The sequence below is a fragment of the Misgurnus anguillicaudatus genome, chromosome 11 (assembly GCF_027580225.2).
Source record: "Misgurnus anguillicaudatus chromosome 11, ASM2758022v2, whole genome shotgun sequence".
Classification (NCBI taxonomy): Eukaryota; Metazoa; Chordata; class Actinopteri; order Cypriniformes; family Cobitidae; genus Misgurnus; species Misgurnus anguillicaudatus.
In genome coordinates, this window is record NC_073347.2 from 8,842,958 (window position 1) to 8,987,136 (window position 144,179).

Here is a 144,179-nt window from a genome sequence, read left to right on the forward strand (position 1 = left end):
CGGAAGAAAAACATGTAAAAACCAATACCTAAAAGTACACCCTAACCCAAAATCTAACCCCAACCTCAAGCGACAATGATTTAAAAATAGGACAAAAATGAGAAAACAATACATAAAATGACACGACAAAAAGTTGTGCACTCTCAGAAAGGATGTGTTAATTTTAACACATTGTTTTGTGTTAAACTATTTAACACATTATGTGTTATTTTAACACATTGTGTGTCATTTCGTGTAGATTGTGAGCTTAAAAAATGAAATGGACAACACAAGATGTGTTAAAACAACACAAAGTGTGTTATTCCAAAAAATAACACAGAGATGTGTTAAGTTAAGGACAACACACTAGATGTGTTGTCCTTAACTAGACACAAGATGTGTTAATTTAACACATTCACTTTAAGAGTGTGCCACGGACATGAGAAACTATTTATAGAAATTCCCGCGAGTAACACGAAAAAAGACATCCGTGCTCAAAGCACGTAAAAAAGCCGAATTTCGTGCAATGGACATGAATAAATTGATCAAATTTTGCGTGACTATAACACGACTTTCCATGAGATCGTGTTGCAAATATGGGTAGGTTTCTTCAAAAATACCAAATTTTGAAATAAAGCTGAGATAATTGCATTTTTGTGAAGGACTTTTGATTGAGATCAGATTCAGAGTGATGATCAAAACAAAGGGTGCATCCCAATTTAGGGGCTGAGGCATTCCAAGGCCGCATTTCAAGGTTAATGACGTCACTGGGTCACGACGAAGGCTGTACCAATTCAAAGGCTCCTTCATCTGCAGCCTACTAATTCTTTCCCCTGAAACCCAGGATCCATAGATGGATCCTTCACAGCCTTGGCTATCCCAAGATTTAATGCATGCCTGTGACGTCTGGGTATTTTGAAATAAACATTCAAAACTGCAGTCAAAAAAAGTTAATATTTTGCAAATTAAAAAACCTTGTCAATGTTTTATTATTATAAGTGATGTTTTAGTGATGTGTATTAATATTATTGCTGCAATTTATGTGCCTGATGCATTTTACTTTTGTATATTTCTAAGGCTGGTAAATTTTATATACTGTTGGGTAGTTTAATCTGCATCAATGTGTCATATTTTCGAAAATAAAATATTTATTTTTAAAAGTCTGATAGGTCTCAGCTGTTGTGTCCCGCTGACGAGCGTGCTGGGCGGGAACAGCTACTGACGCAAGTTGCGTCACGCAACCCCTTTATGCTAGACCGTCTTATTTCAAACACAGAGTCTTGCCTTCAAAGTCCGCGGCCTTAGAAGGATCCAGACCCTGAATTGGGATGCACCCATAAATTGAGTTTTTACTGTTTTTGGATCAGTGGATGCTTCAGTGTTTTATAAGTTGTGTAAGAGCTCCACCTAGTGGATAATAGTGGAAATATGAATTGCCCTAAAAACTCGTCATTAGCAGGGAGGCGTTTTCTGACTCACGAATTTCCACTGGATAGTCACAGAATTTTTTTGCTAATTTTTCTGTGGCATTCTCACAGATTACTTACTCAACTGTCCCGTCCTACCCTCTTACCATTGCTGCTTCGGTTTATGGTTAGATTTACATAAAATTACATCTTTACCCAAACCCTACTCTAACCCTAACGCCAGGCGACAGTTGTTTAAAGTTCAGAAAATATAAAAGAATAAAGCAGAAAAATAGTATAAACCAATACTTAAAGTGACATCCTAACGCAAACAACAAATCTAACCCTAAACCGAAGCAACAATGACTTGAAAACAGGAAAAAGCACCCGAGTAACCAATCCAAGAGAATGGTCCCAAAAAAGACAGTCCGTGGCAGGGCCACGGAAAAATGCAGAGATCCGCGAGAATGCCACGGAAAAACGAGCAAAAAACTCCCCGACCATCCCACGGAAATTCGTGAGATCAGGCTGGTTTTCTCTTAATTGACGAGATAACTTGTCAATGGCAGGGAAGGAGTTTTTGGAGACACGTGCACATAAAATACAGGCTTGACTTGTTTGTTCATACAGATGGTATTCAAGCTGTGAATGGGACACAAGTATCACAATTTTCTGTTGCACTTTCATTACTTCTGTTTGAGTTTAGGGGTGGAGCTACAGTAGCTTTCTTTTGGGAAAGTAGTTTGAAAACAAGCATTATGCAATTCTGTTTGGGGCCGAAATGACACATTTCACCTTTAAACATAAATTAAAATGATTTGCAAAACCAGCACAGATCAGAATACTCGTAATTGCTATTGAGAGTGAGACATCATGCTTTATCTGTTAGGAAATAACTCACCTTGAAATAAGCCTTACCATTTCTCTTCTAATATTTACCAAAATTTCCATTCTCAATTTCCATATTTACCATTCTCAACATTTTCAATCCGACGACTTTCCAAACACACTGGACGTTAATATGAATACCTTCATTCTTGATATCATAATACTTTTATGGCACTGCAGAATCATAACAACAACCAAAAAATGACAACAGGAAGACAATATCACAGAGACTCCCCTCGAGACGTCAGAGGTCATTCTGTTGCATAGTAAAGAAAGAGTTTCAAGAGGGGGGTACACATTAAAATGATATGGTGCAGTCCAGCTTTGTCAGTACACACAGCTTATCCACTAATATATCCATCAACTAATGGATAATAATGCATTCCCATTATGTTTATATGCACAGTTGTTACAGTACTACATTTCCCCACACTAATAATACAACGCACTTTAACATAAGGTGCAAAATATCTATTCACGATTCTAAAAGGTGATAAATAAGCGGCGACTCCCCGAGTCTATTCCTCAATAATGGTGTGATGTATAAAGGCCTTTGAATCGGGATGAAGATTTGATTGGTTGCAGCCGAAACAGGAAGGCAGGTACAGGCTGGTGGTTTACCGCGGTTAAGCTGCGTGTACTGATCTGGTCTGCTCATTCGCCACTATAGGGATGACATTCAGATTGAAGGTGAACCATGAGAAACCACAAGGCACTTTTATGATATTTCCCTATTAACCCCATCCATACAACGAGAGGGTTGTTTTGGTCATCCGTGTCTATATCTAATTAAAGAAAACTGGATTGTTTTCACTTCATAAAGGGTTCGTATTATTGTTTTTTTTCTTTTCTTCACAATATGTGAAAGTATAAAATATCACGTTGTGAAAATATATCTTCTCTGGAGGTTATTAAAAATGCTTTTACTAATGTCTTTTACTCTTATTTATCTACACATTTTTACATTTGTACAGCAGATAGGCAAGCATGGCTTATACATCCTCAAAGAGGCTCGTTCGCTGAAAAGTGTTCGAAATCTAAATACCCTTTTCCTTACATATCAGGTCGAGTCGCCGCTGCCTCACGCTGTGGCCGAGAAATTGAGTTGCAGGCGCTCGGCGGTTCACAGGGTTTCCATGATGCGATACAGAGGTGCATGCACCATCCACACCATCATGCAATATACATTCATAGACAGACTCATTACCGTAACTTGAGCGACAGGGCTGGGGTGCGACGGAGGCCGTCGGTTCCCTCACCGGGAGTCGTCGAAGGTCTGGCTTTCGCTTAGAGGACGTGGGGCAAATTATTATTGCTTATTGCTTACAAAGAGTGCAGATCTAGAGTCGCAGGACCATCGTCCACCCCTCCGAGAAGTTAGGCTGGGGCGAAAGGTTTAGGGACGCTGCGTATCCACAAGTGCAGATACTCTTTAATTTTCTTTCATTCATTCATGTTTAGGGCAGAGATGTGATCTGCAGGCAGGTAATGAGGAGGTCGTCATTGGGTGAAGAGGTCAGAAGGTCAGGGGTTAGTTGCCAGTGGTGGCTGAGTGAGTTAGAAAGACAAACGAACAGAAAAGAGGGAGGGAAACAAGGAAAGGAGGGGAACAAAAAAGGGAGGAACAGAAAACAAGACAGAGAGGAGATTAGTTTCAGCTCGTGAAAGCAGGATGACAATATGAATAGTATTTATAAAGCCAGGCTCTTCATTCAAACAGATGTCTGCACAGCACGGCTTTTATAGCTTGCGCAACATGACGTTGCGTTAGACATGAAACTGTAAAACTGCCGGGAAAAATACTTTACGCGAGGGCGTGAACACGAATGCCTGAAGTGTGTATGTGTTGTCAGACCGATATGTCATTATTAAGTGTAGCTATAAAAACATTTACTCTTTAACTAATACGCAAACTAGTATTCTGGACAGTTTATTTTGATTATGCTGTTTACTATAGCGCCCCTTGAGGAAAACTAAAGGACTGGTGTTCACGTACCCGTGTAAAGTATGTTTTGTGCCTAAAAACAACTCTTGCTGTGGGTTGTCTGAATGCTAGAGCCCTTGGAAAATTCGTAATCTTCGTAATACAGTAAAATCATGAAGTCATGATTTTACATAGGGTATGTTGGATTGTCTATCCTGACAGGTCATGTGTTAATAAGGAGAAAATCAAAAGAGAAAACATTCTGATCATACAAAGGAATAATTGTTAGTAGCAGCCGAATGATTGCAGTCACGCTTGACTTTAAAGATGAATTGTGAAATGTCTGCAAAACTAGCATCACCAAATGGTTGGCTATAGTTTTTAAATTGGAAAAGAAAGGGGAACACTTTGTATTTAATATACCCAGGCACACTCGTATCTCTGCCAACATTTCTGCATAACGCAAAATACGCTGCTCCAGATACATATCGGTGCATCTTTCGATGAAATTTCAAAAGTTATGAAGGAGAGATTAAAACCTGCGTATGTTTATTAGTAGATTTGTGCCGCTTGGTACTTATTTAGAGTTAGATTTGAGCTAACTCGCGGCATGCCTAAGCGACTTTTCCTGCGCTATCCTTGCAGTTTATTTTGATAATGTAATTTGATCATTCATTACTGTTCCTTTTGTCGCACAATGCTTCCTGTAAATAACAAGTTCTTGACATACTTCGGCCGAACACGATCAATCCTGACAGTACTGTATATGCCAATAATGTTCAGTATTGTCTGCTTTATAGCCTTGAACAGAGTGCCGCAGAGATGATGTATGTTTGTAAGCTAACCCAGAAGTTAGCGGGACACGGATTCCATTGCAAAAAAAGCCCAATCCTTATTCCCAAAGACTTTGGATTATCGCGAAAAATAAGCTTTGTATTTAAGAAACGTTTATGACACTTACACGTTTGTGCAACAAGACAATCTTCACAGATAAACACAACTTTTATCCATTTTTATATTTCTAGTAAACGCATACACATCAAAAATTAATTAATTAATTAATGCACCTTCTCTGATCAGTAATACTCTTGTATATTTATCAGAGCTGCTATGGCAACTTGAAGGTGCAACGTACGGAAATAATCCAACATGTTTGTTGTTATTTTCATGAACTGGCCCATGCCTGTGACGTAAACGCGTACGCGACGAGAACCACCGTGAGCTGACTTTTGCGTTTTTACCCTTTAGACGGGAACGCGATGGTAGAGCGTTTTTAAGATTTCCACTCTGGAGGGTGGTTTCACCTTTTTACGGTTTTAAGCTCCAAAAACGCAGTCGCCGTGTAAGCGAAAGGCACATCCGATAAAATATTTTTACATTTTCACCCTCGAGCGTTCTCATGTAAACAGGGCCTAAGATGCGTTTTGGTTGATCGGATCACAAGTGGACGAAAGAGACACGTGTCTTTTTACACATGGTATTTTAATCTCTCTCTTTTGTCCACTTTCGTCCTGATTACTGAGGGGGTGGTCTATCTGCCTTAGTTTAAATGCAAGCGGGAGAAGTGACATGTTTAAAATGACACAAACTAATATTATGTCAAAGTCTTCTGCTTGTAGGTAAACATGCTGCACAGTATTTTGTAAGTGTATATGTAAGAGCTTTCTTTTATATTTCAGCGTAATTGATGAAATAAAAACGCTAGCAAAATGAAACAAAAATTTAGAGGCGGAGAGCCACTTAAGTTTTATCAATGAAAGCCTAAAGATAGCACTGTACACTGTGTGGAGAAATAAACAAGCATCTCCAGCGCCTCTAGTGGACACTTCAACCAAAAGATGCAGCCATATGTATACTAGGAGCAACATATTTTAGGCCACGCAGAAATGCAGGCAGACGTACATAATTCCAATGAGCCTGTGGCGAATATCAGTATTAACCTTCAGTATGCAACAAAACATACACGAAATTGGACGAATTGCCTGTTTGCATCCATATGCATTGAAGTATAGCGTGACTGCACTATGAGAGATAGCTGCTAATGAAATGAGAGGACACTAAAACCCTAAAGAGATTCAAGCAAAAAGCTGCTAGTTATGATGGAGATGAAAGATGTCATCTTGTTGAGAATTGAAGCATTGTGAAATTTAGTATTAGAAATAATTTTTGATAACATTTTTTATTCAACAAAATTTTTTATTGCCTTTTAAATTCTTTTTTTTCTATTTACAACAACATAAAAATCTTGGCCTTAATGATACAAAGCAACACTACAAGGTATTTTCTAGCATAATAGCCACGGAAATTCAAGCTGTGGGAATTGTAGGCTTTACCCTCAGCATTGCAGACTACTGACAAACCACAGGACACGTAATATAAAATGTTTTTGCATATAAACATTGAAAAAGTCCTGTCATTCATATATAAAGCCCTAACATATATCCAAAAATATAGGAAATTCTCTAACATAGTGCTATAAAGCTGCTATGATGCATATTTTTCTCTCCTACAAATAGCCCTCTATAATACCATTGCTATCTCTTCCAAAATACAAGTAAAATTTGATAATTCATATACATTCCTGCTTTATATATTTTTTTGATAGATATTTTTTTATATATATATTTGAAAAGCCACAAGTAAATACTATTTTCTTTTCAACAACAACAACAACAAAAAAATCAAAAAGAAGCTTACAGTAAAACACAAAAAATGTATCAAGTGGATTTTTTTTCTTCAATGCATTCATATACTCTGACTCGGTCGCATCCACAGAGTATCAAGCAGACATTACTCTCTCAACTCAAAAGTGGTCGACCGTAAGACTCGATCGATTCGTTTCAGTCGAATGATCTGAGGTTTGATGTAGGTTTCACTTTTTCGACACGTCCGCTCTTATACGAGCAGAGGAGATGAATGTTTCTGATGTATTCAGTGCAAAATAAAATACTTGTGCCACATAGAATCTCTTTATCGAATGAGGCAAATATCAACAGATGGAAACAACAACAATAATAACATAAAGTAAACAGCTGAAATAAAAAAGTGATTTGTGTGGTCCAGTATAAATGCACAGACTGAAAATCTGGAAGGTCTGTGCAAATGGATTTTCAAAAGTAGATTTTCTTCAAAACAGTAGTTCCATTATATAAAACATGTATATAACAAACAAAAATGGATATGAAATACATAACAATAAAAAAGAAGCAATAAAAAACCTCATAGTATGTGGTCTTCTTGATATCTGTGGTCTTTATGGTGCTTTAAGTGAGCCAAATTTTAGATGGCACAAAATGAACCTCCTCTATCAAATTAATAACCATGCACACACACACACAGTCAGTCATATGTGGTTTACAGGGACAATTTGAAAGACGCAACGGTTTTTATACTGTACAAACTGTATATTCTATTCCCCTATAACGTCACCCTGTGATGTTGCCTGTTTAATTACATTTTATAAAATACATTAATTTATCATCAGTGTTGGGGAAAGTTACTTTTAAAAGTAATGCATTACAATATTAAGTTACTACTTTAAAAAAGTAACTAATTGCGTTACTTAGTTACTTTTCATGGAAAGTAATACATGCGTTACTTTTAAGTTACTTTTTCTTACTTCGCTGAGGCTTGATCTCTTTCAGTTTTATGACTGAGAAGTACTGCATTCATATATTGCATATTTCCATCGCAAAAATGTTTTGCAAGGAACAGAAACAAAACCAGAAACTTAAAAAAAATATATGTTCCGGAACAGAACCGTTTATTGAAAATAATGGATTTTCGTTCTTGGACAAGATTTCTGTGCAATATGACTCGGAGAAGCTTGCCACCAGCAAGTAGCCTACTCAAGTCTCTAACGCTCAATCATAAGAGGTAAACATTGTAGGCTACCAAGTATCTCAAGATGTTTGTTTTTTAATACAAATTAGTGGTGTAACGGATCGCAGTAGATCCGTGATCCGTACATATGAAAGCCCGCGGTTCGGCTCGCATGCGATTCGCGGATTAATACGCAAATTTAAATAGGGTGAAAGTTGATCATTTGCACATGTTTCAAAGGCTTGCAAATGTTAACACTTAAGTGATTTTAAACAACTTAACTGCAAAAAGGCGATAAAGTGAACAATTATCTGTACGCACAGACGCATATGGGGTTAAATGTGTCCGGTCCAACTCCAATCAAACGTGATTATTCCTATGCCCTTCAAAGATCAGAACTCTTGATGTATAAAATTAGAGAGAGAGTTGCACTACTGTGTCTCATACTTTAGTCCATTAAAATACATTTGGCAAATAAAGCGCTGAAAAACAACGTAATTTTCACTTTATGTGGAGTGACTATTTATGCTGCATCTTCTTCCTGAAGCGCTGTTTGTAATTCGTCCTCCGTCTGTGTGTGTGCGTGCGTGTGTTTAAGTGCAATCAATGCAGTTTGATGACATAATTAAAGATATGTAGACTAATAATTTAAGTTTAATTTTCTAATGATCAGCCTACTTATTTGTATTTCCCACAGCTGACATGGAACGTTATTAACCGGTTCGGGAACTTAATTTTTTTGTTCTAACCGGTTCAGAAACATACATTTTAGGGTTGAACCGAAAACGTTAAAATACTGTTTCTGTTCGGAACGAACCAATTGGGAAAAAATCTGGTTCAAAGCCCTGATCTCAAGATGTTTGTTTATTTAATACTAATTAGTGGTGTAACGGATCGCAGTTGATCTTTGATTTGTACAGATCACAACCCACGGTTCGGCTCGCTTGCAATTCGCGGATTAATACGCGAATATAAATAGGGTGAAAGCTGATCATTTGCACGTGTTTCAAATACATTTAGCGAATAAAGCACTGAAAAACAACGTAATTTTCACTTTATGTGGAGTGACTGTTTATGCTGCATCTTCTTCCTGAAGCGCCATTTGGAATTTGTCCTCCGTCTGTGTGTGTGCGCGTGTTTAAGTGCACTCATAATGTAGCCTTTTTTAATGTTTGATGACAAGATAGAGACTTTTTTAAATTATGTAGACTAATAATTTAAGTTTAATGTTCTAATGATCAGCCTACTTATTTGTATGTCCCACAGCCAACATGGAACGTTATTAACCGTTTCGGGAACTTAATTTTTTTGTTCTAACCGGTTCAGGAATGTCAATTTTAGGGTTGAACCGAAAACTGGAAACATTAAAATACTGTTTCTGTTCAGAACAAACAAATTGGGAAAAATATCTGGTTCAAAGCCCTGCTTGTAATGCGTTACCCCCAACACTGTTTATCATAATGTCTGTGTAATTAAACCTCAAACCTAAGGCTAACCAACATCACTACATTGTATAATTTAATATGTTTTGTTTAATTAAAATTTTAAGTTTGGGAATGTTTTATGTCATAAACTTTCTTTGTGGGAGCCATTAAGGGATGCACCATACACAGGGGGGCCGCATGCCGAAAAGGTTTAAAAACCACTGCCCCAACCCACCCCAGTCCCTAACCACAACCATCACAAAAACCTGTTGCCAGTCTTTAATATATGAAAAAGTACCATTTAGTATGTTTTTTTAAGACATTCAGGAAGTGTCCCCGTAAACCATGTTTATAGCATTAAACACTATTCATGCCCCCCACCCACATAGACACACATTGTTGAAACAAAGTTTAACCTGCGCCAACTAAATTTAAATGAGTAACTATGACCTAATTTTACTGTAGTTGGTAATGTGGGCTTTTTACTATTTGTAACATAAATATTCACGTATACTACACTTTTTAAAATAAAGATGCTTTAAAGCTTCTTTACAGTAATGTCATTAAAGAACCACTCAAGGAACCATCCAGTCAAAGGTTCTTTAAAGACCAATTTCTTTTATATCTTTTTATAATCTGTAAAATCGTTTTTTTCACTTCAAAGGATAAACAGTAAGCTTTTTTAGATGTTAAAGGAACCATTCAACCAAAAATGATTCTTCTATGGCGTCGTAAAGCACCTTTATATTAAGTACATGCTTACTAGTAGATATTTATTGATTTTCTTATCCCCAAATGAATTTAACTTTTAAAAAGATACCCATTACAAAAATTATACCAAATTCACAATGATATATCTGATGTCTATTCAAGTGGCTATTTAAAAGAAAGCCAGTACATAAATGCCCATTTGCTGTTTAAATACTTAGAAATGTGAAAAATAATGGGTTGAATAAAGATCGTGTTAACAGGAACAGCTCCATTATTTATCATCAACATCATGTTGAAACCACAAGGTCATCCAAATAATGGAAACGAGTCAACCATTACATCCGCACATGTGTGTTGCCTATATGTATGTGTGTGTGTGTGTGTGTGCATGGACAGATTTCGGAGGCTATAAAACAAACACACCCTATGCACCTCATTTAATAGCATGTAAGGCTAAGTCGGCTTATTTCATGAATCGGTGGATTATTTCACATGCTCACACTGCACACGTTGCACAACAGATCACGAGCAACAGTGAGATGCTACTAGTAATGAACTAAACTAACCTCTGTCTGCGGTCACTACCCTTTGGTAAGGATGGACGCGCATTTCGTGCCTTCGAACTTTAGTTGTCACCGCACCTGCTTGGATTACAATGACATCACCAGAAAACACAGATGAGATCAATCAAACCGTCACAGTTTCCATTGAATCAATCAAATCACAATAATAAGATCGCTATGACCATATATGATTTAAATTATACAAGTTAAGGCACAAATAATACTTTTTTTCCCATATGCAAATCTTTCAATACATTGTTCGTACAAAACATGGTTTCGTTTATACTCCATGGGATTTTTCTGCGTAGCTTTCATACAGTATGACAGACAACAGTGCCGAGCACGCGGCTTTACTAGTCACGTAATTTTGCACTTGAGCGACAGTCTTGAGCGTAGCTTTAAATATAATACTGATAAACTCACTCTCCGAGCTATGGCACTGGGAGAAAAAACATTTAGGCACGTCTGCTGTAGTACAAAAAAATAAGGAGAATAGAAATGTACGGCAATGCATTAAGTGATTAGTAAAGCGGGACGATGTTTGATCCATACAGTATTTTGCTTCCCATCCAAACCGAAACATAGCAGTCAGGAATGTCAGGAATGTAGCACAATTCGAAAGAAAATGTGTGAATGTGAAGGCATTACAAGTACAGCCTCTTTGGGCTCTGGGAATAACCAGTGTAAACATACAGGAGTGTGTTTGGCCGACTGCTAGGCCCAGATTCATGCTTCTGAACAAACAACACTCAAAACCAACAAGGCAGCTGTGAAACGAAAGCGCATGTGTGTTAACGCTCAGATCGGATGAGAGGCACAGTGAGGATCCTGGGAAATTCATTTTGCCTTTCGTAGGAAAAAGCCACACCTAAAGTATTAAGGAAGGGAATGGGAAAGCTGTCAGGTGGCATGTTTTAGGGCGGTTCATGTCAAATCTCGCACAAAGCACGTTGTTTTATATTTGACCCTAAACTCAAAAGAAAATCTGTAAGTTATATTTGTAAATAAGCTGGTAGAGCATGGTGATGACATTGCCATGGTCATGAGTTTAATTTCCAGGGAACATAAAATGTATACATTGAATGTGCTGTATATGGCTCAGGATAAATGCATAAGTTTTGCATATTTTGTAAGTGACTTTGGGCTAGAATGAAGTGTGACATTGCAAATCATTTTATCTGCTGGGGAATTTGTTGAATTACGATTCAAAATCAAAGCAAATGCTTATCACGGTCAAGTCAGTCAGTAGAATTGATAGCAATCACAACTGATAACATTAGTATAAGCACAACTGCTCATAAAGTTTATAAATCATACTATGATAATATGAATTAATATCACTTCCACTTTGACCAGAACTTGATGTTTTTTGTACTTAATACTTAAAGGTGCCAAAGAATGCATTGATTCAATCTGTTAAATTGTTCTCTGATATCTACAAAGGAGGTTTCTGGCTTTATTAAGGGCAAAAATCATCCAGAGATGGTTTAACATGTCAATTTACAACCCTAGGATTTGCCTTTAGAATGAAATGGTCATGAATAATAATGTTGAGCTCTGCTCTGATTGGCTGTTTCATAGAGCAGCTCCTTTCAGTAGCTCTGTGTGCGTGTAAACAGATCTTATGTTTGAGCCTATATCAGATGAAGATACAGAATTTAAGGAATAATCAATTGTTTGGAGATTGTTAATGGACGTTTCTGAGAGTTAAGTTTGTGTTTTTTCAGTTTGGATCTGCAAAACATAACTGTAACGTCAGAACGTTAGCATATAGCATTTACTAGCATATAGCACTAACTCAGCAGCCACAACTTTGTTTTTAGCTTTGTAACAACATTGTAATTAATTTAATGTGTAATTTAATGTTGTGGGTGTAACATCTCGACTGTGACATCACAGTCGGTGTTATGTTGAGATTTGGCCTGTTTTCCAGTGGTTGACATAAGAAGGAAATAATCATATTTGAAGCTCACGATATGTCATTACCGGTACGGTACATTCACACGGGGCGAAAGCGTTACCGCTTGACGGAAGGCTTGTCTGAAGTGTGGCCAACAGCCAATCACAGTGGTAGCTACACATACTCCGGTCTTCCATAAATGTAATTGGCTGGCTCTGCCTAGGTTATTTGCATAAGGCGATCTGGTTGGCTGACGCACGCGTTGCCGCTTCAAAAGTTGGGAAATGTTCAACTTCTGCCGCGAGGAATGGCAGTGACGCGCCGCCAACGGATCCACAATTCAGTTTGGCAACGCATGACGTCACCCATTAAAAGTGAATGGGAAGCATCAACGCTTACGCCCCGTGTAAATGTACCGTTAGTGTAATACTGTCATTGGCCTTGGCCCAAATGTTTAACTATACTTTTTAGATGATTTTTGTAAAATTCGGGATATGTTTATAAATGTTTCCAATGAAAGCGCTGGTTTTTATCTGCACTCAGCGTTGGCGTTTTTGTGCGGAAAGAGTTGAAAATGTTCAACTTGGGAAAGATTGCTCGGCTCGTCAATGTCACTTTTCACTCATCCGTCCAATCACAGTGGAGGAGGGGAGTACATTAGAGAAGTATTATAGCAATTAAAGAACTCAGCTGAAGAAACGCTGGCGAGAGCCCACAGTTGGCATGCGCCTGGCATTTTCAGACGCATTTTAATGCTTTGGTGGACACGAGGCCTTAGTGTCATGGGCACATTTCCCCTGAATTTTCAGTACGGGCATTTTACTTTTGAGTTTTTTCCAAATCTCATTATTCTCATCTAATTATCATTAGAATCCCATTATGCTTAGAAAGCACTGCAGAACAATGATTTTTTTTACAAATTAAAATAATTTAGCAAAGAGACAGTAATGACAATGCGTTTTTCTACAATAATAAAAATTCAGGGAAGAAATGTGCTTAATTGTCCTGAAAATAAAAAAGTATATAAAGTATATAAATTATTCTATAATGTTAATTTTTTCATTTTTGACTCTTGGGTGATGTATGACCAGAATATGTTTTTTAAACCCACAATAGTGACAATATTTAGGCTTTTCAGGCAAAACACACCACCATGTGTACTGTCCTAAAACTGCCTGCGAAAGGCCTGACATTCAATCCATGCCCCTTCTCCATCTGACCCCCACTGTGCCCTCAACATCCTCATGTTGCCCCTCATGAAGCCCCTCACCCCGATGCGGCCCGCTCAGACTGAGTAATGGGGGTCATCCAGAAAGGCTTGTGCAGCAGTTTTGGGGCTCAGTGCTTTGTCTCCCTCATCAATGTACACACACAAAAACTGAAACATCACAGATCAAACAAAAATAGTACAAAAAATAAAAGAAAACAACAACAACAACCATGACTTAAAAAAAAGGAGTTAAAGAGGCTGGGAAGTCCAACCAGTCCGATACGAGGAAGGTGGGGACACAGTGAGTGGGCGTGTCTGCGGTGTGAGGGAGGGGCTTGTCAGAGGGGCGGGGAAATAGGGGGCCACTTTAAAAGGGAGGCCGACCGGTTGGCTCTCCACGCTGGACTGTGATGGGAATGTGACAGGTCTGAAAGCCAAGGTAGAGGGGCAGCTCTTCGGCCTTTGAGGATGCTGTATAGGTCACACAAGAGAAAACACAGGGTGAAAATCTCACCCCCAATAAACTCTCCAATGGAGGTTCACACATACAACGATTTTCTCGTTGGAGAATTGTGGTGCGTGTCGCCTAACATACACTGCATCTGCAAATCGCTGTAGGTGTGAACGCCCCTTTACTGTCCTTCTCTCCATCCACACATAGTGCACCGCTTATGCCGTGAGCCAGTTAGCTCAATAAACATGCTTATTGGACATTTGCTAAAGCTGACTTCTTCTGCTCTAATTGGACACGCAGCTCTTGGCGTCTAGTCGGGCTTATTGTTGCTGCTCAACTTAACACCGTGCCTTTGGGAGACGCTTGTGTTAAACTGGCAGAATGCTGTTGGTAACACGATATTCATAATCGGCTTTTCTCAAGTGTTTTAATGAAGCCATACAGCTTGTGTGGAGAGTGGAGAGGACAGAGAGAGAGAAAGAGAGAGAGAAACAACTCTCATTATTCATATGAAGTCAATAGAGCACTTAAAAGCCAAATCATTTATGCAAATATTTCTTAAAAGGATTTTTTTGGTGATGAGGCAAGACTTTTTGTGATGCTAAATGGATTAAGTGGTCTGATTTATTGTTCTTTATGGTTTAGTATTATTATTCTGGTGGATGACAGTAAAGGCTGGTGGTGGCTGTGACCCTGAGATGGGAAAGGAGAGGATTTTCACTGGCGTAGAAGGGCACGATTTGGGCGAATATATGTGGGGGGCTATTTAAGATCACATTCATAGAAAAAAATGGCTTATGCATTAAATATTTTAAATAGTTTAAATGTAATATAACATTAAAAGGTAATAAGCCAACAAATGAGGAGTTCAGATGCAAAACCCTCTAAGTGCGTCTGACATGTTTTCTTGTAAAATAGCTTTTTATTATGTTTAGGTTCAGTAATTTCACTTTAATAGAAATATAAATGTTTATTTTTATGTTTATTTTTACAAATGTCATTACATTGGCAATTAACAAATTTGACTGTCTTTTGCCGCAAAAGCCTTTAAGTGCATACACGCTTTTTTAGCAAACACCTTCACTTATAAAAAAATCCACTTCTTTGGACAAGACTAAGTAAACAGCTGCAAAGTCACTAAAGATGCAAGTAGTAACACTGCAAGTGATGAAAGACAGAATGTAAAAATAAAGAAACTGAACCACACATTAGGGGCCGCTTTGATCCATGTGACATTCAGGTTGTATTCAGGTCCAAGTACTTACAAGTCTGAATGTGATCCATGTTTGTTTCACATTCATCTTCCTCGCACTTTAAGGACTTAGCTTAAAAAAACAACATGCCGTTTAGCGAATTCTGCCAACAAATAGGTATTTTTGAATGACCTGAGGCCGAGATTAAGCAGATTTGAAGAGAAAGTATTTAATGAACGTATAACCGTGGGTTCACACCAGCCGCATTTGAGGCATCAAATTCGCATCTTACGCGGCTAGTTTACCACTTGAACATTTTGAGTTTACGCGCTTTATTTGCGCGTGAAAGCAGCGCGTGAAATTCTAGTCATCGAGACATTCACGCGGAAATTCGCTTCATTAGAGGGCCTTCCATAGGCTTCTGCGACTCAGCTCGCTTCCTGTAATCACGTCACTAATAGAGCAAGCTCCTGATTGGTTAATGCGGCGCGTTTTTATGCCAAAGTTCACAATTTTGAACTTGTGCGTTTGCAGTGGCAACGATGAATTTGCGCCATTCGTGCGAACTAGATGCGTGAATGAGGCGGAATCACGTCTACCGCGCTAAACGGCTCATTCCTGGCACGAGACCTCCAGACGCGCGTCAACGCGTCTTTACATTGACTTAACATTGAAATGACTCGCGCTTGACCCCTCTACCGCGGCTGGTCTGAATGCAGCATAATACGTGCCGAAAGCATTCAGCTGATATCATTATCTCATTTTTGACAGAGGTGGGGTTTAGTGGCTTTTGCATCTGTGCTCATCAAATGGTCTTCGTAATGTGTTTTAAGTATAAGTATTAAGTAAGTATTAAATATGTGGTAATGCCTATTTATGAATAATTCTGTGTATTATAAACAAAAAAGGCCCTTTGTTTTATTGTTTAATTTGCAAGTTAATGAATAGTATAAATGATAGAGCAAATTTTGTATTTGATTTAAAAATCTATTACATGCTACACTCTTAAAAAGGATGTGTTAAAAACAACACAATCACTGTCACACTAAATGTGTTGTCCCAGAAAACACACCTCTGTGTTTTTAGTTGAACAGCACATTTTGTGTTACTTTTAACACAAAATAAACACAAAATGACACATAATGTGTTAATAACATAACACAAAAAATGTGTAAAAAATGACCACATCCTTTCTTAGAGTGTATATACCGCCATACCACCCAGCCTTAGCATTGAATAGGAATATCTGTGGGGATCCACTGCCCATGCTGAAGATGTACATGGTGTAGTGAGCCACTGGTACATTGGCAGGTGTAGCTATGCTTACCTAACACACCGGTGGAGTCGATTGGATACTCCAGAATAGAGGTGGCGGGGGCCAGTGTGTACGGGTACTCGTAGGGCGTAGCGTAAATCAGGCCTGACTCTGGACCGGGTTGCACCAGGGTGGCGGCTCCCGGGTGTGCCGAACCGTTGGGCATGACGGTCTGAATCTGGCGAATGAGGGGCATGATGGTGGGCCCGGAGGGCGTGGGCGTACGTAAGGATTGTTGCAGGACGGGTGCTGGTCCGGTGATGATCCGGGGCGCCTGGGCGCTGGCTGCAAGAGAGAACGCAAGGGCAGCTGTGGTGAGCAGAAAAATGAGAGGGTAGGAGGGAAATGAAGACAGGTGGGATTGGGACAAAAAAGATAAACCTGTTAGCGTCATGCACCGGAAACTGTAGACATGTCAGGCATGCCTGGCTAATCAATGTCATTAGTAAATAAGGCAAGGGATGCAGTAGGAGGGGTGTATTCAACACACGCCTCAGTAATAATATCGCATACCGGCAGGTTTACCGTGTTATTTACCAAAGCAGCTAAGCGAAGAGGATGCTGTCACGACATCCTTTAAATTAAAAGACATAGTTTACGCAGATAGCAGTACATGTTCTCCGTGTTTTTGCTTCATTAGCTGCTAATTCTCCAGCAGAATACACAGACATCAGTCTGAGCATTTCCCAGAATGATTCAGGGTAATAAGAAAGCGCTGGTGAGGATTACTAAAAGCTGCTGTCACAAAAGCCTGTAACAAAGCTGCCTCTGTTTGTCGGTAGAGGAATTGGTGGCTTACGTGATTTGATATTGGCGTCTCTGTAGGTGCCGTTAAGAATGGCCAGTTCCATTAGCTGCATCTTCTTCAGACTGTCCTCCCCTTCGGCCTGTCCACAAAAACAAACACACATACAGAGATAAACATCAAAGATAAGCAAATACATACAAACACTACACAAAATATATTAAAAAAATGGTTGCACGTTTTACAGTGTTCTTGTTATAGTTTAATTATATATTTAAGTACTGAGTAATAATAATTCATAACATGCATTTACTATAGGGTTGGGGTTTGGATCAGGGTTAGTTGCATGTAATTATGCATAATTTACTGTTATTACTATAGTAATCACATGTAACGTTTAACAAAGACATGCACAATACAACAAAGTGTTACCAAACTCAGGGTTCCTACACCTTAGTTAACTTCAAATTCAAGGACCTTTCAAGGACTTTCCAGGTCCAATACACTCAAATTCAAGGACTAAATGTGGGGACACATTTCAAGTGAGAGCAAGGTTACATCGTGTTATGTTTTAAGATACATTGTTACAGTTCCGTTTCGAGGGAACTCACGCTGCGTCACTGCGGTGACACTTTGGGGACGTCTCCAGGGGTAAGTGTGTCTGAACGTCTATATCAAATTCAACCAATGGTGAGGCTTAACGACAAAGACAGGATGACGCGGGAGCCAGGAAGTATATCGCTATCTGAAATATTGCCAAAGACGGCGTTACAGGGACGCAGGAAGTATGGCAAGAGAGACGCAGCGTCTCATTCCCTTCTCAGGGAACAACAGTTACAATAGTTAATTTTTTGGTGAACTGATTCTTTAAATACTGATAAATGTTACAAATAGTGGTTGATTTCACTTCTGCTTTTTCCATAACACTGGATAAGGAGGTAAAGCCAAGCGCATTGCATCGTGGGATACATTATGTCATTCATTGTGATGTGTTGGATACTGCACATTCGTGCAATGGTCACACAGGTACTATATGGATAGAGAAAATTTGCATACTGTGCACAATATATATTATATACTGTACATGACAAACGTTTCCAAAAACATATTACACGACATAAATAGTAACAGCAGTAAGACCAAAGAGTATTTCCAACTCATTTAAATGGCCGTACCAGATATCAGTGCTTACCAGCATGTGTTAGTGCTGTGTGGAGATGAGCTACATTACGAGAGATGTATTTACTGCCCCTGCAGCACAGCTTTTCTAAGAGCCCCGGTCCCACGTGCCCTCCCGTCACCACTGAAACACAGCCCGCTCCCTGTGTATCTAAATATCAATACTTTATTAAGTCAGGAGCCTGCTGATGAATAGAGCTGTATAAATCATTCACTGTCTTTATTTAATCAGCCTAATGTGCTTCGTTCTTGGTAGAGACGCAACTGAGGGCATCGGCCCTGGCTGCTGCACAGTGCACATTTACTTATGAGATCCTGAGAATGAGAAACTCTTTTTGGAGATGACTTACGGGCTTGCACCGCTTCCGGGTCCAATCGATCTTAAATTCCATAGGAAAATCACTGCAATATGCACTCATATCATAATGCAAAACTACGAAAAACACCCAATTCTATTTTTATCTCCATACAAAATGAACATGAACATGGATTTTTTACGAATTATTAATATGTTGCTGTCAGTGATTTAGTGGCATGCAGACTGCAGTGTACACTGTGAGTTTATAAAATTTTCGCTTAAATGTGCAATATGAATAAAAAGTGCTGTTCAAATCATATACTCACTGCAAAAAATGACCTTCTTACTTAGTATTTTTGTGTTTTCAGTATACAGTGGGGCAAAAAAGTATTTAGTCAGTCACCAATTGTGCAAGTTCTCACACTTAAAAAGGTGAGAGAGGCCTGTAATTTTTATCAAAGGTACACTTCAACTATGAGAGACAAAATGAGAAAAAAAATCCAGAAAATCACATTGTCTGATTTTTTAAGAATTTATTTGTAAATTATGGTGAAAAATAAGTATTTGGTCAATAACAAAAGTTTGTGTCAATACTTTGTTATATACCCTTTTTTGGCAATGAAAGAGATCAAACATTTTCTGTAAGTCTCCACAAGGTTTTTACACAGTGTTGCTGATAGTTTGGCCCATTCCTCCATGCAGATCTCCTCTAGAGCAGTGATGTTTTAGGGCTGTCGCTGGGCAACACGGATTTTCAACTCCCTCCAAAAGATTTTCTATGGGGTTGAGATCTGGAGACTGGCTAGGTCACTCCAGGACCTTGAAATGCTTCTTACGAAACCACTCCCTCGTTGCCCGGGCGGTATGTTTGGGATCACTGTCATGCTGAAAGACCCAGCCATGTTTCATCTTCAATGTCCTTTCTAACGAAGGAGGTTTTCGGTCAAAATCTCAGGATACATGGCCCCATTCATTATTTCCTTTTAGGCGGATCAGTCGTCCTGGTCCCTTGGCAGAAAGACCCCCATGCTTCACAGAAGGTATCGTGTTTTTGGATGCAACTCAGCGTTCTTTCTCCTCCAAACACAAGAAGTTGAGTTTCTACCAAAAAGTTATGTTTTGGTTTCATCTGACCATATGACATTCTCCCACTCTTCTTCTGGATCATCCAAATGCTCTTTAGCAAACTTCAGACGGGTCCGGACATGTACTGGCTTAAGCAGGGGGACACGTCTGGCACTGCAGGATTTGAGTCCTTGGCTGCGTAGTGTGTTACTGATGGTAGCCTTTTTGTTATTTTGGTCCCAGCTCTCTGCAGGTTATTCACGAGGTCCCCCCATGGGGTTCTGGGATTTTTGCTCACCATTCTGGTGATAATTTTTACCCCACAGGGTGAGATCTTGCGTGGAGCCCCAGATTGAGGATAATTATCAGTGTCCTTGTATGTCTTCCATTTTCTAATAATTGCTCTCATAGTTGATTTCTTCACACCAAGCTGCTTACCTATTGCAGATTCAGTCTTCCCAGCCTGGTGCAGGTCTACAATTTAGTTTTTGGTGTCTTTTGACAGCTCTTTGGTCTTGGCCATAGTTGAGTTTGGAGTCTGAGGGCCCTATTTTAACGATCTGCAAGTGACTTTGTGGGCGGATCTTGGGCGCTGTTGCTATTTTCCCGGCGGGAGAAATAACTCTTGAGCCAGGCGCAAATCAATAAGGGGTTGGTCTGAAGTAGGTTCATTATTCATAGGTGTGGTTTGGGCGTAACGTCAAATAAGCCAATACTTTTTTGCCCCACTGTAAATATCTAAAATATGTAAATATGTAAAAAATATATAAATCAAAATATCCATATTCTATTGAGGTAGGGGCGTATTTGTTTAGGTGATTTCAAATATCAACATTGGCTTTCAGAGATCATGCACCCCGCCTTTAAGTCAAGATGTTTCCGGATCCAAGCCCCCACTCATTTCAACACTGCAAAAAATGACTTTCTTACTCATAGTATGTTTGTCTTGTTTTCAGTACAAATATTTAAAATAAGCAAAATAATAAAATAAGTAAAATAATCTTGATAAGCAAAATGACCTAATCATTTTGCTTATCAAGATTATTTTACTTATTTTATTATTTTGCTTAAAAAAAAACTTAAAATATCTGGCAACTAAAAAAATCTGCCAATGTGGTAAGAAATTATTTTATGAATTTTTCTAGAATTAATATTAAAGAAAAAAGTTTAAGATTTTTTTCTTACCCCATTGGCTGATTTTTTAATCTTGTTTAAAACACAAATTCATTTAAATTTGATGGTTTTTTTTGTCTAAAACTAGACTTATTTTTTAAGGTAATTTTGCTCATTAAGAAAATGCATATAGATTGAATAATTGAAGAATCTTTTAGACATTTGCACTGAAAACAAGACAAAAATACTAAGAATTTTTTTTTTGCAGTGTTGAAAGGAATGGAGGCTTGGACCCAAAAACAGTTTTTCTTGACTTAAAGGCAGGGTGCATGATCTCTGAAAGCCAATGTTGATATTTGAATTCACCTAAACAAACACACCCCTACCCCAATAGAATCTGGACCTTCTTTTGATAGACCCACCCCACACATACACAACCCATGCAACGATGTTAATTAGAAGACACGCCCCTTACTGCTGATTGGCTACAAGTGTGTTTTGGTACTCTGCCTGACTCCCTTTTCCAAAGCGTTTATCAAAAATCATGCACCCCGCCTTTAATATGCCCATATAGTACAGCATTTGTGACACTGAAAATGGAGGATCAGAAGACAAGTGAATTGCATTGTGGGATTTAGTATTTCATGGATTGTGCTTTCCTGTATACTGCATATTTTGGCAAATATAGCAGATAATGTATTTAGGAAATCAATGTATAAATGAACACCCAACATATAAAACCTCCAGCAGAAATAGTAAACAGTAAGAGTATAATGGTTCTGCAGTATCAGGTATGTGCCAGTGAGAGGTGCTGTGATGTCATCAAAGCATGCTGAGAAGGTTCATGCTGAAATCCAATAATCTAACATAACTTAAAAATCAGTCCGTATCATTACCCACACGCAAACCAGTCCTGTCCGTCACAGTTAGAGAAGTTTTACCGTACATTTTTTACTCTATGCTTCAGCCAGTCATCATTTTCTACCCCACAAATTGTCCTCCTCTGTTTCAATATTAATGAGACCATAATGTATTACAACACGTGTGTGTTGAAAACCCAGCTAAAGTCATTTTTACTGTTTTCTACACCCTACGTAATGTAAAGAACATTGTGTGAAAATATAACCTTCATATCTTTAATATAAATTGACTGAATAAGGTCATGTCAAAAATTGAAATCAATGTGAAATCAAACTTTGATGCTCCTAATCTCATTATTAGATTATAAGATCAAGGTCACATTTCACAGTCTCTTTGTTTCTCCCTCAAGCCTCAATTGTCCCGATGACACTCCATGTTATTTTCTGGTCTCTACTAACACTGCTTCATCCATCTCTCCATCTTTGTCTCTCTCTCTGTCTGACAGTGTTTGCCATGAGCTCTTTCTGCTCTCACTAACAACACAACAGGCCTCTCTGCACCAAAGCTGCCGTGTTAATGTAGGAGTGTCTGCGAGGACCCCTAAAGCAAATGCCGGTGATCTCGATTTCAGTTTAATATAAAGAAGGCCCTAGGATGGCAAAGGTGCTAAATCAAATTCTCGCTTTGGCCACCAGGTTCGGTCTGATTCGGCTCTGTGTATTGAGGCCTTAGAGAGAACTGCTTTGTTCACACCTGAGCACAAGATAAGTGTTAGATTGATGCTGCCAGTTAAAGACAACTGACAATATATTTATTTGCTTTATATCATATAGAAAAATTAAATAACTTTCTTTCTCTCTCAACAGGTATTGTTTCGGAATAGTGAAAACCTGCACTTATTGCCTCCCTATGACAAAGTCACTTTATTGTTAAAGTCATTTTGGATAAAAGCCTAAATGTAATGTAAATGTAGTTTTTATGTAGAATTAAAATAAACAGATGACATCTCTATCAGAAAGGTAAAGAAAGGTGGGACTTATTGTATTTCGTCCGCCACATGGAGTGTTCTGATGCACGTTTCTTAAACACTTTAATTTTGAGCTAAATATTTATTGTTGTTATTAGTCAAGCATATTGTGTACTTGTTTTTTGACCTGCCTACTTCATTTGATCATCACTCATGATATCTCTGCATGTTGATCAGTGGCGGCTGGTGACTTCTTTTTTCGAGGGCGCATGATGCGAAGGTCGTCACAACATGTATGTAGCCCGTCATGTGTGTGATTTCTAATTTCAAAATATGTGTTTTGCACGTCGAGTGATCTTATGTGCATCACGTGTCTTGTCAAAATAAGTGCCTGCTGCAGACATGTCTGAAGGGTTTATGATAAAAGAGATGCTTGCGTTTGCCAGATACTTGTATAATCTTGTGTGTAATCAGAGTTTACTGTTAAGAGAGTGTCTTGCGTGTATTTTGTGTATTTTGCAGCAGGCACTTATTTTGAAAACCCAAGCAACACACATGACACTCCGAACACATATTTTGAATTTGCGCCCCTCGGATGAGCAGTCACGAGCCGCCACCGTTGTTGATGTTAGACATCCCCTGAATATTACTTTTTTAAGATTTGTGCATGGACGGTTGTACTCTTTCATTGCCAATAACGCTCTCATGTGTTTGTAACTACCTCTGAATGATCCAATGACAAATTTATCTCGGTTCTTGAACCTGTGTACACTTGTTGATCACTGTATTTGCATCACCTGATGTTAATATCAGGTGTGAAGAGCATGATTTACAGATAGGATACAGGTATCAGCAACAGCTCCCACCAGACAGAATATTTAGTAAGATGTGTGTGTGCTCGGTCAGCGAATGTAAAATGCTTTTATAGTCTGCTTGCATAAAGAGGAATCACTGTGGAGCTATTCAGACTGGGATCACACTGACCTTTACTACACAATGCCTGCCAGCATACAACTTTCCATCATGGCCCTGTCAGGGCTGCCTCTTCATTTCATCTCTTTCTCACTCTCTCTCTCTCTCTTTTTTCCCAAGTGAGCTTCATTTATGCATACATATAAAACTCTACCAATATGATTTTTTTTTAAATTAGGCCATAAATTATATTTTTACTAAGTATGTCCCAGTGCATCATGGGATAACCTTCTCCATGATGGATACAGGCTTTAGATAGTGGCTAGTATGAGGTATTATACAGTAGAAAGCTGTATAACGTTGTTGCCTTGGTATCTGTCAGGTGCATTAGACCTTAAAATGATGCCTGGGTGGCATCACTAAGTTCTTCATGAGCTACAGGGGTTTCCTGCATCATCACATCACACTCACTACAGCTGTTTTTGGGTCTGTATTTAATTCAGAACTTAGATCGATGAATTGTTACATGCGTGAGTGAAGAGACACTGAGTGCAATCGTCTCTGAGTGATATTTTCTTTCAATTTCTTCCCATCTTTTGTCTTCTTTTGTTGCGACTGTCCTCTCCACTGTTGATGCACATCTGACTTGGTCTCTCTCTCTCATTTTCTCTTAAAGCAAACCACTTAAGTGATTGCTGTGTCTGTAGCAACACAAAATAAGATTTCAGTGCTTTATTCTGTTACATGCATTATCTTGTTAGCAGCAATTTCTCAAGGGCACGGACATAAGCAGAACCTGTAACACGCTAGTCGTGCCACTACTGGTCGAACGGTAAGGCTAAAGGACAGAAAGATGCTACAAATGAGGATGGGAGGACCTGGCGAGTAAAAACCGGATGCTAGCGTTCTAAGAATGAGCCCCACTTGCAGATAGCACAGCTGCTGTCTTACAACACAAAGACACGACCGTTTGGCTTTCAGCCACAGAGACGTCTCATCCTCTCTGCAGTCCTTCCTGTTCCTCCACGTCGCACCGGAACCTGCTGGTTTATCTCGTCTCATCCCCGAGTGCCACGTGTCTTTCACAGAGACTCTTCACATAAGAATCAGGCCATATGTAGAGACGCTGGTGCAGAAATCATCTAAATCTGCTTATTTTATGAAATCTTATAGTCACATAATCTAATTATGAGATTAGTAGCATCAAAGTTTGATTTAAATCTTTGACTTGATCTTACTCAGTCAATATTAAAGACATGAAGGTTATATTTTCACACAATGTTCTTTACATCGTGTATGATTTTAGGTACAAGACAGTAAATCACCAAAAATTACTTTTGGCTGGATTTTCACAGGCAGGGTAACATATAATAAAATCAGATCAATAAGTTTGATTTGTCAGAATGCTGTTTAAAGCTTTAACACGCAGATAGAGAGAAATGCAAAAAGCGGACGTGTTTGTTGCATTTTGTTTAACTTGTTTAGGACTTTTACCCAATTAAAAAAGAACAGTACATGACCTTACATGCTCTTGGGTTATTAAAGGTTAAGTGGATAACTTCCATGCTATCGGCGTCACCAAAAATAATTGCTGCTTCCTGAAAACTCCCACCATCTGACCTTAATAGTCAGACAAAGTCCCACCCCAGACTAAGGCCACTGGAGCTGATGTTGGTCAAAGCAATGTTTTTGGTGGCACTACAAAGCCAAAATGGTAAAGGTAAATGGCTTACTATTATTCGGACAGAAGAAAAAATACACATTTGTAACCTGTGGCAAAAAATTATTTCAGGGTTTGTTCAGGCATTGAGTCTGAGCGCTCTGTAGCAGTACCATAAAAACTACCAGAGATTCATTTATTGTGTATATATACATATATTCTGTTGCTTTCATACGCTCCAACAGACACTTCTTATACAGTAGTCATTGAAAAGATTAAAACTGCTTTATGAATGTAATTACAACATAATCCAATATTTATGTTGCCTGCATGCTGTAGCTTTTGTAATTGGCTTGTTGAATATGATGAGCACTTAGGAAAGCATTAACTGAGCACATCATATACTGCTGCAGAGACTTTATCCATCTTGTAAAACTATTGTATTATTACAGTCCATAGTACTTTGAGATTATATATAAAAGATTGAGACATACTCTGAGTTATTAACATATTCATGTACCATTTACATAGCTACCAAAATAAAAACATGGTATAATATGCATATGAGAGTAACATATCGTCGCTGTCCGATGAAAACCACGCATGTCCATTTTGCCGATTTTTCGACGGATTGAATGTCCGGGTTCATTTCCGTATACAGTATGCTTCACATATCTAAATGGCCAATGAAAAGTTGTGAAATCATGTCATCTGATTTTTTCACGTATATCCATTTGGTGTCAAAGCTGTCAATCACGCCGCGTAGCTCCCGCCCTGTGAAAGCATCTCGCCCGTCTCGTGAAGTTTCATCGAAGCTCAAGACTGGATAGCCGAATAAACATAGCCTGGTGAGACAATATGACATGACTTTCCTTCATCGAGGTAAACGGTTCCCCCCTGACGCCAAACGTACGTCTAGGAGTGACAAAATTACGGTAGGACAGTGCAAACAAAGTTTCTGTCTAGCATTACCATGTCAGTGTATTGATTCATTGTCCCTTCATAGTTTGCAAGAGACATTTAATGAATGTATAATTAATATTAAATAAACTAAGCGTATTTAAAAAACTAAGATGTAGGCTATGTAATAAACTGAGCGTATTCATCTGTCAATATGAAACGCGACTTGGCCATTCTAATTAATGATCGGAAGAATGCGTATCGACCACCGTTACTGTAAAATATGCACGTATGTCCATTTAAACTCAATTTTGGTCAAATGTGGATTATATCATTACACTGGAAAGAATATGGTTACATGTAAAGATGCTGTACCAAGTATGACAACGCTAAATTCAACTGCTTTTGAAATACAGTGTTTTTTTCACTTCCTGAAAAGTAACCGTTTTGGACATACGTGAGTTTCATCGGGCAGCGACGATATATTTTTCATGTACCAATGACCATGGTATTTCCATAGTACTGTAATATGCATCATCATCATCATATACTGTATAACAGGGTACTTATGACACTCCTAGTTATTTTAAGTACATGTCCAAAAAACAGTAGTGGTACTGTCATAATTGAGCTCAGAATCTCACTGCGAATACATAAACTTGAATTAAATAAAGTTTGCATCCTCCACTAATACTGCAGGGTAAATTTAGCCTCATAAATGAGCGCAAAGATCACGGCCTCTATTCTTTGTCTGAACACACCACAGGTTAAAATTAGACCGCAGGTTATTTCAGGGAGAGGCAGGGAAGTAGCCTTTCCTGGATGTCAGAGAGAAATAGAGTAAGAGAGAGAGAGAGAGAGATAGAGAGAAAATGCTCATGCATTTACATTTACATCATGCAATCCTGTGGGAGAGTACAGATCTTACAGTCTTACTTCCCCACACATGAGCTTTCATGTTAATTGGCTTTGAGAGAGGAAAGTACTGCAAGAGTCTCTGATGCCAAAATGTGTGTGTATGCATGTGTGTCTGTTCGCATACAAATGCAGGTTCTGTCAAATAAAATCCTCATCTCTTTTGCGGCCCCCGAACAACAGTAACGCACAAAGCAAACTGAAAGCATTAGGTGTATTTGACTCGATAGAGGTGAAAACACACCGTGACGTGAATTAAAGCATACACATGCACGTAAAGCAAGACATTGTTATTGAACAAATTGTAGCGTACACTAGTTACATCCAGTATGTCTCCAAAGACACAGATCTGAAACAGACATGAAGTTTCCAGACGAGTACATAGAAGCGGTGAAAAAAGCGGGCTGTGGCAGTGATAAGCTGTCAGCGTGTAAGCATCCTTCTCATTGGAATTAAAGAGGTGCAATTAGGAGGAGGAGGGAGTCTCATACATCAAACTGCCTTTGAACTGTGGAGACGCCAAACAGAGAGACAGAAAGAAAGAGACCAAAACTCACTTTATCATTGTGAAACTCTGATTGTTTAGCTCAAGCATACAAGCACACACACTTTCATTCCCTTTAAAAAACACACATTCTTACCCGGTAACCCTGCAACTAGCTGATGCTTCGTAACAATACATCTCTCTTATCTTCATTCAAATAAAAGGCAGCTTTGATCTCTCACAACATGCAAAAAAATGAGAACTGGTCACAAAGTCAAAAACATGATGAGGGAATTTAAAAGAAAGAGAGTGAAAGTGCTGTTGGACATCACATAGAATCTTCTCATCTAGCAACAGAGAGTCTCCCACAGAGCGTTCACGTCTGTCCCAGACTATCTCAGAAACAGATTTGAGTAATTTTGGCTTTTAAAAATGCATGTGTTCGTGTATTATTCATCTGAAGGCTGCATGTGGATTGTAAACATTGAGATGGACTATCTTCCAGTCTGAATGAGCACTGCTGAGGCCAATCAGACTCGCTGGATAATGATCTGCTAGACTACTGGGGTAATGAAGCAACCTGAAATGTTTGATGAGGGACACCGGAAGACAATCCATAGGACAGAAAAAGCATAAATTACATCTTTTAAAGATCTAATTTGCCTCTTCTAGACAGCAATGACATAAAATGGAGAGCAAAACACCTGCTCAGATACTTCTTCTGAAAGGACGACCCCTGAAGAGATCTTAACAATGTAAGCTGTGTTCAGAGTTTCCAAAATACAGTACTATCCCAGAGGAAAAATTACATTTCTCAAAGGTTACTTTCAAAGCTCAGAAGACTTAATGGACTTCTCATGTTATGTTTTATTAAAGTGTCTGTTTTGGCCTATAGCAGGGGTGGGGAACCCTGGTCCTGGAGGGCCATGGTCCTACAGAGTTTAGTTCCAACCTTAATTAAACACACCTGAAAAATCAAATTAAAGTCTTCAGGATATCAAATTAAAGTCTTCAGGATTACTTGGAAATGAAATTCAGGTGTGTTTGATTAGGGCTGGAACCAAACTCCGCAGGACAGCGGCCCCCCAGGACCCAGGGCCCCCCACTCCTGGCCTGTAGGAAGTCCCGAGAGTTAAACATGAGTAGTTTTACGAAAGCTATTGTTTCACATAAACTGTATTATATTCTATCTTCACCACTGCAGAAGTAAAAGGAAGTCAGAGACTAAAAAAGCGAAACCTTCAAAGATGACAAGAAGCAAGTGATGTTGTTGTTTTCTAAGGAAAAAGGCAACTCGGCGTTGGAAAAGTCAAGCTGTGTGTTAAAGAATAAGTGCAGCGTTAAGAAAACTGACAATTGCTGACAGATACTACATGCTCCAAAGTGGAGCCTTTATTTTGCTTGTGACATTTCGTTTCTGTGGTGCCTGGTAGAAGCAGCTGCTCTATTGGAGCTCGGCAGAGCAGAGAAGCCAGATTCATTTCTGAACGGCCATGGAGTCTGCACCTTTATACTGTTCCTCTATTTACTCAAGGAGAATAAGGAGAGTTAGTATAGAGAGGGACGATATCGTTTGGGTATGAAGGAGCACATGGAATTTTTACTATTGCAAGTTCTGCAGAAGTTGAAAATTTTTTACTTCATCCTATCCAAGCTTAATAAGCAGAGACAGAAGTGCATCAAAACATTATTTATTTGGGCATTCCGACAAGCCCTAGAGCAACACTGACCCAACCGATAACAAGCGTTTGGGAAACCTGTTGGGAAAGACTGTAGTCCACTTATGTGATTTTTCATCAAAATCTGCCTATGTTGTTCAGGCAAATGAATGAGCGAGCTTGTTCTTAAAAGAAACTGAAAATGTGAAAACAGGGGTGGTGGGTGATTTAAGCCCCTCTGTAGTACAGTCACATGACCCTGTGATCTCTTTTTGAGGACTGGGCCTCTCAACAAGTTGCTATGGTAATGCACTCTCTTCCCCAAGAACCCCAACCTTCATTCCACATGTAACCGAACTGTGCCAACACAAGCTCCGAAACCAAAGTGTTACCTAATTACATCATAAGAGACAGTGGGAAGGACACAGAGAGAGAATAAGAGTGTGAGAGAAAATATGCTGGACACTCTCAGAGCAGAGAGAAGGGATAAGGGGAGTGAGTCCCACTGGGAGCATTATTCAACCCTGCAGGGCCAAAGAGCCTCGATCAGGATTTCTACACTCCAGTTGTAAACAAAGAGCCTTTTGATGCTCTCTCAGCCTCAAAGTCACGGATGACTACTCAATCATGTGACCAGAGAGAGGTTCCTGCTGTTTGCATGTACACCCCAACCACACATGGAGTAACACCTATTGGTAAAGTTACATTACCGACCCAACGGAGACCTTTTGACTAAAGATGACAGTGTGTGAACCTGCAAAACCGCACAAAGATTTTTAGGGATCCAACAATGCATGTGCATAGATTATCACAACACGACTTATTTATGGAAAGACATTTACAGGCAACACACACACACATTCCTACAAAGCGAGGCATGGGCTCTATTCATCCCCTCTCGTCTACTGGTGCTGAGCACTCTGAGAAACAGCAAGAAGCAGAAAAACATGTCATGCAAGAGGGAGCCTATTGTGCCGTAGAGGGAACAGATGGAAACTCCCACAAACCACTGGGCCCTTCATTCTGCTGTCGTTCTAAAAAAAAAATCACAAACAGCAGCATTGGATCTGCTCACCCACAATGCACTTTCGCTTTTACATGCACTCAGACATTTTTACAGAGATGTGAGGGGTTTTATGGGTAATCGTGCAGGCAGACATTCAGTTATGTGTGACTAATGCTTGCTGAGCACGTCACGGGAATCCCCAAACAGAACTTGCGAGTACCCCACCCAGATATTGGCTTTTAAATTCCAAGTAGTCCCTCGCAATCTGTAGAGCTTACAGTATGAGCATGTATGCAAGCAGATGACTTGGGAAACATGACTCTGAGAAGTTAATAACTGCGGCTATGAAAGACAGAGAGAGAAAAGGCAAGAAACAAGACTGGACAGAAATCCAACAGCTGTGCTATGATTTGGTGAAAATTGATGCTGGGTTTTGTGCAAGAGGATGTGTCTACTTAAATTTCCTGGCCCAAGTATTAAAATCTATAACATTCTTCTCTTTAGATATGGGATAGATTCTTCCTATTCAATAGTCCATAAAAATGTCAGTTTCGGATGACCCACACACTAGTCTAATATATGTTTGGGAATTTTACGAACCTTGTTTAAATACCTAAAACTATGAGCAGTAGTAGAAGTGATGCTGGCCAATCTTGTAAAAACACATTCATTGAACCCTACAAACACCAGCATTCAGGTGCATAGATGAGGAGGACCAGTCAGGCGAGTTCTGAGTTACAGACTGTGCTAATATGAGCCATGCTGGGTGCAGGGATGCTGTGGTGCTTTGGCCCCCGCTGGCCCTCACTGTTTACCTAACTTTCCCTCCTCTCTAACTGCTGGTTCCGCTGGCCAACCACATGCATCAAATAGAGGAGGTGTGTGTGCATTGTGCTGTGGTGGTCCCTCCACACCCAATTTCAACTTTCACTTTATCTTCAGCCTGACAATTAGAGCTGCCTCTATCAGTCATGGCTTCAGGCTGGGAGCCATGCCAGGGCGGCTGACAGACAGGACTTTAATTAAAGTAGTCCCTTCAGCAATGACCATTTAGGCCTAGCTACCGCTAACACATGGTGGGGAGACAAGAGTGGGAACGTCAAGAGCTAAAAGATAGCGGCGAAAGCTTCACCTAACCACAGGTTTAGACACTGCCTACAGACTTAAGTTCTAAATAAGTCCCATGAAATACTTAGCTTTCTTCGGGGTGTGCATGTAATTTTAAAGTTGTGTATCTTAGCTCAGCTTAGCATAGTTAAAAATACCCAGAGCGAGGTGACACAAAAAGTTTGTTTTTCCAGGAATATGAATAATCTGTGACATGTGGGAGGTTAAGAGCTTTAATTTATGCAGAACGTGTTTTAGGGCACACACAATTTACAAGAGTTTGTGTAAAACCATCCACCCCCTGCTCCCCAACTGGGAAATAGGGGACCTATCTCCTTGACAGAAAGTAACAAGAACTTCCCACCTTACAATTGTAAAGATCAGACCAGGTGGAGCCACGTAAGGTTAAGTTCTTTGCTCAAGGCCCTAATGCTTACCAACCTGGGAACAAACTCTCCATGTTTCGACTATGAGATCAAATGCTCTGCTGCTGGGCAACCAAAACATGCCAAGCTACTTCAAACAACCAGAAAGATCTCCTTGTACATTTTGTAGCATTAGGACAGTGCCGATTTTTTTAGTTTATTAAATGTTGAGTTATTTACACAAAGGCTCACACTAGAGTTATCAGTAGTATGGGAACACGTTTTCTTTTTTGTATTCATGATGCTCAGAGAAGCCGAGGAAAATCTGGTGAGACCCTGCCTCATTCAACACAATCAGATGCAATTGTGAACGAAAAGGCTTTTGTAAATTTGTCACAAAGCCATTGATGATAATTGCTTTTGACTGCGTTAGTGGCATCCTGCTGGTCACTGGCATTCTGCACGCACCAAACCGGCTGCTGCCACTACTTCTAGTGCAGCTGATTATGATGATGTGAGCAACGGTGATGATGTAGGTAATGATGATGATTTTAAAAAGATGACTGAGAAGGTCCATCTGGGAAGCCAAGCTGATGCTTCCTGGTGTGCAGGTATAATGCACCTCAGTGGCATGCCTTTACCAAATGGTAGACCTGGAAATCCAGGGAGCAACTAACCCAATGACATCCACTTTATATGTAAACGTGTTCTCTGCAAGAGCGGCCTGTAATATATACTGTCAAAAAGGTACATTTCACACAAACCCCAAGGTGCAATTCTAGCTCCGCCCACAAGTGGAGAAGCAGTACAGCTTAAAGGAATATTCCATTTCCTTAAAAGAAAAATCCAGATAATTTACTCACCACCATGTCATCCAAAATTTTGATGTCTTTCTTTGTTCAGTCAAGAAGAAATTATGTTTTTTGAGGAAAACATTGCTGGATTTTTCTCATTTTAATGGACATTAATAGAGCCCAACATTCAATACCCAACCCAACACACAACAGTTTTTTTCAACGGAGTTTCAAAGGACTCTAAACAATCTCAAACGAGGCATAAGGGTCTTATCTAGCGAAACGATTGTCATTCCTGACAAAAATAAAAATATGCACTTTTAAACCACAACTTTTCGTCTAGGTCCGGTCCAGCGTGACCTAACGTGAATGTGTGGTGACATAGGGAGGTCACGTGTTACATATATAAAACGCACATTTGCGGATCATTGTAAACAATAAACTGACACAAAGACATTAATTAGTATCAGTTGACATACAACAACGTAGGAACGTCCTCCTTCAACACACTTGTAAACACTGGGGCGGAGTTTCGCGTTCGTCTTCTGTGACCTCTTGACGTCATGACGTATTGCGTGGGGTCACACTGACGCATCACGACCGGATCTAGACGAAAAGTTGTGGTTTGAAAGAGCATATTTTTTTATTTTTCTTGTCAAAAATGACAATCGTTTCGCTAGACAAGACCCCCATGCCTCGCCTGGTACCGCTATAGTCCTTCGAAACTCCATGAAAAAAACTGTTAATTGTTGAGTCAAGCACGAAATGCTGGGCTCCACTAAAGTCCATCAAAATGAGAAAAATCCTGCAATGTTTTCCTCAAAGAACATAATTTCTTCTTGACTGAGCAGAGAGGGACATCGGCATTTTGGATGACATGGTGGTGAGTAAATTATCTGGATTTTTCTTTTAAGAAAATGGACGATTCCTTTAAATACCACGAGATGTGATCAATCAGTATGCACATTTTAGTAGGGATTATAGATATCTTAGCATAAACAGAAAGGAAAGAATCTCTCCGTCCAATGATTTGACTGAGAAAAGACTCCAGGTCAACATAGATTTTACCTCGTGGGATATGGAAGTGTCCTGCTGGGCATCATATACAGCAGCAGTGGGCTGTGATAAGGAAGGGCGGCCTTTTTTTGGCCTACTGGGGTTATTGCTTAGGCTAAATGTTATTTCGATTTTGCAGCTGTACCCTTTGTCCGCTTGAGTGTAGGTCCACTGATTGGGGAGGTGTGACTGATCTCACTGAGCTGATTGAAGGTGTTGGCAGTTGCCATGACAGTCAAGTGAAGCAATAACATATCATCTTTTCCCTGCCGGTCATGTTATATACTGTTCTGTTACATTTTGTTCTGTTATAAGTTTTTATATAATCTTTGCCTAATTCCAAAAAAATATAATTTCTGATTTATACAATAATTTTGTCTGTTAAAGCATGTCCCTTAGTCATTACAATGCCTGCCTTTTGAAATACACCAAGATAGCTACACTCTAAAAAATGCTTGTGTTGAGTAAATATTGGATAAATAACACTGCTAAGTTAAAAATGACACATGATCACTGCTGGGTTATTATAACCAATGGATGAGTAACAACAACCCAGCATTGGGTCATAGTGTCCCAAAATAAAACATAGATTTTTTTATTTATGGGCTTTTTAGTCAACAGAGACAGAAAAGTTGAAGGAGAACAATACATGAGTACCTGCACCAACCGCTGCACCATTGCTCTGACCAAAATATCATAAATAATGTAGTTGTAGACAATTTAATTCTGCCTAGACTTGCCTATCTACTGTACAGTGGTCTTTATAATGCAAAGACAGGCACAGCATATGCATTATATCTTAAGAGAGTTTAACATTTTTAATTGCAGTATGTACTACTTAGACTGTAATCACAAAAGCAGGAAATGATGTAAATCACGGATTCAAATGTAGATTTTTCTACACACCACACAGAAACTATGAAATTTGCATAGTGACAACGGCAAAGATTGTAAACTGCTACATTCACACTTTGTTAATTAGAGAAAACGCAAGGATGAACGCATGCTACCTGCCTGTTTCATGCACAGAGTGTGCAGTCAGTATCTGAACCTTGAGGATTTACGGTCTTCATTATAATCCCAATGGCTTAATGAAATAAATAAGATCACTGGTCATGCTGTAGTTGTTAGGAGACTTCCAGTTTCTTGGAATGTGTCTAGACAATGTAAGCCATAGACCATGACTTAAATGCTTTTATTGCCTCATCACACGACCAGACACTCAAGTTCAACACCAGTGTGAGAAAACCGCCAAACGTCTGTATCGAAAAATGATTATAAGAAAGCTTTATTATAATAGAGTTTGGCTTAAGCAGTTAATAAAAGTCATGTCGCTTATCACAATGCATTATCCTTGAGCAATGCTTTTTGAAAATAATAGGATGCATAATTTAACTGCTTATTGTTTTGAACAGCCTTTGTGTCTTGAGCAAGCATATTGTATAATGCCTTAAAGGGGAAATATTATGAGACTTATTTAAAATGTAAAATAAATCTTTGGTGTCCCGTATGTGGGTACGTATGTCAAGTTTTAGCTCAAAATACCCCACAGATACAGTAATTTATTATAATGTTAAAATTGCCTTTTAAATGCAAATGAGCTGCTGAAATGCAAACACTGATCACCATAATAGTGGTTTGTTCACATTGAAACTCAACTGTGCTGTCAATTATTTTGTCTTTCTCTCTGCACTAGGGTTGCCAACTGTCCCGTATTAGCCAGGATGTCCCGTATTTTGAGCCAAATTTTTTTGTCCTGTATGGGACGTTCCTCATCATGTTTGTTGACTGCTACGCTGATCTAACCAGTGACTGATACAACAGGCTTGTTCGACTTCATGCGGCATCACAAGAACCAAGCGGCAGATAACATCAAAATCCAGCGAGAGCGATTCAAGAAATCATACAGAGGAGACTGCTTTTAAAAAGCTCTCGCGGTACTTTGATGTCATCCACCTGTCAGTTCTTGCAGCACCACTAGCAACAACGGCAGCAGTGTTGATCACGACACTTGATAATGATTTCCGACACCTTTCATCCAATCACAATCAGTATACGTTTAAGAGGGTCAAATAATACGATTTCATGTTTTCTTTTCTTATACAGTGCCTTATTTAGTTGTTTGTGCATGTATAAGATCTGCATAGTTACAAAGTTTGTTTTCAATTCTGAAGAGATCGCTGATCCAGAGACCCACTTAACGCCTCAACCTGAAATGCCTCAAGGTTTGCTAGGAAATTCTTGCACTTGTGATTTACAGACTGTAAGTGTGGCGTGGTGCAGATTAAGGGGCGGTATTATTGTAATAGGACTCGCTTTCTTTGCCACAACAGAGGCAGAATCTGAATGAGCTAATCTTTAACATGCTTGCAGAGACTGATTTACCAAAACTAAGTTACTAGGTTGTTCTTTGTCACATTTTCTAGGTTGATAGAAGCACTGGGGACCCGATTATAGCACTTAAACATAGAAAAAGTCCGATTTTCACGATATGTCCCCTTTAAAGTGATGTCTAGTCAGATCAAGTTAATTCCAGATGAAAACCAGAGTCTTAATTCAGGACCACTGCATCCACTGACCTGGTTATATTTAGCGCTTCATATTTATAGCGTTACATGAAAGTGATGTAACAAGAAAGATTCACTGAACATGTTCCATGTGAAAGGCATCTGAACCAGACTGATTACTCAAGCGCAGCAGCCATGCACAGCACTTCCCATTTTCTAGACTGCGTTTGGAGAAGGTTTCACTTCCCACTCATCAAGTGACACCAAAAAGAAAGGAAATGAAAGTGGAAAAGACGTACAGTAAAGGGCAGAGTACGCTCATAGACACACACTTTCCAATCTTCTGCAGTTTAAACTCAACCAGCTCTTTCACAAACAGAAATGTTTTGAATGGAAAACGATTTATGTGCTAAAAGAAGCCGTCTGGACCAATTCTGCTGTGGTCTCCAGTAAACCACCAGGCAGAGCTATTAGAGATAATTGGTTTGAAAGTGCGAGTGCTGGTGATTATGCGATATTTGCACACAGATCTGCTTAATTCTCTAATAAAATGCAGTATTTAAACTATATGATACATTGGATAAGAAATAGCAATTTATGCAAGCATTAAATCAATGCTGCAAACACACAACAGACACTTGCATACACCCTCAGTTGAATACACACAATAAAGTATGTGAACTAAAACAATATTATTTGTACCACAATAGCATAAGCAATTACCTTGCTACATTAAAGTAGTATACAAAATACATTCAGGCCGCAAAGCTCAAAGTGGTTTTAATCCTTAAAGGGACACTCCACTTTTTTTGAAAATATGCTAATTTTCCAGCTCCCCTAGAGTTAAACATTTGATTCTTACCGTTTTGGAAACCATTCAGCTGATCTCCTGGGTCTGGCGCTAGCACCTTTAGCATAGCTTAGCATAATCTATTGAATCTGATTAGACCATTAGCATCGTGCTAAAAATAACCAAATAGTTTGGATATTTTTCCTATTTAAAACTTGATTCTTCTGTAGTTACATTGTGTACTAAGACAGACAGAAAATTAAAAGTTGTGATTTTCTAGGCAGATGTGTCTAGGAACTATACTCTCATTCTGGCATAATAATCAAGGACTTTGCTGCTGTAACATGGCTGCAGCAGGCGTAGTGATATTACGCAGCAGTCGAAAATAGTCCCCTGCTATTGAAAGTAACCAAGGGGACTATTTTCGGGCAGTGCCTAATATCACTACTGTCTAGAAAATCGCAACTTTAAATTTTCTGTCAATCTTAGTACACGATGCAACTACAGAAGAGTCAAGCCTCAAATAGGACAAATATCAAAACTCTTGGTTATTTTTTAGCGATGCTAATGGTCTAATCAGATTCAATGGCCCGTGCCAAGCCATGCCAAAAGTGCCAGCGCCAGACCCAGGGATCAGCCGAATGGGTTCCAAAATGGCAAAAATCAAATGTTCAACTCTAGGGAAGCTGGAAAATTAGCATATTTTCAAAAAAAGTGGAATGTCCCTTTAACTCTTTCCCTGCCATTGACAAGTTCTCTCGTCAATTAAGAGAAAACGCTTCCCTGCCAATGACAAGTTTTTCCGGCAATCCATATTTCTGCTATTATTCACCAGGTGGTGCTCTTACCCAACTTATAAACAGTAAGAACTCTGTGTATGTTTGGGTCATCGCTCTGAATCTGATCTCTATCAAAAGTCCTTCACAAAAATGCAATTATCTCAGCTTTTTGCTCAAAATTAGGTATGTTTGAAGAAACCTACCTACATATTTGAGAGGTGATAAAAAGAGAACAAATAAAGATAAGATGAAAATTGATTTTGTTGAAAGCAGAGGGTCTGTTCTTTCATTTGATATATTGTATGTTTATATATTTAAATAAGAACATTTTCTGTAAGACATTAAACTTTTGTAAAACTTTGTAAAAATGCTTGCGCTGGCTGGCAACTTAAAAAAAATGCTGGCAGGTAAGAGTTAACAAGAGTTAACTTTTAATGTAACATCACTTCCTTGTATTTTGAGAGTGTGATATAAATAAGTATGATGTGTGATATTCTGAAGAGTTTAGTCTAATAAAGACTGATGAGGCACAGGAATTGTGTAAGCAGTACAGAAGGAGTGTTACTCACTGCAGGCACGAGTAGTTTGTTAACTTCCTCCACTGCACGCTTCAGCTTGATCTCAGCCCGGTTCTGTGCATCCTCCACTGTGATGAGCACGTGCAGGTCTTCATTTAGATGCTCCCAGTTGGGTTTACCTCTGTTCTGCTCCTCCTGGACAGAGACACACAGGGACAGATATTTTAAATGGACTGCTACATAGAGTGTACAATTTTCCTAATTCTCCTAGGCAGATTCAGTCAAAAAATCATACAAAACCAAGACAAAGTTGATACTTAAATTTACTCTGGACAAAATACATGCATGCATGACATACACTGTAAAACAATTCTGTAGAAATTACAGTATTACTGCCAGCTGGTTGCCAGTAACTTACTGTAGATTTTACATTTAGGTTATTTACTGGCAACAGTATGTTCAAAGTTAAATGAACATGAAACATTTTCAGTCTTTTTCTTCTACAGTAAGTTACTGGCAACCAGCTGCATAATTACAGCAGTGTAGGAGAGACTGGGGCTAGTTGTCACACAGGGGGTTAGGGGTATATGTCAGTAATTATGACATTTCGACATTCTAACAGAACACAATAACATCACAATAACAAACATTCAGACAGGCATCAACTACCTGTATATAATTAAATTAAGGTTAATTAACCAGTAATGTCAGGCTGGGGCAAGTTGTCACATGCGTTTAAATTTTTTAATTTCCATATGTATGTACATGACCTTTTATATATAATATGTTTTATTATGAACTTTCTGTTTCATAACAATTTCATTGTTTCTCTGAGAACAGCAGGTTCCATTATGACAATTTACCCCATATTGTGTGACAACATGCGTGTTTAATGAACTGTGTCTTTTCTCCTGTGTGATAATGGAGAAAATGTTCAACAGCTTTATTGTAACCAAGATTTGTGTCTACAGAAACTGATTTCCAAACAATTAATTTACGCTGGGAAGTATTTCCTTGTATAAAAACTGTGACAACTAGCCCCAGTTTTTACGTGTATTTGTCTATGTATGTTCAGAATATAAATCTAGTGATTTATATATATATTTTATCAGGGTCATCAAATATAGTCAAAGGCTGTTAACAGTTTACGGTATTTTTTGCCCTGCTTGTTTAAATTAACCAATAACAGCATGCATTTACATTTAATTCCTTACTAAAAACAAACATTTTAGACAATAAGTGCATTTCGTCAATCACAGCACAGCTACTGTGAGGCAGCAGCGCCATTCACATAGTATGCACACGTATGCAAGCGTTTAAAATAAAACCAGTCAGACCGAGCATCAAACTCTTGCACCTTTCATTTGTTGCAGAAGTGCTGGTACGTACAGTCTACATACTGTATACTACAAAAATAGTAATATGGTAGTATTCTTTAAATTTGCCGTGTTGAAGTTCTAGTAGAAAATTGAAACTTGTTTCAAATCCCACTTTTTCATACTTTGAGAGAACCAAAGTAACAGCAAAACTTAATAAAAAACAGACTACAACAGTAAAAGGATGTGAAAGATAAAAAGCGTGAGGCAGTCTCTTTGATCTGGCGCTTGCTACCAAAGCAGAAATCAAGATGCCATGTACATGTCATCTATTGAGATGCTGCTCTATGTAGGAGACCTCAAAAACAGCTTATACAGACTCAAGACAGACAGTGGCAGGGGATTTCACAGCTATGAGAGACACGACAACAATAGCAGGAGTAGAAAATCAAAACAAGATTATTGTGAAAGCGTCTGACTCTTGAGTCAGAACCTAGCAATGCTCAAAGCTGATGCATGTAATATAAATATAATTTTCACTGTAATATGTAAAGACATCTCCAAACAAACCAGGTTGATTTCCCGAATGAGTGTAATCACTGTGGGGCTTTCTACTGTAAACATCAGGCCAAAATTTGGCTCAGTTAAGGGAATTGTCAAAAAATAGCCCCTAGCTGTCACTGGGGCGGTACTCTTTCATAAAGTACACATTTGTACCTAAAGAGTATATATCATCGCTGCCCGATGAAACTCACGTATGTCCAAAACAGTTACTTTTCAGGAAGTGAAAAAAACACTGTATATCAAAAGCAGTTAAATGTAGCGTTGTCATACTTGGTACGGCATCTTTACATGTAACCATATTCTTGCCAGTGTCATGATATAATCCACATTTGACCAAAATTGAGTTTAAATGGACATACGTGCATATTTTACAGTAACTGTGGTCGATACGTGTTCTTCCGCTCATAAATTAGAATGCCCAAGTCGCGTTTCATATTGACAGATGAATACGCTCAGTTTATTAAATAGCCTACGTCTTAGTTAAATACGCTTACTTCATTTAATATTAATTATAAGTGTATTAAATGTCTCTTGCAAGCTATGGAAGGACAATGAATCAATACACTGACATGGTAATGCTAGACAGCAGGGGCATCAGTTTGTGTTGAAAAGTGGTGGGGACAAAAGATCAGATAAAAAACATTATTGCAGGACGGGGAAAATATTGAATAACGGCGCATCAAAAATGGGCATAGCGTAGGCTAGTCAACAACAAGAAAAAACTCAGCATAAAACCCTCAACAATGTCTCTGCAACACCAGCTCAACCGAACAGTGCAAAAGCACCATACCGTAGAAAACAGCAGCGCGTTTAGTCAATGATTACAATGAATTTCATTACATATGTACAAAGAAAACACACCATAAGCATACAACGCAACATATGTGACCCTGGACCACAAAACCAGTCTTAAGCATCGCTTGATTTTTCAGAACATTTTAACCAAACGTCTTCAAAAAGCGGTGGGATGTCCCCAGCGTAAATAACACTATGCTAGACAGATACTTTGTTTGCACAGTCCTACCGTAATTTAGTCACTCCTAGATGTACGTCTGGCGTCAGGGGGAACGTTTACCTGGATGAAGGAAAGATATTGTCTCACAGGCTATGTTTATTCGGCTATATCCAGTGCTGAGCTTCGATGAAACTTTACGAGACCGGCGAGATGCTTCACAGGCGGGAGATACGTGGCGTGATTGACAGCTTTGACACCAAATGGATATACGTGAAAATCAGATGACATGATTTCACAACTTTTCATTGGCCATTTAGGTATGTGACGCATACTGTATACGGAAATTAACCTGGACATTCAATCCGTCGAAAAATCTCAAAATCGGCAAAATGGACATACGTGGTTTTCATCGGAAAGCGACACACACACATACATATATATATATATATATTAGGGCTGTCAATAGATTAAAAAAATTAATCTAGATTAATCGCATGATTTCATGAGTTAACTGCGATTAATCGCAAATTAATCGCACATTTTTATCCATTCTAAATTTACCCTAATTTAACACTTTTCAGGTTTTTAATATTCTAATCATATATACATGTATAGATGCTTTATGCAAATGTATGTTAACAACAGCCTGTTTACATTTTAACAGAATCACCAGCCATTGTTTTGTATATGAATTTTCCTTTCAGAAGATTTTTCTTTCTCCATTTTTGTTTGGTGCTGCATCATTTGTGACCTGTGCAGGCAAGTTGAGTCGGAATAAGCAAATTTTTAAAAAATAGTTGTTCATATTTTGACATTCTCTATTAAAACATAGAACAATGCATGATTTGTTGAAATATAACAAAATATGACAGAACTACACGTGTTTGAAGTTGAAAGAGTCAAATTACCACAAAAATGTCCACATCCATACATTATATTACCACATCAATACCTTAAAATCACTGGTAAAACTAATAGATTTAGCACACACAAAGCAAAAACATCATCAATGTATGTTCAACTTTTTTTCCTTTTGTTTGATTGACATTGAGACAGACTGCTTAAAATCTAAGTGATCTAATATAATGTTACACATCAGATAGTTTTACCCAAAAGTTAACCAAACATTTACTTAAAACATAACAGATTATAGAGCCTACCTGCGTGAATTCTTATCAAAACAGATATTTGTAAAACTGTAATTTTGTGTAGATGTCTATATATCCGGGTCGCGCACTCGCGCGTCTGTGTGCACGCGCTTCAGATATCAGTCAGTCAGCGTGAGGGGATCGCTTTTGAGTCTTGTCGCTCTTAATAACTCTTTAACATTAATCAGGTACCGAACTTTATCTCTCTTAATGACTCTTTTAACATAAAGCAAGTCCTGCAGTCTATTTTCTAAGTCATGCATAAAAGCGAAACCAAAATGAATTGAGACGCATTTTTGTATTAGATTAAGCATAAGGAGGACGGTAACGTTACACCTCTCAGACGTATAAATAAAGATCATATCAGATGTCCAACGAGCATTCAGAGCATTGGATTTGGTAGACGATTTGCTTAATGTTCTTATTTCTATGAAAACCTTTTACTCATTTAGAGAGAGTCACATTTGTCTGCGTCTCTGTTCATTCAACTATGGGCTGGACCAAGGGTCAAACAGAAATTGCGCGTTGCGTTAATCTCCGTTAAAAAAATTAGTGGCGTTAAAATGAATTTGCGTTAACGCGTTATTAACGCGTTAATTTTGACAGCCCTAATATATATATATATATATATTAGGACCTTGCAATGTAAAAAAGTTGGTTCAACTCAAATAAGTAGGTTACCTAATTGCCTTAACTCTTTTTTCGCCATTGACAAGTAATCTCAATTAAAGTATTACTCCACTTTCAAAATCCCGATAATTTACTCACCACCATATTATCCAAAATGTTTAGGTCTTTTTTGTTCAGTCGAGAAGAAATTAAGTTTTTTAAAGAAACAATTCCAGGATTTTTCTCAATTTAGTAGTCCTTATTGGACCCCAACAGTTTACAGTTTTTTGTCCGGACAATGCAAATAGAAGTGTTGAAGAACCGTGTTTGAAAATAATTATTAAGGCAAGTAGGCAATAAATGATGTCACTTTTGAAAACAGCACTGAAAAAAATGATTAATTAAATTTACTCAATTTTTTTAAGGTAAGTGGTTGCAATCAATTTATTTAAGCTACATTTAAACAAAAGTTTTTTGTTTTGTTTTTCTATTTTTTTTGTTTAAATGTAGCTTAAATAAATTGATTGCAACCACTTACCTTAAAAAATTTGAGTAAATTGAATGAATATTTTTTTTCATTGAGGGATGCTATTAGTGGTGCTTTTCCATTGCATAGTACCCCACGGTTTGGTTTGGGTCAGGTTGGGTTAGCTCACTTCACTTTGGCTTGGTTAGCTTTTCCATCGAGTTTAGTAACACTTCAGAGTGGGAGGGATTATAGGCGTGTCATTATATTTGCGCTGCCTACTGCTGTGACATCATACAAGTAAGAGGGTTGTTGTACATTCCTTTATTTAATAATAGCATTATTAAAGACTCATTTCTCACATGACATGTTCATACTCCTTCAGTCTGGAAAAAGATACAGAAGTATCAGAGCAAGAACCAGCAGGCTACTAAACAGCTTTATTCCCACAGCCATTAGACTGTTTAACCAGAGAATGTGATTTGAACTGGAAATTGATTATTTATTTATTTTAGTCTTATTTTAGTGTATTTTAGGATATTTATATTTAAAGTGTGCTCTTTTTTATTAGTTGTTAATGCACTAAATTATTACTGAACGGTGGATGTGTGAAACACAATTTCATTTTTATGTAAAACATGAAAATGACAAATAAAGAATCAATATTTCTCAGTCCGCCACAAAATTAAAATTGACCACCACAAATAGATGTTTGCACATTGCGTTTATCACTACCTCTGTCTCACATGACAGTTTCTGTACAAACACCCGTGGCGTCAGTAGATGCGCTCCGCTGAGCCTCATTTAAGTTGCATTTAAGCATATATGCAGACGCGTGCATTGCGAATGTGCCGCCACAAACTGCAAGTCTGGAAAAAACTATTATGGTGTTCCTGATTCTCAACCTGTGGATGTTTTTCATCACTAACAGGGAGTTTGGGAACTTACAGCAAAGCACAGATGACAACATGTTTACTCGAGACAGCACAAGCTAGCATAAAGGTAAAGCTAATCTTTTACATTATAGCAATGATGCTGGTAGTGAAAATTCTCTCAGACCAATCAGTGATCTACAGTGTTTTCGGGTCATGTTTTGGTATCAGCTCAGGTTGCTTGGAACCCCGACCGAGGTGGTACTAATAAAAGTACCGGGTTCTACAAACTGAACCCAGTGGAAAACCTCCCAGAAGTAAGCTGACCCCTATGCAATGGAAAAGCACCATAGGTGATGTTTGTGGGGTACCAATGAAACTGGTAAGAAAAAGATGACATTGAGAAAGGGATGGGGGGACTTAAGCCAGAAAATTTAAAACTATTTTAACAACTGATCAACAGCTCTTTGACATCCATCCTGCAATACCTTTTGGAGAAAGTACCACTCACATGCAAACTACTTAACTGATAGAAAGCCAGAGCACGTTAAGTTAAAGGGTCTCGCTGAGCTCCACCTACACCGCAGCTTGTTTGTCTATTTTCAGATTGTTTTGTTGCATTTCTGTAAGATTTCCAAATGAAAAATCAAGATCTGATTTATGCAATAATCAGATATGCAAACAGTGCTGTTTTTTCTCCCTGCGCGCGCAAATGGGAAATTGATGGCAATCAGCGTCGGCGTCTGTGTTGCCGCGTTCTGCCTGCTGATTTTCATTAGAGATCCATTGTTACCACTTTGGTGTGAAGCGGCGAGGAAGGGAAGAAATCGGGCTTGTGTTCACAGTAGTGTCGCCAAACACACTTGATATGATTTATTATTCAGGATAGCGGTGCATGGTTGTTATGAGGTCACTTCCTATTTCTCTTTGTTTGCCCCTCTGGTTTTGCCTGGCTGATTTACTTGGCTTTCCATGTTTGTGACAAGCGCTAAAAATTGATCTGAGGCTGACCCAACCCACCCACCGCTACTCTGTCAATAACTCTTAGAGAAAGCTGAGCAGAGACAGCCAGAAGGGACTGGAGTGGAGGTGCTGTGTGTGTATGCGAGTGTGCCCGTCTATTTGGGAGTAAAAGACACTTGTTTTCGTGCGGACCAGGCAGGTTGTCTTGCATCAGGGCGCCGTCGCTCCATCTCTGGCCCTGCGGGGTGGCCGGTGACAGGCTGGTAGTCAAGGTGATCCTCCCTCAATGTTCGACATAGGAAATATGTCAGACTGCGGGGCCTTCCACCAGGGTTTTTGTTTACACCCCTCTCCCCAGCGTGCCCTGTCTCTCTTTAACTGAGCAGTAGCATAATCAATGTCCATAAATCCATTGTCCTGGTCTTTTGTAATCCTTACTGAAGCAATAACGGTGCCCTGAAGGAGCACTGACCCCTCTGTGAAAATCTCTGGGAACCAATATCAGGGCTCGGCCAACAGACGACAAATTGACAGAGGTGCATGCGTACAAAAACTAAACTGACACGTCATATTCTGTTTAGGGTTCATATTCTGGTTAAGCCCTTATTCAGATAAAGGCATTTATATGCTTCACATACATTGGAAATGTAATGTGTACATGCAATCGGTACTTTCTGAATAAACTAAGACCTGCATATAAAATGGTTGCATACAAATAAGGTTGCTGCTCTTAAGATTTATTTATAAAAGATGTATTTATAGAGAAATTAAATCCTCTCATTAATTCCCTATCCAGTCTATGGCAAAAACTTAATGAATTGCAAAATATGGGTCAGAAGAGCCACGCTGTGATTTCATTACTATGTACATTGATTTATGATTACCTCTTTTGAAGTGTGTCATTTAGCTGATGTTCAAGTCTCAGGTTAACAAGGAAAATATGCTATAACATTTTTTACATTTTAAGTGCATTCAAGGTATACATTTTATAGCACATGTTTTTCCTCAGAATCAAACCTACAACATTTTGTGCTGCTAATGCAACGGATAACATTTTATTTTTATACTCCATTAGGGCTGCAACTAATGATTATTTTCATAATTGATAAATTGGACGATTATTTTTTTTCAATTAATTGGATAAAGACATAAATATTTCCTCTTTAAGATTTACATATTAAAGTTATAAGGCACTAAATTAGGGAATTCACTTGTAAAAGTGTACTTTTAAAAGTGCAAAAGCTACACACTACTACAGAGTTTAACAAATATAATCTTTTTGATATTCTAGGCCTTAAATAAAACGTTTTTGCAGCTTTTAAATAGTAAAACATCTCAAATGATTATGTCATTGCTTGTGTCCAAACATAAACAAACAAAACAAATCGAGTCTTCATGAATGTGCTGGTAAGAAAATTTTGCCACAGATTAATAAACAAATTTTAATATAATTTTAGACCTTGATGAGAATTAACATTATTCGGTAATAACAAAATAAATAAGCCTTATAATATAAAAGTGATACATGCATTGTTACAGTATTAAAAACTTGGATATTCCCCTTAATTTAAAACAGATGCTTAGTTTGTGGTTGAATATTATTTTTCTGAAAACCCAATAACAATTAAACAAATACAAACTCACTTATATTGAAGGACAAAATTAAACCTTTATTAACCAGCGTTCATTTGCGCTTTTGCTTTCGTCATTTTCCTGTCAGGGTTGCCAAAACTGGGTAACAAAACAGTTCACACCTTAGTTAACTTCAAATTCAAGGACCTTTCAAGGACTTTTCAGGTCCAATACCCTCAAATTCAAGGACTAAATGTGAGAACACATTTCAAGTGAGAGCAAGGTTACATCGTGTTACCTTTTAAGATATATTGTTAAAGTTCCCTTTTGAGGGAACTCGCGCTGCGTCACTGCGATGACACTTTGGGGACACCTCCCTTGGAAAGTGCGTCTGAATGTGTATATCAAATTTAACCAATGGTGAGGCTTAACGACAAAGACAGGGTGACGCGGGAGCCAGGAAGTATATCGCTATCTGAAATATTGCCAAAGATGGCATTACAGTGACGCAGGAAGTATGGCAAGGGAGACGCAGCGCCTCGTTCCTCTTCTCAGGGAACAACTGTTACATATGTTTCCCGAGACATTTTCATGTGTCAAACACAACTATGCAAAAAAGCATTTTTAAAATGAATCAACATTTGCATACAGAAGATATTAGCATTTAAAGTGAACAGTTTAGCATGTGTGATTAAAAGGCTATTTTATGATATTATCCTACACTACACAGGAAATAATATGGATTTTTTTTCAGAAAACTTGCATCAAATAGATTCAAGCACTTTCAATGACCTGTATCTATGTATGTATATTTTCAAAAAAAAAAATTCCCCAGATTCACAAACTTTCAAGCATTTCAAGGACCCGTGGGAACCCTGCAGTCTAATGGTCATTCAAAATTAGTCTAAAAGAATCCCATTAACCCAATTCACAGCCCAAATACCAACAACTAATGAACCAAATCCTTCAATCTCTAACCCGCAGAAAAACACCAACCTGCAGAAACAGTCTAAAAGCAGCCAAATTCAGAACTCTGCAGAAAGGCAGAGGACCTGGCAACACTGCAATGTCTGCAATGCTGCCTTGTTTTTTAACAAGCTGGCTGCAAGGTGAGAAGAAGCGCCTGGATAAACTGGTAGTTTTTGGACTGGTAGTTGACATACAACTACATAATACTAACTTTGCAATTACATGTTAACTTATTCTACTAACCCTAAACCCTTCCCTAACAGTGGAGTATGCTCAACCAATGGTGTGCCTCCGAGGGGCGTGACTCCGTCCAATGGAGGACGAGTGAGAAACCTGATGCTAAGGGTGCAAAAATCATACAATTTAGATTTAATACATGCAAAGAAAAATGCTTGACACTTCACCACAGTGTGTGCTGTTGTATCACTGATAATTACTTCAAACAAGCCAGATAATGAGGTGTCAATATTCCATGTTTACATGAAACAGAATTCAAAGCTGTCACTTTAGTTTTCTATAAAATGTTAAGTCAGGTTAATAACACATGATATTTCATATAAATGAGGAACATAATGAGGTGAATGAGGAACATATAAGCATATTCAGTGGCTGAGAACAAGTTCATGTTTTGATGATGAAACAAAGTTTATGGCTACACAGATAGCACTACAAATGTTGAACAAGTCCATCTCTTGATTTCATTATCTTATCTTGATTGCATGCTGTCCACATTTCAAGGCACATGAAAAACTCTAACCCCAAACTAAACTCTGACCTAACAGAGAATAACAAACCACAAGATTTTATCGCTCTCTCATTCTGGGGATAAATTCAGGAGAATGACAAAGGGCTTTTCCCTTAAATCCAGATGATTTGGTGCTTGTGTAAAAATGTAGCAGCAGCATCAAAGCTTCTTGTTAGGGTCTTAAACAACAAAAGAATAAAGGTTCACATCCTTTGCTAGAGGACGACAATATTGCAGTGCATGATTTCACCTCAGATTTTCACATACTTTACATAAAAAATATGAGCAATAATTCAGTTTTTATTTAATGATGAATGTACTTCACAGTATTTCCTACATAACGTAACAGCTGTGCATTCCCAAAACATCCCTTTGGTAATCATCATTCAAGTCTCATAATGTAATTTTGAGATAACAAGCATCAAAGTTTGATTTAAACATTTAACGCAATGTTAGTCAAAATATTAAGCATATGAAGGCTATATTTTCACAGAATGTTCTTTACATTATGTAGGATGATTTAAAAACTAGCTGGGTTTTCACAGAGGGTCATATAGTTTTAGGATTTTGGAAAAAGCCTTGTTTATCATTGGTTGTTATCCCATGTTTGAATGTCTTTTTAATCACGCAGAATACACGAGAAAAGCAGCATTAAACTAGTTCATCCCAAAAGAAGGAAAATGTGATAATGGGGGACGCAAATCACCGAACAATTATCTCATGGCTAATGTGCTATTTGCAGTTGACAATGTGTTTAACACCATAGTCATGCATTACATGTACTTTATGTGTGAGCTGTGACAAGAGAACTCAGAAATAAAATGCCGTCACTTTAGCACACACATACAGGTCTGTTTAGTGATGGTGAGAGCAGATGAAGCTAAAGTGATTGTGACAGTTCTAATAACAGTAATCGCCAGCGGGCCCGAAACTGCAGCTGAGTCTCTCTGACAGACCCAGTCAGAACAAAGATGAAGGCACCTACATTAGCAATACAACACCCTCCACATTTACTCTGTGTATCAGCGGGAGCCTGACATCGTGCCTTTGGCTGATCTCCTTTTTAGCTAGTGCTCACAAATTACACAAAAATACATCATTAATAAATATATGCTAAATACATTTTGTAGAAATTAAAGCTTTTTTATTTGACAATATATTTAGTTTCATATATTTCATATATTTATATAAATTTTTCGTGGCTAAAATATACAAGTTTATAAAGTATATATAAAATATAACATTTGAAGAAGTAGGTTACTTAAGTAACGTTTTCAAACATGTTATGTTTACAGGTTATGTTTACATTAAGTTTTTCTTCCAATGCGACGTAACTATAAATGCTTTTAAAATATATTTATTTGTAAAATATATTTATAATATATTCAAAAATGGCCAAAAACATATTTCTGTTTAAAAGATAAAATTGCAACTTTACATGCTTATCGTTGTGTAGACTGAAGTCTAATGATGATGTCAAAATGATATTTGCTGTAAAATCTTACCCAACAGCTCAAATTACAGTATTACTGTATTTTCTGAACTACAAGGCACACTTTTTTCCATAGTTTGGCTTGTCCTGCGACTTATGGTCAGGCGCGACTTGTAAGTCAGTATGAATTAATTGTGACATATATGAACCGAGAGACAACATTACCATCTTCATCCGTGAGAGTCTGTTATATGCTGCTCCTGTATTTATGTAATTCAATGAATTCAGTGATGCGGAATGATGAGCCTGCGAACTTGATGCTCATTGGCTTGTTCTGTTTATTTAGCCTAATCAGCCTTTCAGGTATATGTTTAGTATGCTATTGTGTATAGTGTTCATAACTGATAATGTTATGTTAACGTACAGACATCTATTTAGCCTGCTGTTCTGTGTGCTATTGTTTAGTTGAATAACTTGCCTTTCAAGATTAAATGTCTGTTCTTTGGCTGGATTTTGTTAAATCATTTTCTAAATAAATGTGACGTGTAGTCCAATGCGACTTATATATGTTTTTCGTCTCCATGACGCATTTTTGATTGATGCGACTTATACTCTGGAACGACTTATAGGCTGGAAAATACGGTAATCATTATTTAAAGCTTACCGTTGTGATCAGGTTAAAGTATGAGGACAGTTTATGAATTTGCTCAGTAAGTAATTTTTTTTATTTTTAACAAAAACTTACAGATTTCAGCTTTAAGATATACAACCTCAGCACATTCTGCAAGCAAATATATACTTAGGGCCACATTTACTAACAGCTTGCGCCAGCGCTAACAGCGTTAAATAACGCCTGTCAGGATTTACTAAAGACGTGCAGTCGATAATTACCGCTGAAAAGGTCCAGTTATTCTTGCAACTGATATTTATTGTATATGCATTTCTGGCAGTGTCCCTTTCAGATGCAAAATTTTGCGGAGGAGAATATGTAAATGATTCAAGAAACGCAATTTACTATTTACTAATACTAATATTTACAGTCATCACAGAGATCAAAGAGCATGTGATACAATGCAGAGGATTGTTTTAACATGTAACAGTTTATTTGGAATGCCAGAGGAAAATAGTGGCAATTTTTTTTACCCGACTGGACCCAAATGTAAACGGCACTGATGTATGTGCATTCTGCAGACCCATACGCAGCAGTCAGACAGAAAGAAACTCCGGTGGCCACGCAACCAATTTGGCGAGCTGCTCCATTTGTTTTACTTTGTTATCTGACAACGACAGATTGCGTAATTGCGCTCTTGCGCTAATTTGCCCTGTACGGCCCTTACATTTTTAAGTTGAATTTTACCACTAACATGACATTTTGAGCGCAATGCTTGTTATTATTTCAGCCAAGTTCCTGTATTAATTTTCTTTAAAGCCAAACAAAACCAGCTGAAATCCTTGTGTTAATGCAATGGTTGACTGATAGGTGAGTGGGCGATTGTTCGGTGTTGTCTAGGACACATCAGGATTAGCTGTTTAGCTTCACTATAAATGCAATGTGATCACACGGGTTTATAACTCCCTCTGATTGTGACTGAAGTGACTGATCATAAAACATAACCACTGGATGTTAACACCGGGTGTGATGTACATTAAATCTATGCGTGGGCTATATAATAACCATAGATACTTTCACTTTCATGCTTGGTCCTCACTGTTGTACAGTACAATTTATTTGAAGGTAAGAGCTGAGGAGGAAACATGAGCAAATCAGTGCTGGGTAGATGTCTACAGAGTTCAAGCTCTTGCCCTGAGTCACGGTAGAAAATTTGGCATCCCTGTTGTCACTTACCCCTCGCTTTAACATCAAAGCTGTGCTTCAGGCAAAGGTGAGACGCTGAAAGACTAGCTAAATTCAACATAAAAGCCAACTACGATCTGACATTGTGTTATAACAGCTGAAAACGCTCCAGTTTCTTCTGAGTTTAAGCTGTTGAAAGATGCTGTGTGTGCGTTTATGTAGGGAGATAGGAGAAGACATTCCATTCTTTGTAATAATTATTATGCTTATACACTTTTTTAAAAACTGTTCGGGTCCTTGCTGCTGATTGGTCAGCTGTAAAATGTTTTGTTCCTGCTCGATTTTCGTTGACTTTGAGTAAAATAATGTAAAGTTTTTCATAAGATCCCCTGGGGTCAATGCGTTAGCATGACAGAAGCTTGATGCTGTGGTGTGAGAACAAGCAACAGCCGGCATTTTTCCGTCTCCAGTGCCTCTCGCGTAAATTATTCGATTTTGATGGTTTATGTTTCTTCCCCATCACAGAAAATCACCACAGGTTTATCAATGCTATCAAATTATTATTTTGTTTTTGTTTGTTTGTTGATCACGAAGTACAAAGTAGATGAGGAAAACTAGGATTTTGTGTGTATTCAAAGCGCCACCATTGTTGTTTACAGTGCGTAGAATGGTGCGCTGTGATTTGTTGAGCTGATTTATTGCATGTTGTAGAGAAGGAGGACTGGCGTTTGTCGCGGTTTGGAAAAGAAGGGAGAAAAGATGACAGAATTACATGGCATATCAGATTTTGCATAAAATAAAGAATTTACTTTTTAATACTGACCAGATACAATACTGATTTTGGTGGTAACTAATTTTTAAAAAAAATATCCTGTTTATCGTGTTTTGGAACCAAAGTCTTCATATATCTCTTTTCCAAATGTTAAATGCTTTTATTCATTGATCACTCTGGATAAAAGCATCTGCTAAATGAATACAAGTAAATGCAACTCTAGCGATTTTATTAACCCCAGCTTATCATCTACCAGGTGAGAATCTAAAATCTGATCACTAAAAGAAATAATCTGTAAATCAGCCATGCATTTTTGCACTTAAAATGGCCTTAAGGCACTTCAAAAATGTTATAGCTCCCTTTTCAAGCCATTCATTTGAGTGTGGGATCGATGACACAACACGGCAAGGACGTTTGCTTAAGACAGGAATAATCTAATCAATTCAACTCAATGAAATCTTCTTCAGCAGAAAAATCTGAGCGCTTATCCACTTCTACAACCCCTAACCATTACTTGTCTATTATTTCAAACATTTCGAGTAATAAAAATAGCACTAAATTTTTCTACCAGTATACTTAACAATAAACTAAGTCTATAGTGTCCTCATTTAGACAGGTGGATGCGTGTGACAGAACGTGAGATCTTAAGTCCAGAGTTCGTGAGAACCAGAGGACCTAGGCGGGCGTTCTGATTTTTCGTTATCTACCAAAGCAGCTTGAGACTCCAATGGCAAAGACAGCAGAACCTATAAACACACACATGCCTATTTGCACAAGAGCTTCAATTGACCCCGTCAATGTCGGACGGGCAGCCCTATCAGAAAGAGGCCATGCACCCGCGCGCAGCTGAGATCCGATACGCGGATGACCAGCTGCGCTCCGACAGGATGCAGAGTCGATCCAGATGTGCGCAGAGCGTCCGAGATGACAAGAGGCCTTTTCACAGAGCACTTGTTTTATTTTTTCTGCAGATTCTTAGGGCGGTCGCTCGGGATGGGCTCAGATAACTATCCACTTCCAACACTTGTCCAAATACGGGTCCTGCCCAGCTAATGGAAACACAAATGCGTTTCCAGATCAGATACACATGTGCTTGTGAGTGTGTGTGTTAAGATGGACAAATATGCATGCGTGACATCTGTTTGAAAGAGCAATCATACTGTGCTTTGGTCGCGAAAATGCCAACAATCTCAATGATAATAAACTGTGTGTTTGTGTCCACGTGAACATGTGTGTTTACTCAAGTGTTAATGATAGACACTAAACGTGACCCCGCTCATCCAGACCCCTTCCTGACCTGCACCGCCCCGGCGTCGTTGGCCCAGCATGCAGTACACAGACTGGGGTTAGACTGGGAGAGGAGCCTTGGCAGGGCCACGGGATTCAGCCCCTAGTCATCTAAGGCCAAGTACAATGCTGGACCACTTGCCAACAGCTCTCAGGAACAAGTCACTGTGAGGGAGGAGCTTGTTATTCCCTGCAAAGTATCTCAGCTGGGCTTGTGGGAAATAAAGACCGGGCTAGTTGGACAGACGCGCGGACAGATGTTAAGCCATGCTGCATGCGTCCAATGGTTGATGAGTGAATGAATTTTAGTTGGGAAATGAGCAGTGTGTCCTGGCATATGGATGTGTAAAGAATGTGAGTGAAATCAGCCAATCAGATTCCTCCATCTGTGTGTGAATTTTACCATCCCTGATTGTTCATATATCTTTGCATGTCTGTTTCCAGTCTGACGTACAAAGTAACCAAATATAAGGAACTTTGGCAACTTTACGATATGACATCCTTTCCCTTGATAAAATGAGTCTCCAAAAAACTACAAGTCATTTTTGTCTTGTTTAAAAGTTTCACCCAAGTAGAAAATGTATTAGTTGTTTATACTCATAACTAAGAAGCCAATCTTAGTCGAATAACCCACTCGAATAAACCACAAAAAACAGGTACAGGTATATTATGTCACTGTTAGAATAGCAAATTAAAGGATCAGCTTAATAAAGGAAGAAGATAATAAACAATAACCCAGTTGTTCATTAAAGTATTAAAATGATGTAAAAATCCCATTGGGGTAAATTCACCCACTACTGGCTGAAAATGAATTTTTCAATGTCTAAGTGTGTATGACAGATCTTACCTTCTTTTTGTCCCTCATGGATCCTTTCCCTCTCACCATGATCTTACATCCTGTCTCTGCCTCCAGCTGTTTAGCCGTTAGCCCCCGCGGTCCCAGGATCCGGCCCACAAAATTAAACTGCAACACACAAACACACACAAACATCACTTAGTCTGACTTACTGCATCTGTGTCCGGATGGACTGATTGAAGACAGATTTATACTGTACTCTGAGTCTACAAGTCACTGTTTGCAACAACAATACTATATAATGCAGTTATGTTTGAAAAATATGATATCTTATATTTATAAGCTTCGACGTGGGCCGATGCTATGCCCATGTAAAAACCTAAGGTTATCTGAGGTTATTAGATATAAAACCAGCATCGATGCTTGGGGAACAAGTGGGACATGTCTCTGTGATAAGGAAGCCCACTCAACGTATTATTGTTACACTGGGCCCTTGTAATCCACCCTACTAATTTTATGACAACTATGAAATTTTCCAGTGGTTTTTATACTGTATATATTTCTTTTTGAAATGCCATTTTTATTACCGCCACTGCTACCTGCTGCATTTTCTTTGCTCTTAGAAATTTTCCAAGAAGCGAGTTTATGTCGTGATAAAGTATTTTAATGATATTACCAACAAACCTACATTATAATCATTACAAAAAATAACAAACAAATACATATTAGATCACAGAACAGGAACATCTCCAAGAAGAATCTCACAGTTGCCACGGTAATGACATTATTTAGGGAAATGACGTGAATGCCGCATTTGGTTTCTTAAAAACTGGAAACCTAATCAATAGCCTTTTTCACACAGAGATAATGGAAAATACACGGAAAATGTGCCCGGGATTTGCCTGGGATCGTTCAGTTTTTGGTTCATTCATATTGCCAATGATTTTCCGGAATCTGTGCGTGCATTCACACACATACCGTAAAGATCCCGCAAAGACACATGACATATTTAAAGTCCTGCACTTGGTATATTTTTATTTAAATTGTCATTACCGCAACGTGTCCATGACTGGATTTGGGTTCTTTGACATGGAAATATTTATAATTAAAAAATCTAAAAATAAAAAGCTTCAGTGCATGTTATACTATAAACATTTACAGTAAAGAAACATGTGGTATTTAGTGATCATTGGTAAATGTAGAGACAATAATAAGGAATATAAATGTGTCCAAGACCAGTTTTCTCATCCTCTGCAACAATTTTCAATCATTGTTTAAGCCCTCAAAAAACTAACATTTTCAAAAAAAAAAAAAAATGTGTTGGAAAGGACATAATTGACTGTGACACTCAAGATGGCTACCAGGTAAGCAGTTCTTATTTTTTCTCTCCAGATAAAAGTTGAAATTTTGTTTGTCATAGTACCTAGACAACTTTTTAGTTCTTATTACCGACACATGAGTTTGTAAATGCATATATTATATGTAATATCATGTTGCGGTAATGATAATTTTTGATAATGATAATCTAAAAAAAAATTAATAATTCTATAGGAAATATTTTTTAAATCTTCTAAAAATAATGGTTATAGTAAGTTAAGACCTTAATCTTATATGTGCAAAAAATTGGCTTCAATGGCTTTTGAAAAATTCTGATGCTGGAAACCTTCTAAATCTGAATTTCGTGAGAATCACCCGCATGCATTTTAGTTCATGTCAAGATCATGAGGAGCGTGTGATGCCCTATTCTTTCATGCTGGTGAATGATCTCAGCTTCAGTGCGGATAGTGACAAGATCCCTGATCTCTGCTTTAGTCCAGTTTGCCAAAATTTCTCGTCGTGAATGTCGATCTGCGTTTAAATCACTGAACCATAACTTCTGGTTCCGATAACACGTGCATCCTCACTACGGCACGCCCCTCTTGTTCACACAGAATGCTTTCTGTAAATGTTATGCCAACAGGACATGTTTGTGTTCACAGAAGCCTCTCTACCAATTTTATGGAAATTTTCTAGGACCAAAGTGCTGTGTGAATGGGGTCAATCTCTCATAAGCTTCTTATAATTCATACGTTTTACTATATAGAACGTGTTACATGTAGTACCAAAAGTAATCACAGATGCATGAGACAGTCCAACACGAATAAGAAAACAGAATTTAGCAGCACTATATGGATGAATTGCGATTCCCTGGAAGGCACTTTGTTCTGCAGATTGCCAAAGTGTTATCATGGAGTTCATCAGTTGGGGTTTTGACAATGTGCAGAGAGCATCAGCCGATAGCCTCCATACACCACCACCTCCTCTGGGCCTTCACTGACAATATAAGAAGCTCCAATCGTTCACACAATCAATCACATATCAACGCTGACCTGAAGACTATCTGTCGGTCAAAGGCTCCGTCCCACTTGTAAAGGATAACTAACAGGCAAATGTGTGTTTTTTGTGTATCTTTCACAGACAGAATCAGAACGAGACTAAAGTGGGGGCAAAGTTTATTATAGCCATTAGGATTCTATCCAAACAAAGCATGTGTGACTTCTATTTTATTGGAAAGCAGATAGGTTTATAAATGTAATGAATACAATCGTAAACATTATTAAACATATTATAGTGTAAATTAAAAAGCAACCCACCAAAAACAAGCTTGTGTGCTTGCATCTGTCAAAAAAAGTACTGTATGTCAAAGTGTTATTCTCACGATGCAAAACACCAGATGACTACTATAGCCTCCAGGTAATTTGAGTCAGAGACCCTTGATGCAAAGTGTAAATTGCAGTTGATGCGACACAAACACGCTCATGTGCAAAAAAGTCTGTTCGGTCTAGCGAAAGTTGTGTACAGAAACTTAGTTCACAAATTTTCCCATTTCTCTCTGGAAACTCCATTGGAAGACGATTATGTGTGCCTGAGGATTGTTTCAGATCCAGAACTCAATGCACGCAGCCTTGCGTTCTGTAAAATCGCATTTTACACTGTAGACTACATTGCTCTAATCAATAAGCCTCCGGGGTCCTGCTTTATCAATGTGTTTGGTATTCAGACGTTACGCTCTTTTCACATGACTGACTCCATGCATAATCGACTACTGGTAAAGCACAGTCTCCGAGCGTGTGTGCGAATTTCCTTTTATTTTGCCACCTTCATCCCTGTCCAAGAGCCTTGCGGATATGAAGGAAAAGAAGCAATTAAATTTTACTTGGAGGCAGAATGCATCAGGACGTGTATTACATTTGTATGCGTGCGCGCCCGCCCTTCAAATAAAAGTAAAGTTGTGTGTCACGTGTAAAAAATAAGAGATGGATGTCACTGGTTTTCTAATTAATAAACCTATTACGGTGTACACATACGGTGTACCGTTTTCGAGCCAATAATTCAAATAAACTACTGCTATATCAGTTTTAAGATATATTAGTTATGTTTTTCGATCGTGACATCACCTGAAAAGCTGTAATTCCTCTGAACCGAATTTGCTCATGAAAAATTAAGGTAATGACAATTGAATTTGCATTAAATTGGTGTGAGTACAGAAGTGAAGCGCTAGTTGTTATTGCTATAATCAAAAGTACATCTGTGATATGTGTAGAGAAAAATCTGTCCAATCAGCTCGACAGTCTCATCTCTCCAATAAGTAGTTCAATAAAAACTGCCAGACAATAACACATTTCTGATTCATTATGTTGTTGTAATTCCTGTTTTTAGCCACAAAAAGTTATGGTTTTCACGATGGCATCATGGGAATGGGGATTCATACACGCAACACAGAACAAATGTCACAACGACCCATTTACTCAAAAAACGTGACCTAATCAACCCCCAATTTTCTTTTTACTATTATTCATAGTTTATTCTTAGTTTGCTCTGAGATGCAGAGAAATTACAAGCCCTTTCTAAAGCCGAGCCGTAGGAAAGGTCACGTCAGCCGCTGTTGCTATGTGATGGGATGCAGGTCGGTATATCAAATCAAAGTCTTTTCTCCGGGTCTGCCCATGCAGACGAATATTCAAGGTGCCCTTGGAGATTGAGTAATCAGCACGCGAGACTCCAAAAGGAAAAGCTTTGGTCCGACACCAGCAGGCGCACGTTATACATCCACGATGTTCCTGCTGGATTTGCACATCTGCCGGGATTACACGCACGGCTCTCCGTATCGTATCGCAGACGGTCGGGTAACCTCCGGTCTCTGTCTAGATTATGTGACGCTCAGGCCTGGTGAGAGCACTTGAACACACAAACACATATGGACAGATCTGAAAAAGCTTGCCTTTATTCAGCTGCTGGGTTTCGGAGTTGTTGGCGAGGATCCCTGATGGGCAAAATCTGTTTCAGTGTCCTTCGCGTATTGTGATTTCAGCTTGTGCAATCTTGAAAACTGACAATGTTATGAAACGTGCCTCAACTTTAAACATTTGTAACTCGTTTATCTTTCAGCATGCGATGTAGGCCTATATCTGAACGCATCGGATGCTATAATGATCAGCCATTTATTTTTTCTAAGTATTTTAATCAATTCCCTTATAAAGAGATCTTAACCCTGAAAACATGCCAATTCTCAGTTCTGCATTTTAGCAAAACAACTTTATAGTGAATACAGAGTAGTACAGACATAAATTAAAGAGAAAATGGCATTATTAGAAAATACATGAACATTAGCAGTACCAACTGTGAAAAAGTTCAGACGATTATATTCATAGCGCTATCAAACGTTTGATTCAATAGGGTTAACTTTAAAAGGGGTATATGTAATAATTTTCAAGTATGTATTGCTTTTTTATTGCCATTGTGTGAGCAGCTCATAACAAAACCTAAAAACAAGACCTTCCCGACATCCTAGGCTAAAACAAGACCTTCCCGACATCCTAGGTTGTCTATTAAAGCAAAAAAAATTTTATGCAAATGACTTTTGCTGAAAAATTTATAAGGAAGTGACCTTTTTAGTTGCTGTTTTGGCCGAGGCTCACTGTGTGGTCATTATGCGTCACTATGGCTGGATTTCCACTGCAGATCTTGATGCCCACTTCCCATTTGTTGCCTGTATCCGATTATGCTTACATCATCTTTTAAAAGGGACTCGTATCCGATATCTGCATTTACATTAAACACTTGGCAAAACAGTTCAAGGCAGACCTACTGACCCAGAACAGCTTAAACCACAGAGGAAGTAAAATGTCGTGATATGCAATGGACACAGACAAAATGTCTTATCTGATAAAAGATTATAGAGCTCTATTTCTGTAACAAGACATAAAGCTTCAACATTACTCCACTAAATGGAGCTGTCGTGCTTGACTTGGTTTGCCAGCGTTGCATTTTTAATGAGGCACAACACGTCTTGACATGGAAATGTCCGATCTTACATTGCGGATGCAAATACATGTATCCGATTTATTTCCACATATGAATGAGGCCTGAAACAAATCTGAGAATATTGGAATCTATGTGCCTAAATGTCCGTGGGTTATATCCAATCTGTGCCACTTGAGGGGAAAAATTCAGAATTGAGTCACTTCAAACATGCAGTGTAAATGCGGCCAAAGTAGTGTGTATGAGTAATTAGTTGCTGTCTGCAGTTCATGTAACAGCCACAGCTGGCGCTAATAACAAGAGTTTCTGAATTCTACATAGCCCTTTTAGGCTATGTTTACATTAATGCGTTTACCTTTTAAAATGCATTACTTTTGCCACATTTACGCCTTTCATTTACACTACGCCACTGTTTTCGACCCTCATAAACGGAGTCGTTCGTAAACGCTGAAGACCCTGTTTTAGTTTGAGATCTCCGGGGTTGCGCTGCAGTGTAAATGAACATAGTAAACGAACAGCTGATGTTATCGTGACAGTGCATCATTTTCAAAGTAAAAATTATTTTTATTCAGGTAAATGGAGGTTTGCAACGGAGGTTTTACCAAAAATAGTAAACAGCTACCAACCAGCTATTATAAACGCTATATCAGATTGTTTTAACATGTATCATTATAGATAATGTCTGTTTTATATTTATGTTTGAGTAATGTTGGGTTTGAATATTGTTGTTTATGTTTTGTTTAAATTTAGTTAGCTTATTACAAAAAATAGACTGTAATTGTAAACGCCATATGGGGCATTGTAAGGGCCAATATGAAGGGAGAATTGTAATGGGTCAGACATTATTTTCGAGTTTAATTTAAGTTTTGTTTGCTACTTTAAAATTAATTTCGTTTCATATAAATTGTCTCTTATTTTAATCAATGTTTTGTTGATAAGTTTTGTGAATATAAATTAATAAAAACAATAAAATCAACGTCATCTTAATATTTAATGCTCGTTTAGCCGATTGCGCTTTTTGCTATTTCTGTGTTGCTAGCGGAGGACGTGCACGGACGGTCATATTAATTTTTAATACTTTAGCCGGCCACGCTTTTTTGTCGGAGAACGCCTGTGAGGGATCACACACGCACTGAACAGCGACAGGTAAGAGAAGATAACTTATTTGGTGTTTTTCTGAAGAAAATTTTCAAATGGACTATAAGATCATAAATATGAACTGCGAACAATGAACTATTATAAATATAACAGCGTGAAATGGCTGAAGAGGGACTCCCTACATTAAAGCAATAAGCATTTCTGTAGGCTAAAGCTGTACTTCACCTCTTATTATGTTTGATTGAAGTTTGCATTTGCTGAAATTTATTTTTGCTTCAAGTTCGCTATTGTTAAGTACTGTTCACTTGAATGCTTCCTTTTTATATCATAAATACCTTTCTGTTTGGTTTATAACATCAACATTAACCTTTTAATCATATTAATATGTTGTAGGGGGGAGCTAGAACAAAATAGGACTTTCCCAAACACATTTTTATAGGTTCAAAAATAGTGTCTGTTGTAGTTGCCAGCAAAGGATCCAGGTATGAATTTTTGTCAATATCACACACCCCCAGGGTGCATAAATGCGTAAAGGTAAGTTCCCTTTCAGTCGGTCACTACGACGTCACGTCGTGACCGACGAATTGGGAACTCGCTTAGAGAGACCAATCTGCTTCGAATACTACTAAAACGCCAATGAACTTGGCATTGAGATATTTGCATAATGCTGGCGCCGCCCCGCCAGGTGCGTATATAAGCCCCAGGTGCAAATGTAGAAATCAGCTTTTTATCGCTTCGAAAGCCGGCTTTATCTGACTGAGAAGCTACTATCTGCTCTTCTGGGAACGGTTGCTGAAGTTGATTGACAAGCAGTACTAACACAGCGGACGCTCGCAGTATTCCACTGCTCTGCATATTTTTTGTTTTGAGTTTAGTGTGTGCGTTGCCTTTCCCTGTGCGCATCATCAGCTGAGCACCAAAAGAGTGATTTCCCTAAAGAGTGATACGTGAGAGCTCTGTGTCTTTTTAAAGACAGCCACTCTCTCGTATATTCGGAGATCAGCGTCCTTTTCAGGATAGCTTTTTCTCCGTGCGATCTTGGGTGCGAGAAGCAGGGATTCCAGTGACGGTCACGAGCGCTGTCTTCGTGCTTGCGCATCGAGCTCTCCGAGGCTGCGTTCGTGGAGAGCTTTTGTTCTCTCTGTGAGAGCATAACTCTCTTGGATTGCGGAGCCGACTGTCGTTTCTATGGGAACGACGTCCGCGCCTTTGCAGTGCTGAACGCCGCCATGGTGCGGCTGTCAAGCGCTCGCAGGACGCTCTTCGCATCACTACGCTGAGTAGGACGGAGGATGCGTCCTTCACCTACCGGCCTTCTCATCCTCAGCCGGTTGAGGCTCCGGTGGAGACTGCAGAGTCGTGTTCTGCGATTTCTGCCGAATCCACTGGGCCTCCTTCGGGTCCCGTCACTTCTGCAGCATCAGAGGGGTGCCCATCTTTTCCCTCCGAGGCGGAGTCGTCCCGGAGATGGCGGCCGTGCCCGCTCGAGCGGCGGAAACGGTAGAGTTGGAGGGGTTAATCCCTCTCCGCCCGAACCGTCCCGCCCATGTGATTGGTATTTCGGAGCTGCTCGGGCCTATACGGTCCTCACCTCCTGCCTTTCCCGACGGCACGAAGAGCTGACGTGATTTGCGGCCGTCTCGGCCGTTCAGCTTTCACCCCTCACCTCCCTCACCAACGGAGCCGCTAAGGTCGGGGATCCCTTCAGTAGAGCGGGGGGTTGCGATGCAGCTGTGTTCCTGGAGGGACCACCCAACCCTTCCCTCCCGTGTTTGTATAGACAGTCGTCCGGTTACGGGCGCTGCCCATCAGGCATGCGGAGACGCGGCTTCAGCCCTGCACGTAATAACGTCACTGCAGGTTCACCAAGCGAAGGCTCTAGAGGTTTACGAGGGAAACCGTGACCTTCAGTCGTGCGATGTCCACCACAGTGTTCAAGATCGCTACCTTTGGCTATGTCTGGCTTACATGACGGACGCAGATGAGAAAAACTTCTTGAATGCTCCTGTCTCACAGACCGGCCTCTTCGGCGAGCCTGTGGAGTCGTACAGCTCCGCTGCGCAGACTGAGGCGATCTCCTAGGTCATGCCGGCGAAAGAGAGCTGCCCTTGGTCCACCACGCCGGCTTCTCAGTCTGCCTCTCGCCGTCGGCGTCCTGCGGCGGCCACCTCTGTTCCCCTCCTCGGACCCCATCTCGGCAGCACATGGGAACCGGTCGTCAGCAGCTCGCCCCGCCCGCTTAGCCGCTTCCCGTGAAAATCGGGAGCTTAAGTGGCCAGTAACGGGCGACCCGGATTGGCAGAGGATCACTCTTCAGGAGACGGTGATTCGCTCCTTCCCCCGGTAGAGGGTCGGGTGGAAAAATTCTTGGTTTGCATCTGTTCCACCGGCTGTCCAGCCGGTACCCACTTAACCACACATAAGAGTGCATTCCTCTTCCCTCTCCAGGTCTCCAGAGGATCGAAAGAGCCGTGAGCGGGCACACCAGCTCACCCTATCTCTCCTCTATCGCCAGCGGGTGTTTTTCCGGAGTCTGCGCTCTCCGCGCAGGAGACCAGACGACCGCCACCCTCAGCGGGCTCAGGTCAGTGTCACACACACACATACTGTAGATGTTTATGCTGTCACAGCAGACGCACCGGCAGTTCACCTGTCTCGCTTCGCTGCCCCACCGCGGGTACTTCGGTAGTGTCGTTAATTCTCCTCGTACGGTCCCTGGATGCTTCGCTTCAGTTCCCAGCCCGTCTCGTTGAGTTTTACGCACTGTCCGCCTCGGTTACGAAATACAATTACCGGCACTCCCCCAAATTCTACGGGCATTCGTTTCACTATAGTGAAAGCGTCCGATGCACATGTACTGCGTGCAAAAGTCGATGTCCTGCTGGCGAAGGACATTTCGAGCCGGTCCCTCTTACCGAGAATGATGATAAGGTTTTTTCCAGCCTTTATCTCATTTTACCCAAAATACGCGGTGGGTTACGACCGATTTATTTACGCTCCGGCTCTACAAATGTGATCCTTTAGGATGATACGCCGAGGCTCGTATTTCAATATTCAGATCGGTTTGCAGCCTTAGACCTGTAGACGTATACTTCATGTGTCCATCTCCCCTTGCCTTAGACCGTTTATTCGCTCTGCGTCATGGGGTGGGCATATTAATACCAAGTACACCATTCGAGCTGTCTCTCTCTCCCCGTGTCTCCATGAAAATGCTAGTCACGGCATTAAAATCTCCGAGAGAGAGCGTTGTTCGCATTCTGCTTATATTTACGTCAACTATAATGGCTCGTTCTTGGCAGACGTGCGCGAACACAGAGATTTAATGCTTCAGCATCTCGCTCGTTTAAGTCATCAGGTCAGCTGGGAAAGGAGCAACTTTGCCCCGTGCAGAGGATCTTTTTCTCAGTATGGAAATAGACTCGGTCGATTTATTGGCGTGTTTTACAAGAGCGCGCAATCAGTCAGTTCTGACTTGCCTCGGTTTAATTTCGAGGGAAGTACGCGGTCTCTCTGAAACAATTTCAGAAGCTCCTGGCATATGACAGCATGCTGCAGCTGTGACACTGCTCGAGCTGCGTCATATGAGACCGCTTCAGCATTGGTTTTACGATCGAGTCTCGAGGAGAGCGTGGCGCAACGGCATACACTGTGTAACCATTACACCTGCGTGTCATTTCAATTTTACCCCGTGGCAGACCCAGCATTTCTTATAGCAAGATATGCCCCTGAGTCGGGTTTCCTGGCATTCTGTAGCACATACGATGCCCCCAGCACGGGATGAGCAGCCACGTATGACGGGCTTGCAGTCTCAGGGGTGTGCCTAGCACCCCAACTGCCGCGAGCGGTGCGCTGTATATCTGGGACTTGTACGCTCCGCTGTGGAGATGCAAGGGAAGGATGTATTAGCCGACACCGACAACATTGCGACTGTTGCGTTATTTACCGTTAAGGCGGTTTTTGCGCTCTCGTCACCTGTCGCATCTCGCTCGTCATCTCCTCCTTTGGAGTCAGAAGCATCTGAGGTCCCTTCGTGCCATTCACATCCCGGGTACGCTCAATACAGCGGCTTCGCGCTTTCCCGAGCTGCGCGCACCGGCGAATGGCGACTCCACCCCCAGACGGTTCAGCTAATTTGGAAGAAGTTCGGTCGTGCGCAGATATATCTATTTGCGTCACCGGACGATACCCACTGTCGCCTGTTTTATTCACTAACCGAGGGCAGCCTCGGCGTGGATGCGTTGGCACACAGCTGGCCGCGGGGGACGCGCAAATACGCATTCACTCCAGTGAGCTTAATCGCACAGACACTGTGCAAAGTCAGGCAGGACGAGTAGAGCCTTTTATTAGTCGCCCCGTACTGGACGACCAGGAATTGGTTTTCAGAGTTAATGCTCCTCGCGACAGCCCCTCCCTGGCGAATTCCCCGGAGGAAGGACTTTCTTTCTCAAGGAAGGGGCACATTATGGCACCCGCACCCCGACCTGTGGGATTTCCATGTATGGTCGTTGAGTGCGCGCAAGGTTTAGGTGATTTATCGCAAGCGGTATCTAACACCATCAACGCGGTACGAGCACCGTCCACAAGACGGGCTTACGCGCTTAAATGAAACCCTTTTCGTCACCTGGTGCTCTTCGCAATGCGAGGACCCCAGAGAATGCTTAACATTGTGCTTTTATATATCTTCAACATAGGTTAGATGGTAGGCTGTCACCCTCCACCATTAAAGTTGATATCGCCGCTATTCTGCTCATCACTCACTTATTAACGGCAGATCAGTTGGCCAGCATGATTTGGTTATTAGATTTTAAGAGGCGCTCATAGGCTAAACCCCTCGCGCCCTCCCTCTATTCCTCCTGAGACCTGTCCATGGTGCTGAAGCCCTACTACAGGTTCCGCGTTCGAGCCTTTGCAGTCTGCGAGTCTGCAGTTTTTGTCAATGAAAACTCTGACCCTGCTAGCATTGGTCTCCGTGAAGAGAGTAAGGAATTTACATGCATTCTCTGTTGACAATTCGTGCCTTCAGTTTGGTCCTGCTGTCTCACTGAGACCCAGACCAGGCTACGTGCCCAAAGTTCCCACCACTCCCTTCAGAGATAAGGTGGTGAGCTTGCAAGCGCTGCCCCCCGGAGGAGGGCAGACCCGACCATGGCTTTATTATGCCCCGTACGAGCGTTACGCATCTACGTGGATCGCACACAAAGCCTCAGGACCTCAGATCAGCTCTTTGTTTGTTATGGTGGTCAGCAGAGAGGGAAAGCTGTCACTAAGCAGAGGATGTCTCATTGGATAGTTGATACTATCGCCCTTGCTTATAATCTGCAGGGCATTCCTTGTCCATTTAATTTGAGAGCTCACTCTACTAGAAGTGTTGCCTCATCTTGGGCACTCGCTCGTGGTTCCTCGCTAACAGACATCTGCAGAGCTGCTGGTTGGGCGACACCTAATACGTTCACTAGATTTTACAGTGTTCGTGTCGAGCCTGTCTCCTCTCGTGTTCTTTCCTCGTTAGGGGAAGCACAGAGAACAGGCTCGCAGGTCGGCTTGCAGCCTCCGACTGCTGCTCCAAACTGAGCTCAGTATGGAAGGCCATCGTGGCAAAAACGCGTAATAATTTGTTTTGCCTTCCTCCGCTGCCTTGGCAGCCTGATGTTGCGGAGCATCTGCTGCCAGCCTCTCACTAGCTGTATCCTCGCGAACCTGTGTTTGGCTCGGGCATCCACATTGCGTCCCACCGGGTTCCTTTGTGAGTATTTTCCGTGGGGTTAATCCTACTAGCCCACGTTTCCCTCAGCAGAGCACTGCTTTGCTTACACAGCCACGGCTGTCATTTATACCTCAACTACGGTTGACTTTCGCCCACCAATAGCCCTTAACGGGGCGGTGGCTTCCGCAGCGTCCCTATACCGCTCAGATAGGGCGCTTCCCAGTCGCTGGCACTACTGTGGGTTAAAGGAACATCTAGTGCCCGGCCTTCTGCCTTAAAACCTAATTCTCCTTATCCTTAAGTGGAACCGGAGGGCTTTACGCAGACACTGGAAGAGGTCAGCCCTCAGTGGCGTTTTGGTAGGGATTCCCAATTCGTCGGTCACGACGTGACGTCGTAGTGACCGACTGAAAGGGAACGTCTCGGTTACGTATGTAACCCTCGTTCCCTGAAGGAGGGAACGGAGACGTCACGTCCCGTCGCCACAGGGCTGCTCCCTGCTGTTTATCGGCCGGTCACACTTTCCGGCTTTCTCAGCGAAAAAGAAGCTGATTTCTACATTTGCACCTGGGGCTTATATACGCACCTGGCGGGGCGGCGCCAGCATTATGCAAATATCTCAATGCCAAGTTCATTGGCGTTTTAGTAGTATTCGAAGCAGATTGGTCTCTCTAAGCGAGTTCCCAATTCGTCGGTCACGACGTGACGTCTCCGTTCCCTCCTTCAGGGAACGAGGGTTACATACGTAACCGAGACGTTATTATTAGAGTAATAAATTATTTTACACTTTTATGCGTATGCCCAGTTACGTGATTGGTCATGTTTCATGCGTTTATGGTCGTGTATAGTGTGGATGAAGATTCTTTTTAAAATGCCAGTATAAACGAGGATCGTTTTCATTTTAAAATGTCGTTTAAGTAAGATCACTCTCATTTTCAGTTTTTCAACTCTTCTTGCGAACATCACTTGTGCATGAGCCATTCGTTTGTATTCCAAAAATGAAAGGCGGCGTCAAGTGAAGCAGCAGCGGTTGACTGGCTTAGCTGTGGACGTACGCACAATCTTCCCAAACACTCATGCACTCTGAAAGCGTAAGTGACAGCAGCGTCTCCTCTACCTGAATGAATGCATCTCTCAGCTCTCGGGCTGTCATGCACATTTTCAGGCCACCCTATCAAACGCTCACAATCTCGCTGTCTCGTACCTGAGCCTTTTGTGTGGGCCAGCTCCTACTGTGCGTCTTACAAAGTTGCTTTGATGCTATGATGAACGTCTCTGTGCGAGTGCATCAAGAGAGGCGTGCGTTGGCTTCATGTTGTGCTCTTGTGTGGAGCATGCAGAGAAGAAAGCAAGGATAAAAATGTTCATCCTTCACCGTCAGGTGATGTCAGGATATCGGATGCAAGGAGATCTGCCTGTGCGAATAGGTTAGCGAAAGATGCTTTTGTTTGCGTGGGAGTTGGATCGAGTGGGAGCGCACGGCTTCATCCGAATTGGGCGCGGCTGTCCGAGTATATCAGTGCGTGTATTGTTGTCTAACCTTTTCTATCGGGATGCGGAGCCATCAGGGCGGCGATCTCGATGGATAATCTCTACTTTTTACATTTGGGAAGCACATGGTCTGGGTGTTATAATGAAGTGTGCAATCGTTTTGAGAACACGACTCTTCGCTATGCGTGCAAAGATTAATAATGCAAAGCTCCTATGAATTATTTTAAAGAATGACTTCAATGTATGTTCAATAAAGAAATTTACCAGCTTTTACAAAAATTAAAACCACATTAGCTCTCTTATTCGCGCTTCCACGTGCACAAAGGTTTGCGTCTCGTGAACGATCACAGTTCTTTGTCCTTGACAGGACTGAAATTAAACAGAGAACATCTGTGAAAAATTAAATAGCAAAATCCATAAAGGCCCCTGAGGTATGAAAGCGTAAACGGTTTTCCGCCAGGCTCAATTACCAGCCCATATCTTTACCCAATACACCGCAATCCCCTTCATGCCAATTCTGTACCCCAAACAATATAAACAGTTTATACACATGAGGTCTGATGTTCTGTAAAAACCCCCCTTAATAAAAGCAAAAATGACTATGGGCCCATAATCGCTCAGGCCTCTGCCCCTAAACGTCCCGTCTCTCCGGAAGAGTGAAAAGAAAACGGATAAGCTTGACTTATCTGCCTCATCGCCGTACAGCTTACCTCAGCTCTTTAGTGGTTCGCCACCAGAAAACAAAAGGCAGATATAAAAAGCAGTGGCCGACCGTTAATGGAATCTCTGATATCTGCTGTTTAAGGCTGGGGTCTATTTACTCATACTGCACAGTGGAGATTAAGTGTGTTTTCCATCAACTACAATAAAATAGGCAGCGGGGACGTAATTAGGGTCGTTTAAGACATCGCGCATGCGAGTCTGCCACAGACCGGGAGTGATGGCATTATCTTATGAAGATAAACGAGTCGGCTCTGGTAATAGGCAAATTAATTATTGCATGGCGTCTAATAGCACTGCGCTCTGATTCCCTGCTGCAGGATGTCTTTTGTTTTCATTATTGTGCGGGACAAGGAAGGGGAGGAAGAGCACATCTCTCTTCCAAAGGGGGGGGGTTCATAATTGGGAAAGGAGATGTCTAAGCGCGTCGTATCTACAACACTTGATCTCAAACGGTTTACCATGGCGTCCTGCGCTGATAATCTGTGAGCGCTATTGATTGGTCGATTCCCTTGAGGTTGTCTAATTTCACTTTGTTAGTGCGGGTGGGGGGAGTTGGTCCCCACAGGGCCAAATTTACTTAGATGTTGCATTACTGTATACACTCACCTAAAGGATTATTAGGAACACCATACTAATACTGTGTTTGACCCCCTATCGCCTTCAGAACTGCCTTAATTCTCAGTGGCATTGATTCAACAAGGTGCTGAAAGCATTCTTTAGAAATGTTGGCCCATTTTGATGGAGCACGAAGCTACCGTTCCACCACATCCCAAAGATGCTCTATTGGGTTGAGATCTGATGACTGTGGGGGTCATTTTAGTACAGTGAACTCATTGTCATGTTCAAGAAACCAATTTGAAATGATTCATGGTGTTCATAAAGGGATGGACGTGGTCAGAAACAATGCTCAGGTAGGCCGTAGCATTTAAATGATGCCCTATTGGCACTAAGGGGCCCTCACACATTGCATTAATGAGAAATTAAACAGGTGTTCCTAATAATCCTTTAGGTGTGAGTATGTAGGACACCTGCTGCCAACATTAAATGCTTACTAAAGGGTTTCAGTGCAGTTGAAGTGATTGACAAGTTGTATCTCCTGTTGGAGATTTGCTAAGAGATTGCTCTTGTTCAGCTCAAAAGACTTTTCACAAGAAGTTCTCACTTATTCCTCAGTTGACACAAAAGAGTTACAAATGAGTTCACACAGGGTAAGAACATAAATCTCTATATAAATGATACAGATCAAATTTTTTCTACTGGATTTATTGTTTGTGAAACACATGATACTCATAAAATGAAGTTTATTTCATTCTAGAGGAGTGTCGTCAGGTAATCCAACCAATCAGCATAAAAACCAATCAGTCAACTTCTGATATGGATTATTTTTGTATGTGCAATATTTACGAAATATTGTAATTCCAGAAGTTTCTTGACTCTCATTGATATGTACTGATGTTTATGTGTCCTGAAGCCATTAGGTCTAACATTGGAGATGGTGAAGCAAAGTGCCCGGTGACCGTAACCACCACAGGGCTGCGGCGGTGTTGTGAGCCCTCATCATGTCCTAATGAACCCTAATTAACCTTCATTAGCTGCGAGGTGATCCAGAACGCGACTGCACCTCTCCCCTGTGTGCGTGTTATTGTTTATTATCATCAGAGTAATGAGAAGACTCACGCGCATCACCCTGCCGCGGACACAGACGCGTGCACATGTGTGTGGGAGATAGCTGAAGGGACTTGCATGGCGAGGCTATAAAGGTGCAGGAGTTTATGACCTTATTTTGGGGAAAGCGTTCATTGTTTTTTTGAGAACATTTGTTCATAGCAAAAGCCAGTTTAATGTGTTTGTACAGGAATTAAAACAGATAAATACTAGGTGGTTAAATATTAAAATTAATTTGATAATTGTTTACTAAATGGTTTGATGAAACACGAAATCTAAAAAAATTGGTCAAATTATTTGGGTGCGAAAATTATTGATTCTAATTGAATTATTGATGTGCATGCCCTTCACATTTCTGTTTGTGTTAATTAAAAAAATAGCTTTGAAATTAGTTTTGAATGTTGTTTTTTAAGAAATTACATACTGTAAAACAGTTTGCATTTTCAGGATTTAATAATGAGCTAAAATTTGCTGGTTATCAGTTTTTTGTCTGTACTGTAAATGTACTGTTAACACATTTATTTACAAATTTCTGGAAAAACTTGAGGAATTATATTAAAGGGGTGGTTCAATGGTATTTCATGCATTCTGACTTATTAACACAGTTATAGAGTTGATTCCTCATGCTAAACGTAGGCAAAGTGTCAAAAAAGTAGTTGGGCGTGTTACAGAGAGTATTTCTGTGCCGAATGCACTTCGCTAGGGTTCATACAAGTTTCGGAAAGTTTTTTCGATTACAGGTCCAGCTGACATTTCAGGGGTTTCTATATGTATCACTTCTTTATATAGGTACTTCCCCCAGAAAACCCCGCCCACCCGTCAATCAGCGGGAGATGCCAGAACTTGCAAACATCACATCACGCGACACAGCTTGTTTAATTTCAAAACTCAATAATGGCACGAAAGAAGAAGTGTGTTTTTAGATGTAAGGAGAAGAAAGCCAGCCTTATGAAAACAATGGATATAGTTTATTATCCGGATTAGCAGCGGAGTTTTGCGTGTGTGTTTGATGTGCTGGATTTTCCCAACCGGGTCATGAGTTGCATGCAGTAAGTAAGACTTTTGTCTTATGTTGGAAATAGGCACGTGCATATTATATAAATGACACGAACATGTAGTGAATCATAAGTTAAAACAGTGTTGTATAGTGTTGCATGACTCGTACTCGCTCCTCCCGCGGTAGTAACTCCTCCTTCTTCATTTTTTCGTACGTTATCTTTCTTTTATAAATCTGACTAAACTTAAGACTCTTCGGAGATATAAAGGATGTCATACTACTCTATAGGTACTCCAGATTAACATCAGAAATGCAGAAACAGCATGCGTTATGTGAGCTTTATTAAAAACATATAATAATATAAATAAAGTTAGGGTTTAGTTGTAAATTAGTTCAATTGTAAAATAGTGCAATAGTTTCTGAATTGGGCGCACACAAACACACACGCACACACAGGCATAAAAGATAAAGTTAATTAATCAACACCATCTGCTCCAGGTATAGCACTCAATACCCCAGTTAACGTCCAGTAGTTAGGCCCTCATTCAGTTTTAGAGTTATGGGTCCATCCCATCACACCCATTTAATTAAAACAATGACACCTGGAGAGGAAAGGTAGGCGGCCAGATCTCCTGTATGACAAAACAGCTCAACACACTGCCCTTCAGATAATGCATATATATAGGACACGCTAATAAAAAGTCACTCACAAAATCTTGCTGTCTGAACACAACAGTCTTCCCGAAATAGCAGCGTCTCAGAGTGGCACAGTGTTGGTCAGGTAAGGTGAAACTATAATGTATTGTTAAACACCCAGAGGACAATCGGATAGACTTTAATATATAAGGCATGAATAAAGATTCACGGGCAATTTCTCAGGATGTTATCTGTTAACAGGAAAGAAAAATTGTCTCTTAAATTTCTCCTAGACGGCAATGAGATTGAATGCTACTAAGACTTTTTGAGAAAAAGTCTCACCTGTCTCTCTCCGCAAGGTTTTCAAGAGATCATAGCAAGATATTTAGTGTTTTTGTAGCTCTACTGGGCGAGCATTGCGTATACAGTGCAAAAGTCATGGGTTTGAGAGGACACATACTGAAAAAATGTATAACTTGTATAGCAACCAGTGCATAAAAGCATCTTAAGTCTGCAATCACAAGCCAACATAAACTTTTTTAATATGGTGTTATATAAAAATTATCTCGGAAAAACAGAAACAAATGAACCCATTGTTGAATTACAGTAATGCTACAGAGCTGTAAAATGAATGTAGATGGGACAGCTCAGGCAAATTGACAATTTGGGGAATGGAAATGACTTAAGCTATAGTCTTACTGTCAGGCAACAATAAGGCAATGATTTAAACAAAAACAATATGGATATACGTCATATCGTCTCCTTATAATGATTCCAGTCAATATATTTTTTTAGGTAAAAACATGCTCTTATACAGTGTACACACAGCATGCAAACAGGTGAATGCAAATACAAACATCACCACTTAGGTCAGAAATATGGCTCAAACCGTATTCAAAGACATCTGGACAGTGGTCCTCTATGACCAATGTTGAATTACACATTAAAGGTATCTAGCACAATTCACATCACTTGCAATGCAATGCAAAGAAATGCACACATCTTAGACAGTTTGGGTATGCAAACAATTTCAGGCCTGAAGGATGCTTGCTTGGACGACTAAAGCCTAGCAAGGCGAGTGGAGGCGAAATCAATCTTGGTGTTCAGGTTTATAATGATAAATAATGATGAGCGATGGTTGCTCATCTTGACTGTGGACGAGTGTGACCCAGAAAAAGACACACTGGAAAAAATGATAAATGACAACAGCTCACACTAGCTCAACAATTAAAAGCGTTGTCCCATCGAATGGAGTATTTATAGCGCTCTTCCACAGCCCAGCATCTTCTCTCTAACATTATCTCCTCCACACACACATGCAGTACTCACAACAATAACTGTAGATTTGTACCTTCAAATGAAAGCCAACAATCAAATGACGCTACTGTTCTAGGTCCGTTGTCTTTCCCAGCCTAATAACATTGTTCAGCAAATCGGAACGGGAGCGCGCTGCAGGGAGAGGCGCGACACAGCGCGAGTTTGAAGGAGCAAATTAATTTCTGTGCCGCTGCTTGCCTGTCTGGGTGACGAGTGTGTGTGGGGCGCTCGGGGTGCGTGTGAGGCCGTTCTCTCTCCTTTATCAGACGGGGCAGGCCGCTGTTCCTCTGCCCCGATTCCCCGACCTCATCATACCCTCACATTCATCACCGTACGCACGTCCCAGGCTGCTTATCTTCCTCACTCTTCCTTTCACGCTCTTCCCTTCATACTTTACCTCATCTATAAATCTGTCATGTCATCCTGCCCCTGACCTGGAAATATCAGGGTGCAATGAAATAATCTCAATTTTTAAGCCATGCCTGGGGTCGATGCTCGTATGAAGCTTACGGCTCATTCATTAAACCTGAGCAGCACTATTTGGTAAATTGTTCGTAATACCAGCTTTTACGGAAAGACTGTAATGGGGCAGTTTATGTGAGAATTTTTTCAAGATTAATTCTTGCATAAATTCACATTAAAAAATACTACATTTTAAAAAATATAAATGTAGTTTTTAAAAATAATTTCGTAGGTGTTTCAGTGGATTAAATGGACACTATGTATGCCAAACTCAGAGAAATAGATTCATTGAAACTGTTTAAACTGTTTTAGGGAAAGGAATGGAACTTAGCCTACTAATTCTAACACAAATTTTTGTTAATGATGACTGAATGTTAAATACTATAAAATATTTTTAACTTGAAGGAACAGTATGTAAGAATTTTATATTAATTTATCATAAAATGGCCCTGATATGTCACTAGACATTAAGAAATCATTTTTATTTCAAATACTTATATCACTGATAACAGTGGTCTGGCCAGGATATTGTCATTTAAAAAGTGGAGTTGCAGCCCTCAACTGATGTTTATGTTGTCATGTTGTGTTTTGGCCACCAGTTGTGAGATTGCAGTACCAGTTTTAGCCACAATCTTACATACTGTTCCTTTAACAAATTAAGTTAAACAATTTTAATTTGTGTTTATAAGTTATGTCAACTTATCACATGTCAAAACTTAAAATAGTATGTTGAATTGACTTGCAAAACCAAGTTGTTTTAACGTTATGCTGCATATTTATACAGTGCCCACTGTAAAAATGTTGGTTCAACTTATAAAAGTATGTAAGTTACCTGGTTGTCTTCAAATTTGAGTTAATTTAACTTAAGAATATTAGTTGACAACTAATTAGTTACCAAATTTAATTTGAATTTACAAAAATTTTTTAAGGCAACCAGGTAATTTACTTTTTAAGTTGAACCAACAAATATTTTTTTACAGTGTTTAAGTTACAAGACAATAAAGGACATTTAGAAAAATACATCCAAATTATACTCAAACAGTATAGTGTAATTATTTAAAAAATTGCAGTGGCCAACATAGTCGATATTCGATCTTTTCCCCCAGCTTCAGCCGATAAATCTTTTGAATTGACAAATAAATCTTTTTGTTCCTTAAAGGTAGGGTAACACATTTTGAAAAATGCTAACGGTAGCCGCCTAGCAATGAAATCCCGATCCCACCCTCAAGTCAAACCGCCATCCAAAGTCACGCCTCTTCCAAAACACATGAACACGCACAGATCAGACGGTCACATCTCATGTCTGATTCAGCAGTGTGAAAACTTTGCAGTACAAAGTCGAATAACACTGCCAAAATAACCAAACAACTGGTTTACATCAGAATTAGTTTAAGCACACGTTCGGTTGTGTAGACGTAGTAACTATATCGTTATGCTAATCCGTAAACGAACACAAATTTCATAAGCAACACAATGTTTCATCAAAGTAGAATATCTGAATCCATCTCAATACAAGCATATCGCGTACCTACCTTACCAAAATAAACTGTGCAACGACTCTTTCAGACCCTTTGCGTCCTGCAGCTGTTTGCATCTTGTGGTAAAGCAGTAAAGTTACCGATGTTAATTTGGGGTTTTGCTCTTGCTGATCCAGTTAGTTTTTGCTGTTGTTGTTATAAAAGATGCCTTTAGTTTTGTGCCTCCTGTGTAGGTTGTCAATTTAGCAGAAAAGTTTGCTGTTCTCACTGTTTACAGGCAGGAGGTGAGCGCACGTGAACGCGCCGATGACGTATGGTGTCTGCGTGGACTCGCTGCGCGGTGGGCATTCAAATTATGCTTACGTATGAGGGACAAAAATGGAGACGTCCGTTCGGACCGAAATCTATGATTTGTTGAACATTTTTTGGTCCTACGCCTTTCACAGATGACATAAATTTCTACAAATACGTTTAAACAACTTAACACAGTGATTGCTATCAGGATGTAAGGAGACTTTTAACCAGCATAACAAAAAATGTTTCAGGATCAAATCTGTTACCCTACCTTTAAATTACATTTTTAGATATAAAACCCCCTAAGGGGGTTGATCACACCAAGTGCGTTTATGGCATGTTGCAGGGGCCTTTTTTGAATGATTTTCTGAGCGTTACGTGCGCTGTTAATGCATGCCGAACGGCTTGCGTTTTTGCCGCTTGCCAATTTCAACAATTTCAACTTAAATTTATAAGTTGTTTCAACTTTTTTTAAGCCAAAACTTAATAGTAGGTTAAATTGATTTGCAAAATCAAGTTGTTTTAACTTAGTGCTGCATTTTTTTTACAGTGCAGACTCTTACCGTGGGCTCACACCAGCTGCGTCTGAGGTGTCAAAATCGCGTATACCGCGTCTAGTTTGCCGCGTGAACAGTTTGAGTTTACTCGCTTCATTCGCGCATGAAAGCATGAAATTCTAGTCATTGAGACATTCATGGGAGGGGCTTCTGTGACTCCACTCACTTCCTGTAATCAAGTCACTACTAGAGCAAGCTCCTGATTGGTTAACACTGAGTGTTTTTTGCCAAAGTTCACATTTTTTAACTCGCGCGTTTGCCGCAGCAATGCTCAATTCATGCCATTCGCGCAAACCAGATGCACAAATGAGGCAGAATCGCTTCTACTGTGCCGCGCTAAACGCCTCATTCGCATCACGAGACCGCCAGACATGCGTCAACGCGTCTTCACATTGACTTAACATTGAAATCACTCGCGCTTGATGCCTCTGAATATGCCAACAAATCAGAATTTCTGAATGGCTTTAGACTGGTATTAAGCGAAAGTATTAAGTGAAAGTATTCGATGAATGTGTAATATGAGCCCACAAGAAACATTCTGTAAATATCATTATCTAATTTTTGATAAAGGTGGCTTTTAGTGGTTTTTGCATCTGAGCTCCTCATATGTCTTTTAAATATATTTCAAGTACTTTAAAGGTATAGCGAAGGATTTTCTCGAATTTTAGAAAAGAACCGCCTTCTCAACGTTTTTAAAAAATGCAATTGCACAACACACCTGATTGACAACTAGGAGGACCAATAGTGTTGATGATCCACCCGGAACTAGAAAATCCTCCGCAATACCTTTAAAATGGTATATTTATACATTTTATAGTTTTTTGTTCATCAATATTCTGATTGTCTCTGATTCACTACAGTATAATAAGATTTGTGTTATATCAAACTCATATCAACTAAACAGCCACATTGCTTTCTCAGTATAAGGGTACGTTCACAATTAGGGCTGCACGATATATCGAAAATGTATCGCCATCGCGATAACTGTGTATGCGATATGCATATCGCAGGGAGCTGCGATAACTTGCATTTATTTTACGTGTCTATCATTTGAGTGTTGCATGCTTAGATCGTCCAAATGACACCCATCAGAAGGTGGTTCCCACACACTTACTTTACTTGGGCGGCTCTCTCAAGTATATTAACAACTGTCCACGTATATTTAGCATCAAATTTTGTCTTTTTTTGTCCGTGATAATGACATTATGCGTGCGAGCAGGTCGTGTCTTTTCTGATGAGTTCGCTGTGCGTTCGCGTTCTTTCTGTTTCCCCGATGGATTAGGTGCGACGCAAAGCTCAGTGTCACATTGTTTCCTTCCATGGACTTGATCACAGTTGTATCCATTAGAGGTCTTCACGGAAGGACACGAGTTTACATTTTGAAAGGTCAGTCGTGTCCGAGTCGGTCCCATTTTAATTACTTCAGGTACCGGGTCTGTTTAAACCCAAGTCGATCAGAGACGGCCGTGAAGAGTCAGTCAGCGCTAACGCACTATAGCGCATGTGCAGTCTCAAGCGTACCTCCGGTTTCTATGGCGACGAAAACTGACTCTTGTTTATATAAAGTCACGGCCACGCGCTGGAGTTTCTTTCTCCCATGTTTATAGTATTATTATCAATGAACCTTCTTTTTATATCTAAAATGTTTGCTACAAAGATGGTAGCAAATAACCAATGTTAATGCCAAGCCCATTGTACTAAACGAGCAGCTCAAACTGTCAAACAGTCATTATGTAAGCTGAATCTACATACTTTATATAGAGTATACTTTTAAATCCAAAATAATGATGGATTAAGCTCTTTTAATCTGCAACAGAGGAATAGAAAGAGAGGCAATTTACTGCTTCTACACAAACCTATCAACTTTATAATCTCTAGACCTATTTATAATCCATAGACCTGCATTGTCTATCATTAATAGATTATACATTTTATTGTATAAAGTTAGTCTTTCGACACCTCTCACAATGTTAATAAACCCCTTTAAAGGGGGTTATATTCACAAGTTCATTCAGCTTTGTTCATGTCAAAGAGAAAGGAAATAGAGTTTGGAGTAGTTGGATTTATGAAATTAATATAAATATTCAATAAATCAAAGTACTGCGTTATGGTCACACATTACTAGTTTTTTGTCACATGTATAGCATAGTTTAATTACATCTTTAGAATATGCATTACCTCTTTATTTCATTACATATCTAAATGCTAAAATAAAAGCAAACTAAAAATAATTTCTCTAAGTAAGACATATCGCAAGGCATATCGCCATCGCACCCACCAACAGAACTATCGCATATCGCATATTTTCTCATTATCGTGCAGCCCTATTCACAATGCAGGCAAAATTGGCCCAAATCCTTTTTTTGCCTAAATGTGACTCATATCTGATTTTTTATGATGATTTTTCAAATCAGACCAAGGCCACTTTCATATGTGGTCCTAAATCGGATTTATATCTGATGTATTACAATGTGACTTCAGTCTGAATGGGCATGTTATATTTAATCCAATTTTTACGAGCAGCATCCATGTTTATTTCCGCAAACACAGTGTGCTGCATCTGACGACATGTCTTATTCTGCGCATGCGGGTCACTTCAGGGACGTATATGGTTCACACATGAAACTGATGGCAGTCGCATTTAAATGATAATGTGAACAACAGTGTAAAAAAAATCTGATTTCTGCAAAAAATCTGAACTGAGCATTAAGACCTGCAGTGTAAACTAAGCCTTAGTATCATCTGCCATTAAAAAAATAAATATATATATTTTGTTCGGTTGACCACTAAGTGTGATGATTTAAACAAAAATGTATTCTTCTCCTGTTTCATAAAAGAAGCATGCAAACAAACAAGCATGCAGAGGACTACCAACATCACTACCACACATACATATGCATATATACAAATGTACACGTACAGAGACACAGCAGCCCTCCATCAACCTACTGAGGTGGATAATTGGTTTCTTTCTGAAGTTGTCACTTTAAAAGAAGCTGTGATGTTTATTGACTAATAGTTTAAAGATAATGATTGTCCAGAGGGGTTCTGCTTCAATTTACATGATTTTCCTTTCAATCTCGACGTCTGATTGGAGAGACCGGGGGCCGGTATGACCTCAGTAGAGGAAAAAGAGATTACAGACTCACTAGGGATACTCCAACAAGCCTTAAAACATCATCTTATGTATACAAATCCTGTTTAGATTGTTTGAAATAGGTTATTTTTGTACTTTAACAACAACATATGGTGCACAGTAGCACTTCCTCTCTATGGAAATACTGCAGAGGACTCCACTGATACTGATGGCTATTTGAGGACTTCTCATTTTATCGTTCAAGCACACCAACTCCTAATGAACCCAAACTCACTAATAATGATCTTGGGTGTCCTTCAGAGCAGCAAGGGCAGCCAGAATAATCACACACACACACACACACACACACACACACACAATGGCCTTTACTGCGGCGCTAGCCAACCCACAACTCTCAGACCTTTAGAAACACTAAAATTACCCACAATGTTTAACAAGTGCAAAACCACAATAGTATTGCAAGTTAGTAAATTGAAATCTGCTTTTTATAAAATACCAGTATTATAAATATCACAACAACCATAAAACATAAAATGCATTGTGTATTAGGAACTGGGACGGATACGAATGTTACATTGTCGATCCTCCTGGATCAAACCGCTACAGATTAAATCAATGCTGTAGGTTGTCAAAGACCTGCAATGTGACTGCTTTGGTGGTGGTACACACAACATGGCCTTCTCCCAAGGGAAATATAGGCAAACAAACTGCTCCCTCAAACCAGGAAACTTAGAGGTCCTTAATACCAAACAGTGTTTACACCCCTGCTAGAGAAACTCAATTAATGTTACCCATGCAGGAATCAAGTTGGAAGGGAATAAGTTAATTGGGATCAATCATCTTGGACCTCAACCAGTTCCCCAGGGTCAGGCGCCTTAGGCAAGCAGGATCTGACAGCTATTACTTGAAAGATTTGTTAACCACTGACTGGGTTGTTGGTGAACTAGTTGAGTGGGTCTGACTCACAAACTGAAGAGGCGAGGCAGAATTCAATGTCACCCCTGTTACTACAGATGTGCAAAGACTCAAGAGGGAAAGGAGCAAGCAGGCGGAGTGTTGAACTTAAAGAAACAGTTTCCCTTAAAATGTGAAAATTCTGTCAGCATTTAACACAAATCTGCATCTTAGCATTTATCTGTATGACTTAATTTTTTAAGAATATATATACTTTAGGCCCCTTAGTGCCAATTAAATGCCACGGCCTACCTGAGCATTGTTTCTATATACTCTTTTCAAAGATAGTCAATTATGATAAAATATAAATTTATAATGTACATTTTTCTCACAGGTTACTCATCGAAAGGCTAGCATTCATCAACACTAACACAACACTTTCCGTTTTGACAGCTGCACTTAAATATTCACTTGGAGAACTTTGGGTCTTATGACAGATAAAAAATAACCTAGAATTTATATTGCAGACGCACAGCAACGGCCAACCGCAAGCCATCAGCTTAATAACACAATAAATTAAATGGGCTCATAAAATGGACTCAAAGACTTTGTGCAACCTCACGTCTTCAGTATGTCTTAATGAAATCAATATACTGGATGCGAGCCCATGTCCTAATGCAAAGAAAACTAGATTACATTGACTTGTATGTCTTTGTAATTAAATAGAGGCTATACTGGGCAGCTGCGCAGTTATTTACTATTCCATTTACTTATTTAGCTTGAGTAAAAAGCTTGTGTGTGTGTGTGTGTGTGTGTGTGTATGATGTGGATTATTCATTTTAACTGACCTTCAAGTTCTGTGATGGAAAGGATATCAGGACTCCCAGACATATCTTACATTTCTGACATACTGAATTTTCAATAATGCAAACTCTCATCTCAGACAGATATAATAAATTGATCATTTAAATTAATCACATATTTAAAGCTGCAAGCCATTATTTTTATTTCTATCTCTGAAACATAAAATCGGAAGAATGTACTTAACTTTACATTTAGTTTAAGTCAAATGATGTCAACCTGACATTGCAAATCGAGGCAAGACACAAATTGTTAATATGTACTTGCTCTATAACTCATTGTTTACTCTGTATATTTTAACCCCAAAAGTTGCAATTTTAAAGGAATAGTTCACCCCAAAATAAAATATGCTTATATTTTATTCACTCTCGAGAGATCTTGGTGTATATGACTTTCTTCTTTCAGCAAACACAGTTAGACATATATTTAGGGATGGTATCGTTTACATTTTATCGATACCAGCACTGCTACAGCTGATCAATTCTGGTCTTTTTCGATACTGTTATCGATACTAACTTATAATTTGGTGCAAAAAGACATGATGTGAAAAGATATTTTATTACTGTTGAACTTTACAGCAGTTTACAAATACCTGTAATCAAACAAACGTATGGTAGTAGAGAGTTTATATATCCAAACAGACAATAACTGTGACAGGTTTTGAAAACGCTGGATATCACACGTCAAACAAGCATTGGCCACCTATTGACATCAATCAGGGAGGCGAAATGATAAGCAGCAGTTTCTGATTATATATTATATATATTAACACGAAAGTACACAGAGAAAAACAACGCAGGTATTGTTAACAGTACCGTTTGTCCTGAAGCTTGTCGATAGTCTGGTACCGACACAATTACTTACGGTCTCGATACCCATCCCTACTTATTTTAAATAATATCTTGGATCTTTCAGCTTTATAATGGCATTGGATAGTGCCCCATTTTTAAAGCTCCAAAAAGCAAATTAGTCCATTATAAAATAATCCATATATATATATATATATATTGCAACTATGGCTGTCAAACGATTAATTGTGATTATTCGCATAAAAAATTAAAGTTTGTGTTGAATAATATATGTGTGTTCAGTGTGTAATTATTATGTATATATAAATACACACACATTCATGTATGCATTTAAGAAACATTTACATTTGTTTTTATATATTATTTTTTATATATTTTATATTATATATAAATGTAAAAAAATTATTTATATATATAAATATATATTTTTAAATGTACACATGTATGTGTGTGTATTTATATATACATAATAATTACACACAGCACACACACAAACATTAAGCAAACAAAAACCTTTATTTTGTATGTGATTAATCACGATTAATCGTTTGACAGCACTTATTTCAACTTGACCTACACGTGAATGCGTGTATAGCTGTTGTCAGAAGCCAGTGATCATGTGCTTTTTGGAGCTTTAAAAATGGGGCACTATCCAATGCCAAAGAGGCAGGATATTATTTAAGTCTGACTGCATTTGGCAAAAATAATAATAAAGTATAAGGCCTGAACTATGGGTTATTTTTAATTTTGGGGTGAACTATTATTTTAAACAGACTAGATCTTCAGTGTAGTTTATTTAGGCCAATTACCGTAACTACAATTGTTTTTGTTTTATCGTTAATATTTGTAGTGGCAATGCCTTACAGGAAGTGAATTTATGAGTAGAAGAGGGTTTTAGCATGCAGACAGTCTGACAGCTTTTAGACTGTCAGCGGGGTAAACTATCTGAGACAAGTTGCATCTCTGAATTAATCTCCTCTAATGGCCCGCTGCTACAGCCATCAAAGCAGCGCCCGCGTAACCGACTTCAACAATAAATTTAAAGACATTTACTGGCGGACTTTAAATCGCACACTGTTAGCAGCGTTTCTTTTATTAGGCATAATATGTGAGCCTCCATTTTGTGAGGACTATGACAGTTGTGTGCAATAAAAGGTTATTTAGCTTATTTACTCTAATATGTATTATAATATCTGCCATTTACCCTACTCCTATTAAAAGGTTGCACAGTTTGTGCTATTGATTAATGCTAGTCTATGTACACATGCAGAGGCATTTGGCATTATTTATTGGGCAGTTTCGCACAGCATTACATTTTAAATACGACGACTTTAAATAAGCATCTTGAGAACCCTTCTACTCTTCCATTTTGTTTTGCTTTATCTAGCTGTTCTTGAAGACAGCAATCCATCTTGTGAACACCTCAAAATGTGTCTTATCCTGTATGGTGGACATCACCTCAAACAAATCCCAAATGGAAACTTAAGTGTGTTTGTTGGAAAGCGTGTGACTCACATCAGGATATTCTTTAACAGGCACATAGAGTTTCTCTTGGAGCTGCACAATGGGGCCGACGGCATCTGGGAGCTCCGAGCTTTTCTTCTCCGTGCTGCCGTTTAATGTGTCATTGTACATGTCCTTTCGTACCCTGCTGATCTCTGAAACAAAGAGAAAAACAAGCAAAATAAGTTACCTTCATCGATCACAATGTAGACCGGACCAGAACAAGTTTAGAGACTTCTGTGTAATGGTTGTGATGTTCTGTAGCTAATGTATCATGCTTAAATGCTGTTCTTAAACATAATGGACCACAAGAGCGTCAAATGTCGTCTAACATGCGTTCCCAAATGCAGCATGTTACTTCTTGGTTAACATCTTTGTTGGTCCCGAAACAATACTGATATCCATACATCCGATTTTAAGTTTAGGATTAGGACTGGTCGCTGGGTACGGGTCATAATTAAACTTGGTATACTGGTATAGTGTTTCTAAAACGCATGCACTAACCAAGCCACCTCCAATATCTACAATGGTTCTTCTTGGGGTGACTGCAAAGCCCACTTCAGTCAAAGACAATGACAATATGAGATGGGAGAGAGAGCTGATAGAGGTGGGCATGACACAGAGAAAGAGATAGAGCTTCTCTGTCTTTAAACAGCGGTTACTGGGTTTGTAGGTTAGTAGATCCACATAAGACCTTTCTAAAAGGATAGAACATCCTCTTAAATGACCTCAGGAGACATGTAGATTCTTTTTGCCTGGGGGTCCCGGTGAGAGTTGCCTTTTTCCCATTCTTTAGTACAACATAGCTCTGTCACTGAGGCATTAGGGTTTCCCATTGTAAAGGTGATGTTAAAGGATAATTCCGGTATTTAACACTTTGAGTCTCATTTCTGGTTTGTTTTGGATGAACTACAGTGATGGACACAGAAATGTTGACAATGGGTCGTGTCTTGACTTTTCGACTGATTTAGAAGCGTCTCTTGACTGCTTCAGAATGGAAGTCAATGGCCATGCACAAACATGTCATTAAAACAACACTTAACGTTCATTTTCAAAACTGTACTACTCACCGAGTGGTTCGTGGTGTTCGTTGATGATTAAAAACAAATATATTGGCGCAATGTATGATTTCAATCCGTGTTATTTGCTATAGTGGAACTATTTTTTCAGATACCTCACAACCGCATATATACTTCCGCTCTATATTTGAGTCTGAAGCATGAATGATAGTAGTCCAACAAACTGTAATAAAACGGTAGCATACTTTCAAAAATCAAGTTTATTTGTAACACTTACACCATCCAATATGTTTTTTCATCAGCATAACAATAAAGAAGATATTTTGCAGAAACCCCGGTGCTCCGCCATGCAAGTCAACAGATCCGCACACTTTAAGAGCTAAAGCATTTATATCCAATACAACAGTAATCCCCCATAACTCCGTGTGACATATTGACGTCTTGTGAAGCAAATCAATCAGTTTTTGCAAGAAACTGAACGTTATTTACTACATTATTAGCGTGAATGCCAAAGCAGGAAGCGCGCTTTCCGGTTGAGGCGATCTCTTGCACTGGTGAAGTTTGGTGGCTGTTGGCTATGGATGTTGGTCTCTCTGCGCCACCTATAGAGCGGGAGCGTGAAGCGCACTTCCTGCTTGGCAAAAGCTCTGCATTAACGCTGAAAAATATTTATATATATATTCGAATCTCAAAACTGAAAATCGAATGTCAACCCACGGAACGAATATTCAAATATTCTGGTTCAGCCCTACAAATATGGGAAAAATTTATTCTGAGAGAAACCAAGCAAAAAAACTACAACCACATGTAAACCGACCCTTTTCTGTTTCCCGGCGGCGGAGTGATATATCAGCGAGCAATGAGTCTTCCAATTGAAGTCAATGTAATTTTACAAAATGCCAAATAAAACACGACAGAAACTGTATTTCGCTACACAACTTGTTTTTAATCATCAACGAACACCACGAACCACTCGGTGAGCAGCACAGCTACGAAAACGAACGTCAAGTGTTGTTTTAATGACATGTTTGTGCATGGCCATTGACTTCCATTCTGAAGCAGTCAAGAGACGCTTCTAAACGAGTCAAAAACTCAAGACACGACCCATTGTCAACATTTCTGTGTCCATCACTGTAGTTCATCCAAAACAAACCAGAAATGAGACTCAAAGTGTTAAATACCGGAATTATCCTTTAATGGTGCTTGCCCATGGAAAAGTTTTGCAGTGATGCTGAGATTTGTGGATAGGTGGGAGAGTTTCCTAGGCTATATCTAATCTATAGTGCCTAGGCGATATATATGATACAGTACCTTAGGGCGCACTCACACTATCCAAACCGCACCCCCAAAGCCTGGTTTGTTTAACTAGTGTGATCGCTCTGTACCGCACCCGGGCGTGGTTAACTTAGGCTGGACCCGAATGTAAACGGCACTGAAGTGTGTGCAGTCTGCAGCCCTGCATGCAGCAGTCAGACAGAAAGAAATCTCGCTGGTCTCGCAACCAATTTGGCGAGCTGCTCAATTTGTTTGAAGGCGATACCCAGGTAACCGCTAAAATGTACACTGACTGCCATGTCTGTCTCAACGAAAATTAACCTACAGCCAGCCACACAATGTCGCAAGCGCTCTTGGCAAACAGAGGAGAGGTTTGAAAAGGACATTGATGCACACACGCAAAAGAGTTCAGGTTTTTGAGTCCGTTCGGCAATAACACATTCATTTTAAATTACCCGAGACCCGATGCTGCTAATATTATACCCGACCCGTGTCCGAGGCACATGTGAAACTTTTAGACCCGAACCCGATCGAGTCTCGGGTCAGACCTCGGGTTTTCGGATAGAGTGCGTGCTTCTTGGGGAGTAGGAAGTGGGAACAATCACGCTGGGGCACTGTTTAGTTTGGATAGCGTGAGCGCCCTTATGGCGCTTTTCCATTGCATAGTACCCCACGGGTTGAGTCGGGTTAGCTTGCTTTTGGAGGCTTTTTCACGGGGCACAGTAAGTAGTACTCAATACTTTTTTAGTACCACCTCCACCACTTCCAAGCAAGCTGGGCTGATACTAAAACATTATGTGAAAACACTGAAGATCACTGATTGGTCTGAGAGAATCGTCACTACCATGCTAAACGCAAGATTAGCTTTACCTTCGTGCTTGCGTTATCTCGAGCAAATCTGTTGTCATCTGTGCTTTGTTGTAAGTTCCTAAACTCCCTTTTGGGGTAAAAAACAGCTTGAGAATCAGGAACATCATAGCAGTGTTCTCCAGATTTGCGATTTGTGGCTGCACATTCACAACGCGAATTTCCGCATGCACAGCATTTTTGCAAATTGGCTGAGCAGAGCGTGTTGACTTACGTCATGGGTGTTTATAAACACGATGTACAAAAATTCATTTGTGGTGGTCAACTTCGTTTTTGTGTCCGACTGAGCAATAAATGAATGTATGGGAATGTATAGCATTCAAATGACGCTATGATGTCACAGCAGTAGGCAGCGCAAATATAACAACACGCCTATAATCCCTCCCACTCTTAAGTGATACTAAACTCGATGGAAAAGCTAACCAAGCCGAAGTGAGCTGACACGACCTGACCCCTTGGGGTACTATGGAATGGTTAATCTCTATAGGCATTGTTCAGGGAAACATATGTATGCCAAAACTCACAAAAAGTCTAAATGCTGAACTGCTCAAGAAACACATAGTGATGTTTTAAACGTACTGCAGTAGTCAACCTATGAATGGCTTATACTTTTATGCAAACTGTGGTGAAAGAAAGCATTACTTAAAAATAAATACAAACTTCTTGAATTCCTAAACGTATGTTGTCTTTTTGAGATCTGCAGCAGGAGAGGAAGAAATGATGAAGAACGGGTAATAACTATTATTACGCGGGATCCCTTCTGTCACTTAATAAATTGAGGAAGAACTGTCCATTTCTGAAACCATCAACTATCATCTCTGAAAGGAAAATGAAATCAGAAACAAAAGAGAGAGAGAGATGCAGCGTATAAGACAGAGAGAGAAAAACACATTGAAAGACAGTAGAGAGAGAAAGTAACAGTGCTAATATGTCTGGAAAGACAATTAAAACTACGAAGTTTGTTAATATTTCATAAAACACATTAAATGTCCCCCATCCAAAGCTTCTGCCACTGTTGTGTAATTCTATTACTGGAGGATGAATTCACTGGTGCAATTCTCAAGGGCAAACCGAGGCCCTGGGAAAGATGTAATTACAATGGCAATCGCACACTGCAATAGACTCACATATAACACACACACACACACACGACACAAAGGACAGATAGACCGTGCAAAATCACAGGATTTCTCAAATACCCGTGTTGTAAATGTGACTTTACTTTCATTCAGTCATTTTTAGTTTTTCTTTAAACTGTTATTGTGTCTAATTGGATTGCTCATATGACAATCCAAATGCGTTTTTAAGTCCCCATTAAGAAAACGTTGCAATTTAAAAAATCTACAAAATGCTCATGTAGCTTCCCTCACAAAGTAGAATCCTGTGCTTGTGAAGTGCGGTCGCAAAGGACAGATACTTTGACTAAATGTCTGTTTAATGGTGATCTGTGGTCGTCTCAATAAATCGCAGCTTAAAAGACCCCGATTGACGGCTGTAAGTGAGGTACGTGCTCTGGGGTTTTATGGCAACGTTGTTATCAAAAATGATTTAAGATTTTCACAAATCACATTGAAGGTCAGCTAAGAAAGACAGCGGCATTGAAGTAAAACTTCCTCTAAGGTTGGGAAGACAAGAATGAACCGTACCTGTATACCTGTATGATGGAGCATGTTGTTCCCTTACCCAACCATGAAGGAAGGACCATGGATCTGTAAAAATTGATGTACCATATATATTGGTGAACATGTCTTGCATGTAAACCGGTGACTTTCCATTATCAATTTCCATTATTAGTCCATTTAGAGGGAAGGTAATTACATGAATGGTACTTTGTGTCCATAAAACCCAGTAACAAAGGGTAAGAGATGGCATCTGAGCAAACAGACCACTGAGGACTGTCTCATGGCTGTGGGACGATGAATGTGAAGGTGACCCTCACATTAATGGTGTTTGTAAAGTATAGTTTTGGAGCCAACTAGCTTTCCTTACATTTTCTTACATATTTTTTCTTTAATTAAGAGTTGTGACAGTATGTTGTCCTCTAACTTAGATAGTTAGCACACTTTATCTCATAAATAATTCAACGTTATTTTCTTAAGACCCCCGTTCCGCTTTTATAAATGCCAAAATATAAGAATATGTCCTACTGCATGCATAATTATACAGAGTTTCTTCAAGGCTGGATAGTAGACTAGGACACACTGGATCCGAGCCCGGGTGCGCTTTCGTCATTAGGATGCGATTGTTTTGTAGAAAACAGGAAGTAAAGCGCTCACTTAACACTGGAACCCATTGTGATGCTAAGTAAGTCTGTGTTTTTTTATTCTGGATTGTTTGGTGCGATGCCACACTGGCCTCTCACATATATGTGCTAAAAAGGCATACACAATTGTTGCGACTGAATTTAGGTATTTTGCTTGAATTTCAGGAGATACTTCACTTGATACCTCTAAGGATCGTGACTACCTAATGTGCCTTAAGATGCTAAAGTGTCAGCGATACATCGGCCATAGCATTGAATATTATGTGATGTTATTCAAAAACACTAGCTAGCTTTTTCAGATTTGTACATATGCATCACAAATATACCTCAAGGCTGTAAAGTGTTCTGTCTCTGTCAGAGACGGTGATGATTAGGCCCTTCTACTCTCAAAACACACCTTTCACTGCTTCCAACAACTGTGAATTAAGTCCCATTTTCCTCCAGCTTTTAAAGTCTGAGTTACTTCCAGCCGTCAGCTGTCATACCACTAAAGGCTGTAAAAACCCTTGAAATACACATAGGCCAAATATTTTCTTACCGAACCAACTCATTTACCAAACAGATTCAAAGCCCAGACGATGGCTGCAAGTGCATGCTGAGTGATTTAATTATACTGTCAGATTATGTTGGGCCATGAGGAGATGTTTATTGATGCTCCCATCCAAATGTAGAACGCATAAACAGAAGAGAATGCATGTTGTTTTCGTCGTCGGCTGATTAGGGAGGGCTCTCTAGCGGTCAGATCGGACCCCAGACCGGATGATGATTAAACTGTCAGTGGTGATTTATGGACAGTGTTATTACAGCGTTTTAAAAGCGTTTTTTAGTGATTTGTCAGCTTTCTTGCCCTCAGAATTCAATCATTTTCCCGTTCTGGCCTCGAGGGCTGGACTTAGCGCACTACTGAGCACACGTGAGCCACCTGCACACATACTGATACACAATTTGGCACACGTTACGTGCACAGATATATGCAACTGGCTTATGGTGTGATAGAGATTCATTTAGCCTGCCTTCAACACAGATGTGCAAGGATTCGCAAAACTCAACTCAATTCAAAGTTAAAGGGATAGTTTGGCCAAAAATGATATTAAACCCATGATTTACTCACTGCGAAGCCGTCCGAGATGCATATGTCCATCATTATCCAGACAAACACATTTTCAGTTATTTTAGAAAATGTCTTACATCTTTCAGCTGCTAAACAGTAAAGTTACGGGGTCCACGTCCTTCAAGTCCAATAATCCGCATGTTGTTGTTGTAGAAATATCCATATTTAAAACTTTATAAACGAAAATAAGTACCCCCTACTGAAAAATCCAGCTAAAACCAGCATAAGCTGGTAGCTGGTTTTAGCTGGTTTAAGGTGGTTTACGCTGGTCCTCCCAGTCTGACAAAGCTGGTCATGCTGGTGGGACAGCTGGTATTCCAGCATGACCAGCTAAGTCCAGCTAGACCAGCTTAAAATGTGACCAAAACACACCTAGACCAGCTTGCTACACCAGCAAAACCAGCGTCCTACACCAGCAAAACCAGCTAAAACCAAGCTGGAGACCAGCTAAAACCAGCTTACCAGCTTATGCTGGTCTTAGCTGGATTTTTCAGTAGGGCTTTCAGGTAGCGCCGCCATCTTGGACTCCTCTGTATTCAGGAGAGAGTATTAGCGTAGAGTACGCACTTTTCTTAGTGACATATGACATATTCGGAGGGCGGGGGCACAGAGCAGCAGCAGAGAAACCTCCGTAAGCTCTCATCCTGAATGCGGACGAGACTAAGATGGCGGCATTACCGGAAGTGAGTTATTTTAGTTTATAAAGTTTTAAATGTGGACTTTCCACAACAAAACGGCGCGGACCACCCTCAGAAGGCCTTTGTTTATCATCGCGAGCCGTTTGGATTTATTTTGTGAAGGATGCACATTTCTTGGACTTGAAGGTCGTGGACCCCACAACTTCACACTTGATTAACTGAAAGATCTAAAACACCCTCCAAAAGAACTGAAAATGTGTTCATCTGAAAAATGATGGACACATGCATCCCGGACGGCCCCGGGCTGAGCAAATCATGCTTTTAATATCATTTTTGGCCGAACTATCCCTTTAACATGTTATCATTTGATGCTAAAATGACCAGTGAAGACTTACGATTAGCCTAGTTTATGCGGGTTCGCACTAGCTGGTGATTTAGGATTTGCAATATTAAAGGCTGGGGCACACTGAAAGATTTTTTATAATCTTATCAGATCTTCAAAATGTAACAGACACGAAACATGACGATTGAAAAAATCGAAGATTTAGACAGTGTGAAAAACTTACCCCTCCATGAAAATAGTGAAACAAATGTATAAATAAAAATATATTAATTACATTAATAAGTATTGTTCTGTGAAATAATACCACTGGTAACATTAAATTACATAAATGTATATTATATGTGTAGTCTTGTACTTTATTTGCTTCAGTGTTAACATTTAATGATTATTTAACAAAATAACAAAAGATGTATTTGCAGTGATGATAAAAAAAGAACTGAAATCAGCTTTCGATTTGTTGGATATGTTAATGTAGCCGACCACTGCATATAGTTCGCTTTTTCTCATTATTACCTTAAAAATATAGATAAATCATGCATAAAAGTATCCAGCAAGATATAAACTAATGCAAATCAATGGCAATAATCATGACATTAAACATTTGGGTAGGATTTATCCGTGTGTAGTTTTGTGTAACTGTTTGAGTTACTACTAATATTAGTTTTTTGTCAGCTTTGACGATCATTTAAATTAAGTTTCTCGGAATTTGTAACAACTATCAGTATGGATTTTTGCCAATAGCCGATTGTTTCACCAATGAACTATCGGCGGCGATTAATCTGCAAAACTGATGAATCGGTCAACCTCTACTTCCAAGCAGATTCAGTCACTCTTAACACACCACAGAGATATCGGATAAGATAATTGTTGCAATCACCAAGACATCCAGGACTTTACCTAGGATTGTCGTAAGGGGGAAAACTGGACCAAATTAAGTCCAGTTACCTTTAGCCAATGCGGTCTTACTGGTTCATCTAGTTAAAGCAACAGTTCACCCATGAATAAAAACATTTTGTCATATTTACTCACCACATAACATTAGACATCAACAATTATTGGTTCTGTGACTTATCGTCTTCACATGCCATAAAAAATGTATGCAAACACACATGAGATATGAGAGATCTGCTGGAGCGGATGGTATTAAGAATTTATGAGTGAATAACAATTTAAATATCTGTCTGCTGCTCAAACAAAGCTATCAAAGAACTTCAAAATACCTGAAAAATAGTCCATGAGTCATATAGACTATTTTTATCTTGTGTTTCGGAGCTTGACAGCTTCAGTCCCCATTTACTTTCAGGAAATTCTGGATAATTTCTCCTTTTGTGCTCCACAGAAAAAATAACATAATACAGATTTGAAAACAAAATGCGGAAGAGAAAATTATAACTTTATAGAATTCTACACGTTTTGGTGAAATGCTCCTTTAAAGGGGACATACCATGAAAATGTGACTTTTTCCATGTTTAAGTGCTATGACAGGGCTCGAGAGTACGACCAATTTGAGAACAAACATAAAAGCAATTGGCTATAAGGTAAAAAAGAATCACATCATGAAAATTATAAAATGCATGTTAGTTTATATTCTGTACATTTAACCACCATAGGCACTTGCAAAACAATGGTGCTAAATGCAATGCAGTCAAAAATTGGGTGCACCTAACTTTTGTGCTGGTGCACCTAAGAAAAAGGCGCACCAGTGCAAAAAGTTAATTTAGAGCCCGGTATAATTGAGTAACCAGTGCTTTTATCAACCTAGAAAATGTAAATAAGATCAACCCAGTAAGTTTTGGTAAACCATTCTCCACAAGCATGTGAAAAAATAGGTAATTGAATTTTGGCCCACCCAAATTGCCACATTTTTGCTCACACCTACAAAGTGACAATTTTAACTTGTTATAATAAATTATCTAGATGATATTTTGAGCTAAAACTTCACATATGTACTCTGGGGACACCAAAGATTTATTTGACATCTTAAAAAAGTCTTTAAGAGACACAATAGGGTTAAACCTAAACTAGACACACAACATAAACCGGCGACCAGCAGGGCTCCCGATCACTTCTTCAATGTACAAGTTCCTAAAAAATAACTGACACTCACTGGCATCCGTGCGATGCCCGGTCAATACACACGATCATTCCTCTATGTCACAACAACATAATCTGCCTTCCATATCACACTCGCCTTTCACCGACATCGCAAACTATTAGTCGAGTCCGAGAGCTAACGACCCGCAAGTCTATCTCGACAGCCATCTCCAATTGTAATCACAGCTCTGCTCAATCAGAGAATCTCACACTGCAAATGCTGCCAGCTGCAGCCACCACATCTTCGCTGGCCTCGCAGAGATTACCGTTGACAGATCCCCGACACCGGGGCTTTTTTAATATTAATCAAACAGCTGGTAAATTACAGGTCCTCCAACCACATGACAGATCGACTGAAATGATAGCCGCACAGTGACATCACAGAGCGCTATAGGTGACGGCGCCTGCGGCAAGGCCTTCATCTGAACAGATGGATACGGTTCAACATCACAGATTCTCACGGCATGGAGAAATGCATGTGGTGAATGGAGAGAGAAACTGAAAAGCGAGGTGGAGAGGAGCATGATTATAAAAGAGAAAATGAATGAAGTCCATATCCATATTAACACACAAAAGAAAAATCCCATATGAGATATATATCGTCAGTATCTTGACTAGGCAATAATGGAGAGCAAATGGAGGCTTTTCTTCTGAGAAAAAGACCATAAAACCTCTCGTCTCCACAAGAGATTTCTGACTAATTGCTCAAACTGTGTCTACAAACAATAACAGATTAACAATAAACCCTCATGAAACAGTGAACAGCTGACTCACATGCATTATCACATTATTATTATCACACATGCGCTTATTGTATTATCATGGTACATTCTTAATGGGATAGTTCACCCAAAAATAAAAAATCTGTCATCATTTGCTCACCCTCATGCTGTTACAAACCTGTATAAATTTCTTTGTTTTGATGAACACGGAGAAAGATATTTTGAGGAATGTTTGTAATCAAACCGTTCATGAGCCCACTATTCTTTCTTCCTACTATGAAAGTGAATGGGGCTCATGATCGGTTTGGTTTCAAACATTCCTAAAAATATGGGTTGCATTCACAATTTTTTGTGCCACATGATGTTTTGGGGGCAAGGAAATGTCTCCACAATATCAGACAGATTATAAATCATCAAATCAGAATTACTTTCGAAGCTGCTGAAGTGTTTCCAGAAAAGTGTGCCGTATGCATCAGACGTTTGGCCAACAGTATGTGGGTGTGATGTCTGATGTGACGTCAAAAAGAAAGAAGGGGTTCACGATAGGAGAGTTCTGAGATACAGATACAGAGCGGACACTGAGAATTACAGTAGATCTGACCCGGCACGAGTATAAAAAGCAGACGTGTACTGACACACTTTCCAAAGTGAGAAAAGAAGCGAATGACAGACGGATGGGAACATGGAGAAAGACAGAGGGAGACACAGCATCCGTCTGTGTTTGTAATTACGCAGCTCTGTCAGAGGCGGCTCCATCGCGAGCGAAGGTGGCAGCAAGGAGGAGGAGAGAGGGCGCGCTCTCAAACTGAGATGCCATCTGGGCCTGCGCTCTCCTCGGAATGATAATACTGCCCAGCCCTCCCAAAAATCTCCCGCTTCCACACACGCAGACACACACAGACATGCCAGTGCTCAGATGAAAAGTGAACACATGCCCGCTGGTGTGGATGAGACACACAAACAACAAAACAAGTCAAGCAGAATCTTCTGGATTCCTCCAGAGTATGGCCTGTTGAGCTGGATGGCTGAGATAAGACATGAGAGACAGGCTAGAAACTAAAAGCCCTGGATGCTGGGCTCTTGGTACCTGCTGGCTATGGCAGAAGTCACAAAACACAGGAATGAGAAACTTGAAATGATCCTAACAACCCATAATGTAATAAATTTACATTAAATCTGATCAAATGTGGATAATATACACTCACCTAAAGGATTATTAGGAACACCTGTTCAATTTCTCATTAATGCAATTATCTTATCAACCAACCAACCAACCACATGGCAGTTGCTTCAATGCATTTAGGGGTGTTGTCCTGGTCAAGACAAACTCCTGAACTCCAAACTGAATGTCAGAATGGGAAAGAAAGGTGATTTAAGCATGGTTCTTGGTGCCAGACGTGCCGGTCTGAGTATTTCATAATCTGCTCAGTTACTGGGATTTTCACGCACAACCATTTCTAGGGTTTACAATGAATGGTGTGAAAATGGAAAAACATCCAGTATGCGGCAGTCCTGTGGGTGAAAATGCCTTGTTGATGCTAGATGTCAGAGGAGAACGGGCTGACTGATTCAAGCTGATAGAAGAGCAACTTAGACTGAAATAACCACTCGTTACAACCGAGGTATGCAGCAAAGCATTTGTGAAGCCACAACACGCACAACCTTGAGGCGAATGGGCTACAAGCAGAAGACCCCACCGAGTACCACTCATCTCCAATACAAATAGGAAAAAGAGGCTACAATTTGCACATGGTCACCAAAATTGGACAGCTTAAGACTGGAAAAATGTTGCCTGGTTTGATGAGTCTCGATTTCTGTTGAAACATTCAGATGGTAGAGTCAGAATTTCGGACCATGTCCATCCCTTTATGACCACCATGTACCCATCCTCAGATGGCTAGCTCAAATCATTTCAAATTGGTTTCTTGAACATGACAATGAGTTCACTGTACTAAAATTGCCCCCACAGTCACCAGATCTCAACCCAATAGAGCATCTTTGGAATGTGGTGGAACGGGAGCTTCGTGCCCTGGATGTGCATCCCACAAATCTCCATCAACTGCAAGATGCTATCCTATCAATATGGGCACCTTGTTGAATCAATGCCACGTAGAATTGAGACAGTTCTGAAGGCGAAAGGGGGTCAAACACAGTATTAGTATGGTGTTCCTAATAATCCTTTATGTGAGTGTAGGTAAATATTTATTTAAAAAACACTTCAGTAATTTACGGGAATGACAACCGCATTCTTAAATTTCGCAAAATGCAGGTAGTAATGAAAGAGGCATTAGTGCTTGATGACTAGTGTTGCCCGATTTTGCACGAAAAATGCAGCAAACAAGAAAAAGAAAAATTCTATAAAAAAACGAAATAAATCCAATGCTGGGATACAAATATTGGGAACGCCAGCTTCTCACTTTAATAACACCAAAAACTTGATCGCTTCATGAGCCAAAAGCCATAAACAGTTAAGCACCACAACGGTATGCAAGTACAAAAAAATATGTGGAACTGGCAACACTGCAAGACGGCACTGAGAGAAGCAGGCTTACAAATGCATTCAACACACAACTGTGTATAATGAATACTGAGGGAGATATTTTGAGGAATGTTTATAACCGGGTTTATAAGCCCCATTCTCTTCCATAGTATTCTTTTTTCCTACTATGGAAGTCAGTGGGGTTCGTGATTGGTTAGGTTAAAACATTCCTCAAAATATCCTTCGTGCTTATCTGAACAAAGAAATGTATACAGGTTTGTAACAACAAGAGGGTGAGTAAATAATGACAGAAATTACATTTTTGTGGGAATTATGCCTTTACGTTTTAAGAGTAAAAACACGGAAGTCTCATGTGTACCTCCCAAACAGTCACAACATGTGCTTAGACAAAAAAACAGAGCCACCAATAAAAGATATCACAATTATTTCTCATCTAATTCATCCAAAACCAAATTGTCTAAGCTATGATATGAAAAATTATTTTATAGTTCTGTAACCATATACTTTATTTCAACCATTGCTTTATGTTTCTATTCACATTCATCTTATGAGAAACCTCTGAGACTAAGCTCATACATAAAGATCAACCTATTTCCTTCCTCTGAAAAAATGTCTTTTTTGGAAAATGAATAACAGCTGAACCATACAGTACTGTTAATCGAAGCATGTATACCAGCACTGACGTCTAAGTTAGCAATCTAAAAGACCTAATTTTGTCATGGTCCCGTAAATAAACAGCGAGTCAGTGAGTCACCGCTCGCCTCAGCTGGAGCACTGCTATCTCAGTCCTACGCAAAAACCCATTCCAGCAAATACAAATTGTAGCTAATCGAGGTTAACCAGCATACTGGGTGTCAGCAGGGAACTTGTGAGCTTCAATGTCATAACCTCTCTATTGTAATAAAGTACAACAGCCACACTCCATTAAATTGCCACAGCTTTAAAAAGGACGGGTGATCAGTGATGTAAAGCGTGCCCCTTATTGGCGGTTAAATGGGTGCTAGACTGGAAATACACTGACGCAACACTTTGTATCCTCCTGCACCGCCGCATCAACGAACTGCGACAGCGGCCACCTGTGCCTGGGGGAAAAATCCCCCAGAATGCAACAGTACATGCAGGGGATGCTTCAGTGGCGGGAGGAGAGAAAGGAGGGGGTTGCTTTCCCCGCATCAGCAGCTATGGCACAGGCCCACTTCAATTAGCTCAGTGTGCTGTAGAGGGGAGCAGACACCAAAGCGTTTGCAAGCACACACTGAAATGAAACACACAAACATACACAAGCATTAATTCACAAGAAGAAAGTCACACTGAAAAAGAAGCGTCTCTTACCAGTGAGTATTTTTTGAAAAATTAGCATGTGCATACATTTCTGCCCTTGTTCCCTTGTGTAATTGCCCTTGTGTGTTAAAAAACCTATATCTGTCTGCTTACTCCGTTGTATGTAATGATTTCTGACCTATTTAAAAGTGCAAGGCAGCACCTTCCTGTTTAGAAAAGTACCGGTGCCATTTAAATAAATGTAGGGGGGAAGGGGTTTATCCCATCAGCCAGAAAAGGCAGCCCAAGGCCCGGGGCAACTCTGGTACAGTATGTGAGTGTGCTGTTTAGGCACATTTATGAAAGTGAGTGTGTTAGTGTGTATGCTGCCTCAGGAGGTGCTGACACAGAGGAAATGATGGTTCTTAGCAGCGTGCGCTACTGAGCTAATATGCAGCAGAAGCGAGGTCCCGCACGGCTCCGTACTGGGGCCGGCATATGGGCTGCTTTGTCACACAAACGCATATGGCACATGCCTCCAGGCCCTTTCTCAGAACTACCAAATCTTAAATACTTGCAGTGATGCCCTGCTGAACGGCTAACAAAGGCCTTCAACAAAACTCTACAGTAAATAACTAACTGGGCCTCAAAACTATACTATAAATAACCAGCGCTCTAAATCTCGCAACAAGAACAATGCTTCAATACCCTGAACACATGGAAAAAAACTTTTTGGACTTTAATACAAGTTAAGCAATTTTAAGAACGGCATTTGTGGCATTTTGATATGTTGACACAAAAATATGTTTTTGATTTGTTGCTTGTTCATTTAAAGATCATAGAAAGGCACTAACAATGTAGACTGATGAGAGAGCCCCTAAACAATTTTGCATGAATCACATAAAACATTTTATCTATTCATCACTGCAAGTGCTACACTGATATTTGATACAACACATTGAGTTTTCTGAAGGCAAACATAGAGGCATTACAAATCATTTGAGACTTGTTGTGCAAAAAGAAACATTCTGCATGATTCAAAAATAAAACATTTGCTTGTAGAACTTAAGGTACCCATGCAGGCACTAAGGTTTAGTTTTAAAGAAACTCCAAAGCTCTGAGATTGACAAGGTGCTCCATACAGCATACTGTAGGCATCAGCTGAGGTACACATGGTCTCAATGTTGTTTATGTATCAGTTAGCTAATAAAGGGAAACACAGGATCGTACAAATCCCCATCTCTGCTCTGGCCTTTATGATTGGCTGTAGCATAATTGTGTTGCGTTGTCATGGGACGACACGGTAAAAAGTTAATAGGTTAATTTACCAGAATGAACAGCCACGTGCATCACATGCTCTCAAGACAGAAAGCCACATTTATGCTCCAAGCATGACTTTTCCTCAATATCTTATCCTTATCCAGAAAGCAGTAGATAAATCATTCAATACATGTGAAGTTTTGGGTGTAAAATACATAATTACAGTCTTCGGCAAGGGACGATGACATATGTAAAACTGAGAAGCCCTAAATCTACAGTATTCATGAGCAAACCCAGATCTAACAAATCAAGGGCAGTTATAGCTTTAGTCTGATGGAGCCATTAACAGGGAAATTTCAGCTGCATACTGACATTATATAAAAACCTGTGAGAGCCATTAGCCTTTAACAAAGGATTAAAATGCACATTTGGTGTGTTAAGGGTACGAGATAAATCAGGCTAAGTAGGTAAGGGAATCGATCATTTCTCAGTTGGCTTGGATTGCTCTTTATCTATATTAAACAGAGGAGTCTAATGGATGGCACTTTAGATGGCCCCCACGTGTCCTTCAAAAGGCATCTGGTTGGGTCCTAGCCCAGAACATTTGAAAATCATTTAGAAGAGGCTAGATTCAATTAAACGTCCCTCTCGCACCTTGAACTTTGTGCTGCTGACGAAAGGTAAACACATCAATCTCCTTTTGCTACCCAAGCAGCAACAATTCTCAAATCTGACCAAGCGTTAAGTTTGAATGTGGAGGAGACTGAAAAAATCACCTGATGAGAAAGAACAGCGGGGTTCCTAACAAGACCAACATACTGACGTGCTGCTCTGGTGTAGAGAGAGATCAACTGAAATCACTTAACAAATAAGATCATTTCTGCTCACGATATCAGTTATTTAGGATAATATTAACTAGTGATTAGTGACTGAAAATGTATTATTTAAGAGATACCAATGCCAGTATCTAGAGAGCGAGCTAGCTGATGGCTGATATAATGCAGATATATATGTCGTAAATTGGTTCATTCCAGTCCTTGATTCCGATTGGTTAATAGTGGTTTTATTTACGATACATTTTCTTTAAAGGTGACATAGAATGATTGAACAGAGTATTTATCCGTGTTCTGTGATGTGACATGTAGACAAAAACATTTTTGTTTGGGTCTGTAATGCCTTAGAAGCTTCCTAAAAACCTCTCTCAGATAGCTCTATTAGGGTGGGGGATTTTAAACAAGTGGTTTTGCACCTTTGCTCCCCCTACTGGCTTAACTTGCAATCTCATTACTGATTGGCTGACTTTGCTGCCACTAAAAAAATAAGCCAATTATTTTAAAGTGGAAGGGCAGTTAAATGCCTGTGATGTCATAAGCATCAGTTTTTCAGATTGGGCCGTTTTCTGGCTGCCATTTCTAAAAGAGGAATTACTATGAGACTGAGCTGTTTAGCATGTTTAGCACTTTTTGTATGTTTGTGAATGTGGGTAGACTACCATTATTCAACAAAGACAAGGTAAAATGGTTTTTCATTCTCTGTCCCCTTTAAAGAGCACCAATGGTCAGATTCACGATTTTACATTTCCTTTGGTGTGTAAGTGTGTATTAGTACATGTTAATGATATGTTAACAAAAAGGTACAAACCGTTATCCTCTCCAATGTAAATCTCTTTTCTTGAACTACTACAAACAAACTTTACTTCCTGGGATTGGTGATGTAGACAAGACAGACATAATTCTTCCCACTTCGGACTCACAGCATGTAAGTTAACTCCTGTTACCGTGGGTTCACACCAGCCACGTTTGAGGCGTCAAATTCGCGTCTACCGTGTCTAGTCTGCCGCTTGAACATTTTGAGTTTACTCGCGTCATTCGCCGTCTAATCATCAAGATATTCATGCGGAAATTCGCGTTATGGGAGGGGCTTCTGCGACTCCGCTCGCTTCCTGTAATCACTTCACTACTAGAGCAACTCCTGATCCGTTAACGCGGCTTGTTTTTACGCCAACGTTCAGATTTTACAACTCGCGCGTTTGCCACGGCACCTCATTCGCCCTGTGAGACCTCCAGACACGCGTCAACACGTCTTTACATTGATTTAACATTGAAATCACTCGCGCTTGAAGCCTCTACCGCGGCAGGTCTGAACGCAGCATTAGCATTGCATTGTGCACAAATCTTTCAAACATGGTAAGGAGCGCCACATTTCCGGCTGACTTCAGAGTTATTCAGGCCAATCACAACGTGCAAATTAGCTGGCCAATCAGGGACACAGAGCTTTTAAACTCCGTGCATTTCAGGGAGAGAATGAAATTTGGAGCTACAAAAATGTACGGTATGTTGAAAATAATTTGTTTTTTACCCATAAACTACGCAAACACACTGTATTATACCAAATACACAAAATAACGTTATTTTTTAGCAATGAAATAGGTGCTCTTTAACAGAATTTGCTTTTCAAGGACTGCAGAGAATGGCTGGTTTGGACTACAGCCCTCTACTTCCCAGGAATATGACAATATTCTGAATTTTTGGCTAACCTCCGCCTACAATACGCTAAAAAGGGTGTGACGTTGTCGCGCTTCCACGGAGAAGAGGAAGAGTTGCTGTCACCATTCCATCGAAACGCTTTTATTTTCATCCCGGGGAGTCAAATCCCCTTTGTTTGGCCTTTGCTGAGGACAGCTTCCTCTATCTGGCGTGACCTTTTCCACACCAAACTGGACCAGCTACACAATCAGAATTCTTTACATATTTCTGAAGGAGGGACTTCATAGAACAAGAAAGACATCAGCCGTTTTTAGGACAGTGCAAACAGCGATATAGACAAAAGTAAAAACAAAGTATTTTTCACACAGGAACTATGAACATGCTATATTGCGCATCGTAAACACAATCAAAGCTTAGAAAAAACAGCACCTTAAACAAAAAAACATGAGCTGCATCCTGGAATGCTTTTTAAAAAGCATACAATGAGTTATTTACTGTATACATTAAAATTGCATAAGCTGAATCACAGAAAACAAATTCAGTCAGATGTTTCAGAACGTTCTAATATTAACAAGTTTGTTCACATGAAGCAATCTCTAATAGTGAGAAATGCGCAATTTAAATTCAAGTAACAGTAAAATAAACAGAAAGAAATTGCTTTTTGATGAACATGTTACATCTCAGGATACCGCGCTGGAATATGAATTATTTCTGGTTATAGGATTTTGCTCTCGGAGGCAACAGACAAGGATAAGAAACGACGTGAGACCAAAATCTATTGACATAAACGAGCTCAGATGTTGCCTTTTCATTCGGCCTCTTACTTTGAAATCAATACGACTCTGTCCGTGTAGGTAGATTCTATTCACATTCTCGCACCCACTCTCCTGGCGAGCCCGTGGCGGCTGGAGACTTAGTCAGCAGTCTGTGAGAAACAGTTTCAATTACACAGAGTGCTTTTAAAATGAGGGATGTGAATGCATTATAAAGCGCAACACTGATGCATTCACTAATAATGACGGCATCGCAGGAAGCCGCTCGTAATAATCCCTGCGATGATGTATAGCGGAGAGGATATGGAGGGGGCGGGGCATGTCATGTGATTGATTTCTCCTTCAGATGAACTACTGGTGCTCTTAAGTGTTAAGCGAGGACACAGTAACCCCATAACCCCTGTTATTGGTACATCTGATGAAGTGCTGTCAGATGATGGTTTGTGTGTGTTCTTCACCTCTGCTCTAATGACCTTTCTAGTTATCCTGTGACAGGGAATGATAATGTTCAGGAGATATAGAGGGAACCTGTGCTCTGCATGATGATTTTAGTAAGATTGTAACATTTTAGATCTCTCCATATATAAAACACCTGATTCAGTTCATCAGCTTGTTAGTGCGTTAATTAAGGAAACGTTTCAAACATTCTGGAAGGATGGGGCCCGAGGACCGGAGTTAAGGACCACTGATCTAAATTAACTTCTGTTAAAACAAACCTCTTATTTACGTAGCATCTCAAAATATCAACAGAAAGAGCCACAGTGTGACTAAAATTAGCACTGTGCTACAGTATATTGGCACACAATGGGTCTCAGAATGTAAGATGAAGTGAAACTGACCAGGCATCTGCATGCAACCGGCTGTAGACTAGACTTATAAACTAGTAACCAAAAAAGGTTACATACAGTGGACATCAGTTTAAAGTCGTTTGAAAAGGTAAGACATGGAAATGCTTAACAAATAATCAAATCAACTGACACAAGACCCGCCCCCTTAAGTCCGACATGAACAAACAATTCTGAAAAAAAACCCAGTAAAACCTGTGTGTCGGCAGTAACAACATAAACAAACGGCTTTCGTAGAACAAACGTAACTTCCGGTAAACTTCCACAAAGAATCAATAACAACAACAGAGTCCTTTTAGAGTAGTTTATTTCTGATAACAAACAAAATAAACAACAATTAGATTATCTTAGTTCAAATCATAGCTAAAACGTATCAAAAATTACACTAAGCTTATGTTACTGTGTAAAATGTGTCCTGTATAATGTAAACAATCTGAACTACAGATCTGCTGCCAAACCTCCCTTCACATAGTGCTGATTGATCCATGATCGCAGTCTCCCCTCGTCTTCAGGAAACCAAAACATTTGTTATTTTTGACGAGGTATTTGTTCCAGAGTTCAGTTTAGCCACTAGCCAGACCATTAAACGAAGTTCCGACCAGACGCGTAACTGCAACAACGTACGTGCGTCCGATGAAACCGTCTATCTATACAGTACCCGCGCACTCTTCTGATGACTAAAATTGTGCTGCGCGTACGGGAGGGTACGCAGACCCTCCCGTACGCGTAAAAATGGTCCATACTTAGGTCTTTAGGGAACAATGATCATAACAATCAAATTTTAACACTGATACAATTCTGACAGTGCCAGACATTTTGAGATGCAGTCTTGCTCTGGACGAGTCTTCCTGTGTGGGTCTGTTTTTATTGTTGTACAGCGTTACAGCTGAGATCCCACAGTCTGACATGGCTTTTAGCTGGGATCATCTTCATACAATTTGATGCCAAGCAACAATCGCAAGGACTATTTAAAGCATATATACATAAAAATCATAAAAACCTGAATTTTTCCATGTTTAAATGCTATTATTGGGTCCCCAGTGCTTTTATCAACTTAGAAAATGTGGGAAAAAAAACTCAGTAGATAATCTGGCAGATTTTGGGCCGATTTCCCCCCTTTCGACAATCCTAGCTATGTCTCGATTATCTTGATGGTTCTACAGATTATCTTTCCAGATTTTCCCTTGGTGTGAGGTTTATAAAGAGTGTCAGAACCTGAACGGAAAAACATTGGAGCCGCCCCGATCGCGAAATCCTGAGGGGGAACCCAGAGGGCAAACGTGTGCACGCTCTTGAGATTATCATGTGAAACGAAACAATATCCAATCAGAAAGCGAGATGATGGAAAATGGAAGCAGTCATGGCACAGCACAAAGCAAAGTTGATGTGGACAGCAGAGATGGACCAAGTTCCCGCTGTCTCCACGACTTCACCCAAACCCTTTTCTTTTTTTGACTTAAATTTTCTGTGAAAATAATTCCAAAAACCACCATTGAAATTTCTTCCTGCATATCGTACACCATGCTTATTCTGAAGTCTTGGAAGATTTCCTGTGTTCACAGTCGAGACTATTTGAGAATCTATTTGTGTGTGGTGTGCTGTCTTTGGCACACCACACACTGTGGGGCAGTTTCCCGGACAGGGATTAGACTAGTCCTAGACTAAAATAAATGTAAGAGCTGTCCAAACTGCAAACATCTTGTACTGAAATATCTTAAAATACAAGTGCAAAACTGTTAAATCTAGGATTTTTTTATCCTCATGTTTGTGGTCTATCACATTTTGAAAATCTTATAAGATGTAAAAAATCTTTTGGTGTGTACCCAGCATTAGTTAGTTAGTAAGTTTAAGCAACTCCGACTTTGAAACCTGTGATATTCTGTAAAACTTTACTGACCTTGAGTTTAAAGTAATGTGGTGTTTTTTAAAATATGTTAAAATAACAATATTAAAGCACTTTTGAAACGTGTTATACAGGTATTTAGTACAGCAATGCTGTGCCCTTCAGCCACATTGAGATTCCTCTGGTTGTGTAAGTCACCTGTGTGTCTGTCAGTGTGAAGCTTTTAATGAGCGCACAGCTCATTTCCTTTTCCTCTAATACCTCAAAGTGAGAGGAATTTAAAAGCATCTCAGAAAGGACAACTGGTCCACAACTAAAGACAGAGTCTTAAAGAAGTTAATTCTGCATAAATTGACTTTGACCCCACTAAAACAACTCAGGATTAATTAATTGCTCCAATTAGGTAATGAATGCGGCCACTTAGACTAATCGTCGGTGGAGCACAGGCTTCTGCGGTCCTCATGGGAACTTTAAGAAGCTTTCAAGAAGAGCTTTTCTTGAAAGAAAACCACATTTCTGTTGTTTCAGAAGGTGAAATCATTAAAATCTGTCCTCTGGGTGTGATTACCAACAAACATCAGATTTGTTTTTTGATGAGACTCTGTGTGATTAATGACCCCTGTTAAAGCACTTGTCCTGTATAAAAAGTAATAAACCATCATTTCTTTTTTTTAAATCTCTGTTTTACTAGTTAACTGTAACTTTAATATATATATATATATATATATATTATACATCACCAAAGAAAGAAGCAGAAATGAGAATAGACTTCACAATTAAAATTCTTGTTTGTTTAAAAATAATCAGTATGGGTTATTGTGTAAAGGGGCGGTCACACGAGACTTTGAGCATCCAAATATTTTTCAAATGTTACTGCGAATATGGGCAGGGAGCTCTTCGTCAATATAAGTTCTTTGGCTTCGTCCATCTTTGCTTTTCAGTAGAGAGAAGGGTCACAGCATGACGTATCAGTTTTCTACTGGTCACATCGCAGGTCAGAGTTCACCAGACTTTAATTTTGGTACGAAGCGAAATGCGAAATACTGTATCTTTGCATGAGCTTGTGTTTTCGGTCTGATGCATTCGCATGCGTATCAATGGAACAAAAAGCATAGTGTGACCGCCCCCTAACTCATAGTCGTACCTTTATATCAGGCTATGTTTACAATGATGTAGTTAAAAAGGTTTGTCCTTTTTACAATTTAACGTATATACGACAATGCTGTCAAAAAGATCTGCGTTTACACGTATGCACGAAAACAACAACACATGCTGTATTATGCACGCCAGGCCAGCTATGTTACTTTGTAAATAAACATACAGAGTGATTAATATAAACAATCAAGACGGCGAAAGCATCAAGCAGTTTTGTTTCGACGGACGATGAGGTAGGTATTACTACAAGTGATCAAAATGTTGTAAACTTTGTTAGAGAAGCGTTAATGAACTGAGCAAAACAAACACAGTCGGGAGATTCTCGTGAAATTAGACTTATGAGGTGTCAATCATGAAACATTTTGATAAAAAAGTAAATGCTATCAAAATAAGAAGCATATAGTACCAAACATCTCTTCATGTACTATTTTGCACTGCACATGATTTCAAATGACATCATACAAACCAATTTTGTTGTTTTTTTCCACATTTAAGGGGAAAATTTTCACTACCGCAACGTGTCCATGACTGGATTTGGGTTCTCTGACATGGAAATATTTATAATAAAAACATCTTAAAAAATAAAAAGCTTCAGTGCATTTTATACTATAAACATTTACAGTAAAGAAACATGTGCTATTTGGTGATCATTGGTAAATGTAGAGACAATAATAAGAAATATAAATGTGTCCAAGACCAATTTTCTCATCCTCCGCAACAATTTTCAATTATTGTTTAAGCCCTCAAGGAACTAAAATAAAAAAAAATAGTTGGAAGGGACATAATTGACTGTGACACTCAAGATGGCTACCAGTTAAGCAGTTCTTATTTTTTCTCTCCAGATAAAAGTGAAAAATTTGTTTGTCATAGTACCTAGACAACTTTTTATTTCTCATTACCGAAACATGAGTTTGTAAATGCTTATATTTAATGTAATATCATGTTGCGGTAATGCTAATTTTTGATAATGATAATCTTAAAAAATGCTAAAAATCTAACAATTTTTAGCATTTTAGCATAATCTAAAAAATATATATATAAATAATTCTATAGAAAAAAAATTGTAATCCTCTAAAAATAATGGTTATAGTAAGCTCAGACTTCAATCTTATATGTGCAAAAAAAGGGCTTTTTAAAAATTCTGATGCTGGACACTAAATCAGGATTTCGTAAGAATCCCCCAGTCCTGTAGATGACCATTATTATTTTGGTTATACTCGCGCATGCCTATCGACCGAATTAACACGTGTATGACGTCACCGACCGTTATCACAGATCTGCATCTTCGTAGTTTACACGGAGACGTAAAGATGGAATTTTCAAAAACTTTGAAACCCACCTTCAAAAGATTGCATTTTCAGGATCCCAAAACATCATTGTGACGCAAGTTAACAGCCAAAGTACATAAACATAAACACTACTCTGGTAAAACGTTTTGGGTTAACAATCCCTCAGAATGTACAGTATTTCAAAAGCTAACCCTGGAAAATCCTGGCAAATGTGTAGCAATTAAATATTTCTCAAAATCATTCATTGTATCAACCTGGTACATTGTGAACACAATGTCATTTTGGTGCACTGGGAAGTTGCACACAGCCAGCCAACCAGATTAAAACAAATGATTATTGTGAATCAGATGGTCAGTAGATGGGTTGCTGGTGATCCACTGGTCCATGCTGAATTTAATTAAATGCTTTGGAATCAAAATGTTACTTACGTCTAGTTCCTAACTGGACAGCGACCTATCCTGAGACCTTTTACTACTCCATAAAAGAACAATTCGGTGTACAAACCATGAATGACCACCGAGTATTACGGTGCCTTACAGGCTCACATACATCTCTGTTTCTATTACTAGCTCTATTCAAACAGTAACTAACTCTATTCTCTCTGGATGCCAGAAGCACAGCTTTGCCTTATGGGCCTTGTACTGATGGCGGCGCCTGCTCTCCTGATTAAATTCATCACCTTTATTACAGTGCGGAGTGCATGGCCTAGCATGGCTGACTGCTCCTGTTACCCATTGAGAGCATTCATCTGCACTAACGGGGTCGGGGGTTTGCGCTCGGTCTGTGCATTAGCCTAGGAGCATCGCGTCTGCTTGACGCAAATGCATCGCTCACAGGTGACGTGCCAGGGCCGGTCGCCGGTCTCATATCTAAAGGCCACGCTACCCTTCAGAGCGAGAAGCAATGTCTCCCCGCAACACTGACTGTGGCAAGTGGCTTTAAATAATGTGCATCAAAAACAGGTCTTTTGAAAAGTGTTTGAGCTTGGTACGTTAAGAGGAAATGGTATCTTACAGTATGGATTGCTTTAAATGTCATGTAATGTTTAGAATGATTGAAAGTCTACTGTATATGGGCGATTCTCGCAGAATAAGAAGCATAGGGTTACAAACATCTCTTCACATACTATTTTGCACATGATTTCGAATGACATCGTACTAACCAATTTTGTTGTTTTTCCACATTTAAGGGGAAATAGTTAATTACCGCAATGTGTCCATGACTGGATTTAGGTTCTTTGACATGGAAATATTTATAATTAAAAAATCTAAAAAATAAAAAGCTTCAGTGCATTTTATACTATTAACATTTACAGTAAAGAAACATGTGGTATTTGGTGATCACTGGTAAATGTAGAGACAATAATAAGAAATATAAATGTGTCCAAGAAAATTTTTCTCATCCTCCGCAACGATTTTCAATCATTGTTTTAGCCCTCAAGGAACTAAAATTTTCAAAAAAAAAAAAAAAATGTTGGAATGGACATAATTGACTGTGAGTAAAAGTTGAAATTTTGTTTGTCATAGTACCAAGACAACTTTTTAGTTCTCATTACCGAAACATGAGTTTGTAAATGCATATATTTAATTTAATATCATGTTGCGGTAATGATAATTTTTGATAATGGTAATCTAAAAAATTTAAATAATTCTATAGGATTTTTTAAAAATCCTCTAAAAATAATGGTTATAGTAAGTTTAGACCTTAATCTTATATGTGCAAAAAAATTGGCTTGAAGGGCTTTTTAAAAAAATCTGATGCTGGACACCTACGTCTGGATTTCGTGAGAATCACCCATATGGGTTTCTCTAAGGGCGTAGTTTACATATTCACATTTTGAAATAAAACAAAAGAATGTAAGCAGCTCTTTATACCTTGTTGTAAATGACCCTCCCAAACAGACTCCACTAGTTACTATTGAACTCTCTGTAAGGTTTAAGATAATTATTTGTAATATTATTTTTCATTCAACCAATTGTTTTTACATTCAAAGTGCCTCACTTGCTGTACAGTACAGAGACAGTCCCCTGACGCAACCCTGGGGTCAGTGCCTTCCTCAAAAGCGTAATATTAACACCGGATCTCAGGCACTCTTCATTTTATAAAGCCCATCTAATAAATGTGAATCTCTTGTGTTTTAAATCTATAATATTACCAGCCCAGATCTTACCACCAAGTCAAACTTTAGGAATAAAAAATAAGATCTTATAGCGTTGGAGGAAAGCATGTGCAATAGCGCCGTTATGCACACTGGACGCCTAATAAGCGATGTTAAATATTCAAATATCCATTTTCCAAAAAGATTACAGTAAAAAAGTCTTAAATCTAAAGTGTTCCCAAGCTACTGCTTGTATACGATTATGTTACAAACAAAACTGTAAAATAAATGCACATTATGAGATGTATGCAAGCCAACACAAGCGCACACATTCACAAGCTCTCATCCAAACAGAGGCTGATTTGTTGGATATTACGACACCCCACAGGGAATATCACACATGCAATCTCAAACGACTCCTGAGCATTTCTAATATCTCCGCTCTCTATTATTGATGATGCCATGTATTTTCAATTCATTTCTCTATTTTCATTCTCACCAAAAATGTGCTCACGTATGATCAATGTAGTGGCCCCCGATACAAGCCGTAGACCATAATTTAAGCTCTCCTCATCGAATCAGGACAGGATTGAGCTGAGTCTGGTAAAAGCCAGTGATTTAGCATTGCTTTAGTGATGGTACCACAAAGTGGCACAGCAGAATATACATTATACATCAAACCACCCAGCTTTTGAAAAGTATGGGTTGCACACGGGTAGCACAACAGCATGCATCTTTTGCATTGAATGGATTTATCGCATTTTCTGATTTAATTATCATAGTTAGTTTTCTTCAAAGCAAATTATTTAAGGCCTGCGTGCATGCATGCATGCGTGAATGCATTCGGATGAATTCTTGCACATCTAAACAGTGCGCCCTGTTTTTATTGGAGGTCAGAGCTCAGTTCTGCAATGACCCAATAGTGGAAGTGAAACTGATGGCTCAGTTCGCTCTCGTGAACACAAGACTGACTCGCTCCTAACTCTGTGGTCTGACAGTGTCTTAGGCGTGCTTTAAAGTGTCAACAATTCAGACATACATGCACTTACACAACCTAGACTCTGACAAACCATAATGGAGGTGGGTGGAAACTCAACTAAACTGGCGTAAATAGATTGCATTTAACGGTATGACGTGTCTCGATGCCTGATTCTCACCAACTCAAAAACCTGTGAAGCTCATAATGTGACTCACAAGCGAAATGTGAAATATTTTTATATTGCCAGGTAAAATCTTTCACGTACTTGTGATTACATTTCTATGTCGCAGGCGACCATCACTGATTTAATTCAGAGGAGAAAGGGTGAGGTTCAGAGAAAAAGGCCTGTAAATGTCTGACAAGACAGTGACTGTGATATAACTGTTGCAGTTTACAAAGCAACAAAGTGTGAAGCCAGGCCGTAGGCCCACCCGAGGGGTCTATAAAGATGCCCAAAAAGTAAGTATGAAAAACACTTTTAACTAATTAGTGTATGTTTTATAAAAAGTCTAAACATACGATAGCAATTAAAAGCAACGCCACAGAAGAGGTCCTGCGTCACTTGGCTGAAATTTGCATATGAATAGGGTCTCCTGGTATTTAACTGCAGGTGCCAAGGAACAGCATTCCTTTAGAAACATAGTCTGTGTTGGGTTGTGTTTGTCTCAGCAATTACAAATCTACCAAACCGGCCACCAGAAGGAAAAGGAAGGTGGTAGTGCTCATGGATATGTCAAAAAACATAAACACTCTCTCTACCTAATAATATAATGAGAAGGTAATGATGAGTAATGAGCCGGTAATGTACAGGAATGTGAGTAATGATGGGGTTTTACGGATGTAATTTCAAGCGTTAGGTATTTTGCTCAGGAGGCTATAAAATATTACTTGTGCATCACGGTCTGAAATTACATTTGCTTTGCTTGAAAATTTGCTTTGCAAGATTTTCGTTTAGCAGTGGCATTTTCTAAAGCAAAACGAATGATAAAGCATTTGACAAATAGGCGTGATTGCTGTAGTAGTATAACAGAAAAAAATGTAATATCCGAATCTCAAGATTTTTCTCCTACTCTCCCAGAAATGCTTTGACATTAGGGAATAGACAGTTGGAGAGAGCCCTCTAGTCTGCAGTGAGGGCTTAAACTGCATAGATTAACATCTAAACTCGCATGTATTTTATTATCCTTTAAACACTGTCAAACATACTCAACTTTATTTGTCAAGGCCGCTCTATAAAACATTTATAAACGGTCTAAATTATATAAACCTCTTTCACAACTTGTGGTACATGGGCTCAGGGGGCTTGTAAAGAATTAGGATCACTCCTAAACCACAAAGTACAGATGAGGTTGACTACTTTGAACCACAAGAAAACCATATAAGTCTGCACACGACAAATAGACTGTAAACAACTAAGCCACGTGAACACTTGTGTAGTATATAAAAAAAACTCTGCCTTTAAAAGAAGTAGGCTACACATGGTTGTATGATGATCTTATACATACGTAGTCACTTTATTAAGTGCAGTGCTATTTTTATTTGGGGGGTTATTTAGTTGCCACATGTGGTTAAATATTGTAGGCTAAATACAGATCTCGCGAGTGGCGACTATTTAAATAGCATCTGTCAGAATAGACACGGACGCGCGAGTTCCGCTTAGTTTTATACATTTTATTAAAATTACTAGGCTACTTTTTATTAAATCTTCATTAGCTTTTCTCAATGACAGCTTATCTTATTTCGACACAGATAAAATAAATATAACTTTCTCTGTTGGTATTTTGACCATGGAAATGGACTACGTTACATCAAGTCTCTTAATGTTAATCTTTGGATATCATTGTAAATATTCCCTTTTAGAGTTAATAAATAATAATTTTAACATTGTTTTCACCACGTAATAAAGTCTCCTAAACAAATGTTTACTGTTATAGACATAAACTAATGCATAAAGCCATCTAATACACTTTAATAACACCAAACGGAATCACTGTTAAATAATTTCTCAAGCCACAGGTAGCCCTGTCACGGATAAGTGAACCGACTCTCGAATCTCAGCGTAAAATTAAAACTGACCAAAATAAAGCTGACGGCTTTGTCATAAAGCGACGACGTTATGTCTGATTTTTGAAGACCTAAACAGCACGTCGTTTCCATCATTGCTAGTTTTGACAGACACATGTCACTCAATCTGACAGTGAATTCGTCAACCCATTACCTTCGTCCAGAAGCCGCTCGAGATGGTTGAAGATCCCGCAGAAGTTGGGCAGACTGCTCATCAGTTTCTTATCGTTCATCAGCTGCATCAGATAGTCTGGGCTCGGCTTTGGCTTTTCTTTCGTTTCCATTTCCCCCACCATATTCCACAAGAATCACCAGCGACGCCCCAACGCAGACAGAAAAGTCCAAATAAATAGGCTGAGATATAAATAATAAATAGAGTATAAAACCGCAACGGAAAGAGGCAAGTGTCTATCGCTCGTGCGCGGGTAACGCTGCTGTCCTCAGGCGCCGTGCACTGACTGCTGCGATGTTGCGATTCAAAGGATGACAGCTGTTTCAGGGAAGCTGATGAAATGAAATTAAATGAATAAAACGGGTGGAGAGGAAAGCCAGGTCTCTTTTTTGGGGAAGAAAAAAATGCCCGGTAAATTCCACAAGTTACTCGTAAGTGAAAGACGACTCCCGCGTGCCCGGTGTCCCTCAGATGGATTTAAGCGAGAGATTTGTCCTTAACTTCCGCGGTGAAGATGTCCCTTTTCCCGCGAGTTCCCCAGAGCTTCCTCAGTCTTGTCTCTGTGTGTGCGTGTGTGTGGTGTGCGGCACTGGAAACGTCTCTCACGCGCAATAAAGGCGCGTTCTCAATGAGACTGACATTACAGACCAGCACTGCCTGCACTCTCGAGCCCGTCACATGATCACACTGAGTCCTAGCAAATCACACTGTGGGAGGAGAGAGAGAGAGAGAGAGAGAGAGAGAGAGAGAGAGAGAGAGAGAGAGAGAGAGAGAGAGAGAGAGAGAGAGAGAGAGAGAGATTTGGAAAACCAACCGAAAACAATTAGCCCATTTGCAGACTAGAATTTGATGCTTCCTCTGTAAGGCTGTGTAAGGCTGGAATATTGTGCTTATTTTATCAGTTACTTGTTATTCAACCTGTTATTATGTTTTCGGAATACATATCACGAAAATGTTCAAGAAAAGTTCACCAAAAAGATAAAATGTTGTCATGATTTACTTACCCTCATATGGTTCGAACACTCTGGATTAAAATAATCAGATGATCTGACTATTGCCACTGCTTAATTTAATGTATTGGTGCAAGTTAAAATTCTTAATTGATTTAATGAAACATTTTAAGTTGAAAACTTTTTATTGAGTTGTTCTGACATAATAATGTTGATAATTGCATCAACTTAATATTGTATGTAACTTGAACTTAAATATCTGTGTTAGTTTGTTTAAAACATTATTTAAGTGGTAGTAATTCAGTGTAATTAGCTTAATAACTTAATTTTTTCAAGTTCAGGTTTTAGTTTCCCAGCATGCTTTGCATGGGACTTGATAGTAAGAGTAAACGTAGAAATATGGTGTTATTTTATGTATTTCTAACCAAGATGAAAACATCAGAAGACTTATTTATGTCGTATGTTCTGTACCATTGATATTTTAAAGAGTTTCTTTTATGTTGTTGATTTTTAAGAGGTTACCATTGTGCAGAATAGGTAATTTTTTTATTCTGTTTTCATGATATTATCACAAATTTCCGCGTTTTTTCGTGATCGTATAACTAATTCATTTTTTCGTGTGATTATCACGTATTGGTTACTCAACTGTTTTGTCCTATTTTCTTACCATTGTCACTTCGGTTTAGGGTTAGATTTACATAAAATGACATCCCTACCCAAACCCAACTCTAACCCTAACGGCAGGCGACATATAAAAAAAATGTAGAAAAAATCTGAAAAAATAGTGTAAACCAATATATAAAGTGACATTCTAATGCAAGCACCAAATCTAACCCTAAACCAAAGCGACAGTGGTTTAAAAATATGAAAAAGCAGTTGAGTAACCAATACGTGATAATCACACGAAAACAGGAATTCGTTATACGATCACAAAAAAACTCGGAAATTCGTGATAATATCACGAAAAAAGAATCAAAAAATTACGTGACTATATCACGAAACCACGGGAGACTGGGTAGGAATAAACTCAGCAAGTATTACATGCTGTTACAATCAGAAGGCATTTTGCTAAAAATGCTAAGACTGGTTGTCTTCCATCAAAAAAAAAAAAATCTAGTTTAACAAAATTTTCTAACATCTAACTCAAAATGTTGAAAGCTGCCTTGACTAAAAAAAAAAAAAAAATTATGCAAGCTGTTACGTTAATTTTTTGTTGAGTCCAAGCAATACAGTATATATATATATATATATATATATATATATATATATATATATATATATATATATATATATATATATATATATATATATATATATATTTATATATATATATATATATATATATATATATATATATATATATATGGGGCGGTTTCCCGGACAGGGATTAGACTAGTCCTAGACTTAAACACTTTTAAGAGCTCTCCAAACTGAAAACAACTTGCACTGACATATCTTAAAATACATCAGTGTCCTTTGTTTTACCTCAAAATGCACACAGGTAATGTTTTTAGTAAGGCATGTTTATTAAAACTAGTTATATTTCCTAATTAAACTAAGGCCTAGTCTTGGATTAAGCTAATCCTGGTCCGGGAAACCGCCCCAAAATATATTAAATTAAGCTCAGATTAATAATTTAATATTCATAGTTTTATTGTGAGGTTAAACGTGTCCCCTATGGGTATTTTTGTGCCTGGTTCAGATTTTTTTCACAAGGATCTATATTAAAGGCCTGTTTGTGCTCTTTGGCACGCTGGATGGGAATGGGACCGACTGTAAAGAGATGTGCGATTGACTAAATGCCGGGACACATCAGAATGAATCACAATAGGAAAGAATAAAACAAGGCATTTATCTCAATGGGAGGACTTCCTCTGAAAAAAAATCATTACACAATGCAGATGGAGGCTAATGCTTTGTCAATATGTGCCAATACTCAACTAAGGCTAATGCTATGGGAACAGCTCCTCCCTCTGGATTACACTGCTTTTTAATTTACATAATTAAGATTCTTTTTGTCGCTGATGGAGCTGCGGTGAAAGATGGGGAAGTTTGATGTGCTACGCGTTTATTACTGCATAAGGTTTTGAAAAATAAAGTACCACTTAAAGCCTAGACTATAGTCAAATAGCAAAGTATCAAACATGTGCACTGAAAGGCAAAATTTCAGAGAGCACTAAAGTTATTTTCCCACACAGTAGCATAATTTATGACTGCTTAAATCCCTTCATTAAAATGTTTATATAAATACTCTAATTGGCTTAATGGTTTTGTCAGTTCTTTTGTTATGTAAAATGGTTCTCATGGTGCCGTTTGGCTTTTAGATACAGCCGTGAAAGCAATTGTTCCAGTCACCGTTTGACGTTACATTGCTCCATCGCTCCTATTCACGTGAAGAAAAAAAACAGGGTCCATGTATAAGAAATAGCCGGAAAACAAAACAGAAGCAGAATGTGGAAAAGCACACCAGAGGGGTTGAGGAGATGAGGATAGAGAGGGCTGGCGGCCCAATATCTGACAGCATGGAAACAAACGACCCACCAGAACAGGAAGGGATTGTCCAGGTCCTGCCCAGCACCTTTTCATCCTTTTGTAATGCCTGAGGCTTTCACATGCAGATCTCCTTGGACGCAGAGGCCTGGGTTAGGGCGACTAGCCCTCCAGAGTACAGAAAAAGGGGTGTATTTACCCCTCACTTTTCCTTCAGCCAGAAACGCCCCTCCTTCTCACGTCCACCCCACGACTCTTTGCTCGCTCGCTCTCCAGACGACGGAAGCCTTGTTTGAGAGCGGAGGAATTACGCTAATGAATGCATTCCTTTACACATGAACCCTGAAACCGGGCGAGGAGAGCAAGCTTGTCGGGGAACAAGTGCACCGTTGCTCTCGAACCCTCTTTCATCTTTCTCCATCTCCTTCTTTTTAGCACTTGTGCATGCCAGTGCATTTAATGCATCTACCTCAGTCTTTAATCTGATCAATCTCTACAGCTGCACATGCATAAATGTTTATACTTTAGATTTTATTGATATTATATGTATATCATGTGAAAATGTATGCCAACACCTTTGAATACAAATGAGATCAATCTGAATAAACATGACAATTCACCAGGGAGAGCTACCGTGGCTTATTTAAATATGTTGTATGGATTAACTTTGCACGAGTAAGCTATTAAAGAAAATATTTATGAAATCAATGTCCCGATGTGTCCCCCATAAACGTGAAGAATTTGTGCAATTACAGTTGTTTGGTGGAGCCAGAGTGCATTAAATTTAATTCAGTCATGAATGATTGAATGCATTACTGAAACAACCATAAAACATCAATAATAATTTCTATAACTGTGCTTCGAGGCTCATTTCCAGTGCAAAATGTCTTATTGAACACATTACCAAATTTGATCATGTTCCACAAAATAAATCGGTCATTAGTTCCAATGGAGGCCGTGTGGCCTCAGTACATCGCGAGGACAGACCCAACAGTGAGACCGCATAACCCACAAAACTCAGGTTGTCTCCCAAGCTTTTTTCGATTCTTTTGTATCACGAGTCCGCTGTGTGTTAATTTGACGCGCTGTAGAGATAAAAAGGGGAACTCATGTTAGTTTCAGCATCAGAGGATTGGAATGTGGGCCATTTAATGCACGAGTCAGACAATTCCTATTGGACAGCCCTGGCCCACATGGTTAAATGAATAGAGATGTAATGAACAGAAAGCCATGTGCTCGGTCTGTGACATGTTGGATACTACAATATTCAAATCAGACAACAGAGAGAACAATAAGGGGGAAAAATGTGGCGTTATGAATTTGGAAACAACAGCGTGAAGAGGAGAGGATAAACCAATGAACAGCTAATCAACAATAAGAGACCACATTTATCTTTTCGTACATAGATAAATGTGTTGAATGGAGCAAAGACGATTGCACTTTTTTGGTTGCTAAAAGCATAAGCAAATGAATCAGAAGGTGTAATAAACAAACAAGCATGCAGTGGAGGATATACAGTAATTTTCTGGAATGATAAATGCTTCATGCATAAGAAAGAAAAATCATTAAAGATAGGGCTGCACCGATACAGAATTTGGGTGCCCACATTAGTTTATTCAGTATGACATCTACCGATACAGCTAGATACCGATATTTTACATTTTTATCCACCCCTTTTAATTGCTAGGATATAATCTGCCCTAATCATCAGCTGTTTTTATACAATCGGCCGATGTCCAATAATGAAAATTATAAGTAATAAGTAACTCAAAACATGGCTATTTTAGATAACATCTTATGATTTCCTAACATTTGGATTAGGAAAACTGTATGCTTTCACACTTAAAGCATCAATAATGCATTTATAGAGGTTAATAACTGCATTATGACTCGTAATAAGTAACTTATAACATGGTTATAACAATATAAATCAAATCAGTTATTTGAAATACTGTAGAGGTGAGTCTGCATGATTAAGTAAGTAGACACTAAAATATAATGACATTAGCCTCTTTCACACAGTAATTCTGGTAAATTACCATGAATTTACCAGAATGAATTTACCAGTAAATACAAAAATGTGCTGTTCACACACGCAGTGGCGTTCCGTTATTTTACCAGTAAGACATCATTCACACATCAGTATCAAAATACCGGTAAATTCGTTGAGAAAGCGGAAGTACCTGTAGCACGCGGCGAGCTCAGTGTTGTAAACAATCCACGTCGTTCATATCTACGGTCCATATTTTGCTGTTTTCACGTCTGTGGTAAACAGTCGCGAAGTTGCTCATGACCAAACAACATTGAATGAGACGACGTCAAACCGAAAATGCGTTTTTAACAACACTACTGTTTGCACATTAGGCTTCACAGCGGGCGTGCTAAGGACGTCGGCAATTCGGCGGTAAGCTGTTTTAAACAACTTTTGTGAAGAAATGTGGATGTAAACTTCAGGTGTGCTCAACTTGTGGAAAACGTCCGTAAACAGTGCGGGGGTAAACGCGTCATCTGTATTAAAGTGCTATGATTGGCCCGAAGCTGTCAGCACGGTCTGACGTTGTCCGTTCTAAATGCCGGTAATCCTATAATTTTCGTTCACACATAGCGCTTACCGGTAAATTACTGGTAATCTTTCTTACTGGTAAATTGGGAGCACTGATTTACCGGAAAGGTTCTGTTCACACATGATCTGTTAACTGCAATTTACCAGTAAATTACCAGTAAAGACTGTATGTGTGAAAGGGACTATTATAGCAATGCAGGCTGCACTGAGTATGCGCATTGAAATGCAAATGCATCACTTATAAGTAATAATAAGCATATTATAAATGTAGCTATACTGTTCTTATAATGGGTTATAGGTGTTGTTGTGTCTTTATAAATATATTTATAAAATAGTAATAACTGCCTATAAATAATTATAAAGAGGGTTATAATTCATTATAAGCATGGGCTTCATAGAAAGTGTTACCAAAATGTTTTTATTGTCCGATACCGATTACAGGCTAATATATCGGTCCTATTCTGATAAAAGTGCTAATTTAATCTCAATTGTTTTTCAGACAGCAATGAGATGACATGAGAGCAACACCTTGATGACCCAAAGAGCAAACATGATGGACACTTCATCTTAATTAAGAAATCGCAAGGTTTTAGAAAGTTCACAAGTGTGTCAGATTAGATCACAAAACCATGTCTGAACCTATCATTTCACTTCAGCTCTTTCACTATTGTCTACACCATGCACAATTTATTAGCTCAACAGGGGATCTCTAAGAGATGGTTCCCTTTTTTAAAAAAGAAGGTGTTTGGTATATCACAAGCATTTTCTCTCTTTATACACTATTGGGTCATTTGAGGTTCCCTGTTTGTCTGATTTATTCCAGAATTATTTGGTAAACTTACAGTAAGTTTATCAATGACATCAGATTTCATTTCCCATTTAAGTAATGTTTCACAGATGCAAATGAAATCTTTTGCATCTCTCTTGTTTCCACTAAGAGAAGTCCTGCCTGTTTCCATGACAGAAAATGAATGATGAGATAATCTCATGGCATCAATATGATGCTTTAATAGGCTGACAGTAGCCAAGTCTGAATTCGATTTACATTACAATAACCGCATCTTCTTCTTAGACCTTATCATAACATTTTTTTCTGCATTTATGTATTCATGATTACTGATATCTATAGTTATTGGTTTATTTTTCACTATTTATTATCAAACACATCTTAATATGTGACTTAGGCTCTAGTAGCTATGGTCAAATTTTAGTTTTGGTGTTTTGAGTTATAAAGTAGGGGGATATGAACAATTTGGAGTATGTGTTTTTTGGGCACATTACAGTCATTATAAAATGCGCCCGTAACATGTGAAACTGAATGAATGCATCATGAAGTGGCTCTATATGACATGTGAATGGAGGGTAAGGGTTGAAAAAATATTAGGGCTTTGTAACACAGCGACATGGGGTGCCTTGTGTAACCTGCCAAATTTCATTGACAAGTTTCAAATTAATTACTCAACATGGAATGCAGTATTTTGTGAAAAAATGCAGTTACACATAAATGTAGTTTGTGCATAAAAAGGGAAATGCTGGTTACATTTCATTAATAAAAATGTGAAGTCAGCACTTCAATTCTGGAGCAAAAACTGATTTTGTGCGTGAACTTTACAGATTGGAGTTCTCATTTTGTGCATAACAGAAAACGCAAAATTGGTCGAGCGTGTCATAAAATGCAATTTCGTCCTTTGTTCATTGTTTTGCTTTATAGGCCCAATAATACCCCCTCCCTTTTTTAATATGTATTCCAACCCTGCTCCTGGTGAGCTACCGTACTGCAGACTTCAGTTCCAACCCTGTTTTAACACACCTGTCTGTAATTAATTATCAAGCAACACTGAACACCTTGATTAGCTGCTTCACTTGTGTTTGATTGGGGTTGGGGTTAAAATTTGCAGGACATAGCTCTCCAGGAACAGGGTTAGAGACCCCTGATGTATTGCACCTTGTTTCTTGCCCCAAGTCTTGGCAGTAATAATTAGCAACCAAATAAAAAAACAATAGGATGATGAAATGCAGTTTAAATTATTGCTATGACCCTATAATACCACATATTTTAGAAAATGGTCTCACTAACAAATAATAATGGGACAAAGTATCATCTATACACCTGAATGTAATCATTTCTGATGATGATAATGATAAGGCAATTGTGAGGTCTTGCTAAATAAACTGGAGTTACAGTATGGTTTGTTCTTACAATAAATATTGGTACTTAACCAATACTGTACATGCCATACATGTATTGTGATTTATTTCCCCCTAAATGTGTAGTTTTTTACTTAATACTGTTATGCTTTAAATATTAAACTGCACTGTTGCAAAACAGTACAACTTTTTGTGGTAACACTTTACTTGAAAGGGTGTTCATAAGACTGACATGACACCTTCATAATTATGACATGATTTGTGCACGTTTATGACAACTGTCATTAAGTGTCAATTATTCAATTATGTCATTTTAATTACAAAGATGACATTGTTTGAGATTACCTATTCCTATATACAAACCATTGTCGCTTTGGTTTAGGGTTAGATTTGGTGTTTGCGTTAGGATGTCACTTTAAAGCAGTGCTTCTCAAATAGTGGGGCGGGACCCTCAGGGGGGGGGGGGGGGGGGGGCTTGAAGCAACACCAGGGGGGGCGCGCGAGACCCTGGGGAAAAATACTTTTTCAGGGAGAGATTTTTTTGCACTGTCACTTAAAGACATTACACCCCAATCACGCTGATAATCCGCTTGAGTTTTTATTATTATTTATTGATTATATTTAATTTAATTTTTCAGTATCAAATGGTCAAAAAATATTATACTTTAAATAAGGATTGATTTTTTTCAGGCAAATTTATGCATTTTAAGTCTTTTCTGTTACAGACTAAAAAACAATGTTAATAAAGTTATTCTTTGCTGTAAGTTGATCAATATTTCTTTTTTTGTGTTTTCTTTAATGTTAATAAGGATACAATGTTTTGCAGATGTGTCATTTTATAGATAAATTATACTATTTACAGTCGCGGCGGAGAGTTGGGGGGGGGCGCGAAATGTTTACTTCTTCCTAGGGGGGGCGTGACAGAAAATAATTGAGAAGCACTGCTTTAAAGGAACAGTATGTAGCATTGTGGCCAAAAATGATATTGCAATCACAAAACTTGTGGCTAAAACTGGTACTGCAATCACACAAGTGGTGGCCAATACACAACATGACAAAATAAACTTCAGTTGAGGGCCGAAACTCCACTTTATTAAATGACAATATCCTGGCCAGACCACTTTTGTCAGTGATATAAGTATTTGAAATGAAAATGATTTCTTAATGTCTACTGACATATCAGGGCCATTTTATGATTAATTGATATACATTTCTTACATACTGTTCCTTTAAGTATTGGTTTATAAAAATAATTCTGATTTATTTTTTATATTTTTAAACCATTGTCGCCTGGCCTTAAGGTTAGAGTTGGGTTTGGGTAAGGATGCCATTTTGTATAAATCTAACCTTAAACCGAAGCTACAGTACAATGATTTGAAAATAGGACAAAACAGTTGAGAAACCAATACGTGACAATGACACATAAACAGAAATGCATGATACGGTCATATAAAAACGTGGAAAAACGTGACAGTGTCACGAAAAAAAATCTAAAATTTACATGACTATTAGTATGTAATTTCATGATACTGGGTTGCTGTAGCTGAGGTCAAGAAAAATATTCATGATGCTAATATAAAACTATTTGACAGAGTAATAACACTTAATGACATTTAAATGACATGTTTAATGTAATGTTAGCCCATAAAGCTAGGTAGTTTCTTATGGTGTTTTCACATATACACTGTTTAGGTCGGCTCAAATGACGTGTCGCTCCGAGTACGGTTCGTTTGGGTCAGTGTAAACACAACAGCCGCACTCGGGTGCGCACTAAACGACCGCTCCGAGACCGCTCTAAACAGGTGGTCTCGGAGCGGCTGTCGCCGAACTCTGGGGCGACCCACCTGTGGTGTGAACACTGCTGGACCTCGGGCCGAACCAAATACAGGAAGTTCTCCACATGTTTGAGCCACTGGGCTTCCGTTGTGACGTGTGCTGGGTTTTATATTGTGGGTTAACAACAAACAAGCCAATCCTGGTCCGTTGCAGAGATTCGCTGTCTTCTTTACGTTTGAGCTGATGATTTTATAAATGCATAGCTGTCCTCCACACACAGATAGTGACATTACGGGCTTTTTAGCAAACGGCTCCGTGAGAAAGGCTTTAATAGAACAGCTACGCAATTTCGCATTAAAACAAAGAAACTTCGCAAAGACGTGCATCGTTTATCTCCACATCTTGATAGCTGCGCTCTCCCTGTCAGGCTGGTTGTCGTGGAAACATGGGGGTGGTCATGAGACGGTAAGAGCTGTCAGAGACCAATGACAGCGCTGACCGTTGTCACATGGTGTATGGTGCGCCATTTCGAGTACAGTAAAAAAAATGTGAATACGGACCGCACTAACTGAAAAATGATACAATGTATTTTGGTGCACTCTGAGGCCGCACCACGGTGCGCACCAACATATTTGAAAACACCCTTAAGTTTGATAATCATTCTGCTATGTCATGTTTATGACAGATTTACTGTATGTTAAGTAATGATGTATTTGTTAATGTCAAGTTGTCATAACAAAGACATCTCAAACAATGTCATCTTTGCATTAAAAATGACATAATTGAATGAATGACAGTTAAGTGTGCATAAAATCTCCTTCATGTTCATGACAAGTGTCATGTCATGATTATAAAGGTGTCATATCAGTCCTATGAACACCCCTTCAAGTAAAGTGTTACTGTTTTTTTATGTGGCACTAAACCAACTTCGTACATCCTTGCATTGTGGCAGCAAATTTTGTTTTTATTTTCAAGTGTTTGATAAAATAGGACAAAATTCACCTGTGCTCAGGTTTGTTTTGCACTTCCTTATGATATGACAGTCTCCAGCATGACATATGAAGTGTTATATCACTGTGTGTATGTGCTTGTCTAAGTATATCGTGATGTTGAAGTGTAACGTTGTGTGTATGAGATGTCAGAGAGTGGGCAGTGACGCAAACAGACAGCAATTGTCTTCTTTTGGGAACACTGTGAACTATTGTAACCTGCACAGAACCAGGACACAAAGACAATTAGTGTACTTCCAGCTCGGAGACATCACCACAACGGCCTCTTAAACAACCATACATAGATAATAAGAGCTGTACCACAACAGAGTGAAATCTGCCCTGCTGACTGGTGCTTTGTGCTGGATCAGGTAAAGACCAGGATGTGGAAAACTATGGAGCACAGTTAAAGAGCTGTCACCCCTTTCGTACATATTAAGACCTTTTTAAAGGTTACTGTGACCATTTTTTGCTGAAAGTGTATGGAGGATAATGGTAAAGATAGTGAATGTGTTGGCTCAAATGAACCATGGTACCACCTTCTTGTAAATCACAGGAAAGAACAGAACAACAATCCTTGTTAAAACATCAGCGTTGTCAAATCTGAGATAAGACGTACAACAAATGACTTTGGTGGTATATTACTGAACTGATCCATGACCTGCTCTTCTTGTCCACACATAGAGCCGTGTCAGATTTGAGAAGAGAGGGATGAAGCAGAGCTCTTTTGTTTACACTGCAGCAGATTCTCTATTCGTGTGTGTTAGAGCGAACGTCCGCTGTTCAAGCAGACAATGCCGCGTGTCTGCAGAACGCTCTGACTGCTCAGGCGGAGGACTACATCCACTATTGGACTAACTGACAGCATTTATGACATAGTGTGCAAATACTGCCTCCAGGTATTATATGTGGAACCAAGTAAACAACCATAATTCTTCCTGATGTCTTAAACGCACAATACATCAGCGGCAATTACGCCCTAAGGTGTTATAGAGACCATGTAGGAGCATACAGAATGTGGCTTCACATGAAAAAAAAGCCATCTCAGTACAAGATGTGCTATACATCGATGTATTTAAGAGACGCATTTATACAAAGCGACTGTTTTAAATCAGTTTTCGTGTTTACTGGAAATTAAACAATGATGGTATTTTGCGCTGATGGAATTTAAAACTCATTTAACTAACATGCTTTCTGAATAGATATTGTAGGTTGTGACAACTACGCAGAATTTTATTGCTCAGCGGTTACTTTGTCATGCACTGAGTTATTGAGGTTTCACAGTTGTTTTTCATTTAGTAAGTAATAATTTATAGTAAGTAATAACTTTGTCTCTGTTCTTCTACAATGCTTTGGAGAAATAAACACAGATGAGACATTTGTTGACATACAGTACAGTATGAGGAATGAAATTGAATGTAGATGAAATAGCTCATATAATTGTACCTGATAAGCCACGTTGAATTTTTGTTGAAGTAAGCACTTTGACACACTGTTGGGATCTCTTCAAATAGCTACTAGGGGAGATTTATGAGATTATTTGTGACCCTGCCTGTAAAAACCCAACTAAAGTCAATTCTATACAGTACATGTAAAGAGCATGCTGTGAAAATATAACCTTGATATCCTTCAACATCCTAAGACCTGGATGTCCACATCCTCAACGTGGACATTACATTTTTTTGTTGTTTGCACCATAATACTTCAATCAAGAGGAAACGCTTCCCCGCGAATGACGAGTATTTCCGTCTTTCGCAATACCGCTATTATCCACCAAGCGGCGCCCTTCTGCAACTTTTTAAACCCGGAAGTATTGCCCTATAGCAAGCGGCTGCATGTCCGTGTCTGTTTTAAAGATCGCTCTGAATGGGATCTCTATGAAAAGTCCGTCACAAAAATGGAATTATCTCAGCTTTTTGCTCAAAATTTGGTGTTTTTGCAGAAACCTACCCATATTCAAAAGCTGATTACAAAAGAACTACTGAAGGTAGGATGAAAGTTTTTTTTTTTGTTGAAAGCAGAGGGTCTGTTCTTTCATATGATATATTGTATGTTTATATATTTAAAGAAGAACATTTTCTGGAAGGCATTAAACTTTTGTGAAAATCATGAAAAACTCTGGCGCTGGCTGGCAACTTTTTTTAAAAACGTTGTCGGCGAAAGTGTTAATTCTGTGTAACTGGAGGCTGTTGTACACAAACGTGGACAATAGACCCCTTAATCGCCCACGTCACTGTGACATCGCCGCTTTAGCTGGAGGCAAAAAAATAAGTAGGAACTCATAGTCAGCGCGCAAAAAGTTTGAGGTTTGGACTTGTGTCACTTTGTTGTGTTTTTGGCTGCCAGATTAGAAGGAACAGCACTTTCGGTTCAAAACTAAAGTTTTACCGGATCCGGCAGACATTCCTTCGCAGAAATCAAGAAGACGATAGGCTTTATGCCCAGCTGCACTACTTCCTGAACTTCAGCCAGCTCCTTGTTTCCTGTCTGCCATTATTGGACAAACTGATTAATCCAGGTGTGTCTGATTATTGTTGTTGTGACTACTGAGGTCAGGCAACACCTGGATTAATCAGTTTGTCCATAGTTAGCCCAGCGATAGGATACATTAGACAATAAAATTCCCCAAACCACCCAAAAGTAATTTATATGTTGTCTAGGAAATATCTAAAACCTGGTAAAAATCGCGAATTTACAAAAATAGCTGTCACGTCCCGCAGAATCAGTGACTGTATATATTTGGACAGTTCCGAACCTTCTTCTCCATCCATCTTTAATAAATCCCTCCTAAAACGTGCTAGCTTACCCTTGTCAACATTGCCTCCGCGACTCTTTCTGCCTCCAGCTAAGCCCCACCCACACAAATACTTCACAATGTTTACCATCTTTGAAAGGGTCTATTACACTGCTTCATGTTTAAAGAAAAATATTTGGTTATTATATTTATTGGTTCTTCCTAATCCCAAATAGCTGGAAGAAATCTGAGAAAAAAAAAGAGAAACCAAAGCTTGGGTCTTTAGCCTGGTGTACACAGGCAGGGTTACATTTAAAACGATATTCCATCCAAATATCAAAATTACCCTCATGATTTACTCACCCTCAAGCAATCCAAGATACATATGTCCATCATCTTTCAGGCGAACACATTTTGAGTTATTTTAGTAAAGGTCATTGCTTATAATTGTAGAAACAGGGATCAGGGAAGAACTTCTGACATTGAAGCCAAAAAAGTGCATTCATCCTTCACAGAAGTAATCCACATGGCTCCAAGGGGTTAATAAAGGTTTTTTTGCGGGTAATTGATGCAATTTTTAAGAGAAATATCCTTATTTCAAACTTTATAAACGACAATAACTAGCTTTTGATAACGATAGCATCTTGGACGTCAAATTGCGTCTTTTTGTGCACATTAAATAGTGCGAGCTTAGTCAGATAGTCAGATAGCGTCTACTTTAAAATGCAAAATATACGTTAGCAGCCAATGTTAATCGTTAATGATTTGAGATTTTTGAACAACTTCCTGAGTTAAAGCTGGGCGCCGTGGACAGGCGGCACCTGCCGGCACTGGTGTGTATATACTCATAGAAAACAATGTGTTGTGGCGCTGTACGACGCTGAGCTGCCAACCCAGTCTCACCCCATGGCGTCAATACTTGACGACACCCGACCATGCGCCAACATGCCGACGCGGAGGGCATACCTTTTGCGTCATTTTTTGACGAACTGGGGACTTCAATACTATTAAGTCCGTTGCATTCGCTTTCCTATTTTCTTACCATTTTCTACCATTTCCGCGTCGGTTTACGGTTAGATTTACATAATGACATCCTTACCCAAACCTAACCCTAACCCCAATGCCAGGTGACAACTGTTTAATTTCGCGTACCTAATGGTGTTGAAGTCCCCAGTTCGTCAAAAAATGACGCGAAAGGTATACCCTCCGCGTCAACATATTGACGCATGGTCAAGTGTCGTCAAATATTGACGCCATGGGTGTGAGACTGTGTTAGAGCTGCGCATCCGGTGTGCGACCCCCTTAAGAGTCACTGTGAAACATACCCATGGCAACGAACATTCACTACCCTAAAACTCTCGCGTAAATCGCCTGGAGTTAGTGGAAGCAAGTTATTATAGTTTGAAATATGGATATTTTTCTCACAAAATAATACCGATTACCCGCAGAGACCTTTATTAACCCTTTGGAGCCATGTGGATTACTTCTGTGAAGGATGAATGCACTTTTTGGGGGGTTTAAAGTCAGAAGTTGTTTCCTGATCCCTTTTTTCCCCCATTATAAGCTTGAAAGAGCATGGACATTTACTAAAATAACTCTTAATGTGTTTGTCAGAAAAACGAGGGACATACGTATCTCGGATTGCTTGAAAGTGACTAAGTCATGAGGGTATTTTGATATTTGGCTGGAGTATTGGCTGACTTTAAGATTTTAGTAATATACACACACTCTCACATTTCACTCCATTCAATAGTACACAGTCAAAAGACAACATCAATACAGAGATTGTATTTGTTATATTTAAGTGACAATATATTTTAGTAATTATCCCTTACAAACATTTCCCTGTGAAATTATATTTCTAAGTTAACATCCTATTACTGAGTTTGAGCGATTGCACAGGTGCAGCGGAGCAGAGAGAATGGGCTCTTTTCCGCTCTCTTCACATTCCCATCGTAATCCCAGCAACGTGGTATTCCCACTAACACTCTCTCTTTCCATACAATCCTGAGAGAAGTGGGTTAGTTGGGACCACAAGGAACAGAAAACATTGTGACTTCAATCCTGTATTAACAATGCAGTTGCATGCTGGACGCAGTCTTAAGGATGCTCGATTTAATGTGGTGTGGTGGACTTTTGGTTATATTATATCTCAACACAAACAACATATTAAATATGGGTCTCTGAGTATCTCTGGGTGTGTATGGAAAAGTTATTCTTCATCTGTGTCTAATCCAGTGCTTCTCAATTATTTTCTGTCACGCCCCCCCTAGGAAGAAGTAAACATTTCGCGCCCCCCAACTATCTGCAGCGACTGTAAATAGTATATTTTGTCTATAAAATGACACATCTGCAAAACATTGTATCCTTATTAACATTAAAGAAAACACAAAAATAGAAATATCGATCAACTTACAACAAAGAATAACTTTATTAACATTGTTTTTTAGTCTGTAACAAAAAAGACTTAAAATGCATCAATTTGCCTGAAAAAAATCAATCCTAATTTAAAGTATAATATTTTTTGACCATTTGATACTGAAAAATTAAATTAAATATAATCAATAAATAATAATAAAAACTCAAGCGGCTTATCAGCATGATTGTGGTGTAATGTCTTTAAGTGACAGTGCAAAAAAATCACTTCCTGAAAAAGTATTTTCCCCGGGGTGTCGCGTGCCCCCCCTGGTGTCGCTTCGAGCCCCCCCTGGGGGTCCCGCCCCACTATTTGAGAAGCACTGGTCTAATCAAACATCATCCTACATCCCTTGGGTCTTGTGGGTCATTAGCTTAGATGCAAATAATCACATTTGTGTCAATGACTTGTAATGTGAAAAGCATGCTGAAGTATGACCATACACACACACACGCACGCACGCACGCACGCACCCACACACACACACACACACACAGTATATGTCACCCTGCCATTATTTTTGCTTCATGATAGCTATTTTTGAATACATTTTAGGATAAGAATTTAGTTTTAACTACAACAACTATTTCCTTGTCTTTCATTATTTTCCATGTTTTGCATGACTTTCTAATGTATATTCTGTAAATCGGAAAAAAAAATTGTATGAGGAACACATATCCACTAATAACTCCAGATTTTATCTCAACAAATAATGTTAATAAAAAATAAATACTAAGTAAGGTAGTTGTTGTTACATTAAGTGTAGTTATGTGGTAGAATTGATGGATGAAGAATATTGTCATGCATAAATGTAATAAATATTAAAAAACAGCCCTTTTTCTAGTAATATACAAGCTATATGCAATTTTTTATAAGTTAGATTAGGTCCCTATACTAAAATCTTACAAGATAAAAAATCTTCTCCTGAAAAGTACCGTCATGCTGCTTTGCCCTCAGCTCAAACCAAAGTTATTGAGAAGAGTTGCATTATAAAACTGATGTGTTTTTATGTCTCACTGCACACCAACATCTGCACAAAATGTTCCGGCTGAAGGAGAAGGAAGACGCCGGTTGGGTGGGAACGTACAGCTGCTCATGGGTTCTGGCAGGGAGTGTTACAGCCCGTAGAGCCCAAAGGATCGAGCAAAAGGCTGGGGTGTGGGCTTATAGCAAAATCTGTTTGGTGTAATTGGTCTGGGTGTGACTATGTAGCCGTCACACTGCCGAGTGGGCTGTGGCCTTGGCCTGGATGTCAGATGAAGATACGGGTCGGATCTGCAGCACTGGGAGCTTCAGGCTGACTGGAATGCACATCTTGAGTCAGATTTGGAAATCTTTCACTGGAAAGACCGAAATGGTGATATAATAAACAAAATGCAAATGCTCATAAACTTATACAAGTTTGACTTTGTGCTTTTGTATCTTACTGCAACACAGTTTAATGCAGTGGTCTCCAACATGGTGCCCAGTTTATATGCTAATTTTTTCATACAATAATAGCATATACAGTAGTTACTAGAGGCTCTTAAGCTCCATAAAGGACAAATCACTAATCTGGAACATGCAAAAGTATGAATGGTTGAGAGTGATGGTTAAGGGGATGAAAATCTTTTCTCAGGAGGATTATCTGGTCACTGTTTGTTTCCATGTAGGACAGATAAGTATAAAAATTCTTCAGAATTTCCCAATTTGTGTTTAATGACGGAAAGTCATACAGGTTTGGAAAATGTCATTATTCGGATGTTGACCTTGCACTGGTGTCTTTGTTGATTTACTCAGGGGTGTACACTTTATCAGGCCCTATGATGAAAGGACACTAGACAGAGAAAATGAGTTTTTTGTTCTAGGCCAAAGAAGCTTTTCATCTCATTTCTCTCGAGTCTTTTGTAAAAAAAAGCCTTGCTATGCAATTCACAACATCTTTACTTGTGTCTTTGTAAACCAGTAGCCTGATTGTGAGTGTAAATGACCTCCAGGCAGGACAGTAAATGTATAACGTCACTCACTTGACAAGGCTTTGTTCCCCCAGGTTGAGACATTGTTAGGCTGATATTGACGATGACCTTGATTCACAAATATATGGGCAGGTAAAATACTGGAAGTGAGGTGGCTATTTGGAGCTTGCTGTCAATGTAGAGTTGGCGTAAGTGTGTCCTTGTTGAGGCAAAAACTGATGGCCCTATTGGGGACAATCTAACCCCAATATCTAGCATATCCCTCATAGTCTATGTTTAACAAAAGAGAAGCTCTGATATATATTCACAGTGGATAAACCTCAAATAAGATCTCTTTAAAATTTTAGTTCAATCTCCAATAGAACAATGAGATTAAATAGAGAAAAATTTTTTTCTAGCATCTTGCTTCTCAGATTTTTCTCCCCAGTGACCTCACACAGTTTAAGTAAAGATCTTGACAATGCCTCAAACTGTGTTCAAATTGGCAGAATACCAACAGTTGTATTCAAAGGTTAAAGATTGCAATTTGAACTCATCTGAAACATTTGTTGATAATAGTTGCAAGACCAAATTATGTGGGCAACAAGTACACTAATGGTACATTCACACGAGGCATCAGTGTTAATGCTTGACGGAGAGCGTGTCTGAAGCGTAGCTCTGACTCGATCATCAGAGTAACAACTGCCAATCACAGTGGACCACAACACCACGGACGAGAGTTAACTATTGGTGGTGTAGCTAATAGTGTCCCGTAGGCCTACATCAAAAAAATATATATAAATATATGCAAAATGTATGCAAAATATATTTTGTAGAATGTTATGCTCAATTTAATATATTTTTGAATTAGGAAATATATTTAGTTTTAACCTTCATATATAAACATTTCAAAATGTGTTAAATACATTTCTAATTTTACATTCCATATGGCAAAAAAGTATTCTTTGACAAAATATATTTATAATATATGCTAAATACAAGTTAGTATGTAAGTATATTTTAAAGTTGAAAATATATTTAATTTTAATCTTTTTAAAACGGTTATGTTTACAGGTTTGTAACATAAACAGTAGATATAGTAGGCTAGATATATTTTAAATGCTTTAAAAATTTTTGAATATATTTCAAAATATACAAAAAATTGTCCAAAACATATATTAGTGAAAAATACATTTTTGTAAACATATTCCAAAATATATTTCAGCAAATATATTTTTAGTCATTTTTTTTGTATATTTTGAAATATATTTTAAAAAATATATAATTTTTGCAATGATTAATCTTTTAATTTTTATGTCCCTCTGTTCTCTGTTCTTGCATAAACGCAATTGGCTAGAGTCTGCACTAGGTTATTTGCATAAGGCGATCTGATTGGCTTGAAAAGATAAGGAATTTTCAACTCCTGCTGTGAGCAACGCCAATGATGCAACGCCGACGGATCCACAATGTACGATACTTTCACACAGGGCGAAAGCGTTAATATGTAACAGAAGGCTTGGCTAAAGAGTGGCCAACAGCCAATCACAGTGGCCGCAACACATGCTCGCGCTAGGTTATTTGCATTAGGCGATCTGATTGGCTGACGCAGGCGTTGGCGCCTGAAAAGTTGAGAAATGTTTGACTTCTGCGGCGAGCGACGTTGAAATAAATACAATTCACTTCGGCAACACATGACGTCACCCATTCAAAGTAAATGAGAAGCGTTAACCTTTTGCCCCGCTTGAATGTATCGTAACACCACTAAAGTAGTAGTTGACCAAAATATGACAATATGAGAATTTACTCACCCAAAACCATCACAGATGTATATGACTTCTTTTCTTCAACTGAACAAGGGCGTAACTGCACATTTGCTGAGGGGTATGCAAGATCAGTGTTGGCTCCCACCTCAAATTTTTTAAAATGAGTTTTACCCACACAATTGTATTACTGCCAGTAAATTAATAAATGTCATATTTAATTATAAGTTCATTTTAATTTTTTTATTTCTGTTCTCTGCTTCTGAATGCCGCCCAAGTTTTGGGTCACGTGACTTTGTTTCTTTGCACTGAGGGTTAGCGGTTGTGTAACGTGCAGACTCAGGAAGACGAGAATGTATAGAAAATTAGTCAATTTTAATAATGAATAGAAACAATAAATGGGATAACAGGTAATACATTCTAATTAACGTTGAGATTGACAATAATGGACCAAGACTAAGGCAAACAACAGGGTATAAATGAAGAGTTTCATTGCAAAACGAGATAAATCCGTTTTTAACATTTTTGTCAAAACATATTTATTATTATTTTATCATGTTATTATTTTGTTTTATGGTGCTACTTAGCTGTATTTTTAAAGTTATGCAAGTTTAAATCAAAACAAACTGCAGTTGAATTGATATTAATTGGAATGCACAACCAAAAAACGAGATTTCTGAACAATTAAAAGAACGGAGTTATCTCGTTTTGGAACGAAACTCTTCAAATAGACAATGAGAATGAACATGATTGATGACAGGTGAGTATGATAACAAATGCAGTTCAGGTAATGGAGTGAGTAGGATGATGGGAATTGTAGTCCGGAGGGCGATTACTAGGGAAAACAAAGGGAAACAGGCAGGCAGACAGAATGGGACTGTAACAGGTTGACACTTGATATAATAAAGATATATTCTTTAACTTATAACTTATTTTAAATGCCATACAATGATTAATTTCATCATATTTAACAAATAAACTTTTTATTATTCGTTTTATTTTTCATTTCGGTGGTGGTTGAGAAGAATCCCTTTTATATGTAAATGCAGAAAAGTGCTTTATAAATGTAACAAATTATTATATATTTTTTTATATTTTGGCACAATGGTGCCACCCTCCGTGCATGCCCCTATGCCGTGCATATACCGCAAACGCCATTTTTGTGCCACTGCAACTGAACACAAATGAATAATCTTACATTAAAATGCCATCATGTTATTTTCCTATAGGGGTCAATATGTTGAAGCTCCAAAATGCACATATATCCATCAAAAAATGTAATCCAAATGTATCCAGTGGGTTAATATATGTCTTCTACACATAAACATTTGTGCGAGAATCCAATTAAAATTTTAAGCTTATTTAGCCATCCAAACATCGCCTATCCACTGCAACATAGCGATCAACACAGTAAGTCCAAATATGGTGGCACATCAATAACATTAAATCTCATTAGATCTTGTGATTGCATTGGTTCTTGTGTGTCACGTGATGAAACGAGTCAACTAGTCACAAGACACACAAGAACCAATGAGATTCAACGATTTCTACATGCCGCCATATGCTGACCTCATTGTGGCTATGGATCATACTTGTCATATTTATAACATATCCATTGCTTTTACTCACATACGTATACTATAAGTCTGCTGAGTAATGTTGCATGCTGACCAGCAAAGATGAACTCATACAGCTGTTAAAGTACTGTATATGAACACTCTGTCACATTACAAAACATCACATCTTATGAATTTTTATTAGCCTCTTTAATTATAAAACATTATTCATTAAAGACTTTGATAATGCTGCTTTCTGAAGCACACAACACACACAAAACATTTGAAATAATAGTTGCTATGAGTCAAAACGGCTTCATTCGTGTGCTGTGAATCACCATAGGAATTAAATCTGTCATACACCTGCATGCTTTTATGCGCAAAGGCGACTGAACGTTGTTTGGCTCTGAACAAAAAAGCGTCTTTGCCCGTCGCAGCTAATTAGCACCACAATTCCATATGCTAACCAAGCCATGAGCTATGGTGATGATATTTTAATACCTGGAGGTGTGTGTATAGATGTTCATTTACAGAGGGGTGATAAAATCATGACCCATGGATGATTCAGAACCGGCTGTGATGTTTGCCGCTCATTGTGGGAATGGAACGTGCCAGTTTGCGTTGTTGACTACAGTCAGGCTCCCCTTAATGGCTAATGGAGGTGACTGAGAACCATTTACAGTACTGAACAACAGCTTTGCGTGCTGATTAAAACTCAGTTTGGAGACATGTTTTCCAGTAGCCTGAAATTATAGAGGCAACATGATTAGAATATCCAATGCAGAATAGACAGAAAGATGAATGCTCTTTGAGGAAGCATCAGAAGATCATATATTTTGTGACTGCAGACGCAGTGGGATGCCAAGTGCAGTGTTTGTGCATTTTAAATTGCTGTGGCAGTAACATAACTCAATAATCGGCAGGTAGATTTATGTTGTATGCAGGGTTTGAAATGTACTTTATTTTTTTTTAAATATTTAAGTTGGATTCCTCTTGCTTAACGGAGGCAAAGTGTCAAAAAAGTTTTTTTGAACATGGGTACATCTTACGTAGCATGGGTAGACCTTACGTATCATTTCTTTTATAAGCACTTCCCCCAGAAAAGCACGCCCACACGTCAATCAGCGGGAGAGCGAGAACTGGAGGACGCTAGAAGTCACAAGAATGCGACACTTGACGCGACAGCTTTGTTTTATATCAAGATTCAACAATAGCACGAATGAAGAAGTGTGTTTTTAAATGTAAAGAGAAGCCACCATTATGTAAACAGTGGATATAGTTTGTTTATCCCGGGTAGCAGCGGAGTTTTGCGTGTGTGTTTGTTTAACGCTGGATTTCATTGAAAAGTCACAACCTGGTCATGAGTTTCATGCGGTAAGACAGACTTCTGTGATATGTTGGAAATTGGCGCGTAAGTGCATATAACGTAAATGACACAAATATGAAGTGATTCATAAGTTATCCAGTGTGGTATCCTGCATTGCTTAACTCGTGACTCACTCCTACAATTAGCTTGTGACTCCTCCTCCCGAATGTTTGAATTGCATATTATTCAAACAACACATCAAATAAATCATTGATTATATTCCGTTACTTATATATTCATACTAAATAGATTTTTTATTTATAGAGCACCTATTGTCCGATTCACGTTTTACATTTCCTTTGGTGTGTAATAGTGATGCGCGGGTCTGCGTTTTTTCCTGCTTTTATGAAATATTTGGCCCGCCCCAACCCGCCCCGCAGCACTGTATCTATTTTTATAATCCAAAGAGGCTTTATTTTAGCCTAAAAGTGCTTGGAAACAGCCATTAGATTACATCGCCCTGTAAACTGGCAACAACATACGCGAATGAACCATAGAAACCAGCACCAGGTCATATTAATATAGAGATAGGATAATGCTAAACATTTTCAACATTTACAAAGCAGCGTTTGTATTATCTATTCACAGATTCGCTACCTTAATTTCTCCCGCAGATCGCCTTTCATCTTTTATTTCTCCGTTTGTTTTGTTGTTGTGACTGGCAGCGGGAGCTACTTGGCGCTTCCGTGACGTGACGCCAAAGGTTTGGGGATATCAAGTTCGTTACGTTGCGCAAGTTACATTGCGGAAGTTTTGTTGCCATGTAGGCCCACGTAATTTAACCTTATCAAAGAACCTAATAAAATATGAAAATATTCCCAAATATTTAATATATTCTACACAGAATTAGACGCAACATACATGGTTTTTTATTTTGTTTTAAATGACCCGCCCCTACTCGCCCTGCAATAAAGTTACAATTTCTTTACCCGCCCCAACCCGACCCACGGGTAACCCGCGGGGCCCACGGTTACAAGACGACCCACGCATCACTAGTGTGTAAGTCTGTATAAGTACATGTTAACGATATGCAAAAGGTACAAACCCCAAAGTAAATGATGGCGCGAGTTATCGTCTCCAACGTAAATCTCTTTTCTTGGAATACAACAAACTTTTTACTGGACGTAGTTCTTGTCTGTACTATTAAAGGGAAACCAGGCAAGTCTGCGTAATATTTCTCTACGAGCTCCCCCTAGTGTCTGAAAGTAAATGCTTTCAAACACACTGTTGTAAAAACGAACTGTTGTCCCTCCCCCCTCGGAACCAAGTTTATCAGCTTATTTCCAATCCAGTTAGGTATCCCTTCCGTCAAGGGTTTTCGATGCTGCTTCTCCGACTCTGCCATTTGCAACAATCGCTAGCCGTGTTTAGCTCGCCTGCTTCTGTGTTGTTTGCTGTAAAGTGATACTGCTTCTCGCGATATCTGAGACTTTTTGCGAGACTGAAGGACACCGGGTCGGATACAGCGAAGTTGCAAGTGGGGTATTCTTCCTACAGACGGTAGGGGCGGGCGAGAGAGACTTCATTCGTCCGGTAAAGAGTCATTTAACCATATACCGACTTACGAAGATGATTTATTAACATAAAAATGCTGCCTTGTGTCCCTTTAAAGTGTTTTTCATACTGTTCTTTAACCTGTAAAAAAATGTAAAAAATTTAAATAAATATCATGCGCGTGATGTCTTGTCCGATGATAAGCATGTCATCATGTGTCCCAATGTACAGTAGTGAGGCAGTGTTCTTACCTGTGATCGATCGCCTGTACACGATATACTGATTCACCTCCTAGAGAGCTAGAGAACTGATTGAGACAACCGAACAGACGAGCCATTCATGCCCAGTTTGCCACTGGATATTAAAACTTCTGCTCTTCTTCTCTTGGTCTCCTTGGTTGTTTGGGGTGACTTTCCTTTTTATGCCAGCTAAGTATCACCACATTATTTTTTGATTCTCAAATCTAGCGTCCTGTTGTTTGATGCAGGGTGTGTTTTTAGTAAGCCAGAGATGTGCAGATGCTGCGCAATAATGTTGTATTTAGTATGATGATGATTTGAGTATTGGTACTAAAACGGTGCAGATTTGGCTCACATGAGCTTTACAAAGAAATGAACAATTGGACAAAATTTATAAAAATTAACCTGCCAAATTGGCTAGTTATTTGACAACATTAGGCTGATTTTTACTCGCATTTGGCGTGTTGGTGGGTGCCTGTTTCAAACCCTGGTTTTATGTTTAGATGGCATCATACTGTACTAACCCTAACCTGACTTCAACTAAACCTAACCTTACCCTAACCTGACTTCAACTTAAGGCTGGGACACAACTAAAATATTTTAAAGTCTTATCAGATCGGATAAAAAGAATCTATGTCACCAAGACGGCACATACATATTTTTTTTCACAAACAACAATAGTCCCGACTGTGAACACTGTGTAATCTCTTGCGATCAAACATGTCTTTAATACGCATGAATGGACTGCCGGTCTAAAACCCAAGACCATTTCGGTTACCAAATATTAGCGGTTGACCTGTCGGGTACCCTCCAGGATGCAAAAGCTGCCTGAAAGGGAGAAATTGGACAAAATTTGTCCCAGTTATCTTGTAGTGTGTGGGCAGCCTTAACTTCTGCGAGATTCACCCTCAATGGTCAATACACAAAGACAAACACAAAGCTATACATTATGTTAAAACTGAGCTGTGATTGATTGGTTTAGGGCTAAGAATGGCTGGTAACACACTCATTTTAAAAAGCTCTGGTTATGTGGTGTAATACTTGTCGTGTCTGCTTCCAGACTAGCACACCTCAGAGATTTGCAAAACGAGAAGAAACGTGAAGATAAAAACCACCCACAGTAGCGCACTCCTGGGAAAAATCTGATTACGCTAGACAATACTGATCATGGAGTTCAAGCAGCTTTTCTTTTAAATGTACTTTAAACAGGTGGCTGCTCCCACATGACCATCTATTTATGAAAACTCATTATCCACACATTCTCAAGTCAAAGCGCGTGCATGCAAATGTTGCAGGCGTGTATGCGCTTATACACACACATAAGACTCATAAACATTAGGTAACAAATCAAACATCAATCTCTCCTCAAGCAGTGACAGCCTAATGTAGTCAATAGCAGTTGTGAGAAGTCAGCGACTGCATGCTAAGAATAGCACCCGTCGCCGCTCCGGTGCGGTGTGCTCTGTCACCTGTCATCATCACCATCGAGTAGCATCTCTCAGGAGCAGAAGGACGTCTGATCTCCGTGAGATCACCGATCCCCGTTAACTGTCCTCAAGCAAACAACTATAAAGTGTGTGTATGGCGTCTCCTAGAAGAATCATGTTTGCTCTGTTTTGTCAAGATCTCGCTCTGTTCATTGAACATTAATGCTATTCTTAACTGTACAGCAAATGTTTAACATTATGTGATCAGATTTTGGTCCTGAATAGATAAATATATTTAGAGATATTATAGTTTTGGATATTTCAGTATTGGAATACTTATGATTTATTGATGTTTGTGTGTGAAGTGTGAAATTTCTGCAATATTGCAATTATTTAACAAATCCCCATGAAATCAAAATGAAACCTTTTAGTAAAATATCTATAAACTAGTTACTAGTGTACTACAAAACACTTAGAAGACTAAATTCTTAGAAGACATAAGCATTTAAAACGTATGTCTCTTACTTAAAATCGTACATCTCTTGCCAGTACAGATGAATGATTTTAATGACATCATTCTGCACTTCAGCTTCTCATTAGATTCAGGATTGTGAGGTAAACTAAAGACTATTGGCTTTTTTGAAAGGAGGAGGAGACACACACAATCTATATCTCACACTAACTTCCTGTTTAAAAAAAATGTCAAGGCATCAAACAAATAAGGACATCTCAAGACACCAGTGGGTCTTTAAATTGGAAAAATAATGATTGTACTAGAGAATTAGAGAATTGTTTCTAAACACATTATAATGTATTGCTGAGACATTACAAAGACTGTGAACTAAGTAGTAGGCTACTGAATTGTGGAGTTACTCAATGACTTGATGACACATATCCATTCAGGTTGTAGGGGTAAAGAGGGTATGCACATGACATCACCTTTGGCGAAAGTGACTGTGGTTACACCCACTGAGTGGCAAAAGACAGAGCGGCAAAATGTGTACAGTGTGAAATCAGCGAAAACACGAGGAAAACACGTCTGAATGGGAAAACGCTGTTGTGCGATAGACTGTACTTGCAGATTAACAAGAATACGAAGCGTTTTACAGACTGACAAAAAACAACGAAAGGAGAAGTTAATAGATTGTTCATGCCGACGTCCACAGACCACAGGTGGGTTGATAAGTTGCTAGGATCACTATCAAACAGAAGTTTTACCTTATACTTAAAAGTATTTTTCAAGTATTTGTATTTTATCCATGTTTTTCTTTGGAAAACAGACATTCCAAAGCATATTATCATCATCATTTCTACTCTATTACATTTCATAAACACAAGTTTTTGTTTTACATTTAATATTTAAGTACATTAACGTACTTTTACTCAAGTAAAAGTGCACAATTTTAATGTAATTATGTATTAAATAAATGTTAATATGCAATATTAAAGAATACACAGTATGATTCAATGCTTTACAATGTAGTGAAGTAAATATTTTCCCAAGACAAACATCCTAATAAAGCATAGATGCTTGGAAAATGTAACTAATGTAACTAAGTATTGTCCACCTCTGCTATCAAATCCAACTAAATTCAATTTAAGCGTTTGACTGGCATTTTCGCAGCAGTCACTTTGAAAACCAGCCATTTTGTTGAATCATTTGCGACTCAACAGGGGGAGCTCCGGTGTGGTCACGTGGAAAAGTGACGTCAATGCATACCCTCTATTTAAAAGTTGAGAAAGACGAGGTCATGAAAATGGCAGTTTTCCAAGACTTAGACTTGAATTATTTCATTTACTTGGTGGTTTTTACCATTCAAAATTGGCAGGTTGGTTAATAACACATTTTTCTATGGTGTCACAAACTCAGAACACATGTTTAATATCTTTAATATTTAAATATGTTTAAGTCCCCATGAAATCAAAATTAAACTTTTTTCTTTTAAGTATATATACACGTTAGGCTTAAGGATATATATAAACTGATATGGTCCAAAAATGGTATGACAAAATTTGCAAACAGAATAAGTAATCATTCAAAACTTACACTCGACAGATTTTGCCATACTGTGTTGACCCAAGGACAACATTTTTGTAAATAAAACCTGAACCCACCACAAACCCTAACCATAACCATAACTGAACCCTAAAATCAGAGGGAAATGATGAGTGAAAAACAATGGTCTTAAAGCAGCTAATCCTGGTGGTGAGCTTAAACTTGAAAAAGGTAAAATTATTTCTGAAATTTGATTGGTTGATTGAAATAATGACATAATGTTGCCCTGAAGACATCGACCACTTTGCAAAATCAGGAGAGCCCAAAACTTACAGTTTAGAATTTTTATGACGTCATCCTACACTTTAGCTTCTCATCGAATTACCTGTCCAATCAAATGCTGTCTAGATGCTGAAACTCCCTACATTGCGTGGAACCTCTGCTTGAAATCACAAGCGCCTGACATCACTTGTTACATTTATTAGTTCTTATGTGGGGAATGGCACGTAGTGCACTACAGTATGTAGAGCAAGAAACAATTCAGACGGTGTAAATATACTTGAATAAAGTCTTGATATCAAAAGTCGTTACAACGCACACACATACTGGGTGCTCTGGTCCAGCGTGATAGACCGGATCATATGTGCAAATCTGCACTGAAAACAGTGAGGATGAGATCAAACACCACAAACGGTTAGATAGCCTTTACATTATTAACAACACTGAGACAACAATGCTACATACACACAAACATTAATTGTACATCAATATTTTTTTTATTCTGTAATAACAGTTTTATATTATATCTAAATCGGGACACAATTAGACTTTACTTTAATACATCGGTGGAACTCACAAGCTGTCAAATGTGGCTTTGCTGGACTGTGCCTTAAATAAAACACTATTAGTTATTTAGAAATTTGGTGTGGGGGGGGGGTCTTCTCGATAATTTCACACTGACTTCCTGTTTCAGTTTAAATGACATCACAGCATTGAATAATGCTGCATATTTTAAGGCACTTCAGTGGGGCTTTAAATCTATGTAATATGTCAAAATCTTCCAGAAACATGCTTGACACTCTTGATATAATGGTTTTAAAAATTATATATAATCTTTCTACAATCTTTCTCATGTTTTTTGGCCATGCTGTGCCTTTCTGGACAGAATGGTAGGCCCTATTGAAAGAACCGAAAGGTAAAAGCGTGGAGAGAGGGGAACTACTGTATATGTCAGAGCATTACCCAGGAATTTAAAAGGAACCTAAAAAATATTTAAGTTTCAAATTCAATTTAAAATTAGACGTATTGTCCTTTTGGTTTCTCTTTTATCCCACCTTATAAAATATTTTGCTTTTCAGTAATGAGGAAGGAACAGATTTCATCTTTGTATGAAGACATTGGGACAGCCTGTGGGACTGATTTATCATAAAACGATCTGGTCTTGTAAATAATAAACATAATTTCCTCATTTGAACAGTGACATCACTTACAGCCAAGTATGAGTTCACATGAAAGATTAAAAAGGACGAATCACACAAAAAGTAATTTCAAATTGAGATATTTTGAGGTATTATAATAGTATTATAGAATTATATTAATAGAATTTAATAGCATTAATGTGGACCAAACTTTCTGTCATGATCTTACCAGTCTGTCACAGTATTTCATAGGCCCTGTCCCAAATGGCGCACTTCATGTGGACTTTCGGCCTCGTGGCCTTAAATTGCATGTGCATGCTTATGTGGCATTCAAACCAGATGTGGAAGCACGACTCGCGAGTGATTTACATGTTAAGTCAATGCAAAGACGTGAGTAGTCATCCTGCGGCGGTATGCACGAATGGGGCGGTGAGAATGGGACGTTCCTTGCAAATTGAGCGTTGTCATGGGAAACTCGCGGATATACACGCCACGGTAATCAATAAGGAGCTTGCTCTAGTAGTCACGTGATTACAGGGAGCAAGCGGAGTCGCAGAAGCCCCTCCCATGACGCGATTTTCCGTGTGAATGTCTTGAATGACTATAATTTCACGCGCGAGTAAAGTTAAAATGTTGAAGCGGCCAACTACGCACATATAGCACGTTTTTGCCGCCTCTACCGCGGCTGGTGTAAATACATACTATTAGTCTACTGGTTTGTAGGGTATCCCATCTGTCATTTTTATGCCCGAAGTGTATTCATCAGTGCCCTCTTACGGTCTTCGGCGAAGCTCACACTGCTGCAGGCTCCACACACTTTACCAACCCAGAAGTCCTTGCGAAAGAGTAATCAGACGACAGTCAAGTCTGTCCCAAAATACGACTCCGGTGCGCCCAAGTGGACTTGCGTCAAGGGTCCCTAAGGTCTGCACTACATTCTGTCATAAAAGTCCGGAGTGTGCCATTTGGGACAGGGCCAAAGTTCATGTGGCAGGATCATGGCAGTACCCATGTTTTGTGTGGTAGCACATGGCCTTTGAGGGTCTGTGTGCTTCCGTGTCTTGTCTCTGCCCCCACCCCCCTTGTTTCCTTGTGAATTTTTCATTATTGGTTACTCCTCTCACCTGATCTTTCCTTGTTATCTTGTTTAGTTTTCCTATTTAAGGCCCCAGTGTGTTCTGTCCATTGCTGAATCATTTTGGTATGTTTGTTTGTTAGACTAGTTAGTTGTCATAGTTGAGTCAAAGTCAAATAAGTTTAGTTTAGTTTCATCATAGTGTGTTTTGTCACGTCATAGTCTCGTCTGTTACTGTCATCAGTTTGTTATGTAATATGTCCCCATGTGGGCTTTTGTTTTACTTGGTTTTAATAAAGCCTTTTGAGTTCATGCTCTTTAGTCCCGTTTCTTGCCCGCCATGACACATTCACACATTCTCAAACTTTGACATGACCTTACCCAATATTAGCTCAATATTAAAGATATTAAGGTTATATATTCTTTATATTATGTTGAATGAGTTCATGTAAAAAACAGTAGTAAATCTTAAAAAAACTTTCACAGGCAGGGTCACGAATGTTTGTTGATTCACACATCTGACACCTTGAGAATTCTGGGTATTTAAGCTGTAGGCTGAGCTTAAACATGTTCGCATAAGTGAGTACTGTACTTCTCAGGTGTGTGGTTGCATGTTTTATATGTGATCTATTTACCAGCTGTGAATATCACACCTCATCTTCAGCGTTGGTTTAACATGGTTTCAGTGGTGACTTCAGCAAGGTCCCAGTGCCCTTGTCACAAACCGTAATGGGTAACAGATGGCTGTTAATCTAACGGGTGAAAGCGTGAGAGGGCCGAGTCAGCCTGTGATCTATGGAGCACTCTTCAATAAGAAATTTACTTCATGGTTATGGTGGCAAAACCCATCATTCTTCTGTTTTATATAAAACTGGAGGCCTCTAAGATCAAAATTGTACAAAGGGTGCTTTGACATTCGTCTATAACATTGCCACACAAAAGCTACGGCCAACCGTTCATAGTTGCCGTCACATTTGGCTGCACGGTTGTGAGCGCTTTAGATCAATCCTTATATACACTCCAATGTTCTTAACTGTGACCGCAAAATCCCCTGAGACAGAAGCTCATTAAAATGTATCATCACAATTTTGATTTTGTCCTCAAATGAGTAGTTCGCATCTAAATTAACCAAACTAGTCATCTTATTTTCATTAAAGAGAGATTATTAAAGCACCA

The 144,179-nt window shown here is 39.1% G+C and overlaps 1 protein-coding gene across 6 annotated transcripts; it reads right to left on the bottom strand.

The window, feature by feature from the left end:
* Positions 1–1,550: 1,550 nt before the first annotated feature.
* Positions 1,551–113,353, bottom strand: LOC129416870 (KH domain-containing RNA-binding protein QKI). 6 transcript variants are annotated; one of them, XM_055171297.2, is made up of 8 exons: positions 112,655–113,353; positions 83,629–83,771; positions 54,781–54,897; positions 38,520–38,663; positions 17,589–17,676; positions 16,802–17,074; positions 10,721–10,795; positions 1,551–3,821 (listed from the first exon to the last, which is right to left on the bottom strand). In XM_055171297.2, exons 1-8 carry the CDS (start codon positions 112,794–112,796, stop codon positions 3,805–3,807), a joined length of 999 nt encoding a protein of 332 aa, XP_055027272.1. In that variant the 5' UTR covers positions 112,797–113,353; the 3' UTR covers positions 1,551–3,804. The 6 variants fall into 6 exon arrangements, 5 of the variants coding, with proteins under 5 accessions (XP_055027272.1, XP_055027270.1, XP_055027269.1 ...); XR_012372065.1 differs by having other exon boundaries at positions 1,554–3,821; positions 10,721–14,298; positions 16,802–17,098; positions 112,655–113,350; XM_055171295.2 differs by having other exon boundaries at positions 1,554–3,821; positions 16,802–17,098; positions 112,655–113,351.
* Positions 113,354–144,179: the final 30,826 nt, after the last annotated feature.

Bases quoted from the DNA above. Each gene is read 5' to 3' on its own strand.
- LOC129416870 (XM_055171293.2), bottom strand. From the start codon at position 112,796: ATGGTGGGGGAAATGGAAACGAAAGAAAAGCCAAAGCCGAGCCCAGAC. The intron at 38,664-54,780 runs GTAAGATCTGTC...GTCTCTGTCCAG, and splicing joins CCATGAGGGACAAAAAGAAG to GAGGAGCAGAACAGAGGTAA. The intron at 14,299-16,801 runs GTAAGCATAGCT...TGACCTATACAG, and splicing joins CGACTCCACCGGTGTGTTAG to CATCCTCAAAGGCCGAAGAG.